The 118,886-nt window shown below is 52.1% G+C and overlaps 3 protein-coding genes across 16 annotated transcripts; 2 read left to right on the forward strand and 1 right to left on the reverse strand.

The window, feature by feature from the left end:
* Positions 1-938: 938 nt before the first annotated feature.
* On the forward strand, positions 939-55,824 carry SUN1 (Sad1 and UNC84 domain containing 1). Of its 11 annotated transcripts, none has more exons than XM_012759100.3 (23): positions 939-993; positions 12,788-12,884; positions 19,808-19,996; positions 21,808-21,992; positions 23,000-23,026; positions 23,135-23,311; positions 27,327-27,509; positions 28,089-28,172; positions 28,490-28,600; positions 30,214-30,312; positions 30,798-30,891; positions 31,502-31,560; positions 31,681-31,823; positions 32,274-32,483; positions 40,337-40,423; positions 41,901-41,944; positions 43,457-43,595; positions 45,378-45,632; positions 46,207-46,291; positions 49,143-49,258; positions 51,592-51,759; positions 53,653-53,745; positions 54,130-55,824. In XM_012759100.3, the coding sequence occupies exons 2-23, from the start codon at positions 12,808-12,810 to the stop codon at positions 54,241-54,243; spliced, it is 2,739 nt and encodes a 912-aa protein (XP_012614554.1). In that variant the 5' UTR covers positions 939-993; positions 12,788-12,807; the 3' UTR covers positions 54,244-55,824. The 11 variants fall into 11 exon arrangements, with proteins under 11 accessions (XP_012614554.1, XP_075851335.1, XP_075851337.1 ...); XM_075995220.1 differs by having other exon boundaries at positions 31,684-31,823; XM_075995222.1 differs by lacking the exon at positions 28,490-28,600.
* Positions 55,825-56,414: 590 nt separating this feature from the next.
* GET4 (guided entry of tail-anchored proteins factor 4) lies at positions 56,415-70,834 on the forward strand. Its single transcript, XM_012759116.3, has 9 exons — positions 56,415-56,712; positions 62,979-63,057; positions 63,449-63,530; positions 64,206-64,355; positions 67,391-67,529; positions 68,712-68,852; positions 69,215-69,290; positions 69,401-69,473; positions 70,456-70,834. Exons 1-9 carry the CDS (start codon positions 56,555-56,557, stop codon positions 70,542-70,544), a joined length of 987 nt encoding a protein of 328 aa, XP_012614570.1. The 5' UTR covers positions 56,415-56,554; the 3' UTR covers positions 70,545-70,834.
* On the reverse strand, positions 57,526-116,092 carry ADAP1 (ArfGAP with dual PH domains 1). Of its 4 annotated transcripts, XR_012913499.1 has the most exons (12): positions 112,395-112,588; positions 101,891-102,021; positions 96,269-96,360; positions 88,972-89,054; positions 80,925-81,037; positions 79,844-79,990; positions 76,039-76,122; positions 75,660-75,722; positions 74,884-74,955; positions 74,452-74,680; positions 74,192-74,363; positions 57,526-68,715 (listed from the first exon to the last, which is right to left on the reverse strand). XR_012913499.1 is itself a non-coding variant. In XM_075995230.1 (11 exons), exons 1-11 carry the CDS (start codon positions 112,423-112,425, stop codon positions 68,702-68,704), a joined length of 1,059 nt encoding a protein of 352 aa, XP_075851345.1. In that variant the 5' UTR covers positions 112,426-112,594; the 3' UTR covers positions 57,526-68,701. The 4 variants fall into 4 exon arrangements, 3 of the variants coding, with proteins under 3 accessions (XP_075851345.1, XP_012614568.1, XP_012614566.2); XM_075995230.1 differs by lacking the exon at positions 74,192-74,363 and having other exon boundaries at positions 112,395-112,594; XM_012759114.3 differs by lacking the exons at positions 57,526-68,715; positions 112,395-112,588 and adding an exon at positions 115,821-116,092 and having other exon boundaries at positions 73,242-74,363.
* Positions 116,093-118,886: the final 2,794 nt, after the last annotated feature.

Consider the following 118,886-nt stretch of genomic DNA (forward strand, 5'->3'; position numbering starts at 1 on the left):
TTCTGGGAGTAAGAAGGAAACGTGCTGTATTTTGATTGCCACGGCAGTCACAAAGCTGTATATATTTGTCAAAACACAGTGAACCACATATTTTAGAAAGGTGAATCTTACCTTACTTAAATTATACTTCAGTTAAAACATGCAAAGAGCAAAGTGATATTTGCAATCTTTGGTGCACTTCCCAGCACGTGGAAAAGGAAACCTGTGAATTCCACGCAGGAAAAGCCAGCCCTGCAACCAGCCAGACCGAGCAGAAGGTGCATCCAGCTTTCTCCTAGTGCGGTCCAAAGAGAGTGTCTTGGGGGCCTGGGGGCCGGGGCGGTGCACAGGGGCCCCTAGGGGGAGCCTGCGGCTTGGAGGGGGAAGGATAACACAGTGGGCCGGCCTGGTGGGCTACAGAGGAACCGGGTGGGGGCACGTCGTGGGCCTGGGGGGCTGCAGAGCAGAGGGATGCGGGCACGTGGTGGGGCTGGGGGGCTGAAGAGCAGAGGGGCGTGGGCACGCGGTGGGCTGCAGGGCAGGGGATTGGTGGCAGGCGGTGGGCCCGGGGGGCTGCAGAGGAACGGCGTGGAAGCATGCAGTGGGCCTGGGGGCTGCGGAGCAGGGGAGGCTGCGCGCGCAGGCCGAGGCTCCGCAGACTGCCGCTGTCTCCTGAGCCACGGCGCGGGAGGTGCAAACAGCCAAGTGTTTTGGCTGCAAAGACCCAGGGGCTGGGCGGGGACCGGCCTCAGGCGTGCTGCCCCTCCTCGGGTTGCGCCCCCTGAAGCCGCCCCGCCCGGTGACGCGGCCCCGGCCCCTCCCCGTCCGCGGCTCCCGCGACCAGCAGCCGCCCCGTCATTGGCCAGGGAGCTTCAAGTCGCGAGCTCGGGATTGGTGAACGTCTGCATTGCTCCCGCCCTGGCTCGGGGCGCGGCGCGCGATTGGCTGGCGCAGGCTTCGCGTCCTCTTGGGCCTGGGCGGCGCGGACGAGGCCTAGGGCGGCGGCACGAGCAGGTGAGTGCTGGCGGCCCACAGGGTCCGGTGGGGCGGCCCAGGCGAGGGTCGCGGTGGGGGTCGCTGGGGCCCGGGCTCGGGCGGGAGCTGGGGCCCGGAGAGCCCCTCAGGGCGGGCTGCGGGCCGGGCCGGCGGGAACGAGCGGAGCCGCGGGCCCGCCTGGTCCTCCAACGGCCGCCTCCGCCCTCCGCTGTGGCCCGCGCCCTCCTCCGCCGCGGCCGTTCTCGGGGGAAGAGCGGGCAGGGGTCGCTCTCGGGTCTCGGCCGCGGGGCCCCGGCCGGGCTCGGAATGCCGAGCGTCCCGGCCCCGCGTGTCCCGTCGCGGGGCGCCTTTGCCGCCCAGTCCCCGGGCGCGCTGCGCGGGCGGGTGTGGACCCCGCGCCGGGGGCGGGGCGGGCCCGGGGCACCTGCCGGGTGGAGACAGCGCGGTCACTGCCGCTGTCGTGGTCGTCCCCGCGGCCCTGGGCGGTAAGGCCGGGCTCGGGCGGTCGGAAGGGGTCTGCTCTCCCGGGGCGCGTCGTCGTTGGTTCGCCTGGCGGTGTGATTCCGGCGGAAAACTCCTAATTTTGTCTTTTCACTCTGAGCAGTGCTACTGAAATGCTGTGCTGCTCTAATTCTAATCCTTGGTGTGAGATCCTTTGTACAATCTGCTTTTTCTCCCGCTGCCTTCGGTGTGCAGAAATGTGTTTTGATGTCTTTTCGTCTGTTTTTTTTTTTTTTTTTTGGCTACTCCATAGTTCCTTTAATTCTGGAAACTCCTGATCGTTCGTTCTGGAGAATTTTCTGAAGTTATTTCCATAATAATTTCCTCTTCTTTGTTTACTTTTTTCCTGCGCGTTTTGGAAATGCTGTTATTTGGGCATTGGACCTCTTGGGCTGGTGTGCTAATTTTCTTGTCTTTATTTCTCCTATTTTCCATTTTTGTTCCACTTTCTAGGAGCTTTCCTTAATCTTTTCTTCCAGTTCATCTATTTAGCATTTTAATTTGGCCATCATGTTTTAAATTTCCTAGACCTCTTTTTTTTCTCCTCTCAAATTTAGCAACATGTTCGTACTTTATAAATGCAGTATCTTCTCATTCACCTGTTTTTTTATTGTATTAAAATACACACAGAATTTACCATTTTAAACTGTAGAGTTCAGTGGTATTATATTAAGTATATTCACAGTGTTGTGCAACCGTCACCACCTTCTAGTTCCAGAACTTCTTCATCACTCTAAACAGAAACCCCGTACCCACTGAGCAGTCAGTCTCACTCCTCTTTCTCCCCAGCCCCTGGCAGCCACTACTCTGCTTTCTGTCTCTGGATGTGCCTGTTCTGGATGTTTCATATAAATAGACTCATACAATATGTAGCCCTTGCATCTGGCTGCTTTTACTTAAGGTAGTGTCTTCAGTGTTCATCCATGTTATAGCATGTACCAGTATTTCATTCCGTTTTATGGTTAAATAAATTTTCGTTGTATATTGATATACTGTTTTGTTTATCCGTTCATCTGTTAATGGACGTTTGGGTTGTTTTCCACCTGTTGACTATTTTGAGTAATGCAGCTATAAATATTTGTGTTATGAGTCTGAGCACTCATTTTCAATTCTTTGGGTATATACCCAGGAATGGAGTTGCTGGGTCCTATGTAACTATGTTTAGCTTTTTGAGGAACTGCCAGACTTTTTCATAGTGGCTGCACCAACAGTGTGTGAGAGCTTCACTTTCTCCACATCCTTGCCAACGCTTGTTATTTTCTTCCTTTTTTTTTTTTTTTAATTATGACTATCCTAGTGGGTGTGAAGTGATATCTCATTTGGTTTTGATTTGCATTTCCCTCATGACATTGAACATCATTTCGTGTCCTTATTGGTCATTTGTGTATCTTTGGAGAAATGTCTATTCAGGTTGTTTCCTTGTTTTTAAGTTGCATTGTCTTTTTCTTGAGTTGTAAGAGTTCTTTATATATTTTGGACACTAGACTTTCATTGGATATATGATTAATGTACTTTCTCCTATTCTTTGAGTTGTCTCATCACTCTTGATAGTATCCTTTGATGCACAAATTGTTGAAGTCCAATTTATCTATTTTTTTTTCTTTTGGTGTCATACCTAAGAATCCTTTGCTAAATCCAAGGTCATGAAGATTTATCCCTATGTTTTAAGAGATTTATTATTTTAGGTCTTATATTTAGGCTTTTAATCCATTTTGAGTTCATTTTTGTGTATGGTGTGAGGTAGGGATCTAACTTCATTATTTTGCATGTAGAAATCCAATTGTTGTAGCATCATTTGTTGAAGAGAGTTCTTTCCCTGTTGAGTGGTGTTGACACCCTTGTCAAAGTCAGTTGACCATAGATGTACACTGATGTTCTGGACTCTCAGTTCTGTTGTCTGTATGTCAGTTCTTACACTGTACCATACTGTTGTGTAGTAAGTTTCAAAGTTGGCAAGTGCGAGTCCTCCAACTTTGTTCTTCTTTAAGATTGTTTTTTGCTATTTGGGACCCATTGCAGTTCCATAGGAATTTAAGGGTGAGCTTTTCCATAGCTGCAAAAAAGCCCCATTGGGATTTTGATAGAGATTATATTGACTCTGTACAGCATTTGGGTAGTATTGCCGTCTTAACAATATTACGTTTTTATATCCATGAACATGGCATGTTTTTCTGTTTACGTAGGTCTTTAATTTCTTTCAACAGTGTTTTGCCATCTTTAGTGTGTAAGTCTTGTACTTCTTTGATTAAATTTACTCCTAAGTTTTTTATTCTTTTTGATGTTATTGTAAAAGGAATTATTTTCTTAATTTCACTTTCAGATTGTTCATGGCCAGTGTATAGAAATGCAACTGATTTTTGTGTTGATCTTGCAACTTTGCTGAATTTGTTTATTCTAACAGTTTTTTGGTGGATTATTTAGGCCTTTCTATATATGAGATCAGTCATCTGAGAATAAAGGTAGTTGTACGTTTTCCTTTCCATTTTGCCTTTTTCCCCCTTTTTTCTTTTTTCTTGACTAATTGCTCTGGCTAGCACTTGCAGTGCAGTGTTGAATAGCAGTGGTGAAAGTGGGCATCCTTGTCTTGTTCCTGCTCTTAGGGGAAAGCTTTCAGTCTTTCACCTTTGAATATGGTGTTAGCTGTAGATTTTTTTCATAGATGTTCTTTATCGTGTGGAGGAAGTTCCCTTCTTTTCCTAGTTTGTTGAGTGTTTTCATCATGAAAGGTGTTGGGGTTTGCTAGGTGTTTTTTCTGCACCAATTGAGATGATCATGTGGTATTACCTAACTGCTGCTTAAACAGACTTTCAGTATTCAATTCCTCCTGTATCTTGGTTCTATCTTACACTTTTACTTCCAAATGTACACAGGTGCCACTAATTCTTGAGCCTTTTGAGGGTTCCATGATGAAAATTAGATTGTGTCTCATCGGTCCCATTGCAGGTTTACAATTCACATTTTTCTGGCCTGAGTCAGTTTTCATTCTTCTGTCTAGCTTCCAGAAGTTTTTTGCTATTCTATTCTCTCCCTTTGTGCTCTCATTAATATATGCCTTTAAAAAGTAACCCCTTTTCAAAGGGGTGCCTGCAAGAGACTGAAAGCTAACATCTATGTTCAATACATCATTTTTAACTGGAAATTCATGGGTGACCTGTTTCCAAAGAATGCTGGTATTTTATGGAGTGTGTTGTCAGGTCACAACCATTGTTTCTGATCCTGAATTTATGATAATCAAATGATCTCCTGAACAGTCCACTTAATAGTGTTTCCAGATTCTGAAAATAAAGCCAATGTAAATGGGCTTTAAATGAATAGTAAATGCCATGCAATGTTTTAGGAGAGGTGGTGACAGGGTGACACCACATCCTTCAGTGTGCTCATGCTTCAGGGTGAACCAGAGTCCAGGGAATTGTAGTGTGCCTTATAAAGCCGCCTGGTTATTCAGCCCACGTGGTCCTGAACAAATCAGAGGGTGTTCCCGCATCTGTGCTCATAAGGCAGGCTGGAAACAAGACAGTCTGGGCTGTGGAGCACTGTGACGCTGTACTCAACTTGCAGCTGCGATTGCTCAGTGAGTAGTTGTGCCGTTGCTGCCTGCTGGAGCGTTGCATTAACACTTACTGGTTGAAAATGTGCTCTAGTTTCCTTCTTCCTCTTGCTCCTAAATTTGGAACTAATTGCTATTTTGGACTGCTTACCCCCTTGGTATTTGGATAGAGGAGACTAGACCTGCTGGATCTGTGTTGGAAGCAGTTTTCATCCACTGGGCCAAAATAAATTTGGAGATGACAGGTGGAAAACAGAGAACATGATGTTGCTGCTAATTATGTATTATTTATTATAATCAGATATTACAATTGACTCTACCCCATTAAGCAACTTGTATAATTCTTCAGTTCTTACAGTTTAAATTGTATCTGTAATTAAGCATACTTGTTAGGTTGGTGCTTTTGTTTTCATCTAGTTGAATAAGTGAGTGGCTGTAGGTTGTAAATTTTAGTTCAGGCAGTGAGGTTTGTGCGACAGGCGTTTTTTGACATTTGTGCAGAATTAAACTGCCGGTCACAGACAAGCAGGGTGGAAGTGATCACATCCAGATGTTTGGTTCGCTGGTTCCCAGCGGGAGGGAGAGGCTCCCTGGGCATGTGTAGTTTGAAAACAGAGCAGCCCTTTCTCTGGTTGCCTTGTTCTTAGTCCTTCTATTTATTTTATTTTGATCTTAAATTAACAATATTGGAAGATGTAAGCTATAAATGGAATATGAAAAACAGATCAAGTTATGTGTTTCTTACTTGCTATTTTTATGCTATGAACCTCTTCCAAACTGGAAAATGCTCACCTTTAGCCTGACACTTCATGTGGGAAAGACAGAGCCCCTTAAAGGCTGACTTGGGAACAGTGTGGACGTCTGTCAGAGCATTAAAGGGTGACTTGGGAATGGCGTGGATGTCTGTTGCAGCACCAGTCACAACTGGGAATGAGACAGCCAACATGACTGTTCTACTAGATGAAGAAATGTAAGAAAGCTTATTCTACTAGGCGAAGGCACAAAGAGAGCCCAAGTACACATGACTCGTATGGCTTTTCATAAATTCTTGTAGCACTTTGGGCATGATTTTCTGGGGTGTAGTTGGACAGGGAGCAGAGAGTGGTGGGGGTGCAGGAGTGTTCAGCTCAGTGGCAGCTAAGGCAAGGTGCAGGGCGGTGTCCCTCCTGCTGTGTAGGCACATGCAGAGCCGTTTGTTCTGGAAGTGAGGGTTAGGTCTGCAGGTGACCACGGCACAGTTGCTGCTCTCAGAGTTCCAAGGTCCAGCTGGAGAGAAGGAGTCATTAATACATAATTACCACGGTTTGTGTTAAGTGGTCGGCGGCGTGGGCACCATGGGCACTAACGGGTGGGGTAGGGGTAGTTTTGAGGGAGCTTCCTGGAGGTAGCATCTCGATGAAAGCTAAGGATAAGGAGAAGTCGGCCAGGCAGAGTTTAGGGTGTAACTAGACCAAGGGGATGGGGAAGAGGGTCAGGAAATGCAGAGGGCACCCCAGACAAGAGGACGCATGCCACAAGGAAAGAGCAGAGAGGACCCCTGCAGCCAGGGTGACCCTGAGGGAGTTGTGTGAGCTGGGGACATTTGGACAAGGGCCACTTGTTTTCAGGGAGCCATAGCAGGAGTTGGAGGGAGCGAGATCGTCATTCAGGTTCTGTTGGTGAGGATGGGCTTGCAGGGGCAAGACTGGAGCTCCAGAGAGTCAGCGCCTGCAGGAGCCAGCAAGAGATGGCATGTGTGGGCAGACAGGGGTGGAGCAGGCCAGGGTGACTTGGTTGTGTGAATCTGAGTGGAAATGGTCAGCATAAAGCCAAGTGCTTGCCTCCTTGTGTACAAACTTGAGTTACAGATGGACAAATAAATTATAAATGGCTTGAAATGTAAAAGTCAAAGCAGCAAGAGCGGCAGGATGCATGGCAGCCAGTTCACGTATTCTGAGCTCAGGGAAGGACCAGACACTGTGCATGACAGGCTGTCCCGGGCATGTTTGGGGTGTGTAAAGTTAATACCCTTGTGTGTGTGTGGCCCTATAAAACACTGAGAAAAAGGCAGATCTCCTCATGGGGTAAAAATACAGCTAGAGGGACGCAAAAGGATGTTTGGAGTCATTGATAGCTAAAGAAATGCAAATTAAAAGCTGTCACAGTGCCTCTGGGGATCTAGCACTGTGTAGGAGGAGTGCTTTTGGGTGTGGCCACTGGCTGTAGACAAGTTCTTTCCAGTAGAAATAACGTGGGCAGCCCTCTAATTGTACTGGCTATGAGGAAATTTAGTGCACTCTAGGGTGAAGCAAATACAAAAAAAGAAATTATTTGATGTTTCTGTGTTTCAAACTAAACTTGATGCTGGGCTTTTGCTGAAACAGTGTGACTGTCACTGTAAGAGGAATCAGGGTTTTGGTGAAGAAGATCTAGAGCTCTTACCATTAGGAGATATCCCTGAGATACTCAGTCTTCTCATGGGGATGGTCTTCCTTAGCACGCAGAGCTGTTTTCCTGATGTAAACAAACCCATCCAGCCTGTACCTCTTCCTGCTGTTTCTCATTTCCAAAAAAAGTAGAGATAAGAAACTGGGACAGCTGAGCGGGGCATAAGGGGAGGATGGAGAGAAGTGGCCAAAGACACAGCAAGACAGAAGTAGGTGTCAGTGTTGGAGAGCAGAGTAGGGTGATGACACTTAACACAAATGTATTGCACGTGGGTGGTGGACACCCTAAATACCCCAAGTTGATCGCTGCATGTTATATTCACATAACAAGATTTGACATGCAGCCCACAGATTGTCATAAATAAATAAAAAATAAAGGAACATTGATTGCATCTTGGCTAGAAACTTCCGGTACAGACCTGCTCCTGACAGCCTGCCCTAGGAGGAGCGTTGAGCAGGCCTGGTGCAGGTGCATTGCTTGACTCGACCCCCAGCAGGCAGGTGGAGGCTCTGCCACCACTACCTTTCTGCAGTCGGGGAGCACCTGCTGCCCCCAGGTTCTCACAGCTAACTTAACTTAGTGGAAGAGCTTAAATTGAATCCAAGAGGTCTGGCTGCCCTGTACTACTCACAAGTGAAGATGAAATTTGTTTCTTTTTGAAAATAATATTTATTGGGTTAATTTTTCAAATTAGAAAACCAATAGCTACTCTTTCAAAAAATTTTCAAGCAATGCAGTAAGGGCTAAATAAGAAGTAGAAGTCCCTTTCCCCAGAATTTACCACCAAATTTAAAAACATATTCATGTGGTTGTGTATGTGTATATATATAAAAAAGTAGCATTCTGTAAAGCCCTTTTAAATATTTTTAGGTTATAGTCATTTGTTTCTGATTTGCTGTATTTAAGTTCATAAATCATCAGTTTTTCATAAACTAACATTGTTTTGCTCCCTCAGAATGGAATTAGAGACGCAGTGCCGCTTCTGTGTGTCACGTTGTAGACGTGATCACACTGAGCATGGTCTTCAGACAGCATTCATTTCTAACTCAATTTCTGATTGTTTTAAATCTGTAAGGAAAATAATGTTTGTATTAGTCTCTACATCATTTAGTTTTAACAGGATTAAGGTCTAAGCACAATAATTATTTTAAGATTTAGTAGTGATGTTTAAAGGAGCACCTCAGAATTTTAGTTTTAAAAGAAATTCTTTACAATGGACCTAAATGAACCACCCGATAACTGGCCTAGTTGCCATTTGAAAACCAAGCCCTGGGGTGATTAAGGATTAGAGAGGGCGGAGTTAGAACAAGCGTCTGTATGTTTGTGTGTGTGTGTGTGTGTGTGTGTGTGTGTGTGTGTGTGTGTACGTGTGTACACACTTGCGTGTGGGTGTGCACTGTGTCTCTCTGAAGGTCCCTGAGGGAAGGGTCAGGTGAAGCCCAGGTAGGTAGAGTCAGGGTCCACCCTGGCCCGTGGGAGGCGGGACGGCCTGGGCTGCGGCTCAGAGCTCCCCAGGGCATGAGCTCCCCAGGGCGTGGGGCTTGTGGTGAATGGGGCTTCCTGGAGAGCTGCCGGGGAGGGGCCTGTGTGTCCCTCCCTTGGATCAGTGACGACTCCTGTTGATGTTTTCTGAGGGGAAGCTTCGGATGTGAGTCATAGGGTTTGTTGTTGTCTCCCGAGGTGTGTGCGTCTCTAGTGATGCTGGGTCTTCCCCCACCTGTCCTACAGGAGCCCTCTCCGACCAGCCCCAGGGGGTTCCTCCCATAGTTACCGTGGTGGCACCTGAGCTGGCCAGCCTGCCGACCAGCTCTCTGAGGCCCAGCTCCCATCTCTGCATCCTGCACGAACCTGGGTCCCAGTTGGCCCGTGTCCTTCCTGTAGTCTGGCGCATGCACAAGGAACACGGCTTCTACAGGCTCACCCCGGGGCAGCACTAGGCACAGGGCAGCTAGGAAGGGCCTGGGCAGGCGGGGAGCAAAATCCAAGGCCTTTCCTCATAGCACATCTGTACACAGGGCTGACTTAAGATTCTCTCCAAGTGTTTCTGATGCAGTCGAAAACATTTCCAGTCCATTTTTTCACTTAACTGTTTCATTACTGTTCAGATTATTAATGCAAATCAGGTCTCCCTTGAGTCACTTAGACTGGGACCAACCCAGGCAGCCTCCCCTGCTGGGCATGATACAAAGAAGAAGGCTCTCATGTTACATTTTGGGCTTTAATTAGTAGCAGTGTCGGTTTGAAAATGCTAAGCACTTACTTTAGTCATCCATAGACCTGTGTCACCACAGCACTTTTGCTGTTAGGTAGTGACTTGCTGTGAGATGCCCGGCTTGTGATTTTTATTTAGGGCAGGGGTGAATGAGTACTCCATCTCAGGGATTGCTAAACCGAAAGGAAAAACAATATTTAAAAAAATTAAAAACACAGGCCATATACCTTATTCCGTGGGATAATCGTAGTGAACATCAGAGTATGTGTCATCTGTCAGGCACTGCCTTGCAGGCAGGATTTCATTTATTCCTTTCTTTGACGTTATTTTAGCCTACAATTTTATTTAATACCCAGTTTGTAGAGGACTAAAGATTAAATTTAAAATGTCATGGTCTGTTAAGGGAGAAGGAGGAGGGAGGGAAGGCATGAGATGGGAGGAGGAGGGCCTCCCTGTGTGTGGGGAACTGGCACATGCTAGTGCTGGGAGTGGTCTCCCCTCCTCCTGTCACCCAGCCCTGCCACTTGCATAGGTAGCCAAGGGCGTGTTGAGCACCGTCTTCAGACCCTGGGTCCGGTTGTCACAGCCTCTGGCTCTGCCTCCTTCTGAGGTTCTTCTGCTTTGCACGTTTGGCCTTTTGCACCTGTCGGGGCTGAGAAGTAATGGCTAGTAGGTTCCCTGGACCTGTCTGGGATCCAGTAAGTCTGGGGCCGAATCAGATGGGCTAAGGGGCTGTTTCCTTGTTTTGAGGTATGAAGAAACGGAAAGTCAAGCTTTGCACACAGTTTTATACTTCTCTGTGTTTCACTGGAGAACATAAACTTAAAATCCATGCGATTATGAAAGCGAAATTGGAATGATGGAGAGAGATTAAGGGTCTATAATCGCATGCTTTCTGCTTCCCATCTCTGCCGCAGCTGCTGCTGACCTGTGAGTGTGACATTGTTTCCTCACTGCCCCCTTTCTTGCTTTCCTGTTCTCGGGCCTGGCTGCCCAGTCCTGAATTAGCCCGAGTCCACCCTAGAGGTGTCACACTGCTTCTGAGCCCAGCACTGGGTGGTTGCTGAGTAAGTTGTCACTAAACAGGAGCCCTGTCAGAACCCATTGTTACATAGCAGCTGGGGCTCTGTTCCTCGGTGACAGTGTAAGCCAGGGTCATGAGCCGAGCCTTGGGTGCCCTTAAAGAGCCCGGGCAGCCCATAGTTGGAGAGCCAGAGGCCAGAGGGTGGCTCCTCTGTGTGTGTGGGGGGCACAGTCTGCATTTAGATGTTGTAGTTAGGGTCAAGTAGACAAGGGAGAGGTCAAGGCCGTTGAACAGGTATTAAACATTACATGGATTAGTCAATTTTATTTGCAAAAAGACGTTGAAGTATAAATTATCACAAAGCCAAATAATAATGAATTATACTTGTTGAATGTATGTTCTGGGTAGAGTCTGTGGGCTAGTTCTTTTCAGTCTTTGAAAAGAACTGAAGAATTTTGAAAAAAAATTTTTAATACAAGTGTTTTGTGATATTTTTTGAAATGGGTAGGAGTAGTAGAATTGTTATGTGTAAATAGTGGTCAGGCCAGGTGGGGTGGCTCACGCCTGTAATCCTAGCACTCTGGGAGGCCGAGGTGGGCAGATTGCTCAAGGTCAGGAGTTCGAGACCAGCCTGAGCAAGAGCAAGACCCCATCTCTACTATAAATAGAAAGAAATTAATTGGCCAACTAATATATATAGAAAAAAATGAGCCAGGCATGGTGGCACATGCCTGTAGTGCCAGCTACTTGGGAGGCTGAGGCAGGAGGATTGCTTAAGCCCAGGAGTTTGAGGTTGCTGTGAGCTAGGCTGACGCCATAGCACTCACTCTAGCCTGGGCAACAAAGTGAGACTCTGTCTCAAAAAAAAAAAAAAAAAAGTAGTGGTCTTTACTTCTATGTGTGCTTAATTTTTTTTTTTTTTTTTTTGAGACAGGGTCTCTCTGTGTTGCCCAAGCTGTAGTGCAGTGGTATGGTGTCATCATAGTTCACTGCAACCTCAAACTCCTGGGCTCAAGCAATCCTCCTTCCTCAGCCTCCCAAGTAGCTGGTACTATAGGCACCACCACGCCTGGCTAATTTTTCTGTTTTTAGTAGAGACCGAGTCTTACTCTTGCTTAGGCTAGTCTGGAACTTCTGAGCTCACGCAATCTTCCTACCTCGGCCTTTCAGAGTGCTGGAATTACAGGTGTGAGCCAATTTTGTACCTGGCCTAATTTTTAAAAGACTGTTCGGGCTATTTCAAAGAAAGTGTTAAGAATCGATGTACTCTTGGCTTAGTTTATAGACTTCAGTCATTTATACATACATATTTTTTATCCAGGATGTTCTTTGTTTTTAGTTTTATCTTCCTTATGCTTTTCAACAATAGATTATGATTAACATTATTACTAAGAGGACTTTTTTTTTAATTTGGAGTATATTATGTTTGGATATTTTTAGCCAGAGGAAAGTTTGAGTCATTCCAAAGAAATCTAGATGACAATCTAAGAAACAGTATGCTCAATACTTTATCATTTCTTAAAAATCTATGTTTACTTGTGGGGGACAAAGTGTAAACAGTGTGTTGACTTTATTATCCATCCTGCAGTTTGTTTGTGACTCTGAGGTGCTGGTGACAGTTTTTGTCTGGGAGAGTGCAGTGCTGCTTTTTGGCCGTGGAACAAGAATCAGCTCTTATTTTGCTTAATAATAATAATTTATTTCAAAAGACTAGGAACATTTTGACACCTTCAAGAATTTAAAAATACATTTTGAAAAGGGTTCTGAGCTACTTTCAATATTTCTTTGAGAGTGCTCCAGCTTTCATAATTGTAAGTAGTCAGTCTGGTGAAAGTCAAGCCTTTCACCTTGTTACGTTTTCATGGATACGTTATATTAGGCACTGAATGTAACAGAAGTGTTCTTGGACTTCAAACTATGAAAAACCTGTCTCCTTTGTCCGAAAAAAATTCAGAAACACGACTGCTGGCTTTTTCATTAGTTTTTACTGTGACGTTTAGTCTTATGTGTGTAACACAGGTTGACTCAAACAGTTGGGACTTGTGTGTATTTTCTAGCCCTGTTAAACACTGTGCATTGCCTTTTTCTCCACCTTCTGCAGTATGACCTGAGGTCGTGAACATGGACTTTTCTCGGCTCCACATGTACACCCCTCCGCAGTGTGTGCCGGAGAACTCTGGCTACACGTACGCTCTCAGGTGAGTGTGCGCCCACGACGGCTGTCGTTGCCGAGCCTGCTTACTGCCTGAAAGTAAAAGTGCTGTAAACTTTGTTATGTTATGGCTTTACCAAACTACAAAGGTGACATGGAAGTTGTGCAGTTGCTGAAAGCTGTGCGGTTGCTGAAAGCTGTGCATTTCTTAACCTGTTTGTTGTGGTGACTTGGTGCTTAGTCATAACGAGTGGCATGCTGTTTTAGACTCCACCCAAGTGGTTGTGATCTTGAGAATAAATCTTTGTGGTTATGGCCAGTGTTCTGTATTAATGGCTTGGTATTTTAAAGTTAATAGAAATAACAGCTTTTTTGGAAGGAGGCATCATGCAATAATTTTGACCTAGCCTGAGGTTTCAAGAGTTGCCCTTAGACGCTCAGCTTTCTGTTTTTATCCATCTTCCAATTTCCGAACCTTGAAGTTTGAGCTTTAAAAGTTGCTGACCTGCCCTTGACATTTCTAGTTTATCAAGCAGAAAAGGTGTTTGAATTGAAACTGACACATTAGGAAATGATAGGTTTGTGCCCAGGGAAGGTGCGGGTTGGACGGGTTAGGGTGTGCCTGCGGCGGGGTGTTTGCGGCTCACCAGGAAAATGCACGTGTGGTGTTTTCAGTGACTTATCTTCTAAAGGGTGAAAACATAATTGAAACCTTAAGAAAATTAGAAGATATTTTAAGAAAAATACTTTTTTTTGTTTTGAGACAGAGTCTCGCTTTGTTGCCCAGGCTAGAGTGAGTGCTGTGGCATCAGCCTAGCTCACAGCAACCTCAAACTCCTGGGCTCAAGCAATCCTGCTGCCTCAGCCTCCCAATAGCTGAGATTACAGGCATGCACCACCATACCCGGCTAATTTTTTCTATATATATTAGTTGGCCAATTAATTTCTTTCTATTTTTAGTAGAGACGGGGTCTCACTCAGGCTGGTTTCGAACTCCTGACCTTGAGCAATCCCCCCGCCTCAGCCTCCCAGAGTGCTCGGATTACAGGCGTGAGTCACCATGCCTGGCCTAAGAAAAATACTTTTTAATGGTATTAGTTAAATCTCACATTTGATGATTGAGTTTTTATTCATAATTCTAGATCACACTTGCCATAGCAACAGACTCTGTTTTTGTTAAGAGTCCTGTAGGGTTTTAGAGCAAAAACGTGGCCAACTCAGGTAAAATTATTCTTTCCTCTGTTTAGTGGAGCATAAAAATAGTGATTATTGATAATTTAGTTTTAGCTTTTCTGACTTATTTTAAATATAAGTTTTAAAATGCCTATGTCTGTTCTCTACCTTGGGAGAGCAATACTTAATGTCAGTGACGTTCACAGCCAGCCTTCTGCGCTGCTTGTGGTCAGACCCGTGGCGGGTGGAGTGAGGAACGAGGGAGGGAGTCCAGGCAGCGCTGGCCAGGTGTGCTGTGAGCTGTGCGGGGAGCTGGACTTTGTCAGGGGGAGTGGGGAGCATTGAAGGGTTTCAACAGAAGGAGCTCTGTGAGGAGGCCGCTGCAAGCCAGAGGGTATCCGGCTTGTCTAGGACACAGTCGAAGCAGGGAGGAGAGGCCCACTGGCGGCCCAGACTGTGGAAGGGTCTTGCTGATGGACAGGTGCAGGCCAGGCTAGCATTCTTATTCCTGGCTTGGGCAGCTGGGGGAGCAGAGGAGGAGAGGGTGGGGAATACCTGGCCAGTCCACAGGAGGAGACGTGTGAGGTCCTGAGCCAGTCATCAGCACGTTTCATCTGACCCTCTGAGTGAGAGGGCCACTGGGCCCGGGGGCCAGAGAGCTGACCGAGGAGGCCCCACCGTGGTGTGTGTGTGTGTGGGGGTGCACACCCATGGCAGGGAGCTGGAGGCGGTGCCTCAGGGGCGCCTGGGCCTGGGGCTGGCTTCTCGGGTTCTTCCTGGTGTCCTCAAGCAATACGGTCCCACCTGGCCTGCCTTCCTCTTTATGAAGTCTCCTCAAATCTCAGCTTCTTTCCTGTAGCCCCCAGGTGGAGCGGCTGTATCCAAACTGCACCCCTTCTCCCACAGGGATTTGTTCCCACATTCCTCGTGACCACCCAGTGTCCAGCACAGTGCTGTCTTATTTGTTAGAAGTTTTGATAAACACATAAAGGGTCTTCCAACATCTTGGCCACTCAGTTTATTTAATTAATTTTTTTTTCTCTTTTGGAAAAATGTCAAACCAGGTACAAATTGAGAGACAATGACAGTCGCATTTGCCCATCACTAGCTTCAGCTCCCTCCCCTCTCCACGGGATTATGTAGAAGCAGATCTCTAAAAGATAATGGTGTTTTAAGGTAACTAACCAAACTACCAGTGTCACACAGTAACAAGTCCAGTAATTTAAAAGGCTCCCTTTTTTTTTTTTTTGAGACAGAGTCTTGCTTTGTTGCCCAGGCTAGAGTGAGTGCTGTGGCGTCAGCCTAGCTCACAGCAACCTCAAACTCCTGGGCTCAAGCAATCCTGCTGCCTCAGCCTCCCGAGTAGCTGGGACTACAGGTATGCGCCACCATGCCTGGCTAATTTTTCTATATATATTAATTGGCCAATTAATTTTTTTCTATTTATAGTAGAGACGGGGTCTTGCTCTTCCTCAGGCTGGTTTCGAACTCCTGACCTCGAGCAATCTGCCCGCCTCGGCCTCCCAGAGTGCTAGGATTACAGGCATGAGCCACTGTGCCCGGCCTAAAAGGCTCCTTTATGTGTCATATTCACTCAGTGTTCCAGTTTCTCAAATCCTTGAATTTTTTTTCACAATCAATTTTTTTAATCAACCCAAATAGGCTCCTCATGTTGTATTAGGATAATTTCCCTCTTATGTCTTAATCTGCATTTCTGGTAAACTTGGTAGTTAGATCTAGAAATTTGGTCACTTTCCTATTTATTTCTTTATGAGCACAACTCCATGGCAGAGGGTATCAGGGGAACGCAGCTCCCTGTCACCTCCTTGGGAGGCCCACAGTGTTGGGCTGCCCGTGCTTTGGGAGACTTAGGTTGGTCAGTGTTGTCAGCTCGAGCCACCTGTGATGAAATCCCCAGCCTTGATATCGTGGCCGTGGTCTTCATGGTCAAAGGAGGACTCCTTCCCTGCCTGTGCAGGTCAGGGGGCTGGAGACATGAGTGCTCGAATGTCCTCCTCTGGCGGGGGTGGGTGTTGCCACAGGAAAGAGAGGCGTGGAGGTGGCCACATGGCGTCGGCCTGGAAGCCAGAGAAGAGAGGGTTTCAGGAACGAATGGGTGTTTGTCTGTGGGGCTGGATGCTGCTAGAAGGTCAAGGAAGGCAAAGACAGGCCCAACTGTAAATCAGCCAAATGGAAGCCAGGGGGCCGACAGGCAGCTTGAGGGCCTTGAGGGTGCGGAGGCCAGACGCAGTGGCTGGAGGGGCTGGCCGGGAGAATGTATTTTGACCTCCCTGGCTGGTGAGGGAGCTTGTCTGTTTTTTACCATGGGCAAACTGTAGGCATGTCTCATGCTTGTGGTAGGAGCAGCAGAGAGAAACTGGAGGTAGGGAGAGAGAAGGCAGTGACAGAAAAGGAGAGTCTCTAAGCGTGGGACTTTGTCCAGAGCACACAAGTGTGGCTCTGGGGTGCCTTTTCCATTGGAGCAGGATGGGAGGTGTGGCAATGTGTGCGTGTGTGTGTGTGTGTATGTGCGCATGCATGTGTGCGTGCGTGCATGGAGAGAGACTGACGAAGGGGAATCGGCTCGTGTAATTTCAGAGGCTGCTGAGACCCAAGATACGCAGGGTGAATCGGCAAGCTGGAGGTGCAGGAGAGCCAACGGTGTAAGTTCCAGTCCAAGTCAGAAGGCCTGAGACCTCAGAGAACTGTTGTATAGTGCTGGTTTGAAGGTCGGCAGACTCAGGCCTTAGCGAGAGCTGACAGTTCAGTTTGAGTTAGAAATTGCCCGTGTTCTGGCTCAGGGCTCACAGGCAGTTGGGGCTCCTTCTTACTCGAGGAAGGGAAGCCTGACACTGGCAGGGGTAGGGACAGACTGCTAGCTGAAGCCACAGTAGCGGAAGATCCTAAATGATGGGTGAGCAGGAGCCAGAGGTTTGAGTTTATTGCTTCAAAGTGCAGCCGTTACGTTCAGATTTGCAGCATTCTGAACCACAGGGTTTGACCTGACTCCTGGCTGTGACTTGTTCTTTCCGCACACCCTTCCTGGTGGCCACCAGCCACTCTGAGGACAGCACAGCGGAGTCAGCATTAGTAGAGTGTGACCCCATGTGCTTTTTGTTGGGCAGAATGCCACACTCCCATGATTTATCACTGCCTGGTGTCTATATTTACTTCTGGTTTTCAATTGTATACTTTTTTCAGTCTCTTAAAAAGTACATCTAAATAGCACAAATTTTAGAAAGCACAGTGTGTAACTAATGAGAGAAATAAAATAAAATCTCACACTCTAAGGATGAGCTAAGTCATCTTCAGGGCCTTAGTCCTCCTCTTTCTATACCCTGGTTATGTCGCCGATTCTAATCCTATATGGCACACCTCTGCTTTCAATTGTGAGTCCCCTCCAAACAGACAGAAAAATTGATAAAGTGCTTCCATACCACACCTCGATGGGGCTTTGTTGCCTCTCAGGACAGCGAGAGTGCCCTGTCCTGTTTCCTGTGGATGTTGGAGCCCTCCTTCGGGGGTCCTGGGCACACTCATCTGTGGGACCCATGTCACAGATGGTGGCTGGGTGCAGCTTGGGCCCGCAAATGCGAGTGGCTTGTGATGTCCTGAACCACAGAAGTGGTGGACTCATGGTGCTGGAGTCAGGAGGGGCTGTGAGCTCACCGGTGCGGTGGACAAGCAGCCGAGACTTGGGATGTGCCTGAGTTGGGCACCTGCTCTCTGCAGGACAAGGACTAGAAATTCAGGTCTTTGGATTCGGAGCACTGGCCTTGCTGGTCCCTCATCTCCTCTCCTCCCTCCTTCCCCTCGTAGACACTGCTGTGTTGCCTTAATCAGAAGCTCAGCGCTGTCCAGCTCAGAGCCAAGTGCTCTCAGGACCATGTGACCAGCACGGGAGGAGCCATTCAGATCTGTTCCATGCTTTCACATGTCTGCACATAGAGAACATGGGTTTTAGTTCACAGTTTGTTTTAGCATGAATGGGATGATACCGGAGTACTTTCTTTTCCATGTAACAGTGTGGCTTGGAGGTCTTTATGTGACAGTATACATAGGTCTTCTGTTTTTCTCGTGGCAACATGTCATGTAGGTGGACCGGACCCTGTGGGTGGACATTTCCCAGGCTCTTGCAAGACATTCTTCTACACAGCTTCCTTCCCAGCCTCTTTCTAGCCAAATGAGCAAGTGTGTACAGTGCCCTCTGGTTGGAAAGGCATTCCAGGTTTGTGTTGGAAAGCCAGGATCCCACAAGACCTGAAACCCATGCGTTAGATGAAGAGTATCAGAGTGATGAGTTGGAAGCAGAGGCTGTGTTGGTCCATACCTATGTGACAGATTCTGATTTGAAATGACATGGTTTTCTTAAACTAAAATCAAGATTGCATAAAATATTCTTCCAGAAGAAAACTAACCATGTTTTAGATTATGCTGAAATGAGGTCTAGCTTAGTATCCGTGCTGAGGATTCAACGTGCTCTTGTGCCTTTTCTCTCCTGTCCCCACCCCAGCCCAAGTTAAGGAGAGCTGCTGTCTTGAACTGTGTGACACACTAAGTGCACATGACAACCTGGAGCAGTTGGTGTTAACTTACTCTGGGTTTGATTGAATGTATTTCCTGGTGTCTTGGATCATTTATGATGAATATGTTTCTGAAAACATTTGTATAATGTAAAATGTAATGCAAAAATGCTTTTAAGCCGATTTACTTTCTCAGAGACTGCTTGTTACTGTTGATTTCTGGATCGTTGGCCAGGCCCTGCCTGCTAAGCGGGAGCTGCTTGTCCCACTGCCTGGCAGTGCCTCTCAGGTGCCCCGTGGCACATCTGCCTCAGTGGGGATAGACTCCCCAGCAGGACCTGAGGCTTCTGCAGCCAGGGGGCTTCTGCTCTCCTCCTTGGCTGTCCCCCAGCTGTCACCGTGCCTGCCGCCTGCCGCGTTTTCTCTCACATCAGGAAACGCTAAGCTCTGATCTCTAAACCGTTCCCCGCCTGTGCCCCTCCCCAAGGCAGAATCTTCCCATCGCGCCTCTTCTCTCAAGGTGCTTTGTGCTGCCTGGGTTACCATAGTCTGCAGTGAAAGGGGGGCTGCCTGGACTGGGTGGCTGGGGACATGTGACCCCCGCCCAGCAAGGAGTGGGATAGATGCTCAGTCTGTGTTTTTTAATTTGGAAAAACTTGTTAGTCACACACAAGAGTACATCTTTTCATTTAATTATGTTAGTTTAGTAATGTAATTAAGTGGGAACTGTTGGAAGTGGCTTTTCTTCGTCACAGACTCAAAGTGCTTCTGAGTTGGTCCTTAGTGTTGATGCTCAGCCACTCGCCTCTCCTTTTGCAGCTCACTAGGATTCACCCAGCGACATGCTGGCATGTTAAATTTCATGTTGTGGTCACTGTCTTATTAACTGCTTTATCAGCCACAGTGTCTGCTAGTAAATGTACTCTGATTTTTAATATTGTTGACATAATTACCCATAGGTGGAGATTCTTAGGGATTTAGCATGTCCTGAAGCAGTTCTTCTTGCGGTAGGTTCTAGATTGCCATCCTTAGGCATCTGGGGAGTCTGCTGTTAAACAGCTGCACGTGAAGTCAGAGTGGTGTAAGTGTAAGGTGTTGGCTGACTGGTGTGCCATCTTACTCTTGCTTTACGGTAATGTCACACAATAATAGTTGCTCTTTAAAATTCATAATAGATTATACCTCCTGTTTATGATTTATTCATTTTGTTTGAAAACTGGGACATTATTGAAAACTAAGCATTATTTATCTCAGATAAGCTTTTTCCTTCTAGTTCAAGTTATTCTTCTGATGCTCTGGATTTTGAGACTGAGCACAAACTGGACCCTGTGTTTGATTCTCCGAGGATGTCCCGCCGTAGTCTGCGCCTGGTCACGACAGCTCACCCCTCAGGGGATGGCCAGGCCATGGGAGCTCACTCCTGCACCAGCAGCGCTGGCTCCCTCAAGGATGGAGTGGCCAGGTGAGTGCCACTTAGCTTTGTCGTCATGTGATTTCTGGTACCTGATAAAACTACACAACCTTTTTCTGGTGTGTAGAGGCAAACTTACTCTCCTGAATTTAAGGATGTGTGTGTACGTGCGTGTACCCACATGCAGATCCACCACACATGGTCCTGGCCTTGCTACAGATGGAGACTGAAACTCACTCTGGAGTACGTGGGTGGCTGGGTGTGGGTGTTCTGCGAGATTGCAGGTACACCCCGGCCACAGCACAGAAGCTCACGGTTTAGAGCTTCATTATCCTTGTGCTGGAACTGAGGTTCCACTGTTGGGGAAGGAGGGAGTCCTAGAAGGTCACCACAGGGTGTGGTATATGACCTCTGCATCGCTCATGATTTAAGTCTGTTTATGAGAATCTGTGTATTCACTGACACACACGTGAAGTCTAGTTGTTAGCCTGTGTCTGTGACGCCGAGCTCTCCTGTGCCCTTCACCACTTCTTCACGGGAAGGAGCACAGTCTGCAAGGTCTTCATCCATGTAGCGAGCACGTGACCAGGACAGCCTCATTCACACTGCTTGCGTAAGAGTGACGTGTGTCTGATCTCTCTCAAGAACGAGACGGTGGCTGGGGCAAGGGGTGGTGGGATTGCTGAGGTCAGGTAGCGCTGTGCAAGGATTTGTCATAGTGCCTCCCAGTGGGTGTTTTCCCAGCACCACAGTCACCTGGGCGGTTTTATCCAGAGCAATGTCCAGAGCCCAGACTGCCCCCTGGGAGACTCATGGGTTCATGGTGGCCACTGAGAACCAGTTGATTGCAGTGCGCAGCTCCTTGTCAGCACGTCGGTTATGCCGAGATAACGCAGAAGCCAGTATCGCCTGCTGACACTGAGACCAGGTGTGGCTGCTCTGCACTCATGTGGGCAGGTTTTCCACTGCCGTGTGTCACTGCTGCCTTCCACCACCGGTTCCCTCTGAGGGGGAGAGTCTCCTTCCATTGGCCTATGTGTCCTACTTGATGGGGAATGTTTGTAAGACATTCATTTGTGAGGGCTTTATTATTTGTGGTGAATAAAATGCAGAAATCATTTTACATGACTGCCTATTCTTGCTATACTTAACACAGTTCCATCTTTACCGTGACTAAAAAATAGCATGGGATATTTATGTGTGTACAGTTACTTGTTTAGAAAAGGGGAGGGGTTAAATTTATAAATCATAGAGTTTTTTATTTTTAGGATTTATATATTTAATTTATTTAGAGACAGGGTCTTGCTCTGTCACCAGTGGCATGATCATAGCTCCCTGTAATCTCAATTTCCTAGGTTCAGGGGATCCTCCTGCCTCAGTCTCCTGAGTAGCAGAGTAGCAGTCTCCTGAGTAGTATAGGTGTGCACCACAACACCTGGCTCATTTATTTTAAATTTTTTATAGAGACGGGGTCTCAATATGTTGCTGAGTCTGGTCTTGAACTCCTGGCCTCAAGTGGTCCTCCTACTTTGGCCTCCCAAAGTGCTAGGATTACAGGTGTGAACCACCATCCCTGGCCCATTTTTGTTTTTAGGTAAAACTGTTTTTGGGTTGTGGGGCCCAAAATAATCTTAAAATTATTTCGTGTTTACCATTTTAGAGGAAGTTTTTGAACTCCAGTTTAAAAATTCCTTTTTAAATCAATAGATGATTCATTGCAACAGAAAAGGCATAAGAAAATGGTTTGCATCCAAATGCTATGTTTACTCTCAAAGACTTTGTGTTGGTAAAATCTAATCATTTTGTATTTACTAGGAAAAGCCTATAAACTTCTTTTTTCTTTTCTTTCTTTCTTTTTTTAGAACAGTAAAACAACGCAGAAGTGCAAACAAAGTGGCTTTTAGTATCAACCACGTGTCCAGGCAGGTCACATCCTCAGGTGCCAGCCAGGGCGGCTCTAAGAGTCTGCAGGGCGCTGTGTCTCTGCGGCCTCCCGTGCTGGACGAGTCTCTGATTCGTGAGCAGACCAAAGTGGACCATTTCTGGGGTGAGTTACTAGGAGATGCAAATCACGTTGGTTGAAGTTTGGTTGGGGAGAGGGAGCTTGTGGCTCAGGTATTTGCTGGTTCCTGGCTAGGGCAGGGAGGAGCAGCACTGAGGTTCTGGGCTTGCTTTCAGACCTGGCAGGCAGTGCCCTGGGCGCTCTCCACCTGCTGCTCACCGGGTCATGCTAGTGTGTAAGTAAGTACTTGCATGGCTTGAAAGATTAAGCAGCCAGGTAGTCATCTGATAGGTCTGTTTTCCCAAATGCATTCCTTCTGTAGGATATTTAAACAAAGGCAGTGTAAAAATTTACCAGTGTGTTTCCAGCAAGCTCTAAGCAAAAAGGCAGCCTTTCTAGAGCACTCTATCGGGGAGGAGTCGGTGCCGAGACATGCCGTAGCTGAGCACGTGCTGGCGTGGGGCAGAGGCCATGGGATCTCCGTCCTCGCTGTTGAAATGTGTGATGTCACCACGCTGTGCACAGCGAGGGAGCACTCCCACGAGAAATGCACAGCAGCTTGTGTTCGGTTTGTGTTCTGGTTGGCCCTCTGAGACAGTTAGAGGATGCAGATTAGTTCCGGAGATGTTGTGTGCGAATTGTGGAGGCACTGTGTGCGTGCTGGTTGCTTTGCTCAGCTGGTGAGAGTAGTTACCAGGCAGAGAGACACATGCCACTGGTAGCAGGGTTTCCACCTTGCTGAGTGGGAGCGTTGAGCGCGGGCTTCTCTCTGTCCAGTCCCCTCAGGCTCTTACCTCTTCAGGCCAGGTCGTGTGTGTTGGTACGTGCACGGGTTTTCTCCAAAGATATGTTTTCGCCTCAAATCACAAGATAGCGTCTGCAATTATCTGGACAAATTTCTGTTAACTCTGGGCATCTCAGGAAATAAATCTTGACCAGCGCCATAATGCTGACTTATTAACCATTGTAATTAACCTTTACATTTTGTTTTTAGTGGGTTCTGTTTTGATAAGTCGAGCTTAACAGCAAAAATACATGTGTGGTTTTTTTAGGTCTTGACGATGATGGTGATCTTAAAGGTAATTATTTTAGTCCTTTTTCTTCCCCACACTTTTCAAAATAGAAGTTTCAGTTAGGTATCTGCAGATTGTGATAAACAGGTTCTGTCTACTCTTTGAAAACTTTAGGTGGAAATAAAGCTGCCATTCAGGGAAATGGCGACCTGGCAGCGGGAGCCGCCGCACGCAATGGCTACATCTGCAGCGACTGTAGCATGCTCTCCGAGCGCAGGGACGCGCTCACAGCACACTCCACTGCCCATGGGCTGACGTCAAGGATTTACTCTAGGGATAGGGATCAAAAACGTAAGTTTCACAGTTTTTAAAAGTTAGAAAAAGGTTTACTGTCCAAATATTTCCTTTTCTTTTTATAAAGCTGATTTTATAAGGCTTAGTGTCTACACGATTTCTGTTACAGCCTTGAACTCAAAGTTATCTTTTATAAGTTGAGAAATTAGATTTGTCCTACTCATCTTCTTTCAGCTAACATTTTATCTGCTTAGTGTGTTTGTACCCAGAAGTACTTGAAATTCTATCAGTTTAGACTAGGTAAGCAAAAGAAAATTCCTACAACATGAAACTCTAAAACTATGGCTGCTTTCAGATAGCATTCCCTTATTTTTGTAAAACAACACAGATGTTCACATGACTTAAGGAATAGCTTTATGATGGCACTTTCGCCTGTACAGTAAATATTTTCTGTGGTCACTGGCATTGTGGTTATAGTGACAGCAGCCCTCGGAGAATGTTTGGGCTTGGGAGGGACACAGAGGCCTGGTTCTGTCTGGGAGGGCAGTAGTCATTGCAGGGACCCCAAGTGGGCAGGCTTGCCTGGCATGCAGTGGAGGTGGGCTTCAGCATCCTGGCTCCACTCGCTTGATCACGGAGGTGCTAGAGATGGCCAGGGAGGAGTGTGGGTGTCAGGACTGCTGGGGCTTCCTCCTGAGCCCACAGGCGAGAGCAGAGCCACAGACCCCTTTCCAGGGTCTAGACACGGCTGTAACATCCCTGGAGGCTTGGGGCTGCCACACCTTTCGTGATTGCTTGACTCGTGATTATTCTGAGCTACAGCAGAAAGAGGCAGGGGCCTGTGATGTGGTACGTGTGCTGCCCGCTGCCCAGGTCCTCGGTGCCTTGTCTGTTGAGGCCAAGTCCTGGGATGTGTGGAGATGCTGGAAGCTTTAGGAGGGCGGGCTGTGGGCTGTGTCTGTCTCACCAGTGTGTTCCCACCTGCACCTGGGTTGGGGCGCTCGGCCCATGGTTTTAAATGACTGGCCATAATGAAGGATGGTAATAGGATAAAAATTTAGTCCTTATTTTTTTATTTGTAGTATCTTATTTTCATTTTTACCATCGTATCCTTGTGGCCAAAGCTTCTGGGTGTGTTTGTGGTAGTGTTATCGGCACTGTTAGCATTAAGACCACAGAGTAAGAAAGTACGAAGGGGGAAGGGAGAGGCAGCAGAGCCGGAGTGGTGATGTCTCCTTTGTTACACCCACGGACTGTCTGGGCCCCTCGATGTTGACCAGTGTCTCCAGGCACTCGCTCTGGGCCAGGTGCTCTGCACTGGTGATCACAGCACCCCATTCTATGATGGAGTGATGAGGTCGAGCTGGCTTAGGGCACTTGCTGGTGAGTGAGGGAGCAAGGCATTTCACTCCAGGCACCCTCATGCTGCCCTGCTCCCGGGAGTTCTTAGCGCTTTGTGAGCGCTGCAGGGCCAGCACGGTGCCAAGTGCAAGACCTAACTTACCTATGCCACGTGCAGGTTCTGTGTAGTCAGGGTTTATTGAGGCTGTGTTTTGAAGCATGCCGTTGATAGGTTGAATGTGACATTTTTCTTAGAGTGGAAGCATGTTCCACAAACTGTGACCTGGCAGAATAATGATGTCCCCAGATGGTTCAATATCTATGGAACCATTTGCTGTTTTCCTGAGGCTCCTTAGCCGTAGTAAATGTGTCTCTGTATAACCAGCCACTCTTTGACAGTGCCAGGAGTCGTGGGCCCAAGCTTAGCCATGCAGTGGGGTGTATCTTCAGATGGAAAAGTGGTGGTGTGGTTTTGGTCGTAGCTTCCTGAAATTCATCGCACAGAAAACAAGTTGCATCTTTTTTGCTTTGGGCTTCTTCTCTTAACACCTGCCTTGCTGTCTTAGACTGTAACAGTAACTTGTGGAGCTAACACTAATTTATTACCCTGTAAAAAAATCTGTTTCTAAAATGTGTTCATCAAAGAACATTTGAAAATCACAGAGATGTTCAGAGAAGAAAATAAAAATCACCTGTAACCTACCAGCCAGAGATAACCACACTTGATGCATTAGGTCTGGCCTTCCGGGATACCCTGTTACATAGTTGGGATCATATTGCATGAATTGTTATATATAACTGTATTTACTTAAAACATGTATGGCCTTTCTTGAGCAAAAATTACTTTTGCTTTCTCTCCACATTTTATTTTTGTTTTTACATATATTCTTACTATAATTCTCATTGTAAAACTCTCTAAACAGTACAGATAAAATAAGTCCTTCCCCACCATTCCAGTCCCTTTCTAGTGGGAACTGCTGTGGCAGGCATGGTTCAGTGTGACTGCGTCTGCTTTTTGTTAATGAGGTAAAGTTCAAATGACATAAAACTTACCATTTTAAAGTGTACCGTTCAAGCTGGGAGTGGTGGTGTGTGTCTGTATCTCAGCTGCTCAGGAGGCTGAGGAGGGGACACTTGCTTGAACCCAGGAGTTCTAGATTAGCCTGGACAACATAACCCTGTCTCAAAAAAAAAGTAATAAAAAAATGTACATTTTGGTGGCATCTAGTATATTCACAATGTTGTGCAGCCATCATCTGAATTCTGCTTTTATATACTTATAGAACTATATAGTTTTGTTTTTGTCTTTACTTAAATGCTGTCATAGTGTACGTATATATATATGTGTGTGTGTGTATGTAGTTTTACAACGTTTTTCATTTTATAAATTAATAGAGATTAACTTCATTCTTTTTTATTTTTTTTAGAGATAAGATCTTGATCTGTCACTTTTTTTTTTTTTTTAATGTTTTTTAGAGTTAAGATCTGACTCTCTCACCCAGGCTGGAGTGATAGAGTCAATGGCATGATCACAGCTCACTGCAGCCTCGAACTCCTGGGCTCACGTGATCCTCCTGCCTTAGCCTCCCATGTAGCTGGGACTATAGGTGTGCATCACCGTGCCCAGCTAATTTTAAAATTTTTTTGTAGAGACGGCATCTCACTATGGTGCCCAGGCCGGTGTCAAACTCCCGGACTCAAGTGAGCCTCCCACCTTGGCCTTCCAAAGTGCGTGAGCCACTATGCCTAGCCACGTTACCTTATAATAAGACTGTTTTGCTATTTTTACTATCCTCTATATAAAATTTGTGCTGAGGTGTAAAACTAAGTTGGCCCTAGGCTAAGCACCCCAGGTTTATGTTTTTTCAGTGTAGGATTCCAATTCTCAAATAGCCTTTTGACTATTCTTTTGAAAATGATAAAGTTCTAAATGTATTTCTTTAAAATCATTCCAACTGAGACTTCACCAGTTCAAGGTAACCTCATGTCCCTCGCCCTAGCACTGTCGTGTTTGGCAGGGACCGCGGGGAAGAGCCGGGTCAGAAGCACTTCCTGGGGCAGACACCAGGCCTGCTGGACTCCACGCCGTACACACAAGCATGTTTCTCTGTGCTATGCTCCATGAAGAAACCTTTTTTTTTGGAGAATGACAATTTTGAGCAATCTTGACTTGTAGAATATCATGCCACACGTTTACATTAACAGAAAGAGTATCAGGGATCACATTGTGTCTCCCTGAAGCTACAGGCACAGCTGGAAAGTAGCCGAGGACGGTGTAGTGTTCTTGTGTAGGTGTCCCCTAAGTGATCAGTTCTGATGGTGTCTGCTGCGTGCCACAGACGTCCTGAGAGTGCTCTGGAGCTCCCGCTAGCCCTTTTCACATTGGTGGGTCAGAGGTCGTTAAGAAGGTGGCTCTTTGGCCAGGTCAGAGGTCGTTAAGAAGGTGGGTCTTGGCAATATTGAGTATATATGAACAATATTGGGTGAAACGACCTCAGATTGGATATTTTGTAGGCGAATTGCTGGCGTGAGCAGGGTTTGCTCCACAGCTACGCCTCCCCAGGATGTCGGTTATCGGTGTGGCTCTTCCCAAAGGGTGTCTTTGGTGTCCATTTTAAAAGTGTTTTGCTCCTACTTTGCCTGAAATGAACAATTTGGCTATCAGACTTATCAGGGGAGTAAATGTTGGCTGTATGGGAAGAAGTAACATGTGTTCATGGTTTCTTGATAGGCGGTTCGGCTTTCTACATGGATAGGATTTTGTGGCTGGCCAAATACACTTCGTCATCTTTTTCATCATTCTTAGTTCAACTTTTTCAAGTGGTTTTAATGAAGCTCAATTATGAATCAGAAAATTACAAATTGAAAAGTGATGAATCAAAAAGCTATAAGTCAAAAAACCATGAATCAAAAGGTATTTAAATATTTTTTTTTCCTTTTTCCACCAAATAATGCTTTCAAGGTGGAGAAAACACTTTGCTTTTTCTTACATGGCACTTCCTTTACATTCCTCCTCTCTGGTCTTGATGCTGACTTCCTCCTGGCTGCTTTCTTTGGATCTTTTTATTACAGGAGCTTACGAAAGTTTTAATGTATCTGTATGTGGTTCAGTTTTCTGAAAGTTGATCAGTGTTTAAACATTTTTAAAGTTATTTTTTAAATGAAATGTTAATATACTCAACTTTTGGTTTTTATTGCCCTTTTAAAGCAAAAACAGTTTATTCGAATGGTATTTAGAATCATGTTTCAAAAGCACTTTACGCAGGCCAGTCTTTGCATTGTATTGGCTGCACATATCATTTAACCAGATGGGGCTTTTGCATCTCTTCTCATAACCCAAGCCCTGTCCCCTACATCGTAGGCACTATCCGCTGCTCCGAACCCCTGGCAGTGGCGAGCCTGGCGTGCTCTCTGGTTGCGCTGGCGTTGGGGTGTAAGGAGCACCGGGCTCAGCATAGCTGGGTTTTCTAAGCCTCTTTTGCATGTATTGCAGCTCATCCCAGTTACTGTGGGACAATGAATGTAAAAGAGTCTCTCAGAGAGGATGGCCACCTCAGTGTGAATGGGGACTCGCTGTGTAAGTATGGCTTTGCTTTCCACACGGAATGGTTGGTCTTGGATTTGGTGTGCCCAGGTTGCAGTGTTGGGCTCCTGGTCCTGGGGGATGGGCAGCCTGACACAGGCGCCCTCACTGGCTAGGACGGGCCGCAGCACTGGTGCTGAGACACCTTAGTAATAGAAGCTAATAACCACCAGATGCATTTGCTTTCATTTTTTTTTTTTTTTTGCATGTAATTTGAGTGTCCTAGTTTTTCAAATGTGTTGTTGTGCAGTTGAGATTGGCAGGTTTGCATATTGACCCATCACATTAACTGCCTCTCACCACACCCACAGGCGATGACTCTAAGGGGAAGAAGCACCTGGAAACACACACAGCCACCCACCTGCAGTGTCCACGGCCGCCAGGGCTGGCAGGGGCCCTCTGGCACGTCTGTGCTTGTGCAGGTTGTCTCGCGCGCGTGTCTGTCTGTCCACCAAGCTCCTCAGTGCTTCCTCTTCCTTGCTGGGTCTGTGTTGGGACCCAGGTGCTCTAAGGCCATAAAGAACTTAAAACAAGGAGAGTCTCTCTCCTGACAAGCTTCTTTGGAAATTCATTTAGTATTTAATGTATGAAAAGCAGTTTATTTGAGGTGAGATTGAAAGTTTAGAAAAGGCAAATTACTAATTACTCTCCTGTGTTGGACTGTGACCAGCGAGAGGCTGCCTGCCCCTCAGTTCTGTGGCTGGGAGCACCACATGCGTTAGAGCCGCTGTCCTGTCCTGAAGTTCCTAACAAGGAAGTTTGTATTAAAATGTTAGGTGTCTCCAGTCCATACCTGAAGCTTTCTTGGTGGAGGGACACCCTCTTCAGGTAGATTTTTTTTTCCCCCTTAACGGTGAGCTTCAAAAGTAATTGTCTCTTGGCCTGGTGTGGTGGCTCACGCCTGTAATCCCAGCACTCTGGGAGGCTGAGGCAGGTGGATCATTTGAGCTCAGCAGTTCAAGACCAGCCTGAGCAAGAGTAAGACCCCATCTCTACTAAAAAAAAAAAATAGAAAGAAATTAGCTGGACAACTAAAAATAAATATATAAAAAATTAGCTACTCCAGGTGAGGTTTAATATTATTTTAATTAACTAAAAAAAAAAAAAAGACAGAAAAAATTAGCTGGGCATGGTGGCACATGCCTGTAGTCCCAGCTACTCGGGAGGCTGAGGCAGGAGGATCACTTAAGCCCAGGAGTGTGAAGTTGCCGTGAGCTAGGCTGACACCATGGCACTCTAACCCAGGCAACAGAGTGAGACTCTGTCTCAAAAAAAAAAAAAAATGATAATTGTCTCTTATTGGCTAATTAATAAACATAAAGCAATTAATTTGAAAAATGCTCTTATACCATATTTCTTTGCTTATTAGCCACATTGGAATTACTTATAGTTTCAGGGATGAACATGCAAATTGTTAAGTTAATGTGAGTATATAATTTCCAGCAACTATGCTTGGAAAAAAATGGGACAAAATTGATTTCATAAGCAGTTTTCTGTCTTAAATAATATGTGATGTTTGATATCAAGTTTATTGTATTCTGTCATCCAGTGGTGCTGGCAGTTACCATTCTGAAATATTTCTTCACTGGGAAATGTCAGCCTTTAAAATAATTGTAATTTGGGCCTTTGAGTAATCACTTTCTCACCTAAAACATGTGAACTGCTGATATCTATAAATTTAAATTTGCTTTGAAATATTCTATTTTCATTATAAATTCTGCTGGCACCAACTGCCAACATTTAAAGGATAGCTTCCAACCACCAACTTCCCCTTGGGTTTTGTAAGGGTAATCTGCATTTTACATTTTAAGTATCTACAGGCAGACGTGAATGAAAATTATTTTTAAAAAACACCCAGAATTTTCATAAGTTAATGTCAGCAAGTATGTTTTTTTTTTCCTCTTGAGACTCTTGACTTAATAATGTGGGAGTTTTGGTAAAAATGTGACCTGGGAGTTTCTGTTGCACTGTCAGTGCGAGAACTGGCTCTCCGGTGTCTGAGTGTGCCCTCCCGCACACGTCTTCTCTGCCACAGGTTACTTCCTGATGCAGACGCTGCGAAGGATCGGAGCTGCGGGCTGGTTTGTGTCCAGGACGGTGTGGTCGGTCCTTTGGCTGGCCTTGGTCGCTCCAGGTGGCTATTTTGGGTTTCTGTGTTAGCATTCTCTCCAAAGCTTCTGGCAGTTAATCACCCGCAATAAATGATTTACCTAACCAAATACGAATTTCATTTTAGGTTCCCATGCTTTCATCTTTAACGTAACATGTTTCATTCTTTATTACTTAGAAATGCTAACATTCTGTATGTTTGGTTGCATGAACATCCTTTGTTTCACTGGTGTGTTGGGTTTGTGTAAGTCTAGCTGCTTGATTTCAGTGTAACTGAGAATGCACAGACTTGATGTCTCCTCTCCTGTATCTCCTTTAGTGTGTTTTATCAGCATTACATGTTGCTTTTCCTGCCATGGTGACTAGCATCATCTTAACGTACTTCATCTCTGATGCCATCTTTTAGTAAATTTCCTTGGCTTCTAGCTTGGCCTTCACAAAAACAGTCCATTTAGGAGGTTGGTTTTACTAACAACATTTCCTGAGAATGTTTGGTGTTTTCTCTTTTAGGGAAGGCAGCCTCTGGAATGTTCTGGTGGCTAGGGATTGGATGGTACCAGTTCGTTACTCTGATCTCTTGGCTGAATGTGTTTCTTCTTACAAGGTAAGGAAACTGATACCATGTCAACTTGGTGTTTTAAAGAACCAGTTTTGTGCCAATTGCAGGCTGTCGTTTGATTTATTATTTTATAATGATTTAGCTTATATTTGCATAGTTTTGTAGTTTTATATTTGACAAGTTGCTTTCATATACTTAATTTTTTAAACCAACCTGTGAGGTAGGCAAGGCAGGCATGGCTAGGAAACTAGAAGTGTGTCTAGGGGAGTCAGTGGAAGCTGGCGTGGCTGGGAGGGCCTGGGCACGACAGGAATCTGGTCCCTGCGACGGTGGCCTGGGTGTGGTTCCCAGGGCACGAGTGGCCTCAGCGGGGCAGTGATCCCAGGTGGATGGAGATTCAGGGCACCTTGGGCCTTTCCTGCAGCACGGGCATGCACCTCGCCCAGAGTCAGTGAATGTGTTGATTGTTAATGTGGGCCTGCGGGGTGCTGTTTTATAGGAATGTTCTCCTGTAGGTATCACAGACCTTGTAGATAAAACTGTAACTGCATTTCTAATGGCGGAGGGTGGTATAAAATTCTCTAGAGGGGAAAAGTAAAACGGTGAACCTGCCTTTTACTTTTTCCAAACTAAATGTTTTTGTTTTTGTTCCTAGGTGCCTTCGGAATTTTTGCAAGTTTTTAATCTTGTTCATCCCACTGTTACTTTTACTAGGTAAGTAAAATTTGCCTTAGTTGCCTTGGATGGTGACACATACATAAGTATCTGAGATAGTGAAAAAATTGAGCATTTCAGTACATTTTTGAGAAACAGTCTGTGTGGTTTCTCCTTCAGCAGGTCTCTCCTCCTGGGGCCAGGGCGATTTCCTTTCATTCCTGCCTGTACTGAATTGGACAAACTTACAGAGAACGCAGAGTGCAGATGACCCTGGGAACATATTTAAACCTGAAGCTTCTCACCTGAACCAGCCTCCACAGGTAACCAGTCGGAAAGTCCTCTTAACTGGCATTGCAAATATGTATTCTCCAGGGTAAGTTTTCATACTGCTCATGATCAGTGTAGTTCATTCGGGTGCCCTAGTTTGGAAACTATTGTTAAATGTCAGAGAAGCAAGTTTTATAGCTCCTTAAATGTTCTAGAATAGTTCAAATAATGCACATGTAAAGTAATCTCACTATTCAGTTTTAATTTAGAAAACATAGTAGTATTCATGACTACAAAATAGAGAAAGAATAAAGAAGAAAATGAAAACCACTGTCATATCACGTAAGGACAGGCACTAGTAATCAAGGTTTGGGGGACTTCTCCTGAGTGTGTTGTGTGCCCTCTGGTTGGCACTTTGCTGTAATAGATGGTTTTGTGTCTCTGACTGACCCCATGCTGTGGTCGTTTGACTGCTGGGTTTGGTTTCTTGTTTGCCATTTCAGGGTGATGACGAGGCTTTTCGGTGGCGTTGGACGCGTGACGTGGAGCAGCAAGTGGCCTCTTTGTCTGGACAGTGCCACAGCCATGATGAGAGGCTCCGGGAACTGACAGCTCTGCTTGAGAAACTGCAGGCTCAGGTGGACCAGATGGATGACGGCAGGGCTGGGCTGCCAGCCTTGGTTAGAGACGCCGTGGGGCAGCACCTGTGGGAGGTGAGTGCTGCCTGGCCCGCTGGGCTGTGTTGTGTTCTACTTTGGGGGGACAGAGGGAGTGGGAGAGCTGCTGCTGTGGTTGTACTTTTTGTTTTTCATTGCTGGGAGCAGGTGCACTGAGAGGCAGTGGGGTTTTCTGTAGTGTGCCGATGAGCTGGAGCTGAAGCTTCTGAAGTGCACCAGGACCTGGGGGTGGGTGTGGGGGGTGGTCCCATACTAGGGGGAGGGGATTGAGATGTGTGTTACCCCTCAAGAGTAGAGTTTGCTTATCATGGGAGAAATATGATCTTTTGCATCCTAACCAGCAATTTAACTTTTGTAAATGTGTTGAACGTAATTAAATGAAAGTCTTTGCCTATCAGCATTAATTTGAAAAATTCAAATTGGTGGCCTGAAAATATCTCAGGATTATGAAGTAGTTAAGAGTAGCAGCTCTTCCACATGGAATGAAGGCCTGTGTGTAAATGTCTCGTTTGCTTGCTATTCTCATGGAAAGACTTGTTAGTGCATTTTCCTCAAAACTGATGTTTATTTTCTTACGTTTCAAAATGATTGAGCTATTTTGGTTTGAAATCTTTGAATAGATATCACATCCTTGTCTCACCCATCCTTGTCTCTCCCTGGTGTCTCTGGTACCAGTGAAGAACCACTGTTCTCTCTGCTGCTCAGGCCACACTCTAGGAATGACCCCTGTCCCATCTTGCCAAGGTCTCATCAGTCTCACGTCCCCTTAGGGGACACTTTGCTGTCATCCTTTGGTTCCTCCGGAGTTGTTTTGTTTTAGTTTCTTGACCATGAAATTTAGATGATTTCAGTAAGATCCAATTAACTTTGTTTCTGTTCTGTTTCTATTGGTCATTTAACAGCTTTGTAGGTAGAAAGGGGAGATAAAAGAGTAAATCTGAACTTTGTTATTTCTTTGCAGACATGACAAAACAGAAGAGGTTGAAACTAGTTCCCTCAAACATAGATGCTGGTTAAAAAAAGTCTGGAATCTTCTTGGTGGCAGATCCCTGAATTCTGTCCCTGCAGGCAGGACAGTTGCTGAGATAGACTCAGGCCAGGGAAGCACATTCATCCCAGATGCATGTCTTGCCCAAGGCAGCCTGAGACGAGATGACCTGGCAGGCTTTGGTTATGGGATTGCCCTCTCTTGTACGGAAAACAATTGGCAATTGTTCAAGAAAACCAAGATAAACAATAATTCATTTATCTAGTGTTCTATAAAACTAAATTTTTTTTTTTTTTTTTGAGACAGAGTCTCACTCTGTGACCGGGGCTAGAGTGCCGTGACATCAGCCTAGCTCACAGCAACCTCAAACTCCTGGGCTCAAGCGATCCTCCTGCCTCAGCCTCCCTAGTAGCAGGGACTACAGGCATGCGCTACCATGCCTAGCTAATTTTTTCTATATTTTTAGTTGGCTAATTAATTTCTTTCTATTTTTAGTAGAAACAGGGTCTCAATCTTGGTCAGGCTGGTTTTGAAATCCTGACTTTGAGCGATCCTCCTGCCTCGGCTTCCCAGAGTGCTAAGATTACAGACATGAGCCACTGCGCCTGGCCCTATAAACTAAATTGTATGCAGCAGGGGTCATTTTAAAATTAGGTTCCAGAACAGATTTAGTCTGTCCTTCTTATGCAGTCTTATAGCACATACCTGTCAGCGGGGACTATCATGATTGTAATCGATGCAGGACAGAATCCTAGACTTCCTCCTGGATCAGCCACACACCAGTGTCACATATCCACATTACCTGAGAGTTGGCAATCTGTTATCTTTTCCCCTAAGCTACTGGCATATTATTTATCTTATACCGACATTGTCTAATAGAATATGCCACTATTTGCATATGGCTAGGTAAATTTAAATAAATTAAAAGTAAATAAACTTTTAAAAATTTAGTTTCTCACTTGCATGGGCTACATTTTAGGTGCTCAGTAGCCGCATGTGGGGCTGCCCTATCAGACAGCACATGTACGACATATTCCCACCTGGTGCAAGGTGCTGGACAAGTGTGTTGTAGGTGGTGAGGACCTCAGGGTCTTGGCGGAGTTCGGTAGCCCACCTGGTGTGTGTCAGTGCCCTGGGCTCATCTCTCCAGCTGGCTGTCATCCCTTCATCCCTTTACCCTGGTTTATCTCATTTTTAATCTTTATTTTTTTAAAAAAGAGAGTGACTAGGTCCTGTCGGCCAAGCTGGAGTACAGTGGTGAGATCATAGCTCACTGCAGTGTCAAACTCCTGGGCTCAAGTGATCCTTCCACTTCATCCTCCTGAGTAGCTGGGACCACAGGTGCGTGCCACCACACCCAGCTATTTTTTAAATTTTTTGTGAAGATGGGGTCTCACTGTATTGCCCAGGCTGGTCTTGAACTCCTGGGCCTCAAGCGATTTTCCTGCCTTGGCCTCTCAAAATGCTGGCATTACAGGTGTGATCCACTGCAGAATATTGTTTTTAAAATTTTTTATTTGTGGCCGGGCGTGGTGGCTCACGCCTGTAATCCTAGCACTCTGGGAGGCCGAGGCGGGCGGATTGCTCGAGGTCAGGAGTTCGAAACCAGCCTGAGCGAGACCCCGTCTCTACTATAAATAGAAAGAAATTAATTGGCCAACTAATACATATATAGAAAAAATTAGCCGGGCATGCTGGCACATGCCTGTAGTCCTAGCTACTCGGGAGGCTGAGGCAGGAGGATTGCCTGAGCCCAGGAGATTGAGGTTGCTGTGAGCTAGGCTGATGCCACGGCACTCACTCTAGCCTGGGCAACAAAAGCGAGACTCTGTCTAAAAAAAAAAATTTTTTTTATTTGTATATATTTATGGGATACAAGTGCAGTTTTGCTACGTTGATATATTACATTGGTATGTATATATCCTGTGGTGAAGACAGGGCCTTCAGTGCATCTGTGTCTGGAGCAACAAACATTTTACCTCAACCCACCAGACAACCTCCTGTCATCCACCCCCACCCCCACCCTAAATCTCCATTGTCTGTTGTTCCACCCTCTGCTTCCACATGTGCACGTTGTTTACTCCCACTTATAACTGAGAACGTGCCTTACTTGTTTTTCTGTGTCTGTTTCACTTAAGATAATGGCCTCTAGTTCCATCCATGTGGCAGCAAAAGACATGCTCTCATTCTTTTTTACAGCTGAAAAGCATTCCATTGTGTATACGCACCACATTTTCTTTACCCAGTCCTCTGTTGAAGGATGCTTAGGTCGATTCCCTGTCTTTGCTATATTGAATAGTGCTGCAATAAACATGAGTGCAGGTGTCTTTTCTATATATTGATTGCTTTTCCTCTAGGTAGAGACCCAGTAATGTGATTGCTGGATTATATGGTAGTTCTATTCCTAGTTCTTTGAGAAATCTTTGTACTGCTTTCTGTGGAGGTTGTACTAATTTACATTCCCACCAACAGTGTGCAAGGGGTCCCTTTTCTCCATGTCTTCACCAACATGTTATCTTTTGTCTTTCTAGTAATAGCCATTCCGATTGGTGTAAGGTGATCTCTCATTGTGGTTTTAATTTGCATTTCTCTGTTGATTAGTGATATTGAACATTTTTTCATTTATTTGTTGGCTACTTGTTTGTCTTTTGAAAAATGTCTATTCATGTCCCTAGCCCACTTTTAATGGGTTATTTGTGGGGTTTTGTTGCTTGAGTTCCTTGTAAATTTTAGATATTAGTCCCCTGTTAGATGCATGGTTTGCAAGCATTTTCTCCTATTCTGCAGGTTGTCTGTTCTCTCTGTTGATTATTTCTTTTGCTGTGCAAAAGCTTTGTGGTTTAATAAGTCCCTTTTGTCTATTTCTGTTTTGTTGCCTGTGCTTTTGAAGTCTTAGCCATGAATTCTGCACTTAGACCAGTGTTCAGAAGAGTGTTCCCTAGGTTTTCTTCTAGGATTTTTATAGGTTCAGATCTTACATTCAAGTCTCTAATCCCACTCGAGTTGACTTTTGTATATGGTGAGAGACGAGTCCCTTTTCATTCTTCAGCAAATGGCAATCTAGTTTTCCCAGCACCGCTTACTGAAAAGGGTGTCCTTGCCCAGCCTATGTTCTTGTCAATTTTTTTTTTTTTTTTTTTTGAGACAGAGTCTCACTTTATTGCCCAGGCTAGAGTGAGTGCCATGGCGTCAGCCTGGCTCACAGCAACCTCAATCTCCTGGGCTCAGCGATCCTACTGCCTCAGCCTCCCGAGTAGCTAGGACTACAGGCACGAGCCACCATGCCCGGCTAATTTTTTGTATATATATTTTTAGTTGGTCAATTAATTTCTTTCTATTTTTGGTAGAGACGGGGTCTCGCTCAGGCTAGTTTCGAACTCCTGACCTTGAGCGATCCGCCCGCCTCGGCCTCCCAAAGTGCTAGGATTACAGGCGTGAGCCACCGCGCCTGGCCTGTTCTTGTCAATTTTGTCAAGGATCAGTTGGCTGTAAGTACTCGGCTTTATCTCAGGATGCTTTGTGTGTTCCGTTGATCTGAGTGTATTGGCTTTATACCAGTTCCTTGCCGTTTGGGTTACTGTAGCCTTATAGGATAATTTCATTTGAAGTCAGGCAGTATGGTGTCTCCAACTTTATTTTTTTTCCCCAAGATTGCTTTGGCTGTTTGGACACTTTTTTGGTTCCATATGAACTTTAGAATTGTTTCTTCTAAATCTGTGAAAAATGATGTTAGTATTTTGCTAGGGATTGCACTGAACGTATAGAGTGCTTTGGGCAGTATTGTCATTTCAACAATATTAATTCTTCTAATCCATGAGCGTGGATGTTTTTGTCTTTGTGTCATCTACAGTTTCTTTCATCAGTGTTTTGTAGTTTTCCTTGTAGAGATCTTTCACCTCCTCAGTTAACACATTGACTGCCACAGTGTGTTATGAAAATAGAATAAAAACTTTGAAAAGAAAATGATCCTTTCTAATTTAATGAAAAATTTATTTTGTTTTTTTTTGTTTGTTTGTTTTCTGAAGATGAGTTGTATGCAACTTGAGGCCCCGGGCTCAAAACTAGCATGAGTTTAAGGACAACTCACATGGCAGTTAATGTGTTAAATATATTCCTAGGGATTTTACTGTTTTTATAGCTATTGTAAATGGGATTGCTTCCTTGATTTGGTTCTCAGCTAGATCATTATTGGTGTATTAGAAATGCTACAGATTTCTCTGTATTGATTTTGTATCCTGAAATTTTACTGAATTTATTTGTCAGATCTAAGAATTTTTAGTGGTTTCTTTAGGGTTTTCTAGATATAAGATCATATCATCAGTGAACAGGGACAGCTTGACTTCCTCTTTTCCTATTTGGATGCGTTTTATTTCTCTTGCCTGATTGCTCTGGCGAGGACTGGCAGTATTATGTTGCACAGGAGTGGTGATGTTAGGCATCCTTGTCTGGTTCCAGTTCTCAGGGGAATGCTTCCCCATTCAGCATGATGTTGGTTGTGGGTTTGTCATATATGGCCTTTATTATTTTGAGGTATGTTTCTTTAATGCCTAGTTTGTTGAGGATTTTATCCTGAAGGGATGCTGAATTTTATGAAATGCTTTTTTATGCATCTATTGAGATAATCATATGGTTTTAAGTACTTAATTCTGTTTATATGATGTATCACATTTATTGATTTGTATATTTTGAACCATCCTTGCATCTCTGGTTTTAAAAAAACAAACACTTGATCATGGTGTATTATCCTTTTGATGTGCTGTTGAATTTGGTTTGCTGGTATTTTGTTGAGGATTTTTGCATCTATCTTCATTAGGGATATTGGTCTATAGTTTTCTTTTTTTGTTGTGTCTTTTCTGGTTTGGGTATCAGGGTGATACTGGCCTCGTAGAATGAGTTAGGGAGAATTCCCTCCCTCAATTTTTTTTCGAACAGTTCTGGGAGGATTGGCATTAGTTCTTTGTATATTTGGTAGAAATCACCTGTGAATCCATCTGGTCCTGGGCTTTTTATTGTTGGAAGGTTTTTCTTTTATTACTGATTCAACCTCACTTAATCATTACTAGTCTGTTCAGAAATACTGTTTCTTCCTGGTTTAAACTCTGGAGGTTATATGTTTCCAGAAATTTATCCATTTCCTCTGGGTTTTCTAGTTTGTGAACATATAGTTCATAATAGTTTCTCATGATTTTTTCTATTTCTGTGGTATCAGTTATAATGTCTCCTTTTTCATTTCTGATTTTATTTGGATCTTCTCTCTTGGCTAATCTAGCTAGTGGTTTGTCAACTTTTTGTTTTATTTTTATTTAGTATATAATGTCAAGCAGTGGTTTGTCAATTTTGCTTATATTTTCAAAGAACCATCTTTCCATTGATCCTTTGTATTGGCTTTTTGTTTTGTTTTGGTTTTGGTTTCTATTTCATTTAGTTCGACTGTAATCTTTGTTACTACTTTTCTCCTGCTAACTTTGGGTTTGGTTTGTTCTTATTTTTCTAGTTTCTTGAGGTGTGACTTTTAGTTTGCTAATTTGTGATCTTTCTGTTTTTTGGGGGAGTGGGGAGACAGAGTCTCACTCTGTTCCCAGGACTAGAGTGCCATGGCGTCAGCCTGGCTCACAGCAACCTCAAACTCCTGGGCTCAAGTGATCCTCCTGCCTCAGCCTCCCAAGTAGCTGGGACTACAGGCATGCACCACCATGCCCAGTCAATTTTATATATATATATATATATATATATATATATATATATATTTTTTTTTTAGTTGTCCAGCTAATTTCTTTGTAATTTTTTAGTAGAGGCAGGGTCTCATTCTTGCTTAGACTGGTCTTGAACTCCTGAGCTCAAACGATCCTCCTGCCTTGAGTGCTAGTATTCCCAGGAGTATTTCTTTTTTTTTTTTTTTTTTGAGACAGAGCTTCACTTTGTTACTCAGGCTAGAGTGAGTGCCTTGGTGTCAGCCTAGCTCACAGCAACCTCAAACTCCTGGGCTCAAGCGATTCTGCTGCCTCAGCCTCCCAAGTAGCTGGGACTACAGGCATGCACCACTATGCCCGGCTAATTTTTTCTATATATATTAGTTGGCCAATTAATTTCTTTCTGTTTATAGTAGAGACGGGGTCTTGCTCTTGCTCAGGCTGGTTTCGAACTCCTGACCTTGAGCAATCCGCCCGCCTCGGCCTCCCAGAGAGCTAGGATTACAGGCGTGAGCCACCGCGCCCGGCCCCCAGGAGTATTTCTAATAATCTTACTATGAGTTTATCTTCCTAAGAATTGATTGGTAGAAACAAACTGCTGTTTTTCAACAGGTAACTTATGTTGCAGACACTTTGTTCTTCACTAAGTTGGTCCCTTAGTCGGTCTTGTCACTTGTCCCATCAGCTTGGTAACACATCACTTAAATTGTCCAAGGAAGCCTTGGTTCTCAGTGGTATCATCCAGTGTTCTGGGGAAATGTTCGGGTTGGTTTATTTCTAATAAATGTTTATATGTCATAATATTTCATATGAATACACAATGATCAAGGGGAAAATAAGTGTATCATGTATCTTAATCCATGGTTATTTTACTTTAAATCATTAAATATAGCAGGTTACTAATTAGTGGATTGTTGGATGAATAGTAATTGCTGTGTACAGTGTTGCCTGTTGTTTATAGGACTTCTTTGTTAATGTTCTTATGTAACTAGAAAAGCTATTTGTGCATTTTAACACTAGTTCAAGGTCTCTGAAGTCAGAGATGAAGATAAGAACAGCACTAGGTGATTACTTCTTTAAGGGTGCTGTGCCAAGTTGGGACCAAATAATCTCCAATTCTTAAATATTCTGTGTAGAAATGACCTTGCCAAACTTTATACATTTTTGTTTGTTGCTTAACTTTATCATTTGTTCATTCATTTTCTCCTAAGACTGACTTTATGACGTTCCACCAAGAACATGAAGTTCGTATCTCAAACTTGGAAGACATACTTGGAAAACTGACAGAAAAATCTGAGGTATTTATTCTTGACCTTATAATTGTAGTCCCCAACAAAGTGATTTTTTAATAAAAGAAAAATCAATTACAGTTAATATTTTAAAGTTCTTTAGCCATTTAATGTGCCTGCTTTTAAGGTATTTGCTTTTGTCCTTGGTAAAACTGAAAGAAATGTTTCTTTCCGTTTTCCTCTGACAATTTCGCTTTCTTGCTTTAATGTTCAGTCTGTGTGCCTGACCCACCAGCCCCATGTGTCTTTTGAAGGTCAGAGCAGGGCTGTGGATGAGGGGGCAGCCTCTGGATTCCAGTCCAGCTATTCCTGGTTCCAGGGCCCCTGCTTTTCCTCAGGATCACACAGCCTCACCAAGATTACATTGTGTTTAGAGGGAGAATAAAGGACCTGAACCTTCCTTCCACATTTAAAATACATTCTCCAGAGGTAGTGGCAGTGTTCTGTCTCTCAGCCTGGGTGCTGGTTATAGGAGCTGTGAATTTTAAAAACTCATCAAGCTGTCCCTATGAGATGTGTGCATAGGAACATCTCTGAGTATATGTGATCCCTGTGAGATGCACACATGGGAACATCTCTGAGTATACGTGATCCCTGTGAGATGTGTGCACAGGAAAATCTCTGAGTATACGTGATCCCTGTGAGATGTGTGCACAGGAACATCTCTGAGTATACGTGATCCCTGTGAGATGCACACATGGGAACATCTCTGAGTATACGTGATCCCTGTGAGATGTGTGCACAGGAACATCTCTGAGTATATGTGATCCCTGTGAGATGCACACATGGGAACATCTCTGAGTATACGTGATCCCTGTGAGATGTGTGCACAGGAAAATCTCTGAGTATACGTGATCCCTGTGAGATGTGTGCACAGGAACATCTCTGAGTATACGTGATCCCTGTGAGATGCACACATGGGAACATCTCTGAGTATACGTGATCCCTGTGAGATGTGTGCACAGGAACATCTCTGAGTATACGTGATCCCTGTGAGATGTGTGCACAGGAACATCTCTGAGTATACGTGATCCCTATGAGATGCACACATGGGAACATCTCTGAGTATACGTGATCCCTGTGAGATGTGTGCACAGGAACATCTCTGAGTATACGTGATCCCTGTGAGATGTGTGCACAGGAACATCTCTGAGTACACGTGATCCCTGTGAGATGTGTGCACAGGAACATCTCTGAGTATACGTGATCCCTGTGAGATGCACACATGGGAACATCTCTGAGTATACGTGATACCTGTGAGATGCAACCATGGGAACATCTTTGAGTACACATGATGTCTTTTAAAGGTTTACTTTGAAATATTAAATGCACATCCCCCACTTGTGAGCCACCTGGCAGGTGTGGACTTTGAATTAAGAGGGGTAACGTCCAGATAAAACAATGATTTTGATTTAATCAAGTATATGGTTTTATGAAGTCAGCATATAACTGTGAATTTAAATAGATTGTTTCTCATACTTTTTAGGCCATCCAGAAGGAATTAGAACAGACCAAGCTAAAAACAACTAGGTAGGATAATTTCAAATAATTTACTATTTTGTCTTCTGTGTTTCTCCTTTTGGTTATTTGTAGCGGCAGCAATAATAATGAGGGTGCTGGTTCAGGCACCCACCTGGCGTCACATGAAGTACCTGATCTTTGTGGTTCAAACATACCCAGTCGTGTGTCCTTCTGGGGACCCCTCTGGAGCCACGTGAGGATAGAGCAGTCCTGAGGGGCCTTTCACATCCCCCCTCCACGTAGACTGTCAGTTGTTCCCACGCCCAAAGGGTGCCCGTCTGGGTGTGTGTGGAGGGCCAGGCTTGGAGCTCGTGTCACAGTGGACTCCAGGCTGGGCCTCTGCTGGTTCTGTTGGCATTGAGGTGGACCTGAGTTAGAGCTCAGCCGTCATCCCTCCTGCCCTGCAGCCCTTCCCTAGGTAGGACCCCTGCCTCTGGAAAGCACGTTCCAGCCAGGCCCATCAGCAGGCAGCTCTCCCAGACAGCTGGCAGCCTTTCTGCCATTGACGTCAGCACCTCTTATGCCTCCGCTGAGGCGTTTCTCTGCCGAGCATTCAGCCTGGTCCCTCTGTAGTCTCCTGGGGAGCTGGTGTCTGGCTCCTCACTGCCAGACCACTTCACTTGCATGCCTGTCGGTTAGCCTGCAGCCCCTTTGAAGTGTAGTGCTTCCCTTTCATTGTTATTCCCAGAGCTGCATCTTTTTTTTTTCCATAATTTTAATTTTATCCCAGAGCAAGCTCTTTCCACACCCCTTATCCCATTGTCTAAATGTACTTTTTTGGTGATTCCAATAATTGCCATGGCTAGACACAGGGCACTGCACAGAGGAGCTTTAACTTGGTAGAGTGTCTTTCTGTGCTTTGCTCCTGGGTGTTTCTGCAGATCCCATGTCATGACCTGAGACCCTGTGCCCCTGTGAAGAGGGCTGTAAGAGCATTCTTCTTCCTCCCAGGGCCTCTGTTTCAGCTAAAAGTTGTTCTGGTATGCCAGTGCGCAGCCCCTGAAGTGTTCATCCAGGAGCGTACTTTTTTAAGAGATGAATTGTTAGTATCTCAGCCACTGTATCTACTATAAACAAATGTAAATACATTACAGTATTTTATATTATACAGTACCTACATAAAATAGAATTATTAAAACAAACCCTGAAGTCATATATTTTTAGTGTGATTATTCCATAAGCATGAAAATTTAGATTCAATTTTATAATGATTATTGATAAATATTCTCATTTCTGCAGTTTTATTTATAATTTTAAGGAAATAGATACAGATTTTAAATACTAAACTGTTTAACTGTCACTAAAAAGATAACCACTGCTGATAGCCTATGTGGGTGGTATGTGTATTTGTATATTAGGCACCTATGGGGTGTCCCTCTGGGATTTTGATTTGCAGGTGGCATTAGGTATCCATGTCAGCGCAGTGCAGGTTGGTATCTTTACAGCGTTGACTTGTGTGTGGGGGGAGCGTTTAAGCACAGGTGGCTCACAGTGTGTAACTCTTGTGTGCTCATCGCCCAGTTCCAGCGGGGCCGACGAGCAGCAGCTCATGTCCACCGTCAGGCGTCTCGAGCTGGAGCTGGGTCACCTGCGGTCAGAGCTGTCGAGTTGGCAGCATGAGAAGACCAGCTGCGAGAAGGTGGATGTGTCACGTGAAAAAGTACGTTTCCTCTGTGTTTACTTCTTGTTTTGTAATGGAAAGTGAGAAAAGTTGAGTTTGATGACTTAGGTTTATTACCTTGTTTCATTTCACTTCCTTTAAAAACTTTTAAAAACTAGCCGGGCGCAGTGGCTCTCGCCTGTAATCCTAGCACTCTGGGAGGCTGAGGCTGGTGGATTGCTCGAGGTCAGGAGTTCAAAACCAGCCTGAGCCAAGAGCGAGACCCCGTCTCTACTATAAACAGAAAGAAATTAATTGGCCAACTAATATATATAGAAAAACTTAGCTGGGCATGGTGGCGCATGCCTGTTGTCCCAGCTACTTGGGAGGCTGAGGCAGCAGGATTGCTTGAGCCCAGGAGTTTGAGGTTGCTGTGAGCTAGGCTGACGCCATGGCACTCACTCTAGCCTGGGCAACAAAGTGAGACTCTGTCTCAAAAAAAAAAAAACTTTTAAAAACTATATATTTGAAGTTTCTAAACATTTGAAAATAACAAATTCAAATTTGCTGCTCAGATTTCCCCCATTCAGCAGCGTAAGATGCTAATACTTGGTGTGTGTCTTCCCATACTTCTTCATGTGCACACAGCCATGTGCCCGCACCGATCTGGGTGGGGTCTTGTGTCTCTGCAGCCACGCAGCCTCATGCTGCACCTGCCATGGGCTCTCTTTCCTGCCATGACATATCACCTACTTGCCCTGGGTCTGTCCATCCTTCAGTAGAGAAGAAAATCTGGACATTCATAGCTGCTTAAGAATGAAAACACAAGCATTTGAATAGCAAAAGACAGAAGGCAGTTGATTAGAAAAAGTATTTGTAACACAAATGGTAAGATTTTCTCTAATGTGCAGAGAGCACCTAGAATTGGTAGGAAGAGAAATAGTGGAGACATATAAAGCGTCTTACTAATTGGATTTGCAGATTAAAGCTCGCAGATCCACAGGAGTGACAACTGGCGCCAGCGCTGACTGGGGGCAGTGGGCTTTCTTGTGGCTAGTGGGACTGTGAACACCCACAGCCTTTGGGGAAAACCTCGTGACACTAACAATTACAGATACCCACCTGCTTTGAAACCAGCAGCCACACTCCTGGAAATCACCCTACAGAAACAAAAGTGCCGAGCACAGAGGTTGTAAGAGCTTATTGCAGTGCAGTTAGCGTTGGCAGGGTGAGGGCAAGAAGGCAGCCAGAGCACTGTCTTGGGAGCGTGGGCTGAGCACCGGCACATCTGAGGAGCTGTTCTGAGTGAGTGCACTGCCTGTGGCTATCACAGAAGGTTGTGCTTCCAGCATACTCCATTCCTTACAAAGCAAAAATAGAAATGTGTATACAGAATGATATATGTGCACAGAAATAAGACACATGGACATATTTAGCATACATAAAGTTACACTTAGGTTTCTTTATATGCCTGATTTCTTGTGAGACCAAGTTTGCTGAAAGCAAGGGGCTCTTTCGTGCATCTCCTGCTAACCTGTGCAGCGCGCAGTGGATGCCTGCCACGTGGGAGCACGCTGGCTGCGCAATGTGGACATAACTCTCTCTTTAGTTACATGGGTATAAATTTCATTGATACCGTGCTTTTGTCTATTCCTATTCTCTTTAATATATTCCAACATTTTTAGAGGGGTTCTTAAATTTAATATGAAGGAAAATGGTGTCACACTTACATTATACATTTTGAGAGGATGTGTGATACTTCCAAGGTAGCTAAAATAATGTATGTGAAGAATTGAAATGATTTGGGTAAATTCATGTTATATTTACTAATTATATTACCAGGTAGATGCGCAAGTCAGAGAAACTCTCAAACTCATATTTTCTGAAGATCAGCAAGATGATTCTCTTGAATGGCTGCTACAAAAGTTTTCTTCTCAATTTGTAAGGAAAGATGACTTGCAGATTTTATTACAAGATTTAGAGCTGAAGATACTGAAGAACATCACCCACCACATTTCTGTGACAAAACAGATGCCCACTTCAGAGACTGTCATGTCTGCTGTGAATGAGGCGGGGGTTTCTGGAATAACAGAAGCGGTGAGTCAGCACTGAGGGATGCTTGATGCCCATGTCGTGCTGAGGTGGGTTACCTGGTTATTAAGCTAGCAGACTGTGATGTCTTCTAAGAATGGAGTTCAGTGGCGTAAGGTGATGCAGGGTGTGCTCAGCATGGTGCTGAGTTCAGGGCAGGTGGCCGCTCAGTGAGTCTCAGCTGTGGGTGACGTCGTTCAGCTGCTGCTTGTGAGTACTGTATCACTCTGAGTCTTTCTGTCCCAGAGATCCTGTCTACCTCTGTGTGGCAGCAGGTACCTTTTGATACTGCATACAGATTTCCCAGTAAACCCAGATTTCCCATAGTCCAGTCCCAAAGTCTAATTCATGTTTTACGGCACCCAGGGGGCTCCTTTGGTTCCAAGATTTACTGTGACTGGCTGAGCCCTGGGTGGAGAGGCGCTTGTGCCCTCCCATCTCTGTCTGAGCATGGAGTTGCTGAGATACCCCATGCCTGTCATCCCCCGCGTGGACCTCATTAAAAATATGCTCTGAATATGAGCACCCAGGCTTCCTCTGTGTCATTAAACCTGAGTCTCTTCTGTTTTACCTTGTCCAGCAAGCGCATGTTATTGTGAACAACGCTTTGAAGTTGTATTCCCAGGACAAGACTGGGATGGTGGACTTTGCTCTGGAATCTGGTGGTAAGTAGACAGTCTCATCACTGGCCATCATTAAATGACCACCTGTTATCGGGGGTGTGAACTTGAGAAGCTGTTACCTACCCCACTTCCAGCAGTAAGAACTTGTTAGAATTTGTAAAAATTTGAGACAAGAGTGTGGTTCTGGCCAACTCCCTGGTATTCGTTCTTCTTGGCCAGTTGCTTTTTGGGCACAGGTCTTCCCTGGAAGGGTTGGTGGTGTGTGCTCATGGCTACGTCAGGGTCTGCGCCACAGCATGTGGGTTGATCACCCATAGCCTCCTGTCCTGTGGTTTGGGGATGGATTGTTCTGTGCCTGCAGTGGAGACACACAGTGACCACCCACCTTGCCCTCGTGGGGCTTCCACTCCGGCAATAAGACAGATAATAAAACAAAGTTGCGTGTACAGAATGATAGGTGTGGTGTTTTGCTTCTTCAGAACACTGCAGGTGCACAAGTGTGGACCAGAACTCTTGGGGCCAAATGCATTTAAAAAGTCAGAATTGTAGTTTAGTAAAGTACTGAGGTCCACATGATACCCTCTGTGACACTGGGGACAACATACCTGGGTCTAGCTCAGGAGATCTCTATGAAGAAACAGGTGAGATAAATAAAAACCATAAGTAACATCATGTAGGTTAGGGAAGGTTTTGCCACCATATGTTATAGAAAAGTCTTAGTTTTTTTTTATTTTTTATTATTTTTGAGACAGAGTCTTGCTCTATTGCCCGGGCTACAGTGCCGTGGCATCAGCCTAGCTCATAGCAACCTTGATCTCCTGGGCTCAGGTGATACTCCCACCTAAGCCTCCTGAGGAGCTGGGACTACAGGCGCATGACATCACGCCCAACTAATTTTTTCTGTTTTTAGTCGCCCAGCTAATTTTTTAAAGTTTTAGTAGAGATGGGGTCTCACTTTTGCTCAGGCTGGTCTTGAACTCCTGAGCTCAAGCAATCTTCCTGCCTCAGCCTCCCGGAGTGCTAGGATTACAGGTTGTGAGCCACTGCGCCAGCTGGGGTTTTGAATTTTTAAAATGTAGGAATTGCATTTGAGGGCTGGTGGAACATCATCATTTGGGTGATAATGTGCTTAGTACACACGAGTATGTGATGAGGTTGCAGAGCCCTGCAGGGTGGTAATGATTTTATAAACCCGAAGTCTGTTTGATTTGCTCACCCCTGGAGTTGAGGAACTTGGGTTTGGTTGGTCAGGAGCCTAATCCTATCCTTACTGGAGCAGTTGGATTTGGTTCCATTTACCATCTTAACGTGGTGGATGCAAACTTTTGTCATGTGAAACTGCCCTTCTCTTTATGCTAGACGGATGTCAGTAGGGCTGCTGACTGTTCGTTATATATTTTGAAATTCTGTGATTTATGAAGAAATTATTTTCATTTAAGGGGTATCAAATGACATTAACCATACAAAATAGGCTAATAGTTGTCATTTGTTCTTAAAATCATTAACTTGGGGCTGGGCATGATGGCTCATGACTGTAATCCCAGTACTGTGGGAGGCCAAGGTGGAGGATTGCTTGAGCTCCAGAGTTTAAGATCAGCCTGAGCAAGAGTGAGACCCCATCTCTACTAAAAATAGAAAAATGAGGCAGGCATGGTGGTGCACACCTATAGTCCCAACTACTTGGGAGCCCTGGGGCAGGAGGATCTCTTGAGCCCAGGAGTTTGAGGTTGCTGTGAGCTAGGCTGATGCCACGGCACTCTAGCCCAGGTGACACCAAGACTCTATCTCAAAAAAAAAAAAAAGAAAGAATCATTAACTTAGAATTCCAGTAGTACCTGGTAAGGTTGAACAGAAGGTTTTGTCACTAAACAAAACATTTATCAGTTCTTTTGTAAGCTAAAAATGTGAGTTACTCTGTTTAAGGAGACTTTTTAAGAATAGGAATATTAGAATAGGATATTTCAAAACGGTATAATAATTCATGGGTTCAGCAATTCAATTCTCCCTCAGCGACATCAAAGTCCCCTTTATTTGTGCTTGATACAAATCCCTGCCCCTCCCGCTCCTGGCACCTTACAAGTGCTCACAGCAGACTTAGGGCCACAGCTGCCAAGCGTGTTGCCCAGGAGCTTCCTTCTCACCGACTTGTTTGTTTGTATTTGCTGCTGCTTCCCACGCAGACTTGTTTTTCGGTGGTTTTTTTGGTCCTGCCTTGACACTAGTATTCTGTCTGCCCAATTTCCTATTGAGGGGCAAACTGGACATTTTTTAATGCTGCTTTTTTTTTATTATTGAAACACAATCCACATAATGAAAACATCGCCATTTTAAAGTGAACAACTCAGTAGTTTTTAGTATATTCACAATGTTTTACAACCCTCACCACTATCTGATCCCACAGTATTTCTCTCACCCCACGTAGAAACTCTGTACCTGCTAGCAGTCACTCCCTATTCCCTGACACTTTTGTTTTAACTGGTAATTACCATGATGTTTTGTCAGTTGGGCTTATTACATCTGCCCTCCAAGAGCTCACTTGCCAGGTAACACCTGTGCTTGGTTGGATTCTTTAGTCTTTATTTAGAAAAACGAACAAAAATCCGTTCAGAGTAGCTGGTCCTCTAGTAGTGGGGAGGGAAAGCCATTATTTTAACTTTTCCATTTCAGTAGGTACAGATTGTATATCCCAGAGCAATTGCAAACTGTTGGCACTGAATTTGGAGAAAGTAAAATTAATGAAGAATAGGACTGATTTTAAAGTAGAAGGCTGTCTGTACAAGTAAAAAAACTTTAGAGTTTTAAGGATACTTTGATTAAGTCCTTCAGTTAGGTGTGATACAGCTCCCAAAATGGTGGAATTAAATACTAAAGCCATCTTATACTTTGCCTTAAGGTGGCAGCATCTTGAGTACTCGCTGCTCTGAAACATACGAAACCAAAACGGCACTGATAAGTCTGTTTGGAATCCCGCTGTGGTACTTCTCCCAGTCCCCACGCGTGGTCATCCAGGTGAGTGGGCGCCTGTCCCAGGGCTACACTTGGTTTGGTGTGGGCTCCTGCCTCTGCTACCTGGTGGTAGAAGCCCCCAGGCACAGGCCAGGTGCTGGCTGTGCCCAGTTTATGATGCATTTTCTTAGCTTTTTATCAAGGTGTAATAAACATACAGAAAGTGTGCAGATTTTAAGTATACAGCTCAGTGAAGTTGCATCAAACGAACGTGTGAAACTAGTGTCAGGACAGGAAACCACATCCCCAGCACCACTAGGCCCCCTCATCTCCACTGGCCTCTGGGTTAGGGTTAGGGTTACCAGGCATGGGACCGTGATGTCACACTCGCCTTGGCAGGTTTCTCTCTCTCCTGTTTGTGAGAGTGTTCACCGTGCTCTGTGTGCTTGTTCACGCTCATAGATTGGCAGTCTTGTGAGATTATGAGTTGCCCGGTCTCAGTTTTCTGAAGGGTGGGAGGGGGAGAGAGCATCGGTTGGCATCCAGTGGGGAGCCCTCCTCTGGTGCCGGTATTGACCATTCCCCTATGTACCGCTGCTTCCTTGTGCCTTTATTTTTTACTCTTGGTTGTACAAACTTAAAGGACTTAAAAGAATTTAAATGGTCAGATACATTTATTTTGCCTTCGTACTAAAATGCTGCCTAATAATCCTGGCACTTTTTGAAGAAAATTAAAATTCCTTTTATATAAACATCCACCTTATAGCTATTTTTCAGTTAAAAACAAGTCCGGGCCAGGCATGGTGGCTCATGCCTGTAATCCCAGCACTTTGGGAGGCCGAGGTGGAAGGATCCCTTTCCTTCGTGCTAGATTGCAAGCACACCAGAATAGGCTGCCACCTGGCAAGGCAGACAGGACTCCTCCGCGGTGCTACCTCCTGCTCCTGGCCATAACAGAGTCCTCAAAGGCCTTGGAGTTCCTGACACGCCCCAGATGCCACACTGGTGCACAGCACTATTGCTGTCACGCTGCTGGAAGTGGTGATGGCGTAGCAAGTCTCTGGGTGTCTTAGATGTGTGTGAGGGAGAGGGTGGTACAGTTCTCTGTCAGAAGAAATGCAGGCGAACTGAAGGGGGAATGTTTATGTAAGGCACTATTAGCTGTAACGGGATTGGAGTAACAAGTGATTGGGTACTGGGAAGTAAAGAGAATTCTAAAAGCACATAGGAATGGCAGGTATGAGGACCAGCTCCCACCCCAGGACTGAGGTGGAGCACCTAGGAAGCATCCCCCGCCCTCCCCAGGGCTGAGGTCCAGAGAGGGCCTGGCCACAGCTCATAGACAGCTGGGAAGGTGCTGTGTTGCCTCACTGGTGGAACCTGCTAGAACCCACTGGAGGCATTCTGCTGCAGGCTCCCAAGAGGGGAACCCATCGCACAACCTGCACTGACAGCTCAGTCTTTGGGCTGGCAAAGGGAAAGCAGTGACAGGGCCCAGCTCCACTTTCCCACAGCAGGCTAAACGGATAGATTTGGGCTGAGGGGCAGTAAATAGATACCTGGCACAAAGGAGAAAACAGTGTGTACAGGCACACTGTTCCCCTTTTCTCTATAGACACAAATGTGCATGTATCACTTTACTTCACAAGGGTGGGCTGCCCTACCCCGGTCCACAGCCTGTTCCACTAGTCCCTATTCATGGGCTTGTGGGTCCTCTTCTGTCACAAGGACTCTTGCCACAATATCCTTATGCCTTTATCATTTTGTACTTTTGTCTGTGTATCTTAGGGTAGATGTGGGGTCACCAAGTCAGAGATTAAATGTAGAAGTGGGGTCACCAGGTCGGAGGGTAAATGTAGGAGTTGGGGCGCCAGGACAGAGGGCAGGTGCACATGCAGCGGTGCTGGGTGTTGCCAGGCTGGTGCCTTTCGCACGTCAACCCGCAGCAAGAACATGCGTTTCCCTACAGCATCCACAACACGTCCTGTCACATTTTAGGTTTTTGTCAGTCTAATAGTTGAGAAATGGTAGTTCCCTGTTATTTTAGTTTGTTATTTTCTTGTTGTTGTATAAGGCGCAGAGCATCTTTTCATATGTTTGGGGACCATTTAAATTTATTTTTCTCTGAGGGACGTTTCTGTCTTGCCCATTTTTCTTTGTGGCTCTGGTTATCTTAACTTTTATAAAACTTAGGTGTTGGCAGTAGTGACCTGTGAGATCTCAGTTATAAATAATGCCTTTCCCCATTTTATCTCCTGATTTTGCTTACAATGGTTTTTTACCATGTAAAAATGCTTTTATTTTTACTTCTGTGTCAGTCTTTTTTCCTGTTGCTTGTTTCCTAAGTGGTTAAGAGCTTGTTCAAACCGTTGCTCTGGCATTTTGCCTTTCCCTAGCCTGACATGTACCCAGGAAACTGCTGGGCGTTTAAAGGCTCCCAGGGCTACCTGGTGGTGAGGCTCTCGATGGTGATCCACCCAACCGCCGTCACGCTGGAGCACATACCAAAGACGCTGTCACCCACGGGCAACATCACCAGCGCCCCCAAGGACTTCGCGGTCTACGTGAGTGCATTTGGCCAGCTCCTCCCTTTCCTTCCTGGGAATTCCCAAAACGTGCTCACAGCTCCTGATGCGAATGTGTTTCCCGGGGCAGCTGTCTCTCACCCCACGCCCCTCAACCACACTCACCAGGTTTCCAGGGAGGGTAACTTATAAATAGTGCATTGATTTATATCCCATTTGTGTATAGTGCTAAACAGATTAAGCTAAACGTGCCTGGCTTTGAGAATCTCATTCACTTTTGTGTAGTCACCTACAGAGGATGTTTTAACAACTGTGTGAGGTTGAACCAACTGAATGACAAATGATAAAGTAAATTTTGCTTTCTTAGTTTTAGAATTTATAGAAGCAAATTAAGAAAAGAAGGTCCATAATCCCAGTACCTAGAGAAAGCCACCATTAATACTGTGGCACTTTTTGGTCTCTCTATTTTCTCCTTTAAAAAAATATAATTGACCAGCTTGGGCAATTAGTAAGACTCTGGCTCTCTTAAAAAAAAAATTAGCCAGGTGTGGTTGTGTGTACCTGGAGTCCGAACTCCCAGTCAGGAGGCTGGGGCAGGAGGATATCTTGAGCCCAGGAGTTGCAGGCTGTGGTGAGCTGTGATGACGCCACTGAATGCTAGTCTGGGCAACAGAGCAAGACCCTGTCTCAAAAAGAAAAAAAAAATACAGTTGAGACAATACTGTTACAAAACTTTGTTTCCTGCCTTAAAAAAGTAAAGTTTTGTCATAAGCATTTTTGTACAGCAGTTGAACTCTTTAGAGACATCTTTAAATAGCATAAAATCCCATTGTATAGTTGAATTCCTTATTTACCTGACCGATTTTCCTGTTGAATATTTCGATTTTCCGCTTTTCAGTGCAAGTGCAACATCTTCCTATCTTCAGTTATTTCTGCACGCTAGATGCTTAGAAGTGGTGTCACGGTGTCAGAGGGCATCAAGGCATCACGCTGTGCTGTGCGTGACTAGCATTTCCACGGTAGCACTGAGATGTGTGCTGCTCTCAGTTCCCTTTCTAAGAATGGAGCCCTCTTTTTTAATCTCTGCTAACTTGATAGGTGAAAAAATAGTATCTTAATCTGTATCTCTCTGTATTTCACATGCACATTTTCTTTTTTGTAGATTCTGGTCTTGTTTTTATTGATTTATCTTTCTGGATCTTAGTTTCCTTATGAATATTTGAGCTTTTAAATGTAGATATTAAGCATGTGTCATTCTGTTACAACTATACTTCCCATAGTCACATTTAATTTTGTATTTACTCACTGCCTGTGATTTATTTCTGGCATTTCTTATACCTAGAAAGTCCTTTCCTATTATGAAACAGACATTCAAATAGTCCCCTATATTTTCTACCATTCTTATCTTTTATTGTGATAAAATATGTACAGAATTGCCATTTTAACCATTTTCAGTGCACAGTTCAGCGGCATTATGTACAATCTTTTGTAACCGTCACCCCCATTCATCTCCAGAGTTCTTCTGTCTTCCTGGACTGGATCTCTGTCCCTCTCCCCAGCTGCGCACCCCAGCTTGCTCTCTCCCTCCAAGGCTCTTCCTCTTCCCAGACTGGTCCAATGCTCCAAGGTTTCCACTAGGGAGCGTTGGGAGCAGCAGTGGGCCATGCGGGTGGCTTGTAGTCTATGGAGTCAGACGCTGTCCCTTCTCTGCTGCTTGCTAGTGTGTCCTCTTTCAGCCTGGGTTTTCTTGCCTGTGTAATGGGAGGAGTCACACTTACCTGGGGGTTGTATCAGAATGCCCGCCCTTCCAGGGAAGGCCTTACCCCTGTACTATGGAGAGGTGATCTTCCCTCACTCATATTGAAGGGAAACAGTCCTAATTAGCTCAGTGTCATTCTTCTGTTACTTGATGACTATATGTCTTGGTTCCAGGGATTGGAAAATGAGTATCAAGAGGAAGGGTGGCTTCTGGGACACTTCACATATGATCATGAAGGGGAATCTCTGCAAACGTTCCACGTACTGGTAAGGACCATGGGTGTCTCACTTCCTTGGGTGTCCTGGAGTACCCTGGGCTTGTTGTGACAACAAGACCCTACCAGTGTTGAAAGCAAGAAGACCAGCCTTTGAAAAAGTTAATTTTAGCTTTCTAGCTTTGCTTTTCTTTAATGAGCTTTTTAATGAGCTACAAATAGATGTGTTTGAAACGCATTGAAACTGAAATTATATAATGATTTCCTAGGGTTTTGTCCAAGCTTCGTGTCCTGTGATAGATTACTTATAAGGTTTTCATTTTGAAAAATTTAGTTTTCAACTTTGCTGCTTCCTACCAAACATCATAGTTGAGGAAGTGATTGGGTTTTGGGGTTATGTATATGACATACTTTTTTTTTGTCCCCTTGATTTCAGAAAAGACCTGAAAGAGCTTTCCAAGTTGTGGAACTTCGGATTTTCTCTAACTGGGGCCATCCTGAGTACACCTGTCTCTATCGGTTCCGAGTTCACGGGGAGCCTGTTAAGTAAAGACACTACTTATTATTTTTGTACATTTTTGTATATACCGGACAGCCTGAAACACTGGAATCCTTCATGGGTGAGGGCGTATATAATAACAGGACAGTGTCACCCCTTAAATAAATGTTACTGACTACCAGCAGGAGGCTGTGAAAATTTAGGTGACAAATGCTCTGATGCCCAACTTCCACTGAAACTGCATGTTGAGCGTGTTGTGTCCATAAAGATTGTCAGCAGCAGGGGAAATTCACTGGGTTGTGTGGTTCTCATACGTACGTTGTTTCTGAACATAAAGCTCTTTGTATTTGTATTAGCAGCAGGAACAAAGCAAGTGCAGTTAGAAGGCTTGACGTGTTCTTGAAGCTTTGATATTTAGCCTTTCACTGGCTCTTCTGAACGACTTTTAAGGGCAGATCTATTTCATCTGTTAAATCCAACACACATTTCTTTCAGGGAAAAACAATGTCACCAAATTTTCAGAGTTCTAAACTCCTTTTCTTCAAGATGAGATTTTCCTTTATTCAGCACCAGTGGTTTACTAAGTCTCCACGTGGGGAAAGGACAAAAATGTGCTTTTCTGCTTAGTTTGCTCTTACTTCTGAGAAAGATTTTCAGTCAGGACTCATCATGCTAATATCCTTGGAGGAATATGGATGAGTTTTGTTCTTATAGGTCAAAGTGAGTCTGATTTGAAAGGAGAGATTTGGACCTAACCACACCACACATGGAGCTCTGTCTCAGCGAGGCTGTTCCCACTGGGGTGCACATAGGAATAGGAACCAGGAAATCTTGGGGGTTTTGTTTTGAACTTTGTTGAAAAGGGAACACTACAATGCTCTGAGTCTTTCAGAAGCTGCATTGTTATTCTGCTGATGGTTATCCAAGGAGTTGTCCAGGGTGGCACATTTGTGAAACCATCAATTTCAGGATCATGGTTTTTCCTACAGTAGCAGCACTTTTTCCTGGCTCCAGTCGGAATTTGCCTTTTATTACGACTGTTGGGCACTCTCACTTGATTCTTGTGAGACTCATTTTGGTTATAACTAATATTTAATATTTAGACTATTTTACTGAGCAGACTTTATAAATGAGATATCTGCAAGGAACTTAAAAGTGTTACAGATGTTTTACCTTAAGAATAATTTAAGTTTTATTGGGTTAAGACAGTTTTTGGTGTACCATAAATGTTGTATTTTCAGAAAAACAAAATGATGGTGCTGACTGGTTTTCTGAAGAGTTTTATGTATATTGCACAACAGCCCTCAAATATAAAAAACTACATATAGTAACATTTTTTCCCTCTCCTTAGAATTGGAACTATGCAGTTACAGTGGCTAAAACGTGTACAGATGTTTCATATATTACAAGTTATGTGTATAAATGAAAATTTCCTATAAAAACCAAATTTGGGAGTTGGGGTGGAAATATTTTGAATATTAATTTATTTTTAAAGATGCAAGATAGGACTTTGTGCAATGTATTTTTGTAAATGCCTTTCAAAATATTTGTCTTTGGTAGTGCTTCTTTTGCTGCCACCAAATTGATAAGATGCTATTAAGATGTTTAAATAAAGAGTTTTAATTTTTAAAAGTGCATGTGATATTTCCAATGAATAATAAACAGTGTATTTCTTTCTCAGTTTGTTCCTCTCTGCCCGCGGGAGTAGTGGGGCTGGCTGGATCTTAGCGGGCCTATGCCCTGAGGGTCACAGTGTGCGGCAGGAGGGGACTGGGGCGCAGTTGGGCTGGAGGAAGCTGGAAGGGCAGGGGCGCAGCGGGGGTGGAGGGGGCTGGAGGATCGGGGGTCGAGGGGGAGCAGAGGTGGCCCCAGCTCGGCCTCCCCAGGGTCAGCCCTCAGCACTCCCCAGAGCGTCCCCGGCTCGAAGCTGCCTCCCAGCGGTCTCCCCAGACACGCGTGGCCGTTTGAGTCGCTCCAGCTTGTCCTGCTCCCGAGCCCATGACGCCCGCTGGGGCCTGAGGGAGGAGTGGCTCCCTGCGCGGTGTCCGGACCTGTCTAGATCCCTTCGCCTCCCTGGGGGCGGGGTAGCTCCCTGCAGCCTCCCAGTCTCCCCTCTGGGCCGCGGCTGCCGCCGCCGCCATTATGGCGTCAGCGAGCGCCCCGCCTCCGGGTCACGTACCGCTCTCGCAGGCGCCGCGGCCCCGCCCCCGGTCACGTGCCGGTCGCCGGCGCGCCCGCTCCGCGACTGCGCGCGGCTCCTCACGGCCACCGTAGAGGGCGTCGGGCGCCGCCGGGACGGAAGCCGGGAGGTGCTGCCGACCGCGCCTGCGACAGCGTCAGCCTTGCGCGGAGCGCCGGCCCGATGGCGGCGGCGGCGGCGGCGATGGCCGAGCAGGAGGGCGCCCGGAATGGCGCTCGCAACCGCGGCGGCGTCCAGCGCGTGGAGGGCAAGCTGCGCGCCAGCGTCGAGAAGGGCGACTACTACGAGGCGCACCAGATGTACCGGACCCTCTTCTTCAGGTACCGCGGCGCCGCCGCCCGCCTCGGCCCGGCCGGCCGCCCAGCCCCCGCCGCCTGCCATTGGCCGCGCCGTCTCGCCCCGCACCCCCATTGGCCCCCGCCTCTGCCTGTCGCGGAGGCCGAGTCGGAGCCAGGAGCCGCGGGGCAGAGGGCTCCGGCCTGCCCGGTCCGGCCTCGGCCTCCCACTCCGGCCTCCCCCTAACCCCCGGCCCGCTCCGCTCCTTCTCCTGGCCCTGCCCCGCCTCCCCTGCCCGCGCCTACCCCGAGCTCGGGTGGCTCCGGAGCCCCACGCGGAGTCGCGGGCGTCCTCCTGCGGAGGGTCCGGTCGTCAGCTTAAACCCTGTCTCTTATGCCGCCCCCGCGTTCCCCGCATTCTGTTTTGTGCTAAATCGGCCGTTTTCGCGGCGCTGCTGTTCGTGCGGTGCCCACCCGCCCGGTGCGGGCCGCGGGCTGAGCGCGTGGACCGGTAACCTCTTAGGGGCCGCGCTGCACGCGTCCCGGGCTGGATGCACGAGCCCTCCGTGCCCCGCCACTAGCAGGCCAAGAAGCGCCCGCGGGTTCCGCCGGCCGTCGGTCACACAGCTGCTTCTCCAGGTTTTGGTTCTGGGTGTGACATTCCTGTGCATCGCGCACGTCGCCTGTCCGGGGTGGTTCAGGCAGGAAAACAATTTGGCGGCGGAGTAACCAGACCTCGGACGTGCATTGGAGATAACTCCAGAGAATTTCATCTGTTCTGTGGAGAACCTTTTATTTCTAAACTGCCACGGACAGCGAATGTTTTGGTATAATATTTAAGGGCAGTCGATCTGACTGTTACACAGTTTAGACCTAGTTTATTTTGTTTTTAATAGGCTTTTAAGAGCAGTTTTAGGGTCATAGCACAGTTGAGCAGAAAGTCCAGCGTTTTCCATGTACCCTTTCCATGTACCTCTGTGCACAGGTGTGCTGCATCCTGTGTGTTGAGTTCCGCTGCCCCAAAATCTTCTGTTAGGCCTAGATTTTAAGTTTTTCTTTAAATAACAAGTGGTATCATTGTCTTGGGAACTCTGGGGGTGCTTCTGCTCTGGCTGTAGTTTACTAACTTGCATTTGTATTAAACACTATCCGTGAGTCGGACCAGGGTCCCGGGTCAGCGAGTGACGTGGTTAAGTGGTGAAAATCCCACCAAGTGAGGTGTGGGATGACCCCTCAGTCCCCGGCATGTAACAGGTACCATGGCCTTACTTAAAACGTATATCTGTGCTAGGAAAAGAAAGAAGACGAGTGTTCAAGTGAGTAGTTCTCAATCTCAGCTGACTGGGCAGGTCTGGGATGAAGCATTGCTGCAGTCTTACATGAGGAGGTTTTTCTTGTTACTTGTACAGACCCTTCTGTGCAGCCGGGGTTAGGCGCTTTGGTCTGGAGTCCCTGACTACAGGCTTGTGGAGAGGGATTAGTCACTGTTTGAGTCTGAGTGACCTGAAGGGCAGCCTTGGTTCTAGAACTTTCTAGGCATTAACTCCTGACATTCTATAAATACAAACCAGTCAGGCTGCATCCAGCTTTATCATTGTGTGGTAAGTGGTTTAGAAAGAGATTTGCTTTTCCCTTTACTTGGAGACTATTTAAGTTTACCTGTGGCAGAAACAAGTCCTTAAGGTATGATGTTTATAGTGGTGAGTTTTAATGTTAATTGAATTTGTCACTGAACAGTAACAACTTCCCAGTGGAGCGGGGCCAGGCCATTGTTGTCTCTGAAACCTGATTGTTCTTTAAGGAGCAGCCAAAGATGTAAGCGGCTCCAGACACAACTATAGCAATGATCTTTCCAGGTGGTTTGGCCAGCTGTGACTCTGTATGCCATGGAGCTTTTTCTTCACTTGAGATGTGTACCTTGATGATTGGCTGTTCTTGAAGTTTTGTATGTAGATATTTGCCCAGTTATTACTCAGCAAAAGATGGATCTTCCCAAAAATAAACATGAAGTTCCTTGTTTTGAACCAGTTTGCCATGATAAGAGGTTTATTTGATTGTTAATTTAGCTTGTAAATGACGATTCCCCAGGTGGAGGGAGTATTTTGTAGGAAGATTAGGTTGGTGATGATCTGTATACCCCACGCCCTGTACTGAGTGTGAAGGTGGTAACTGTGAGGGTTAACTGGGAGGGACCAAAGGCTGGGCTTCACTCCCTGGGACCTAGGAGAGACACGTTGAACCTGTCTGAGCCTAGGCACCCTCTTAGGTCATTACCTCACTGTACAGCCCCAGGGGGTCCCTGCGGAAAGCACCCCTGTTCACCCAGGGCAGAATTCCATGCAGACTCCCAGCCCTGCCGTAGAGTACTCCATGGGTGTGGTAGCTTGTGGAGAAGTCAAATTCCCCAAATCATGCTAAATTGTTTCATGTTTTTGTGTCAATAAATATATATTTGCATATTTACATTTAAATATTTACATAAAATATACAATTTGATCAGGTTTGATTTATTAATACGAATGCACCCATGAAACTATCACCAATCAAGATAATTGAAAGTACCCATTGCCCCTAAAAGCTTTCTCCTGTGCCTTCCTAATCAGCCTTCCTCACCCCTGTCCCAGGCAACCACTGATCTGCTGTCCCTCATTTAGAATAAATTTAATTTTCTAGAATTGTATGTAAGTGGAATCACATACATGTGCTCTTTTTTGTCTCTTTAGATTCATTCAGTGTGATTATTTTGAGGTTCATCCATGTGATTGATTTCTATTGCTGAGTGGTATATTCCATCGTGTGCTTCTACCACAATTTGTTAATTCATTTGGCTGTTGGATAAATTCACCAGGTGACACTGTTAATTCACTTACATCCCACAGCAGTTTCAGGTGGAGGAGAGGGAGGACTTGGGTGGCCCAGAAGGGTCTCAGGGGGTGTGTCCCACAGAAGTTGAGTAGTAGCTCCTGGTCCACCTGGTTGCATTGGAGGCGGAGAGGGTGTAGAGTGTGTTCACCTTTGTCTTGTGGATAGTACTGGTTAGGGGAGGTCACCTTGTCTCTCCAGACTTCTCTCTGCCAGGATGGGGAGGGAGTCCATTTTCCCGGCCTGTGGGATTATTGGTGCCTCATGAAGTCAGTAAATCTCTGTGGCTGTGGGATAACTTTGCCAGAGTGGCCCAAGTGCCACCCTCTGGTCTTCAGGGGCCTCGCTGTTGGCTGCAGTGTTTGCACATTTGCTTTTACAAACTTGATGTGGTTGAGAGCCCAGCCCAGGTGGCAGCGATGCGTGGCATCCACTATCAGAACTGCTGGGCCTGGCGTCTGCCCTCCACTCCCTGCCCAGTGTTCCTGTGGCTCTCTGCCCCGCCACGGAAAGTGAGTCTTCCTGCCACATGATTCTTCCTGAGATTTGTTTGAGTTGATTGTTTGTGGCCTGAAATAATATTTTGCCTCTTAAGTCATATAAAGAAATTTTTTTAAAAAGAAAAACTTATAATATGTGTTCTGCACATGCCTCAACCCAGTGCCTAAGATAAACTTTTTCCTAAGGGAGCTGTTGGCAGTGCAGGCAGCTGTGCCTTGTCAGTTCAAGTATTGTACTTGCAGCGACTGTTTCTCATGCAGTGTGGCCCCCAGTCCTCTCCTGAAAGCAGGCACCAGCCGACTCCATGTCCAGGTGTGGGTGTTTTAATGTGTCAGTCAGTGTGGGGACCTTACTGTGCAGTCTGTAACTGTCCCTTGTTAGATGCTTTGCTGCATCAAGTGTTTGCTATGCACCCTCTGGGCTGGAACACAGTGGGCTCCAGCTGGTGAGGGTGACAGGCTAGAGATTTGCCCCATGAGCTTGTCTTTTGACCCACACAGTTTTTATCACTAGTGTTAATACTTCCATTTCTGTGTTCTGCTCTTGTACGTGTGAGAGAGAAAGAAATAAGAGCAACATAAACTGTAATATTTGCACGGACATGCTCCGTGGATAAAGATGCTGCCATTTTGGGCTAGTGGCACCAACGTGCGCCAACTCAGAATGTTCTTCATCCGAGGACGACAGAAGTCCTATTTCAGTGTATAAAAGGTGCTTTTGGGGTGTTCATGTGGCGTATGCAGCAGCTGCAGCGGTCAGGGCTGTGTGGACAGATTGGTAGGGGCACCCGGGCTCTGCTCCAGCCACTCTTGACTCTCCTGTGGCCTCAGGCCTCAGAGGGCACCAGTCCCTGCTTAGTCACCCAGAAACAAAAACTCCCAGGGCTTGATTCTTCAGTGGAAAAAGCAGCAAATCGTTTTAATGTTTACCTCGGACTGTTTTGTCTTTACCAGCTGCCCTTGGTCAGGAAACACGTGGTTTCCACAAGGTGAGGGCTATGCGCACAGGAGCCTCACGGTGTCCCTGCCTCTTCCCTCTGGAGTTTGCTCTGCCCTGGGAGCAGGAAGCGCAGGGGCGGTCGTGGTCCAGGCTGGCTGGGGGGGGTGTTGCCGTAATCATCTGCAGGTTCCCTATCCCAGGAATTTGGTTTATCTGCCTCTCAAGGCATTCTTTTTTCTTCATCTGGTTTTCTAAAAGGTTATCTCTTACTGTACCTTAGAAGAGTCTAGAACTCTGTAGTGTCACACGTAAGCAGAAACAAATTCACCTGGCTGGTCACATACGATGAGTGCATACGGTTCCGTAGTGTCCATGTAGATGGCAGTGTGTGGCTGTATACTGTGAGTACTTGTTCTTACAGACCCTGCTGCTGCCCTGAGCAGGCGCATGGAACGGCTCTGAGATTCTGCAGGGTGGCTCCCAATATCCTTGGAGAGTTAGGCGGTGGCTCTGCAGGATGGGAATTAGGAATGAGAATGGCTGGTCACAGGATAAATGGCCCTGTGAGTGCTTACAGGGTGGGTCTCCATCCAGGTTTGGAGCCTGAGAGAGACTAAAGACTGCTGGTGGCCTGACAGGTGGCATCTTGCTTGGGGTGTTGTCTTTTACCTCTTGGTGGCCACCCTCAAAATGCAGCCAGATGGGGTCTCCTGTTGGGGGGCTTGTCTGCCAAGCTAATGGGATTCCCCCAAGGTATCTGGTTGTGATGCCTTTCTGAATAAAAGACCTTTCCTGTGGTTAATAGAACAGCCAACACTTGGGTTCCCTGCTGGCCTGCTAAAGTTGCGTTGCCCAGACTTGAGCCATCTGTGCATTTCTGTTTGTTTATTTCACCTGCACTGCTATTTACTTGATATTTTTCTTTAACTTGATTTGTGTTTAAATATGGCTCTGTCCAAGGAAATTTTGGCCCAGAGACAAGGAGTTGATTGGCTGGTTATATTGTTTTGCTAATAAGATAACGGTAATCAAGATAAGCGTATAACCAGTAAAACAAAGTGCTTTGGGAGGCGTGGCCCCTCTCTGCTGCCCCCACACTTTCTCTTCACAGGCAGGGCCCAGCTGCCTCCCAGTGTTTGTCTTTTGCACACAGCCCCACCCTCCCTGCCTATGGCTCTGGGGTGCTTAGGTGCCAGCCAGGCTTCTCACTGCTCTGTCCCTGTGCGGTTTGAGAGGCCAGCTTTCCTGGCTTCACAGGGGTGAAGGCCACCCAGGCTGGTCCCTGCCCTAGGAAGGTGGTGTACAGTACAGGAGGGCGCAGATAGATGGTGCACCTGTCCCAGGGATGGGAGTGCATGGAATTCAGAGGAAGGGGGGGAGGTGAGGTTGCAGTTTTTGTCCCCAGTCGGACCCTATCTCTCATCCCTGTGTGCCCTGTGGCCCCTCTGTTCTGAGATGTGTGTACGTCTGCTCTGCTCCTTCTTGGAGCACCTGGCCACCAAGGCAAGGCCTGTCTTGAAGATGGAAGTCGTGCCCTGCAGGGTCCCTTCTGCTGAAACCGAGGGGCTGCTCAGGGAGGGGCTGCTGTCTGATTCCAGGAGTGTTTGGGCCCAGGTGGCCCCACCCACAGAGTCTTCAGGTGGGCAAGGCTTGAGCTTGAGAGAGCAGGGACCTTTGTGTCCAGAGGCGCTCCAAGTGGCCCTCGTGGTCAGGAGGAACTGGGCCTAAAGGGAGAAGAGAGGCCCCTGGGGTGGCCATGCTGAGCTGGACAGCTGGACAGACTCTTCTTTTCCTTCCCATGGAGCTTGTGTGCTTCAAGAGTTGCTGTTTCCATTCCTGATAAAAGGTGTGTATGCACAGGACTGAGGCTTCCACGCTCCCCTGTGCACCTTCAGCATCTAACTCCCAAACCATGCCCGACGTGGCGAGTGTGGCGATGAGAACTCGCCCGCCCTGGGGAGTATCTGCAGCAGTTGTCCCTCAGCTAACAGCTTTTCTCCCTGTTGCAGATACATGTCCCAGAGCAGACACATCGAAGCCCGAGAGCTCATGTACTCAGGGGCCTTACTGTTCTTCAGTCATGGCCAGGTGAGTGTGTCCTGCTATGGCGAGATTGCTGCCCTGGGCAGACGAGGGAGCGGCCTGGTGCCTGACGTCGGGCCATCCTTGGCTCCAGCCACTTTGGCGGCTTGTGGCAGAGGGTGCTGGTGTTCCCGGCCACTGTGGGCCCCTTGTGCTGGGGCATTGGGTGCTACACATGTATTGTTTGGGTATAAATGGTCCTGTTTCGTTTGCTCCTAGGCCAGGGGTTCTCAGTTATTCTAAGTGACACGGTGCTCAGAACATATTTCCTTAGCTTTGGTATGTTCACAGGCTTCTGTCTAGAAAACCAGAGCCGCTACCCAGCTTTATATTATCTGTTCTGCACAAATCAGAGCTTTGTTCTTAACTGTGTGATTGTTTCTTAAATGATTTGTAGCAAAACAGTGCTGCGGACTTGTCCATGCTGGTCCTAGAGTCCCTGGAGAAGGCAGAGGTGGAAGTGACCAACGAGCTGCTGGGTGAGAACTGGCAGTGCTGCTTTGCTGGGCACAAGGGACCGTGGCTGCTCTCATCGCTGCTCTTTGACGTGGCGTCTCCATGTCTCTTCCCTCCATCCCATGTCTACTGGGGTCTCTCGCGTGCTGGGGTTGATTTTGCTGCAGAGGCAGCTGCTGCCCAGTCACAGTGAGTCGAGCCCACTGGCACCCGTAGGACACGCCTTCTGCATGGCATTGAGTTGGCGAGTGGGTGCCCTCTGTCCGCAGGCTAGGCTCTGTCTGGTCAGCGGGCAGCTGGCAGAGCCCTCCACGTGGGCCGGGAGGGGATGAGGGTCCTGTGGGCCCAGTGGCGGCGGCTGTGCAGGAACCCAGCCTGCTGCTTCCGTCCCAGGCTCTGCTCCCAGCACAGCCTACCCTTCTGCCCAGCTGCCCAACTTGGACTACTAAGCCATGAGGCTGGAAAGGCGTTTGTCCTTCCTTGTCATGCTCTGTGGCACACGGTGCTGCCTCTGCAGCAGAGAGATCGTTTGGGGGTAGCCCTGGATAGCACCAGAGCCCCAGGGACACCCACCAACACACCAGTTCTTTGCAAGTTGAATAATTGTCATTTTTAATTCATGTTTGTAAGATGTGCAGTACGGAGAACTAGAGTGGCTGCGTGTTTCCCTGGATGAGGGTCTGTTTTGTTATTTTCAGAAAACCTGGCTAAAGTGTTCAGTCTGATGGACCCCAACTCCCCGGAGCGAGTGGCCTTTGTGTCTAGAGCCTTGAAGTGGTCCAGTGGAGGGTCTGGGAAGCTGGGCCACCCCCGGCTCCACCAGCTGCTGGCCCTCACCCTGTGGAAAGGTAGGCCCTGGGGCCCAGGCGGCGAGGTGGGAGGTGCTCTGCCCTGGCAGTGATGGGGCCTGGCAGCAAGCACGGCCCAGCCCCTCTGCTCCTGGAGCTTGCGTTTGCATTGTCTGTTTTGATCCGTTGGAATCGTCCACCATAACTTAGGAGGGAGGCTCTGCGCTCTGAAACCTGGGCAGTTATGCTTTGAGGTTCAGCCACCCTTACTTGAGGACAGCCCCAAGGGGGTGGTAGGGTGGCAGCCGTGGTTGGCCCAGCCCATTTTTCTTCCTGCTGGTACCCAGGGTGCCCCCTGCTCTCTCCAGGAGATGTGGACGTCTGCGCCCTGGGGTTCTGGTGCTGATCCGACCCATGCTTAGCTGGCGGAGCTGTTTTCTCTGCAGAGCCAGTCTCATTTTCTGATTAAACATTTTGGGGATCATTCAGTCCATGCAGTGGGGATCATGGAGGTTTGGGCTTAGTGTGGTTGGTTTCGTAGCTCCAGATCTGCTGCTTGGGTACCAGAAAAGGTGCTCAATAAATCTTGGTCAAGTGACATGTTGTTCATTAGGGTTTGAAAAGGCTTCCTCCCGAGCGCGGTCCCCAGGAAGTATATGTGGTACATGATCTGGCAGTAGGCCTTGCTGGCCCTGCCTCGTGCCTGGGCCCGCAGGCGTCTATCTGGGCAGCTTAGGTGAGAGAGGTGGAGAGATACAGCCGTGTGGGGCACAGGCACCTTCTAGTTCAGGTCTAGGCCGAAGGTGACTTTCCTCCAGAAATTAGTGCAGATCAGCTTTGTGAATAAGCTCTTCATGGAAATAGCTCTGTTCTGACAAGTGGTGAAATTGGATGAATGTGTGTGTTCTCTGCAGGTCAGCAAAGCCAAACTCCATCCTGCCCTCCTCTCACCCATCCATCAAATGAACGTTGGGTGCCCACCAGGCGCCAGCCCTTGTTGGTGCTGAGATCTCAGAGCCCCAGCCTGCCAGGCACTGCCCACTGGGCGGAGGGGACTGAGAGGCCACACCTTTTCTCTTCACCTGGGTCAGGTTCACCTGGCTGCGCCCTGCTCTCTGCTGTAATAGAGGCTGTCAGCTCCCCTGGCACCTGTCATGCTTTCCCTGCCTTCACCCAGAGCCACGTGAGTGAGCGTCCATCAGTTCTAAGTAGAATTCAAAGGCCAGAAAGTTGAGGGAAGCTCCGTGGAGGAATCTGGCTGAGTCAATTCCTTGGGGTCACTTTGGTCCTCAGAAGGGCAGGGACCTCCTTATCCTCCCCGTAGGTTTCGGCCCTGGTCATGCTTTCGAAAGCAGGTTTTCTGCTGCTCCTGCTTGTCCGTCTGTGCCAGCACCCCTCCCCCATAGCACACAGCCCTGGGGCGTGAGCATTGCTGAGTCCCAGCAGGTGCCACTGTGTCAGGCAGGAGTGAGGCGGCAGAGGCCCTCAGACCCCCCCCCCCACAGCCCCTGGGCCCAGCCTTGACCTGTCATCTTGCAGATGAGTTGGGCCCTGTGGCTTCAGGGGGGTCACCTCCTTCAAGACCTTGGGCAGCAAGTACTGCTGTGGCCCATGTCTCCTCCACGCCTGTGCGTGGGGCCCTTCAGGAAGGTAGCAGGCGTAAGGGAGTGGCATGAGCACTGTGTGCCGCATGTGCGCAGTGTTGCACAAGTGGTCGAGGCGTGTGTTTGGTGTCAATTGTCAGGATATGTGAGGAGTAAAGTGTCTGTCGTGGAGCCCCTCCCACCACAGGGTCGGTTGTGGTGTCCAGAGCACGTGGGGGACTTTCCTCAGCGATGTCCACAGAGACCCTGCTGGATGTGCTGGTGTTGGCAGCTGCCCCCCAGGGGTGGGTGTGGCCCTCATCCCTGACTCTGGGAGTCTCCAACTGGGGGTTCTTGGAGCTTACAGAGACTCCAAGTGGGGCAGGGCTACTGTTCTTGACAGCCACACCCTGAGTCACCACCTCTGCCTCTCCTGGGATACGAGTTACACTCTGCTCTGGGGCAGTTGGGCTTGGTAATGTCTGGTGTAGTTACTTCCATAATGATGTCCTCATGTGGAGGCCCTAAAACTAGAAGGTTATTATTTTGGAGGTGCAGAGAGACAAACAGAAGAGAGGCAAACAATAGAGTCAGTATTCCCTGTCACTCAGACTGTCCTGAATACAGCACCAGGGCCCTGGGCACTGAGGGCAGACAAGGGCTCCACTTGGGGGGAGGGGCGGTGATGGGGCAAGGTAATGCCCAGATATGGATGGGAAGGGCCAGGCTAGCACAGGTGTAGGGGTGGCCCAGGGTGGAGGGTATGTGAGCAGATGTGGGAGTGGCCCCAGGGACAGAAGGAGTGTGTAAGCAGGTGTAGGGATGGCCCAGGGACAGAGGGGGTGTGTGAGCAGGTGTGAGGGTGGCCCCAGGGGCAGAGGGAGTGTGTGAGCAGGTGTGGGGGTGGCCCAGGGACAGAGAAGGGTGTGTGAGCAGGTGTGGGGATGGCATAGGGTGGGTGGAGGGTGTGAGCAGGTGTGAGGTTTGAGGAGTCACTCGTGGCCTTGCCTATTTCAACGTGGCAGGTCTGTGGCAGGAAGGAGAATCCTGGGCTTATCCTTCCTGTTGATCTGAAGTTCAAGGTGCTGTGCCGGCAGAGGCTCAGTTGTTAGCATTTCTGTCATGTTTCTCCGTATGAAATGGTCATCTGAGTCGGTCAGAAGTACCAGTGTTAGTGGTTTTTATGCTTCACCCTGATGTGCACATGAGCAAGGGCAGGACCTAGCGGCTTCACTAGCCTCACAACAGTAAGGTCTTCAGTTGGTGACCAGCTCTGCCCCCTCTCGCTGTTTGGTGTTTGGTGAGGGTTTACCATGAGCTGCCCTGAGTGGGCAGTGGGTCTACCTGTCCCTATCCCCACGTTCTCACATGGGGCTCCTAACACAGGCGGGACGTGCAGCACAGTGCAGGCAAGTGGGGCAGGGTGTAGGGGAGGTGAATCTCCTCACATCTCTGTGATGTGTTGTGTCCCTGGTATGTCTGTATTAAAGTGTTCTTTCTGTCCCTTCACAGAGCAGAACTATTGTGAATCTCGGTACCACTTCCTGCACTCCGCTGACGGGGAGGGCTGTGCCCACATGCTCGTGGAGTACTCCACCTCCAGGGGCTTCCGCAGCGAGGTGGACATGTTCGTGGCCCAGGCCGTCCTACAGTAGGTGCTCACTGTTTACCCAATCCTTGCTTCAGTCCCTGCCTGGGTTTCAGGCTGCCTTGCAGCAGGTCACTGTCCCCTTGAGTCCACTCCGGGTAGGACACAGCTCACACCACACCCAGAGTGACTAATAATTTTTAATACATTTAGTAGGTTTTAAGAAGTATCTTGGAACACACAGTGTGCATGCTTCCATAGGCTGTGTTGGTCTCTGCAGATGTTTCTGTGCATCTAAACCCTCAGTGCAAGCACAAGATCCCCGACTAAATGTCGCCCCCTACCAGTTTCCTTGGCCCTGTAAAGTCCCTACTCTAGCTAGGCCTTCCTCATCCTTTTTTCCTTTCCCTCAGTTATGTTAAAATACCGAAACATGCCTCGGAGTTCTAGGGTTGTTAGTGAACATCCGCCAGGCCCTCCCCCCAGTTCCCTGCCAAGGTGGGGTGCATGGGTCCCAGCAACCAGCCGTCTGCACTGCTAGGCACTCTGTGACAGACTCGGCCCTTCCCTTCCCTGATAAAAACTGGTTACACGTGGTCACGCTGATTTCCTCCCTAAGGAAAAGCCTCGATTTGGGAGGTGGGCACTGGGGCAGGACTCGCCCCAGTGCCCTGCTGTGCCTGGCAGCTGCAGGACTCTGCCACAGAGCCGTGGGTGTGAAAATGAAATCGTTTAAAATCTAACTCCCCAGCTTTGTGAATGAATCATGGTGCAAATGGTTTTTCTGGAGCCCTGAACACTTTGTGTCCTCTGGCACTGCCTGAGTAGTGTCCCTTGCCAAGTGGAAGCCAGGGTCTGTCCAGCAGTAGCCGGGTGTCAGCCCTGTGTGCTGAGCATTCTTATGCAGGCAGGTGTCTGGCCGGTGCATGCAGGTGGGGGCAAGGGGAGGCTTTAGTTCAGTGAGTGTCAGGGACGCAAGTTCGGCTCTGGCCCCACTGTTCATAGCTGTGTATAAGTGCGTATCTTGACCTTGGATGAGCCTTTCTCAGTACTCTCAATACTCTTCGTCAGTGAATCGTAAAGCTCCTCAGTGCTGCCCTGAGGACGTCTGTGCGCAGCACAAGCCCTCTGAGCCCAGGGCTAGGGGTCCTTGTGGGCGCAAGCTGGGAGGGACCAAGGAGGCTTCTCCGTACCTGCACCAGCTTCCTTCACTGTTTCCACTCACTGGGATGTTCTCACTTCCAGATTTCTGTGTTTAAAAAACAAAAGCAGCGCGTCAGTGGTCTTCACGACATACACACAGAAGCACCCGTCCATCGAGGATGGGCCTCCGTTCGTGGAGCCCCTGCTTAATTTCATCTGGTTTCTGCTATTGGCCGTGGATGGGTAAATCTTTCTTGTTCAGGTGTGCATGTGTGAGTTCGTGTGGTGTGTGTAGGTGTCTGTAGGGTTGTGTGCAGATAGATGTGAGTGTGTTGATTATATAGATTTGCCTGTATGGGTGTGTGCAGATGTGTGCATAGGAGTATGTGTAGTATGTAGATAGATCTGTGTACAACTACATGCAGTGTGTGTATAGAACTGTGTGCAGCTGTGTATAGCTGTGAATAAGTGTGTATAGATCTGTGCGCAGATGTGTGTGTGTGTACATGAGCATGTGGATGTCTGTGTGGATACTGGGATGTGTGGTTTTCTCGTTTTGTTTTCATTTTCGTCAGACATAGGTCTGACGGCTTTCTTGTGCCCAGCGGCAAGCTGACGGTGTTCACGGTGCTGTGTGAGCAGTATCAGCCATCCCTCCGGAGGGACCCCATGTACAACGAGGTAAGGGCCCAGTGTGTTGGGGTAGGAAATGCTGGAGTCCATGTGCTGTGCTGCGAGGGCAGTTCCAGCACGTTCTGCGCCTGGTGACCACGCTGCCTTGGCTCTTGCAGTACCTGGACCGGATCGGACAGCTGTTCTTCGGGGTGCCGCCCAAGCAGACATCCTCTTATGGGGGCCTGCTAGGTAAGTGGGCAGTGTAGGCTGCTGAAAGGGCTCCGCAGCAAGGCCTTCCTTGGGGAGGTTACTCTCAAAGCTGCGTCCCCTTGACTCTAAGTTTTGCTTTTTCCTGTTTTATCCGTGTAGGGTCCATTTTTAGGGTAAGTGTGGGGTGGAGGCCCCACCCTTGTATCTGCTGTCTGCGCCGATGCCCCCTGACTTGGCCAGGAGGGGCTTCCTTGGCCTCCCTGAATTCCAGCATATAGTTGGCCCTTGCAGGGTGGCTCTGTGTGCACGTGTGGCGTTGCCACATCTGGCTTTGTCTCCCAGCGTCACTGCTGGTCAGGAGTGTCCAGGCGCAGTGTTGTCTGTTTTCCCATCGGACTTCAGAATCGGCTTCTCCCCCGACAGAGTACTGTCAGCGTGCTCACTGGGAGGGAGCTGAAGGTTGCAGATAAGGTTCTGTCTCTTTATATCCAAAGAACACTGTTTAACTTTTCATTTGTTCTGTCTAGCTCATGGTTTGGTTTAAGGGGACATCTTGAACTTTTATTTTGTATTTGAGTAACAGTTATTCTTTGGGTAAAAAATCAGGTCAATGGTGACCACACCCACAGGTGACAGCAGTGGGCATTTTTATGTGCAGCCTTTGAAACTTTGACACATCTTATTTATATATAATTTTAAGAGTATAACATGCAAGTGTTTTATGTTACAGCTTTCTCTTGTTATAAATATTTCTGTGACTTGTTTTGGTAACTTCCTAGGCCTCTGCTGTGGCTTTACCCTGACCCCTACTGGTGGATATTTGGGGTTCTTTCTTCCCTAAAGCCACGCAGCTGACATGTTTGAGCATTTCTCTCTGATCATCAGCTCTGTGTACTCCAGAGAGTCGCAGACACCCCCGGAACACGCCCTGGTGTGGTGGGTGCACTCACGTGGGAAAGTGGGGCTGGTTGGGGTGACCAGAGAGCTGCTCTGGCACCTGCCACCTGGTGTCTCCCTCCAGGGAACCTTCTCAGCAGCCTCATGGGCTCCTCAGAGCAGGAAGAGGGTGAGGACAGCCCCGATGACAGCAGTCCCATCGAGCTGGACTGAAGCTGCCCCAGCTACACGGAGACCCCCCAGTCGACAGCTCAAGGGATGATTTCAGACGGAGTCCCGGAGTGCGGCTCCTCACACCCGCGGGCTCGGCTCTGAGGCTGGCGGTAGCTGCGTGTGCGGTGTCTGTCTCTATTTATGTGCGGTGGCTGAGGGTGGCGTGGCCTGTGGCTTGCCTGTCACTGTGTGGCTGGGGCCCGAGAGCAAGGCCCTGGGCTTTTGCCGGCTGCCTGTTCCCCGGAGATTGATCCACAATAAAGCACAGGCCTTGCTGCCGCCTCACCCTCTCCCAGTGCTTTGTTTCCGGTTCCTGTGGGGAGGGCCGAGGGTGACACTAGGAGGCCTATCCTCAGGGACTGGGCAAGTTGCACTCAGCATGTCCAGCGCAGCCCGTGGGGGGCCAGAGGAGACAGTGGCCACTCAGACGTGTGAACCCAGCTCAGCCTCCTGTGGTCTTCAAACGTGAGCAGTTTTATCTTGTTTTTGTTTGAACACGGGTGGCTCTGTAATCACGATGTGTTTGTCCTGGTCACAGACAGAGTGTGTGCGTGCCATGCCATCATCCTCATGCTCTTGGGAGGTGGGCGAGCGCTGGCCAGGCAGGTGTCTGCGTGGTACTTAGCTGTGACCCTGCCCACTGGGGTCTGGTGTGGCCTGAGGTGACTTGGTATGGACCCCAAAGCCACACCCTGCTGGTCTCTGTGAGCACCAAGCTGCTGCTCTGGAAATGCTGTTTTATAAAAAGGGACACCACGGGACTGTCCGTCTTTCATAATGCAATATTTATTTGTACCGGGTGGTTGATCCTTGGACCTAATAGGTTTTAACCAAATAACCAGTCCAGGAGTTGGCAGACTGTCCTTTATCACTGATGCCATTCCAGACGTTATCAGTATAATTATAAAAGGGGAAACATTTTATTTTTTCACGATTAAAGTGAAAGTTGTAGATTAATATGCAGTGATCGTGCGTGGGCAGGAGGGAGACATGCAACTTTATTCACTGTAAAAATGAAATTTAAAGGAAGGTTTGTGTCAACTGTGGAGCATAAATAAATCCTTTATACTGGGCTTTGCAGCACTGGTCCTTTCTGAATAGCTCTGGGGCTGCCCTGTGGGTCTTGGGCCAACCCCTGAATGCCGGCATGGGGGCCTCAGGCAGGGCCGGGCTGCAGGGTGTGGGGGTGTCCTGGGTTTGTCCAGACTACTGGGTGTGGGCAGAGGGACACGAAGCCCGTGTTGGGGGTGCCTGTGACTCACCTGGCTGTGGTGTTAGGAATACATGTTTAATTGGGTTGAAATTTGAAAAAAATCAAATCCTCCAGCTATGGGTATCCCAGTTTCAAAGAGCTGGCCCTTGAGTTGCAGAGGGGTGGGTTGCACTTTTGCACTGAGTCCCCTCACCCCACTGTAGTCACCCAGGGAGTTCTCAGAAGGGACAGCACTGCCCCCATGTTCTTCATGTTTAGAAACCATGTTTGATCCAACACGATTGGTATTCAGGAACAGTTTGAGCAGTGTGGGGGACATGCGGTTTTGCTCAGGATTAACACTAGATAAACACAGAAAAAGCCAGCTAGCTGGTCAGAGCCGTGCAGGACACTTGCAACCACACACCTAGGTAATCCTCCTCCCTACATGACACGTGCTGTGGCACCTGCATGTTTGTGATCATCTAACTCAGGAGACGCCAGCAGCACGGGCTGGTATCCCTGAAGCCCCGTGGTCCAGGCAGCGGTGCTGGACAGCGAGCACACCTGGCAGTGGCCCTGACACCACCAGCAGCCTAGCTAGTTCTGTGCTGGTCCCTGCCAAGGGTCTTCACATAATCCAAGTGACTGACCTTTTATGGGTTGTGAGTTTCCTGCTGTGTTTGAAAGAGTTCTTTCCTTCCAATTAGAAAGTAGTTTTGTGGTTTCTTTTTTAAAATGTTAAGATTGTCATTGTCCTTGGTAGAATGCATGGTACATACCCTCATATACACATGCAGGGCACATGCCCACATTTCCGTGGAGGAGGAAGGGTCTAGATCAGCCCAAGAGGGCTGTGGTCAGGGCTGACCCCATGCAGTGGGGTAGATCCAGGGGCACCCCAGGTCCTCATGTTTGACCCAGGACCGACTGTTTGCCTCACCATCCAAGAGCAGTAGTGGATAGTGGCACCTGGCCCCATCTCCTTCAGGGTGTCAGGGACCCTGCCTGTGTCCTCAGCACTAGGGACCACCTGCCCTAGGGACCCCCAGGCTGGGGTTGGGAGGCCTGCTGGGTCCCCACTTGAGAAGTGAGGTTCAGCACGTTCTGTGGGAGGACGTGAGGCTGCACCAGAGCCCTCAGCGATGGGCAGGGCTAGTCCTCTAGGCCAGGTGGAGGTGAGGTGAGGGTTCCGGGCCCTGGGGCCCACAGCCACTGTAGGGGCAGGTGTGGGCCCTGGGGAGGGGGCCTGTGTCTGGGATGGGAAGCCACATACCCTCTCTGCATGACGAGCTCAGGTGCACCACAAACCTGGACTCAGTGCCTTGGACCAGCAGGCAGCACAAGGCCCCTGGAGGGGCACCAAGCACCCCGTGTGGCGCTGCCCCTCAGAACTGACACGGGGCTTTCTCCTGTTTCTGTCTCTGCCCAGGTGGAGGCTGCTGGGGCAGGGCTATGTGTTCCCAGCTCAGTCCCCTCCCTACCCCAGCATTGGACACACAGCTGGGGACACGCCAGAGCCACACTTTATTCCAGGCTGCAATGGGGGCGGCAGGATCCCGGCCTTAGGAACCCTCCCGCTTGTCCAGGGCTCCCCTGGGGTACAGTTCAGCTGGGCTGGGGGTGCTAGGCCACCAGGTCACCGCAGGGGTGTCCCCACCTACACACCCCACCTGGCCTCCACAGATGGCCAGGATCTGTCCTGCACGACTTGCACGACTCCCATACATGGGGAGCCCAGTGAGGTCCTGTACTGTGGGACTCGGCACAGGAGGTTGGGTGGGAAATAAATACAAGGCCTTAGACTACTGGCCGCCAGCAACTCAGGCTGCCATCCTCAAAGGGTTCAAAGGCTGCAAGGTCAGGGCTGGTGGGCAGCGGTCGCTGGTCAGCGAGCACCAAGCTGGACAGGTAGAGATGCCCAGCGAGCAAGGGGGCAGCTGCAGCAGCCTAGTAGCGCCTGGCTGACCCTGAGGGCCAGGAGCACGGGAGCTCCAGCTGCTGGGTTGCTAGGATCTGTGCGCACCGTTTGCTCTGCCTGGAAAACTGCCCCCAGCAGCGCCTGCAGGGTCAGCTCCTTGCAGGTAAGGGCTGTGCACCTCCACCCTGACCCCGGCCCGTCGATGCTCAATAAATACTAGCTGAGAGGGAGTGGGGAGGAGGGCCCGGGGCAGGGTCAGCATGCAGCAGGTCCCAGTGGCCACGCCAGCGCCACTGCCCGCTGACCACAGCAGCCCTGGGCTGGTCTTGGGGGTCCCGCTATGGGGCCTAGAAGTTCCCTCAGGCAAGGCGGGTGGCAGGGACCTAGGGGGGGCCCTGCCTCTAGCTGGGAAGCCGCCCGGCCCTCAGGCAGGGGGCTCAGGGGCTGGGTGTGGTCACAGCAGCATGAGGGGTCAGAGGTCCTGTGATGAGGTTCCAGAGAAAACGGTCCTAGTGACTACAGCCCAGGCCCTACCTGGCCATGCCCAGGGCTGCCCCAGGAGCATGGGGTCTAGGACAGCTGGCCGCCTCAGGATGCTCCTATGGTCTGGCCACCTCATTGCCGGCTTGGCCACGTTGCAGTGAATCCGGTGTCTAGGGCCTCCAGACCTCCTCTTGCTAGGGTTTGTGCTTGAAATGGGCTTCCACTGCAAGTGGGACAGCACCAGGCTTGTCACACTGCACAGGGAGCCCAGGCTGCCCACAGGCAGGCCCCTGCTGCCTCTTTGCCCTCACCTGCATACTCCTGGGGCAGCATGGGCCTGTCCACCACCTTCTGAAATGCTGCCACCCACTCCCGCTGGTCCGACTCTGTCTCGCAGGTGAACAAGAACTTTCGGTCAGGCGTGACGATGGTGATGCCATGTGGCCAGTGGTAGCCCTGGGTGGATGGCGGGAGCCCATCCAGCACCTTGTAGCCACTCTCCTTGCTGCCAATGAAGACTTCACCTCGGGCAAAGGCGTCCTGTGGGACCAAGCTGGAGATGGGGGCAGGTCCCAGGCACAGGGCAGCTCTCCAAGCCCAGCTGTGCTCAGAGCCAGGCCAGGCCCAGGCAGTGTAGGGGATGAAGCCCCTCCACCTCCAGCAAGGTACCAGTTCTCCCACAGGTGACAGGGCAGGTGGGGCTGGCTGAACCACTCCCCAGAGTGGCTACAGCCCTTCCTTACCAAGGGGTCTTTGAAGTACATCAGCCTCCGGTCATCCATGGTGAACCAGCGCTTCCGGAAGCCTTCTGTTTGCTGTGGGTCAGAGAAGGCCAGTGACCAGCAGGGCCCTGCCCTCAGCTGTCCCACCAGGGCAAGGTGTGCGAGCTCTTTTGGGCCTTTTGGGCCCCGCTGGTCCTGCTCTGTCCACACCAGTGCAGGATGGGCATGTGCACGCGCTGTTCTCCCACCTGCACGCCCTTCCCTCCTCTCCACACCAGCACCACCGCCCCTCAATCCCGTGTCTCCAGCCTTCCTGGTGGGCCCCAGGTGGGGGTCCAGGCCTCAGTCACAGGCCCCTCTGCACCTGCACTTCCCACCGCCCAGGGACCTGGGATTCCTGTCTCCCCCAACACACAGTAGGGAATGGCATGGTGGCATGATGTGGCCTAGCCCACGCAGGCACACGGGTCCGTTAAAGAGGTGTAGGAGGTGGGGGCCAGACCCAAAGCCCAGGACCCTGGTCCTAGGTCATCTGAGATCCCAGCTGGGCACAGACGAGGGGCCATGAGGACCAGTAGCTGACCTGCTGTTACAGGTCTTAGGGCCGCCCATAACAAGATGACAAGCTTAGGAAGAGTCGCACTCAGCACTAGGGAGAGTCGCCGGTGCTTCGGCCCAAGACCCTCTGTGACATACCCCACTTCCTGCCCTGGCAGCCTGGGCCCAGGCAACAGAACTAGCAAGAAACAGGCTGAGCTGGGAGTGAGGCCTGGGCCTCGCATGCCCTGTACACCCACCTTGGGCCCCGTCTTCTCCATGTAGCCTTCCTTCAGGTAGTTCCTGGAGAGCTTCGGCACCAGCTGGGGTGAAAAACGTGTGTGTATGGGGGGGCAGAGGGAGACTGGTCCCTCAGGAGCTGGCTCAACCCCCACCCCAAGGGCCCTCCAGGCAGGAGGATGGGTCCAAGCTGGCCACCCTACCCTACCCCTTTCCCCCTCCCTGTCTGCTGCAGCTGAGCTAAAGTCCCCCAGAACAGGGCAGGAGAGGGAAACTTTAGGGCAGGCCCTCAGCCAGTCCCCTGACCCACCACAGGGCTCAAAGTCATCCCAGACTAGGGGGCAGGCACACGGCTGAGGTCTATCTCCCCATGTCCCCCTGCCACGGGCAGCCACTCACGTCTGCGTCACTTGCCCCAGGAAACGCCACCTGCAGGTAGTGGAAGCGGGCAGCTCGGAGCGCGTTGAACCAGTCCACGATCTCCTAGGGGTCAGAGGCTGGTGTGGGCCATGGGCCAAGGGGGGGGGGATGGAAGGGCTGGGCTGACTGGGGCCAGGAGTCAGGGCTCTCTAAAGAGGGGCAACCCCTCCTGAGCTCTGCTTCCTCGGACACCTCCAGGGGAACAGAGGAGTCACCCCTCAGGCAGGAGGTGGGTGCAGGGCCCAGTGCACAGGCCAGCCTCTTCTCCTTTCAGCTCAAGCTATTTTTGTGAAGATCCTTATTTTGTAGCTGTGCAGGTCGGGGGTGGGGAGGGAGGGGAAGCTCATCTATTTATAAGCCCACTTGGAGCTGAGGGGAAGGGCAGCACCACTCCCAAGTGAGAAGGTGGCGGGGCTGGAGCCCTTGGGGCAATCTCTGTCCCTCCAGCTCCACTGTGGGGAGCCCCAGACCAGTGCTCATGCCCAGCCCCTCCTGTCCAGGTCAGCCTGGAGTGTGGCCTCTGTCAAGGCCCCCTCCTCACCCTCAGCTCCGGCCTCACTTAGACACTGCATTCCAGGAGGAGCCAGAGGACCCTGTGACCCACAAGTCCGACCTTTTAGCCCAGTCCCTTCAGCCTTGTGTCTGTGGGCAAACCCCAGTCCAGGATGAAGCCGGCCCTCCAGCCACCCACCTGTGCCCTGTGGCACCTCCAAACCTAACCCTCTGCCCCAGAGCTCACACCATAGGCCCAGCCCAGCCCAGTGCTGCCCTTTACTGGCCACACCTACCTCCAGCCCTTGTCCGTGGTCCACCTTATATGCCCCTCCCACTTAGCCCCACCCTACCTTTGGGCTCCACCTTCTCCCACCCAAGCCCTGCCCCGTGGCCCTCCCCTCTGACAGCACCGAACCCACCCAGGCCTGGCCATGAAGCCCACAGCCACACACACACACCCCGTGCCCTGCCCTCCCCATACCATCCCTCCAAGAGTCCATGCTTGTCCGGGCCCACCTACCCTGTACTTAACCTACCCCACATCTAGACCTCACTCTGCCAGTGACACACCCCCTCTGCAGTTGCAATGGCTCACACTTACCCAGACTTTTGCACTGGTCTCTATGGGGAGCCCTCCCATGCACCAGCCCTCCACTGGGGACTCCCACTCCCAAATGCTGACCCCCTGCCCACACGGCATCTCCCCTTAGCTTTTAGGACACGGTCTCCGCTGGGTTTACTTCCCTTGGTAGCCCTTCTGCCTGCCCTTGCACAGGCCAGAGCTCCAGTGCCACCACCTGCCCCGTCCTCCATGGATCTGGCTGTGACCTTGCCCCTCTGGGAACTCAGCTCCCCCCACGCCCCCCCGTGCCCAGCTCTGTCCCAGCACACCCACCCGGCCTGGCACTGCCGTCTCTGCTCAGCAGCAGCAGCCTCTTGCCTCCCCTTGCGCCATCCTCCACAGCCAGTGGGAGGGCCAGAGGTCACCTTGAGGCCTGACACCCCCAGACTCCCCACTGCACCCCAGTAAAGGCAGGAATCCTCAGCACGCCCTCCAGGTGCTAGTCAGCCCACCTTGGGGGGGACCATTTTGTGTTCACCCACTTCTGCTCCTGCCTCCCTCGTCCTGGGTCAGCTTCTCCGGCCATAGGGCCTTTGCACAGCCCTTTCCTCTCGTGGAATCAGGACTAGGTGGCCACTCCCACTATGCTACCTGCCACCTTCTTCACACTCCTCACAGTGGGGTTTTGGTGGGTCCTTCATGTCTCACCAAAGCCCCCAGGTTTCTGTGGCCACCTCTTTGCATTGCCTGGGCCTTAGTTTCCCCTCAAGGAAGGTTCTGGAGGCTTCTGGATAAAGCTGAAGATTTGCTCACACCTTAGCCAGAAGGTGCACAAGTGCAGAGCGACTTAGCGGGACCAAAGCCGAGAGAGGACATAGCTGAGAAGCGCCCGATTTATAGTGCACAACCCCGAAGGCTGGGCATTAACAGCCCTAGGTCCCCCGGCAGGAGTGGGGGTTCATTCTCCAGGAAGGGTAAAAGAGAGGCAGTGTGTGCTCCAGAAACAGCGGCCTGGGACCCCGCACGGCTCCACACACGGTGGCCCCAGGCACCCCCCCCCAATGCAGAGCCCCTCCTCCCCTTCTCAGCCCCCACAGCGCGGGGCCCAAGTGGGTCCCCACTGGGCAGCGGCAGTTTCTCTGGAGAATCCAACCAGCCCCACATCCCAGTATATCTGGAGAAATTTCTCACAAGGAAGTCAGAGCAAATCCACAAACAAATAGGAAATAGCAACTTAGAAGAAAATAATGTTTTTCAGGGATAAGAAAACTTCAAAAATTAACATTAATAATTAGAGATAAGATACTACAATCATGAAACAAGAACAGTATTTGAAAAAGGAACATCCCAAGATCCAAAAGGAGCTCTGCAAAATTACAACTTTGAGAGCAGAAAAGAAACCCTCAATAGAAGGTTGAAGAAATTTCCTAGAAAGTAGAGGAAAAAAATGGGAATAGAAGAAAAATGAGAGAACCAGACTTTTTTCTTTTTTAGAGCAAATGTCTGAATAATTGGAGTTTCAGAAGAATGAGAATGGAGAAAGTGGAGGGAGGAAATTCCCAAAGAAATAAGGGAATTTCCCCTGATCTCATGAATGTGCGTTAAGGGCCCCAGAGACAGATGCAGGCCAGGGTACCCAGAGTAAGACTCTGTCTAAAACAAAAAAAAAGAAAACATCCAAACCCCGGGGACAAACTCACAGGGAGGGAGGGGTCAGTGGTGCAGTCTTCAGAATTAGGAAGGAAAACTAATTCCAACCGAGAATTCCACATCTAGCCAAACGCTAGACCAGCGGAAGATGGAAAACGTCAGACGTGCCGGCTCCCAGACGACCTACCAGAAAGCTGCCTGAGGGTGTGCTCCAACACAGGAGGGAGGAGACCAAACAAGACCTGGGGGCCCAGGAGCAGGGACCCCCAGGAGAGAGAAGAGGCTGTGGGAGAGACATCTCCAGACAGCAGTGGCCAGAGGCTACGTCCAGACACCCACAGTCCTGGAATGTCCGGCAAGCACACAGTTAACTAACTACGGGGAAACACAACCGTCAGCTCCCGGGAAGATAAAACACGCGCAGCAGAGGAAAGTAGTCGCTTGCCCCACCGGCAGGTCTGACTAGCATTTCACACAGTCACGATCCTGGAAACCCTGAACACAAGCGTGAGCAAAGGCGCCGCGAGCGGCCGCGGCCAGCATGTGGGAGGCGCGGCTGCAGGGAGCGGGGCTCATCTTCCATATGGGCAGGCGTCAGATGGTGCCTAAAATGGACAAATCTGCAGCACCACGCACAGAGTATTTATAGACACGGGACACGTTCCCAAAGGAGGCTAGAAGGAGCCTCCAACTGCTGTTTCTCAAGACTTAAGGACCATTTAACCCTTTAAGCCAAGGCATAGACATCTGGTGAGATGGACACACCAAGGCAGCAGGATGGGCTCCATGCCACCCTCTGTGGTCTGGCACAAGGACAAAGGACAGACTTCGGGGGAGTTCTGCTTGGCCCTGGCCCTCCAGAGAAGCTGGTGTCAGGGTGGTGAGAGGGGCAGGTGTGGGGCACCAAGGGCCGAGCTCCCCCCGCCAGCAGAGCTAGTGGTGGCCAAAAGGACGCTGCTATCCCTTCCCCTCCACGAAGGACTGCTGTTTCCCCCCTGAGGGCACAAGGTGCTGGGGGCAGATGCCACCTGTGGGGGTGCCAACCTGGTTCCCCACAGCCTGGCCCCCATGACCCACCTTCCCATCCTCGTGGTAGATGAAGATGTTTCGGGTGCTATTGTCCTTCAGATAGGTGACCTGCAGGCCGTGGGGGTGGCCGATCTTGGCTGGCTGGAAGGTCGCATTTAGATGCTCTATCTTCATGATGGCCTTGGGCTCCTTGGCCTGGGAAGCAAGGCCGCGTCTGAGTGCCAGGCAGCGGCCGTTGTCCAACTCAAGGGAGCAGGAAGGCCAGGCTCTGTGGCTGTTGGGAGCACACTGCAGTGCTGTGCGGCTTTGGGCAAGTTACCTAACCTCTCTGAGCCTCAGATTCCCAGTCTGTAAAGCAAGGATAACAGTATCTCCCTCCCAGGGATGATGTGGACATCATGCAGATGGGCAGGCGGCCCCTCTCTGTCTCTCCAGCAGTCAGCTCCGCCACCGCCTCTGGGCACTCCCTTCTGCCCCAGCTACCCTGTCCCTGCCAGCTGGCCCAGTGTCTGCCCACTGCACTGGGTGGGGGCTTGTGAACCGCCATGCTGGGCCCTTCTGGTAGAGGCAGCCAGGCTGATGGGCCCTCCCCAGCCCTGGCAGAGAGGAGGCCCCGACCACCAGGCTACAGGCTGTTGCAGTCCTGGGCTGCCCTGCTGAGACCCCACTCTAGCCAGTGTGCTCGCCCATCCCTGGACCACAGTCTCCAGAGCACGCCCACGCAAGTGAGGGTCTTTCCGGGGTCCTGGTTGGCTCCATGGGGTGGGAGGTGACGAGGTTCCCCTCCACCCCTCAGCCGGGCCCTCCAGTGGGGCTGCCTGGCGCCTGGACAGCCTCGGCTGCTGCAACACGGAGGCCTGCAGTCGGGGCAGGCCCGTCCTGGGGGTCCTCACAAGGGGGCCCTGGGGGGTTTCTAGAGGGTCCTCATGGGGGTTCCTCATAGGGAGGGTCCTAGGGGGTCCTGGAGTGACCCTCATGAGGGAGGCCTGGGGGTGACCACATGGCCCCTGGGACTCCAGGAGGGTAGCTGAGGACACGAAGCTGCTGTGGGGGGGTGGACACTGTAGGCCCCAGCTGGAGGCCTGAACACGCCCTGGGAGGGCCCGGCCGCCCCCCGTGCCTGGCTCACGTCACTCCTGTTGAAATACTTCAGGGCGCCCTCTCGCTCTGTCAGCACGAACTTCCGGCTTAGAAACTGCCCGTTGTCCCGGCCTCGCTTCCAGAGAAAGCCCTCGCGGTACCCTGGGGGAAAGGGGACACGGTCAGATGGGTGGTGGGCCAGGGCCCCGAGGAGAGCACAGGTGCCAGGACTCTGGCCAGCGTCCCCTGCCTGCCCCACCCGGGTCGGCATGGATGAGCGCACAACAGAGGCGGCAGAGCCAGGGCCTGACCCAGCTGCCCCGCCCCGCCTGGCCTCGGGCAGAAGCAGCACGTGCCCGGCCATTGCTCTATCTGGCGCCGCTTCTCCCGGTAGGACACGCGTGTGGGGAAGTGGGCCGAGAGCCGCAGCTCAAGCTTCACGCTGCGTGCGCACACCCACATGGCCACTGGCGATGAGCAGAACGGCCCCAGGGTGTCCGCCTGGGGTCCTCAGACCTGGGCATGTCACCTTCTGCAGCCAAAGGGACTTCACAGATGTGGCCAAGGCCTTGTGAGGGTAGATCTGAGGACGGAGGAGTCGTGACACAGACACAGACCTCCCATGGGACGCATTCGGTAGCTCCGAGCTAAAGGCAGCGAGAGGGTAAACACGGGTGGCCAGCACCATGTGCCCCTGCCTCTCCCTGCCCCCTGCACTGTTCAGACATCCTCCACGTTGTCCCCACCGCTTTCCCTGTCCCAGGACCTCATGCTGAGTTGGATCAGGCAACATGGGTCCCCCCTAGGGTCTGCACGGGAGACATATCCGTGTCGCTGCGTGTGGGGGCCCCAGCCACTGTTCACCAGCTGCTGGGCTTTGGGACTGTGTCTGGTTTCAGACCATTGTCTGGTGTCTCCCCAGGGGAGGGGCTGCTGGGTCACAGGGGGGGAGCCAGGGGATTGGCCGTTGCCTCCACTCTGGGTCTCAGAGCAGCTGTCTCCGGGGAAAAGGACCCAGAGCCCCTGTGAGAGGTCATCCGAGGGCGGCCACTCATCTGTGGTGGACGCGAGGGAGGGGCCGTCAGCCCCAGCTCGGGCTGCAGCCCCCGCACGTCACCACGGCAGCCACTCGGGCCAGACCCACTTGGCCCCGACCACCACGCCCCTCCTCTGCCCGGTGCCCCTCGACCGCCCAGACAGCCCCATTCCAACACCAGAGACCAGGGCTATTTTCTCTGTTCTTTGAGAAATGCGGCCATAAAAAGGCGGCAGACTGGCGGCAGGGAGTGGCAGCTGGCGCCGCTGGGGACACAGCCCTCGGCCTGTCTTGGGACGGGGCCGGATCGGGCCTGTTCCCCCCCAACCCAGAGGCCCCAGCACTCTCAAGCCTGTGGAGGCTGACGTGCCTCCCCGCCCCACCCCTTGACACACAGCAGCTGCGGGTGAGCCCCTTTATGGGACTCGGGGAGGCCCACCAACGTGTCCCTGGAGCCCAACCAGGAACTACTCAGAGAAAGGTTTGCTGACTGTGCCAGCACCTGGCCCGGCTGGTGCTTCCTTCAGCATCTGGGCCTCTCCGACCCGGCGCTCGGGGGGCTGAGGGTGCTGGGAGCAACATCTTCACTGTGGGCCGCAGCTGCGCTTCCTGGACACGCAGGGCCCTGGCACGGGCCTCATTCACACTCAGGAGGACCCTGGAGGCTCATCCCATTGAACGGACGAGGAATCAGCTCAGGGAGGGCACGTGCCGGGCCCGAGGTCACCTGGCCAGCAAAACCCCTCCCAGCACCTGGTTCAGGGACGCTGAGGGTGAAATGTGCCTCCTACCCCTGCCACACTCATGGTGTCCAGCAGGTGGCAGCAGAGCCTCAGGAAGCGTGAGGGCTGCTGAGCCAGCAGGCAATGCCACCTGGGCAGGCAGAACCGTCCCTGCCATCTAGCCTGGTCCATAGGTGAGTGCAAAGCCGCAGGACAGAGGGGGCACTCCCCAGACAGGAGAGCCCGTATGGCTGTCCGGACAGTGAGCCGCCAGGGTGCCTAATTTCAGGCATGATGACAGGCAACAGGAGTGGTATTTTAGGAGGGCACTGCAATGGCCAGGACCCAGACCTGGCCTCACCCTACAGTCAGCCAGCTCGGTGTGTGCAGACCCGTGTCCTCCCTGGGAAGGCCCAGGCGTCATGTTCACCTGTGCTCTCCGGCCCTGGGGTCTCGGGCCTTTTCTGCATCCAGAACCCACACAGCTGGACACCAAGGCTGGATGTGCCCAGGTGCCCATGTTCTGCAAAAGGACTGGCCAGAGACTGGATGGTGAGCCCTGCATTTATTGAACACCTACTGTGTACCAGGCCCTGCCAAGTCCCACCTGTGGGGAACCAGGGGCCCAACCACACTTCATGAACTCTGCCATGGAATGCCTGAAGTGGCACGTGGAAAGATTCTCAGCATCATTAGTCATGATGAGATCCGCCACACCCACTAGGATGGCAAAACCACCTCACACACAAGCACCGACTATCCTGGGTGTGGCCAAGGGTGGTGGCAGTGGCCCTTCCTGGCACCAGTGGGGTGCAAAATGGCAGAGACCGTGGAGAAGAGTCCGCGCACCTTACAAAGTTAAACGCACTGATCACATGACCCGGGAGCAGCAGACATGCAGGGGACGAAGCCATGATGGTGCGAGAGCCGCACACAGACGCACAGTGTGGCTTCACTCGTCACCATCAGCACATGGCCAGGGAAGGGCAAACAACCATGGTTCTGAGCACGGATTCCACCTGCAACTGGGAACCCTCTTGCACCCGCCAGGAAGCCAGACCCAAAAGCCTGAACGGTTCCATTGAATGACATCTTGGAAAAGGCAAAACCAGGAGCCAGAAGCAGTGGTTGTGGGGCTGGGGACTGACCACAGAGCACACTGCCCGTGGGTCCCACAGACATTCAGGATGGCAAAGCTGTTCCATGTCTCACACCTGTCACGGCTCGAGGAACTGTGCTCTAACAAGACATGCAAAGCGTGTGTAAGTCACACCACACGTGTGCGACTTGTTAGTTTTTTTTTTGTTTTTTTTTTTTTTTGAGACAGAGTCTCGCTTTGTTTTCCAGGCTAGAGTGAGTGCCGTGGCGTCAGCCTAGCTCACAGCAACCTCAAACTCCTGGGCTCAAGCGATCCTCCTGCCTCAGCCTCCCGAGTAGCTGGGACTACAGGCATGCGCCACCATGCCCGGCTAATTTTTTTTTTATATATATATCAGTTGGCCAATTAATTTCTTTCTATTTATAGTAGAGATGGGGTCTCGCTCTTGCTCAGGCTGGTTTTGAACTCCTGACCTTGAGCAATCCACCCGCCTCGGCCTCCCAAGAGCTAGGATTACAGGCGTGAGCCACAGCGCCCGGCCTGTGAGTTAGTTTTATCTTAACCTGAGGCTAGGAACACGTGGCCCTGCTCTGGGATGACGCCAGGTGGTGCCCCCTAGGGTGGGAGATGGGCCCATACTGCCTTCTGTCTCCTGCTGGGGGTGCCCTGATGGAGGGGTGGCCTCTGGGCACAGAGCCAGGGCCTGGGGAGGCACCAGAGAGACCAAGGTCCTGAGCCCACCCCAGCTGCCTCCGAAGGGCCACGACCTGTTTCTAGGCCTCAGGTTCTAGCTGCTGCCCCAGCCCCAAGTGACCAACAGCAGGGCAGCTGTGCCTTGCTGGGCATGGCTCCCAGGGTCACAGGCGTCCTCTGTGCACCTGCTCAGGGCCCTGTCTCTCCCCACCTGCTGCTCAGGCCACCGGCTCTGTCCACCCCCACTCTTGGGTCCCTGCCGACCTGCCGGTGCACCTGCCAGCCTGGGCCTCTGAAGACCTACAGCCACACCCTGTGGCGGTTCTGAGCCCAGGTACGCCCTGTCTGCTCCCCCCACACCGGAGCCCACACCACCTGCTGGCTGGCAGTGAGCCCTGACCTCCAGGGAGAGGACCACAGATGGCAGGACGGCTGAGACTCAGGGCGTCTCTTCTAAGGCTGGGGAGATGACAGTGTCCACGTCCATGGCATTGGGATGGTTGCCCCCTCCCCACACCAGCCCTGCTCGGGGCTCCCGGGTCGGGAGGCCATTCTCCCACGGGGCAGGTCTGACCTGGCGGGTGGTGGGAGGGCAGGGCCTCGTCGTGGGGCCCGGTTCATGGCGGGAGCCCCAGGTTGAGTCCATAGTGCGCTGTTCTCAGGCATTGAGATGCCACCGTTCCTGGTCACTTGGCAGGGATGCTGGGTGTGTGTGACTGTGAGCACGTCTGTCCTCACCCATCCATTCATTCACTCATTCATTCATTGGTTTGTTCAACAACCCAGCCAGTGGTACGTGTGGGAGGGGCCCGCCAGACAGCATGGCTCTGAGCCTTGTGTCCCTGTCACTAGGGGCTGATTTGCATCCCCTTCTGTGTACAAGGAATCCAGGGCCCAGAGACATTGCCTGACTGCCACGGGGTCACACAGCGGGAAGCAGGGACCAAGTCCCCGTTCCCATTAGGGCTGTGGCTGGCCTAGCTGTGGGCCAGGACCTCCCAGCTGGCCCCATGAGACCTGACGCCACCTCATCCTGGCTGTGGCCCCTTCCTGTGCCTGAGTTTCCTCATCTATCAAGCAACAGAGCTAAGAGGAAGGTAAAATTGGACGGTCCAGTCCCCATGGGCCAGCAAGGCCCTGGACTTGTACGTGGCATCGTCAGCACAGCACGACGCAGACCAAGGTCTCCTCGCAGGGCCTTCCGCGCATCTGGGGGGGGGGCTGGCAGAGGCCACGAGCAGCCCCCAGGGGTCAGAGGGTGGGGCCAGGGGCTCCCTGGGTCCCTGCTGACCTCCTCGTGTCTCCTGCAGCACCCAGGGTGGGGCCTGGCACAAGACGGGCCTAAGAGACCCCCACACTCACGGCGGCACAGCTGGGGGCTGCCCCTTGGGGCCAGATTAGCCCCAGAACACTCCCCCGCTCCACAAGCCCCAAACTTGGAGACCCACAGGGGGCCCCAACACACACGCACAGCAAACCCGACCCCAGTAGACGTCCTGAGTCCAGCAAGGCGCCTGCCCGTCCGGGGAGGGGACAGCCTCTCCTGCCTCCCAGCCAAGCCACAGCACCATTGCCTTGAGGGGTCTGGCCCCAGGGACGCCTCGTGCTGACCGTGCACCCACAAGTGACGTCATGCAACGCTCCAGTGACATCCTGTGCTGGACACCATGCTGTCCCCACTACACAGATGGGGAAACTGAGGCATGAGATTTCCCCCCCATGCCATCACTCTGGGAGGGCAGGGCCTAGGCCAGGAGGAAGGTCGGACCGTTCCCGCCCCCAGGGGCACGGGTTGCGAAGCCTCAGGCAGGAAGCGCTGTGTCTGTGGTGAGGCGGCACGGGGCGGCTGGCCCCTGGACAACACGGGGCATTGTCCAGGCCCCTGTGAAAGCCGCCATTGAGGCTCTGGCTCCAGGCGGGGGCCTGGCTGGGGAGGGAGCCAGGAGCGCTGTCCCCAGGGTCACCGAGAGAGGGGCCTGCGGGCAACCCCCACACTCCCGTGACTTTGGCAGGAGGAGGTGGCCGCGGAGGGAGGGGCTGCGGAAGTTCTGCCTCCGTGGGCTGCGTGGAGGTGTCCACGTTGGTGAGATTGACCGCGGGGACAGGCCCAGAGACATCTCGGTTTCTCCCCGGGAAAGTTCCCGCCTTTTCCTTGGTCATAAGTGAGAACCTCAGGAGGAGGGAGGCGTGTGGGGCTGTGTCTGTCCTCGCCCAGTCTCTGCCCCCCTCATGCTGCTGCATTTAGTAACCCGGGCTTGTGGCAGGAGGGCCGTCCTTCTCCCGCCCCCATCTGTTTACAGCACTGTGGACTCTCTGGGTCCTGGCCCTGCCGTGTCCTTACCCGTTCCTGGCTCAAGCTGCCCAGTTCGGCCACCAGGAGCTCCAGAACCCAGCGCCAGACACTCACTTCTGGGAGGCCCCAAGGGAAAGAGGAGCCCTGCGGCCCAGGCCACCCTAGCTCTAGCCCGGAGCGCCCCAGCCCACGGTTCCGGCTCATTCCCGGGCAGGCCTGAGTGTCCGCCCTGGCGTGGGACCCACCCCCCGCCACAGCCCGAGACCACACAGGCTGGGGCAGGGACCATCACCAGGCTTGAGGCGCTCAGCCTACCCGCACCTCACTCCTACCAGCTGCCGAGAGGGTCTGCAGGGCTGGGGCGGGGGTGGGAGAGGTGGCTGCCTGGAGCCTATGGGGTTTAGTGGCTCTGCTCGCCTGACCCTGCACAGGGCAACTCGGCCTGGGCTCCCTGCAGCCAGGCTTTTGGAGTCCAGACTCTCTGGCCTGTGTGCCTGGTGCTCCCCATGTGGCCAGGGAGGTGTGTCAAAGGCCTGGGGGAGGCAGGGACAGACTGAGGACCCCCTCTGTCCTGCACAGACCCAGGTTCCCATCCTATAAATCTCAGGCCCAGCAGGGAAGCGCAGCTCCAAGCATGGCTGCCAGAGGGAGGCGCGGGCGGGCATGAGTGCTCAGGGTGAGGCGGCAGCGTCACCACTATGGGCACAACAGCTTTAGAGAAACAGGAGTGGAACAAAAGGCCTCGCTAGGCTCTCTGCCCTGGGGTCTGCCATTGACCCCCATGGCCTGGCAGTGTCTGCTGCCTTCCAGCAGCCGAGACAAGGGCCTGGGGTCATGTCCACTGGGGGGCGGCGCTTAGAGCTGGAGACAGGAGGTGCTGACGGCCGCCCAGTGCCTAGAAGAGAGAAGGCAAGTGGTGGAAAGGGCCAGAAGGCGCCAAACACCCCTTCCAGCGTGGGAGTTGCCCTGAGGAGTGAACGTCCAGACCCACCTTCAATGCCAGCGGCCCCAAGGTGGGGAGGAAACCCCCTTGGACAGACGCCCGGGCCCAGCACCTGCCGCTCGCCCGGCCGCAGCTCTCAGTTCCCCACGACCGTCGGGACTGGGAGCGACACCCCGTCCTGCGGGGCTCCGAGGGAGGCGTGGGCACAGTGGCTCGCACAGACTGAGCAGTCGCCCCTCCCACACCTGCCCACCTCTGCTGCACCTCGCCCACTCGGCGTTCTCTCCATCTCCTCTTTGGCTGGCCCCATGCAGAGGGCCCGGCCAGGGCTTCCCTGGGATCCCAGCAGCCTCGACGGCCTAGCCCAGGCACGGGCCTGCGTGCAGGAGTGGCCCAGCCTCAGGAGCTGGGGTGGCCTGGCAGCCACGCAGCAGAGGATGGCCCCTCCCATGGAGCCCCTGGAGCTGCTCTAGGGGGAACCACCAAAGCCCCCAGCCCCAAGCCCGCCACACGCATATCAGCTTCTGGAAGATGCCTGGTCCGCTCAGGCTAGGGGGTTCCCACTCAAAGCACCAGCGTTTATTTATTTATTTAACTCTTGGTTTAATTTCAGTTCAGTAAATTTTTTTTTTGAGGACCAAATCTCGCTCTGTCGCCCAGGCTAGAGTGCAGTGGTGTCATCACAGCTCACTGCAGCCTCCTGGGTTCAAGCGATCCTCCCGCCTCGGCCTCCCGAGTAGCTGGGACTACAGGCGTGCACCACCACGCCTGGTGAACCACCAGGCATTCAAATGCGCCTAGGGGTAGAAAGTGGAAGTGGACACGGGGGTGTGGCCTGAGGCCTGGCCCACTGACAAGCAGTGAGGGGACTCGGCCTGGGGTGGAGCCGGGTCTCCCAGGACCCCCATGTGCCGCGCCCTCTCGGACACATCTGTGCAGACCCGCCCAGTCCACAAAGCTCCGGGACGCTGCCTGGACGCCTCTGCCAACCACAGGGGACCCAACAGCTCCCAGCTGGGCCGAGGGGCAGGTGGAGGCCGCTGGCCTGGCCGTGCCCTCCCACGGCACGAGTGCTGCCACCACGGCGGACCTCTCCTGCTCTCCACCTGGGTCGAGCCTCCTCCGGCAGAGGAGGGGCGGCCAGGGGCTCCCACACGCACCACTAAGTAAGGGCTGCGCTGTACACAGCCAGGGGACTCTGCACAAGGTCACGGGGTCAGGGACACGGTTCACACCATGAGCCGGCAGGAGACGGAGACACACAGAGAAGCCCACACCCCAGAGGCGCGGCCACCAGCCCTGGTCCTCACCTGCCGAGTAGGGCTCCTGCTTGTCCGGGTGGACGAACTCCCGCCGCTCGTACTTGGCGCGGATCCACTGCTCCCGCAGGACTCTGGGGAGAAAGGAGGAGACTGAGCCATGCAGGCTACCGAGATCCACCCACGAGTGCCTAGGCCGAGGCTCGGGACCCTCAGGAGGCCCCGGAGAACTGCGGGGTCAAGTGCTCGGGCGCCAGGCTGCAGGGCCCACCACTCTGATTTTTAAAATGGTTCGATAATCAAATAGTTTCGCCTTTTGATACCTCCTCTTCTTATAAACAATTAAAATATAATTCACATACCATAAAATTCACCGTTCAAAGTGAATGATTCAGCAGTTCACAGCTTAGCACGACCAGGTTGTGCAGCCATCACCGCCTTCTAATTCCGGAACGTTTGTACCTCCCCAAACAGAAATACCCGTTAGCAGACCCCCAGCCCGGGAACATAATCCGCCTTCTGTCTCTGCAGAGACAGCCCTGCCTGCTGGCCGTGCGCAGAAACAGAATCATACGTGTGTCTCCGTGTCCAGCTCTCACGCAGTGTAACGTGTGAGGTTCCTCCATGCTGCAGTGTGTGTCAGAATTTCCTTCCCTGTATGGTTAGATCACCTCCCACTGATCACCTCCTCTAACAAGCCTCTCCGTGGTTATCAGGGAGGCTGGGCCCACGCTGGGATCTCGGACAGCAGAAGCCCAGCCCCCCACACACGCTGCCGTTCTGGGGCCTGCGGCCCCTGCAGAGAAGGACAGTGGTCAGCGCTTGACCCCAGAGTCCCCGGGGCCTCCAGACAGACTCACCAGGAAGGATCTCTGGGGAGAGCGCTGGTCCCCAGGGAGCACCTGTGACCCCCTGAGTGGGCTCACAGCCATTGGGTGTGGCAGGGAGAGGCCGGGAGCCCCTGCTGGGAATCCGAGGCCCCAGGGCTCAGCAGGAGCTGGGAGTCTGCTGGGCTCACACAGGTGACATGGCCTTGGCCTCAACAAGAGAGAGGCGTTGGGAACAAGAAGGCTACAGCTGACCAGAGGGCAGGACAGGACTTGGGGGCGGCCGGCAGAGCCCGAGTCCACACACACCCAGCCCGAGGCCCAAACCTGGAGCCCGGCTCCTCCTCTCCCCAGGGCAGCAGGCGGCTCCTGGCTGCTCAGGGGCAGCCTGGGCTGAGCTCTGCGCACTGTCCACTGGCACTGCCACCAGGGTCCCCTCGGCCCCTCCTCAAAGCTGTCCCTGCCCCTGACATCTCTCCAAGCGGCCAGATGGATGCAGGAGGTACCTACGCATCCTCCGCTCCAACCACCTCACGCAGTTCCAGTGACAGCAAGACCTTCCACGTCCCCAACCCCCAACCTGACCCTCTGCCCTAGCTCAGCCCCCTAAGGCCTCTGCACCCCTGGGCATCCCCCAGGCAGCCACACTTCCTCCCTCCAAGCCCTGTTGCACCTGGCCCTGAGACACCCTTCACACCCACTTCTGGGCCCTGCCTTGTGTCCCACGCCATATGGCCCATTTACTCATCCGTGTCTCCTCGGCCATCTCTGGACCGTGAGCTCTCTGCAATCCCTGTCCCCTGCACCCTGGCCTCCTAGGCTGTCCCTGGCCCCAGCTCCCACAAATATAGCACCGGTCAAGGCCAGGAAGCCTCGGGGGAAACTGGTGCATGAACACCTGACCACGGTCCCAGGAGAGAAAGACTTTGGAGCAACAGGCCCACACCTCTCGGCCCAGCCATGTGGTTTCTCTGTCCACTGTCACAGCAGGGTCAGCTGCTGCCATCGCAAAGGGCACGAGACACACCTGGGAGAGGCCGACTCCAGCCCCAGCCTGGCGGTTTTCCTGATTCCAGTCAATTCCAGCCAGAAGACAAAGAGGGAACCTCTTGCTTCACGTGGCAGCCTCAGAGCTGGGCCTGGGGCTGGTCCATGCAGATCCCAGGGGAGACCGGTCCTCTGGACGCCACCCCTGCCTCGGGCTGGGTTCTGTGTCCCCAGCGCTGTGAGGGTGAGTGTCCCGTGGCTGCCACGGCAAATCATCCAAACTGAGGATGACAGAGACCTCTCATGTTCCAGAACCCAGAGTCCAAAACGCAGGCGCCACAGGGCTGGTTCCCACGGACACACCCACCTCTGCCTCCATCCTCATCCTCAAGCAGCCTCCCCTCTGTGCCTCCCACCAGGCACCCTCCAGGGTATGGGGCTACCTAGCCTGGACAACCTCACCTGACCTGACCACACCTGCAGAGACCTGATTTCCAGACGAGCTCACTGTCGCAGGTACTGCGGGTCGGACATTAACGCATCTCTGGGGGACATCATCTGGCCCCCAACAGGGTGCCAGCAGGCTGACCTTGGGGGCGCGTGCTCCCTCCATCACCCCAGGCTCTGGCCTCTGAGCCGCAGGGAGGACCCAGTGCTGTATGGGGAGCCGGGGTCGTGATGCCACAGGGGCACTGAGGGAGGCTGCGACAAACAGCTGTCAGGGCAGGGGACCCTTGAGGGCCACTGCCCTGGTGCGGACACAGGCATCCTTGGCTTGCACCTGCACATGGGGCCTCCTGGGGCTGACACGGAGGCTTCTAGAAGCAGCAGCAGCAGGAAGCCCTTAGCAAACCCGAGAGGAACGGCCCCTTCCGACTTTCCCTCCCGACTTCAGGGTGGGGACTCGAGGGCCCCGCAGCGACCTCTGCCCTGAGTCACGGCCTGTGCTAAGGGCTGGGAGCCAGCACTGGGAGCTCAGGGGTTATACCCTGCCCTGCCTGGGAGAGCTGCTCCGAGTCCTCCCTCACGTCGGGTCTCATATCAGCCAATCACCGTGATCCTGGCCCTCCCCTCCCAAGGCCATCTGGCCAGCCCCCTCCTGTACTGGACAGCTGGGCCCTCACCCCTCGAATGGCCCAGAACAACACAGGGGCTTGGGGCATCTGGGCTAGGCTGGAAAGCCTCCGGCCCCACTCCCTGGAGTCCGTCCTATGTGCCCAGGGCTCCGGGAGCCGCCCCTCAGTGTCAGGGCCCTCGGGTCAGGGTGGGTCCCCTTGACCCAGAGCAAACCAGACCCTAGGGGCCGGATGGGGCAGGGCTTGGGTGACCACTGGCCCTGGTGTGGCTTCACGGGTGGGGGGGCCACTAAGCCTGCCCCTGCTCTGAGCCCCAGGGTCCCCTCCCACCTCTGCCCCTCCAGGGCTCCCTAACATGGCACCACCTGAGACCCTTCTGCAGCCAGGGCTGGTCCCAGTGGCTGCAGGGTGGCTACACAGCTGATACACCCTGGGCGCCCGGCCTCCCTGGGCATCCACTCGCCTGCCGGTTCTGCCAGCTGTTGCTGCAGGGATTTCAGGACGTTGTAAACACCCGGTGATTCCTGAGCCTGCCGTGCCCCATGCAGGACTGCGTCTGAACCCCAGCACCTCGAACGTGCTGGAGAGGGGGGCTTAGATGAGGGACTAGTCCAGGGTGACAGGTACACTCACGATGGGGAAATCGGATGTAGACGCACGGAGGGACGGCCACACAAGGACACTGCAGAAGTGACCGTTGGCCAGCCTTGGAGAGAGGCCTGTGGACACACTGCCTCGAGCATCAGGCTGGACAGACAGACTCTTGCGCTCTGTGGCGCTCTGTCACGGCAGGAAGCTAAGATGGACAGCAGGCCCTCCTGCCTGCCAGTGGAGCCCAAGCATTGGGGAGACAGCTATGACCTCCCACTGCAGGTGCCGCCTGCACCCCAGTGTCGTGGGGGCCCTCCTGCCGGCCCAGCCTCACCACACAGGAAGCAGGAGGGGCTGGTTCCACCCAGCAGCAAACCCGAGAGGAATGGCCCCTTCCGACTTTCCCTCCCAACTTCAGGGTGGAGACTCGAGGGCCCTGCAGCGACCTCTGCCCTGAGTCACGGCCTGTGCTAAAAACAGCCACGCTTGGGATCCTCAAGACCCGCGCTCCACCCTCCAGAAAGGAGCCCACACTGGGGGACGACCATGGCCACGGCCCTCCTCCCAATGGCCTGGCAGCGGGTGGCACCCTCCCCTCTTATAACTGTGGAAACTGAGGCCCAGGGTGCCTGTCCTGCTGCCTTGTGGACAGTGGGTGCCGGAAGGTGGCAGGGTGTGAAATCAGGCTTTCCATATTTGGTTTGTCCTGCTCCGTGTCCCTGCCTGCTACTCTTAGCGCCTGCAAAGACGCCACCCAGATGTGTGCTGCGTTCAGCCTCGAGACAGTTTCCGAGTGCTGGAAAGGGGGGCTTAGATGAGGGACTAGTCCAGGGTGACCAGGTACACTCACGATGGGGAAATCGGATGTAGATGCACAGAGGGACGGCCACACAAGGACACTGCAGAAGTGACCGTCGGCCAGCCTTGGAGAGAGGCCTGTGGACACACTGCCTCGAGACCCTGGGCCTGGGCCGGGCTGCTTGGGGCCGGGGCGGGGTTGGGGGGACGGATCTCGGTGCAGCCCAGCCCCTCCTCCTGCCCCCGCCGCTGTGTCCTGCAACGCCGACAGCCAGACAGCCCTGCCTCCTGCCGCCCCACAGACATCGGACATCGCAGTCCATACACCACACTGCCCTCTGGCTTCCACAGCTCACAGCTGGGGCCTGAGCTGGGAGGGTGACCCTGACCATGCGGCAGCCTGCCGCCAGCCACAAACCCACGTCTCCGAAACGGCCTCGCTAGCGTCAGCCCCGAGTCAGACTGAGGACGCTGTGCAGGCCTGGGCTGGGTTTCCCGTGAGCACCGGTCGGGGGTGGTCTCAGGATGGGGTCAGGACCCCAGGCCTGTCGGGCTGGGGGGTGACGAGTGCAGGCTGGAGGGGATCCAGCCCCTGTCCTCTCACCCTGGAAGTGGGATCCCAAATGGCACCTGCCTCCCAGGCTCACAGGAGGCTCACCAAGAAGATGCCTATGAGCGCCCAGCCTGGGGCCTGGTGACCACAAATCAACAAGGAGTGAAACACACAGGGTGACAGTTGCTGCTAGACACACCCAGCCCCGCCTCCCTGCAGCAACCTGAGCAGCCTCCACTGAGACCCAGGGAGTCTGCGGGTGGGAGCCCGGAATGTGGAGTGCATTCTCCCCTCCTGCTGCTCCTCTCCTCCCTCTTCCCCCTTCCTCCCTCCTCCTCCCCCTTCCTCCTTCCCCTTCCTCTTCCTCCTCCCCCTCATCCTCTTCCCCCTTCCTCCCCTCCCCCTCCTCCTCCTTCCCCCATCCCCTCCTGCCCTTCACATTCTCTGAGGCCCTCTGGACCCAGTGACAAAACATTCAGACCCCGTTCCCCCCTCTTGGAGCCCACTGACTGGGGGCACAGACCTCCAAACAGCCCTGGGCGGAGATGCCCCAGGGTGACTGCAATCGCCACCAGCAACTCCTGGGCACAGATTGGGGCAGAGCCCACTCTGGCTCTGAGCCCCCCAAGTCAGGGCAGGCCCACAGCAGCGACACCCACCCTCCTGGGGCCCTGGGAGGGCTTCAGGCTCATCTAACACGGTGTCAGAAAACACAGGGCTGCACCCAGCCTGTGGTTCCACAGGCATCGCCCTGGGCGGGGCTGGGGGTGTTTGGGTTCACAGGGCAAGTCCAGGGTGAGTCAACAGAAGAAGAAAGCTGAGCACACAGGAGACCAGGCGGGGCCCAGGTGAGGCCGGAACCCAGCCTCGGCCTGGGAACAAGGAGTCAGGGCAGGGCCACCCTCACCTGAGAATGAGGAGGCCGGGGCGGGGCTGCCCTCACCGCAAGTCTCCCCAGCACAGTGGGGGCCTTGAGGGGCCTGCAGGGCGGCTTGGCCCCCAGAGATCCCACAGCACGCGGCTCACGGCCAAGAGAGGGGAAGTGGGGGGAGCCTGCAGGACTGGCCCCACCACATGCTGGCCTGGGCACTGGCCCCACCTGGCCAGGCTGGCCCCTCCCACCTCTGTCTGGGTGACCCTTTCCTGACCCTTGCAATGGGGATTTCTGGGCTGGAGGCTCACACATCCCGGGTCCTTCCCGAGCCACTCTCAAAGGCCCTCATCACGAGAGACCTGGACATTGGCCTCCATGCGCGCCTGAGTGGCACTAGGCACTGGCCAGCAGGGGGCTCTGACTGACCGCCGGGACTGTCCTGCTTTGGGAGGACAAGGCCATGTGGGTGTCCTGGGAGGGTGCCTGGACCAGGGAGATGTGGGGGTGCTGGGAGCAGGTCCAGGCAGGAGATGGGCAGACCTGCAGGGCAGCCGTGGGGCACTGAGGGCCCCGGGAGCCCCAGGATGGCTTGGTGGACACGTCCCCTCCCTGGTGCTGGACTGGCAAAGGCAGCCACCAATATCTGCAGGCACCCACCTCGCCCAAGGCCCCATGCTGGGGTCTGTGTGCTGTCCCTAGCCACCCCCTACTCTGGAGTCCCTCAGGGAGTCTGCCTGCTGGGCACCAAAGACGCAGGAATCAGAGGCCCCAGACCAGGAGAACCCGTGGGGAGCCTGCCCCGACCCCCACGCAGCCCAGCGGCCCAAGGCGGGAGGGGGCTCGGGACCGAGAGGTGGGAAACCAGAGCCAGGACAATGTGCAGAGGCGGGCAGGCGTTCTGCGTGAATGGTGGCCTGGTGGCCTGGGCCAAGGTCAGGAGGCAGGAGGCACAGGGTGGGCGTGGGAAATGGTTGGCTGCTGGGACAGGATAGCAGGATGGGCGAGAGAGCTGGGGGTTGGGAGCCCAGGTGGGGGTGGGGCTGGGACTACAGGCCCCTCCCCTGTGAGGGGCTGAGAGGAGGGCACTGGTGCGTGTCATTCTCTCGTCATCTGCTGCGCAGATGGGGAAACTGAGGCTCAGCCCAAGGTCACTGGTGCTGTGCTGACCAGGGCCCGAGCCAGCCCCCATCCCCTCTCTTTGCAGCCTCCCAATGACTCCAGAACCTTCCCCACCGGGTGGGAGCACCCACATGACCACCTCCATGTGGGACCTGGGTGGGCCCCGTGACAGCAGCTTTCGTGTCCTCCTCCCACACCACCAGGGTGCACCCAGGGGGACTGCTTGAGAGCCCCGCAAAACCCCAGTGGGTGCCTCCACTGGCCCCGGAGAACCCCAGTCTGCTGGGACGAAACGTCCTTCCCTGCCCTCCGCAGCCACTGCCCACAGGCCAGGACCCCAGACCGAGGGAGGGGGGGCAGACACAGCCACACACACGTGGGGAACGCTGGGGCCCTAGGGGTGCAGCACAGCCCTGGCCGACATTCCCGACGGCTCTCACCCCGCCACCCCACCCGTGGGTCCGCCCGGAGCCATCTCCGGAGCTGTGGCCCAGCGACCCTGACAAAGCCCCTTTGTACTTACTGGCAGTCGGAAAACGTGGGCCGGTAGTAGAAGGAGGGCACTTTGGACTCGAATGTGGCTCTTGCAGCATCGTTCCCGTGGGAGGCCATGAACTGCAAGAGAAGGGGCAGGGTCAGAGCACCCGGAGCCCCAGACCCAGGGTAGCTGTGGGGCTGGTGGACCCAGGGCACTGAGGGTTTGGCCAGCGCTGGGACAGGCAGGGACTCCCACCTTCTCTCCTGTCCCAGGGACACAGTTTCTGAGCTATCTACCCTCCCCTGGCACATGGAAGGAGCTGGCGTCCCCGAAGAAAGGGGCCTCAGCAAAGGAGGCTGGGAGGAGAGCCCCCTCCTCGGTACGGCACCTGGGCCCTGCCCGGCACCCCCCCGGAGCATCCTGGCTGGACGGGCTGCCCCGTCCGGAGACGCCCCCCTCGCCGCCTCCCGAAAGGCTGGGCTCATCTGCTCATCCGACATGTGCTCAGCGAGCTGCTAACGTGCACTGGACAGGGGCCTGGACACAGGCAGCCCCACCCCGGCCCGTGGCTCCTCTGAGCAGACAGAGGCAGGGACCAGGAGCACGTTCATAAAGAAACAAGCAGCCGTGGCGCAGGTGTGGGGGCTCCTTCACACGCCCGGGGAGGCTCTCGGGAGGCCGGTCGTGACAAGGGTGTCCTGGCAGGGGAAACAGCCAGTGCAAAGGCCCTGGGGTGGCGCCGAGCGGGGCATGTTGGAAAGATGGCTCCACAGCTGGGTGTGGATCCGGGCAAGAGGGCGCCAGCGGGGCTGGGAGGACCTGACCCACCGCGCCCAGCCGCAGGGCAAGGGGGGAGCCGGCCCTTCTCCGAGGCTGCCTGCCCTCTGAGTCCTCATGCTCACGGAGGATTCTAGAGCATCAACTGGAAAAAAAATCACAAGCGAGACAATTCTACAAGACGCTGGCACCAAACTAAAATTCTAAAATCAATGGCTTTTCTATATAAAACTTCAGTCTGTTAGGTGATATAACAGAAGGACAGATCCTATTTCTGACAGCTACTGGCCAAAATCCTAAGAATCAGCTTAACAAGAAACATCCAGCCAGGTGCTGTGGCACACGCCTGTCGTCCCAGTTACTGGGGAGGCCGAGGCGGGAGGATCACGTGAGCCCAGGAGTCCAAGGCTGCAGTGAGCCGTGATGACGCCATTGCACTCCAGCCTGGGTGACAGAGTAAGACTCTGTCGCAAGAAAAAAATATTAACAAGTAAAAATATCCTAGGAAGTTCTGAAAATAAAGACTCTTCCTACAAGATATGAAAACATTTTATCACGCTATCTCAACAAAACAGTCAGGTGCTGACCAGATCGCCTCGCTCACGGGGACAAACTGGAAACTCCAGCAACAGGTTTGCAGACTGCGGTGGGTCCCCACGGGGACGGAGACGTCTCAAATCGACAGGGGCACATCAAGGTGACTGGGAAGTGTTGGGAAACCACGGAGCCATCAGGAGAAAAAGTGGAGTTGGGTACACCTTGCACTAAAACAAATTCCAATTAAACATTTAATTTCAAAAATTAAACAATATGTGCAACGTTTGGGGGATGGTCACACTTGAAGCTGTGACTGGGGGGGGCATGGGCAATATACGTAACCTTAACATTTGCACCCCCATAATATGCTGAAATTTAAAAAAGTAGCAGGTAAAATCATGGGGTGATTTTTAAAAATAGTTTTAGGAACATATATGAAAGAAATCCATGGCCTTGGATTAGGTGATGGTTTCATAGATAGGACACCAAGGCACAAACAACGAGAGAGAAAAAAATAAATGAGTGGGATTTTATCAAAATTGAAAACTTTTGTGCTTCAAAGTATACATCAGGGAAGGGGCTCAGGCCTCCTTGGGTGAGGAAACGTTTGGGGACAAGACGCAAAGGATGGTTGAAAACATTGTGCGTGTGCTAAATGCCACGGAAATGTTCACTGTAAAATAGTTAATTTTATGTTGTGAATTTCACCTCAATAATAAAAAAAATGACATAGGTAGCTCCTTGAGAATATACACTGTACTTTTTGTATCTGACGAGGGACTTGGGTCCAGAATGCATAAGGTACTCTCAGCAATCAACACTCCTCGCTTATCATAAAAAGACGAATAGCTCAATTTTTAAAAATGAGTAAAGGACGTGAACGGACATTTCTCACAGGATGTGAGCACACGAGGAGACGCTCCACATCCTTAAACCTCCAGGGTGCAAATCAAAGCCACGGTGAGCCCCCCCCCCCCCCCCCCCCGTGGCAAACGCTGCCGACACACAGTGACACCTGCCGGACGGGATGTGGGGGGACATTGCTGATGGGAATGGGCAGCCGTTTGGGCGAAACGGCCTGGCAGTTCCTTAAAACATCAACCATACAGTTACAGAGGACCCGGCATCTCGACTCCGTTCCAAGAGACGTGAAGACACGCCACGCAACGTGCGCACGGATGTTCATAATAGCTGGAGGTTGAGACCACCCCGACGAGTGGATAAATAAAATGTGGTCTCTCCGTTGTACGGAGAGACCCCTAAAAAGGCGTGAAGCACTGACACACGCTGCGACACGGATGAACCTTGGACACATATGCTCAGGGAAGTAAGCCCGGCAGCGGACCACACACTGTGATTCCGCCTCTGCACGATCAGAGCCGGTGAGTCCACAGAGGCAGAAAGTCAACCTTTCTGCCTTGAGGAGGGTCTGGGGGTGGGGAGTTCGTGCTAACGAGTTCGCGGGGTTCTATTTTGGGATAAGAAAATGTTCTGAAATTAGATCGTGGTGGTAGCTGCACAGCTCTGGCTACGCTGAAACTACGGAATTGTACGCTGTAGAAGGGTGAACTGTGTGGCATGTGACGGACACCTCAATAAAGCTGCTACTTAAAAAATAGCCCTGGGCAGAGAAGGCCCATCTAAGCATGCTCTCAACCCTGAAACCACACAAGAATAGGGTTATAAATTTGACTACATCGAAGTAAAAAACTTTCCATGGCAAAAACCACCATGAGCAAATTCGAAAGACAACCTAGAAAAAAACTTTTTCAGCCCGAATCTCAAAGGGTTGATGTCTCTAATACACCAAAAACCCCTAAAGATGTAAAAGCTAACATGCGGCAGAAAGACAGGTGCGAGGTACAAAGAGATAGTTCATGCGACTGCAACACATGTCAAAGATGCTCCGTTCCACTTAGGACGAAATCTCCACCTCTCGAGCACACTGCTGCACCTGCAGGCCAGCGACACAGAAGCACCCGCAGCGGGTACGCAGGGCGCAGGTGGGCGCGGTGTCACTCCCACAGCCTGCTGGGGCTGGGGGTAGCTGTGGGGAGAGTTTGTCAAAAATCTCTCCAAAATTACCAAACCACATCGCCTATGACCTTGCGCTTTCACTTCCAGGAAATTAGGCTACTGAGAAAGTCCCACATGTTCATGAGCTGAGGGCTCAGTCAGAAAAGTCTGGAAACAACCTGCATATCCAGCCAGAGGGGCAAACAGGCCGTGGCTCCCCTGAGGCCATGGGGAGGGCGGGGGCTCCTGCGTGGAGTGAAATTCGCCCGCACTCCCATGGGCAGAGAGCGCCTCTTAGAGGCAGAAACACCAGCCCCAGTTGGGCTCAGGGTCAGGGTTAGGGTTGGGGATAGGCACGCTGGGAGGCGGAGGACCAGCGGGGTGGGGGAGCTCACACCCACAGCGCCCGTTAGGCCTGCGGGGTGCGTGCCCCGTGCATGGGGTGCTCCATCATCAAAGTGCACTGGGGCCCGTTCTACTAAGTGAAATATCACAAGAATGGAAAAACAAGCACCACATGTACTCACCATCAAATTGGTACCAATTGATCAATACTCATGTGCACATATGGAACTAACATTCATCGGGTGTTAGGCAGGTAGGCAGAGGGGATAGGTAAATTCACACCTAATGGGTGCCGTATGCACTGTCTGCCGTATGCAGCTCTGACTTGGGTGATACAAATGCAATAGATGTAACCCAAACTTTTGTACCCCCATACAAATTTTGAAAAAAAAATATAAAGTACATTGCATGGGGTGAAGCGACCCGAGTGTCCATTGTGGGACACGCAGACAAAGGTTGGTCCACCCGCAATGGAGCAACAGCCTTAAAAAGGAAGGACGCGCTGCACACACTACCGCGCGGACCAGCCTTGAAGGCAGTATGCAAAGTGCGAGAAGCCACAGCGTGTGGCTCCACTCTTGTCAAATGGCCAGAACAGGCAGAGCTCCAGAGAGAGGAGTAGGCGTGTGGCTGCTCAGGGCTGGGGTGGGGGTGTTGACACTAAAGGGCACGGGGTTTCTTTCTGAGATGATCAAAATATCCTAAAACTGGCTGTGGTGACGGTTGCACAACCCCGTGAATGTGCTAAAACCCGCTGCATTGTACGCTTTAAATGGGTGAATTGTGTGGTATGTGAATTGTTTTCACAATGGAGCGATTGTTAAAAAAAGATGTTACAAAAGAATATAAAGTTGAAAAAAAGAACCATAAAATATGAAAAAAAGAAAAGGGAAAAAGGGAAGGTTCTCTGTGCCTGCCCCATAGCCCTGGCCAGTCCTGGGTCACGGCTGCCCAGCGCGCTTCTCCCGGGTGGGGTGGGAGCAGGCGTGGTGCAAGAGCTCAGATCCCCCGAGTAGACCCCCAGCCCAGGAAAGGGAAGGGGCCCAGTGAGGGAGCCCTGCAGGGGCCAGGAGACTGCACGGGGCCTCTCCGAGATCCCCTTCATTTCGAATCCTGCACACGAACAAGGAGAGCACAGAGAGGACAGGAATCTCCTGGCCCTGCAGGAGCCCACTGGTCTCCGCGGGCCCACGGCCACTGCACCTCTGCAGGCAGAACCGGCCTTCCCGCCTTCCCTCCTTGGCATCACGCCACGTGTGCTGTCTCTGGCGGGGCTGCCCAGATTCCAGATGCAGCTCCAGGGCTGGCCTCCCGGCGTGGGATGTTTGCAAGGCTGCGAACGCCCACCCCAGTGCCCAGTCAGGGAACTGCTGGGACAACAAGCAGGCTCCCCCTGAGCCCAGAAGTCTGGGCCCCGTGGACCCCAGCTCGTGCTCCCTCCAAGTACAGTGGCAGGGATGTCACCTCATTGCCTTTGTGATGCTGGCCTTTGACTCTGTCCCTCCAGGGAGGGGGACAATCCAGGGGCCATCCTGCCCATTTTTAGAGAGAGAAACTGAGGCTTAGACAAGCCACTGCCTACCAAAAGGGGCCGATATCGCAAACCAAATGTCCAACTCAGGGTTGGTGATGGGGTCCAAGATGAGGAGCCCAAGGTGGGCCGGGGTCCCACCAGCACTTGCATGCCCACCCTCAGGGTCCCCTCACCAGGACAGTCTGGCTCGGCGGGTCCATCTGGGTGGGTCTGGGCCTCTGGGTTTCTAACCACCATGCCCATGCTGGTCACTCCCAGCTGGGGCACACACCAGGCTGCCCAGCTAAGACCCCCACCCAGCCTCTGCAGCCTCCTGGCCACCTGCCCTCACCGAGATGGCCATGCAGCCACAGCTTGGCTGTCCAATGGCCCTGGCCCAGGCCCAGCAAGGCCAAGGCCGGGTCATCCCGAGGGTGGCAGCAGGACTCCCCACCCCAGCCCCTCACCCAAGCTCGTACCTCCACTTGGGCCTCCTCCCAGGCGTCCAGGCGGACTGATTTCACCTTGCTGACCTGGGGGATGTTCCGGTGGATTCCAGAGCAGCTGAGGCAGATGAACACGCCCAGGGTGTAGGAAGCCCAGTCCGGATCTGGAAGGGAAAGGCCAGAGTTCAGGGAGGCTCAGCCACGGAGCGTCAGACCAGGCATCTCGGGGCTCCCAGCTGGAACCCTCAACCCCCACCTCGCAGTGGGGAGCTGCACAGGAGACCCCAGACGTCCCTTGGCTCCCGGGGCCCCAAGCTGGGGTCCCTGCGGCCCACAGATGAGCAGCCCCTGACTATCCCAGCTGCTCCCAGACGTGGACGGAGCATTTGCTGAGAGCTAGCGGCACTCGCTCCACGCTGGGGGCTGGGCCCCAGGAGGGAACCCCCACCCCGCCAGGAGCCCACACCCGAGACCGACCCCAGTGTTCCAGAGACCACCAGCAGGGCTGAGTGCATGTGCCATCTGGGAGTGTCTGCCCTGGGGGTCGCCTGTGCACACGAATCGTCCCAGGGTGGAGGATTCTGGTTGCACAAGACACCTCACAACCAACGCAAGGCATGTCCCCAACTGGGCAAACTGCAGCGGCGAACGTTGCTATGACACACAGCGTGTCAGGTGACGGTGCACAACCGGCGCTGATTCCGTTAGGTGTGACAGAGGGTGGTGGCTTGACCTCGAGTGCCAACGTATCTAGGGATTCCGCATCTTCACGTCTCATTCACTTTAAAAGATGCAACAAAAATGCACATGTGTATGTGGGTGAAGCTAACGTGGCAACGCACTGACAATGGCTGAATCGGAACGGGGTGGTGAGCGCCGAGGTACGGCGGGTCCACTGTCCTGTACGTCTGAGTGTTTCGCGTTGAAATGCGGCAAGTGAACAGCAAGGAACGCAAAGCCATTAAGCAGCCACTCTTGTGACCTGGTATCTTCCCCCCATTTCGCACGTCCCATTGAGACACCTGAGCGGGGACGGGCTGGCAGGGCCCCCACGGAACTCTCTCTCTGGAAAGGGATGAGTCATCTCTGAAATGCTTTCGTTTTAGGTGAAGTCTCTCCTGGATGGGATTGGTTTACATCAAGATGCTTCCGAGCAGTTAGGTGTGGCCGTGGGCCCAACCCTGGCCAGTGAAATGACCTTCTGCCCACGCTGCCATGTGTCCACCCTCAGCTGATGGAGGGACCCTATGACGGGAGGTGGAGTCCCAGCCTGGGCGAGGCCTGGCCCAGAGTCACTGCTGGAGGAGAGTCCAGCAGAGCACAGACCAGGCACTGCCACCAGGGCCTGTGCAGCGTGCGTGAAAACATCCCCATCTCTGAAATTTGGGCTGTTTGTTACGCGGCTAGACTCCCTGACTAACGTCTGTCTCCCCCCAATTAATGGTGGGCTTCCTGAGGACGTGGCTTGGCACCCCTGACCCAGCACAGAACCTGGTGCAGAGCAGGTCTTCACAGAGCCGTGAATCAGCGAGCGCCAACAGCCCAATCTTGAAGAATCCCTGTGTCACAGGGGACCGAAGGCTTTTTCTCCACCCCTCAGTCAATCAACAAATATCCGCCCAGTGACACTCCGTGCAGGCACCAGGAGCTTTGCCTTTGTAGAGCTGAGCAGCTTTTTGGGATCAGGAAGGAGTCTATAGTGGTATACCCTCCTGGAGGACAGGCTGGGGAGGCAGCTGAGGTCCCAGAATGGAGACAGATGAGATGTCTCCCCTAGGTGCCACCTTTCCAGAAGGCTTTGCCAAAGCTGCCCACAGCAGCTGTGCACAGAGCACCCAGGCACGAGGCCTAGGCAGGGACAGGGACAAGGCAGTCTATCCACCTGTGAGGAGCAGTGGGTGACATAAGCCCAGCTAGGGGAGTCACCCCACTGGGGTGCAGTGGGGACACCCCTCCCCACGACATGGCAGTGTTACCAGATTCTGTGCTGGCTATATAGACCACTGACGCAGGCCTCAGTTTTCAAGGTCTTTACCCATCTGGAACTTCTGAGGATGGCTAGACGAAGACCACCAAAGCTCCTGCCCAGCCAAGGGGCTGGAACGCCTGTGCCCACCCACCCTCATCCTCACACAGAGGCTCTGGGACGACTGTCCGGCTCCTGGCCTGGGAGAAGCCGTGTGCGCACAACCTTTCGGCAGTAGTCAGCACTGCGGCCTGCAGGCTGGCTGCCTGTTCTCATGAGTAGTTCTTCTGGAACACAGCCATGCCCGTTTGTTTATAGACGTCTTCGTCTGCTTTCGCACTACAACAGCAAAGTTGAGTGGTTGCGATAGAGACTGTATGTTCCTAAAATATTTACTATCTGGCTTTTTAAGAAAAAGTTTGCCAACTCCTGCTTAGAGGGAAAAATGAGCATAGGGCAGTCGAGTGAGCCCAGGGGAGGCCTGAGACGAGAACTGATGGCTCAAAGCCATTGGTAACATCGTCTGTCTCCGACAAACCAGACATAAGCGAGGTTCAAGGAGAAGTTACAAACTGTCCTAGTGTCTTGCAGCTGGCACACGGCCCCACTGGTGTGAAATTGAAGACTGTCTGACCTAAGCCAGTCTGTCCTCCTGGTATTTGTGTGTGAGGATATACGTACCTGTTAGCACACCCACACAGCCTACCTCTAAAGAGGGCTCAGAAGGTTTAACATTAAGAGATGGCGACACCAAGACCTTTTACATAAGTCGACAATGAGAGCCCACTAAGTGTGTAGGGAACAGGGAAACACAAGTTTGTCACTGAAAGCGCAGGATGATTGTACCTTTTTAAAAGCTTTTGTGATCACGCACCAGTACACACCCACTAGAATGCCTAAAATTTCAAAGACTGATACTACCAAGTGTTGATAAGGATACAGAGTAACTGGAATTCTCATATGCCACTGGCAGAAGTATAAACAGCTTCAATCCACTTTGGAAACAGTTTGGTATCCTCTTATATATATTTATCCCATATGATCCAGCCATTCCATACGTAGGTATTTACCCAAGAAAAACCCAAACAGAGGTCCATAAAAATATGTGTACATCTAGCAACATATAAAAAGAATAATACAACATGACCAACAGGTGTTTATACCAGTAAAGCAAGGTTGGTTTGATATTTGACAATCAATCAATATTAATTCACCATATTTACAAATTGAAAAAGAAAAACCATATGATCCTCTCAATAAATGCAGAAAAATCATTTGACAAAATGCAACATCCTGATAAAAACTCTCATGAAATAAGACTAGAGGGGAACATCCCCAACTTGATATACAGCACCTGAGAAATATCCACAACAAACATCATAATGAGTGGAGAAGGACTGAATGCTTCCCCCAGCATCAACTATAAGACAAGAAAGTCTATTCCATCCACCTCTACTCAACATTGAACTGGGGATTCTAGCTAGTGCTACAAGGCAAGAAATAAAAAGTATCTAGATTGGAAAGGAAGAGATGAAACTGTCATTCACAGACAATGTGATCATCTATGTAGAAAATCCAATGGACTCTGTAAAAAGACTACTAGAACCAATAAGTGAGTTCAGCAAAGTTGCAGGATATAAGATAAATATACAAAACTCAACTATATTTGTACATACTAGCAGCAAGCAATCAGAAATGGAAAATTTTTAAATACCACTTATAAAAGCATACAATATATGAAATACTTATAAATATGATGAAAGATATCAAAACAGCACATTGAAAATTATAAAATATGGCTCAGAGAAATTAAAGACCTATAAATGTGAAAGAGATACTGTTTTCATGGTTTGGGAGACTCAATAGTATTAATATATAAATTCTAGCTAAATTAATGCATAGATTCAATGCAATCCCAATCAGAATTCCAACAGGATTTTTAAAAAATTGAAATAAAGCTGATTCCAAAATTCATATGTAAATGCAAACAAAGAAATTAGAATAGCCAAAAGACAGAAAGAAAGAAACAGCTAAAGGGCTAACACTACTTGTTTTCAGAACTTATTATAAGATTGCAGTTATCAAAACAGTGTGGTATTGACATGAAAATAGACAAATAGGTCAATAGAACAGAAGAGAGAATCCAGAAATAGACCCACACATACATGGAAAAGTAATTATTGACAAAGATATAAAGGCAATTCAGTGGAGAAAGAATAATCTTTCCACCAGCGGTGCTGGCAGAATTAGATTACCTTCTGCATGATAATAAACTTTGATCCATACCCCTTGCCATATACAAAAATTAACTCAAAATGCATTATAGTGCTAAATGTAAAACCTAAAACCATAAAATTTCTAAAATAAAACATAGGAGAAAAATCTTTGTGACTTTGGGTTAGGCAAAGATTTTTTTTAAAATATAAATCAAAAGCAGAATCTACTGAGAGAGAGAGAAATTGGCTTCATCAGAATAAAAAGAATCTGCCCTTTGAAAGACGCTGTTGAGGGGATGAGAAAACATCTGCAAATCACATGTCTGATAAAGGATTTGTATGCAAAGTATACAAAGAACTATCAAAACATAGCAATAAGAAAACAAACAACACAATTACAAAAATAGGCAAAAGACTTGGGCAGACACTTGGCCAAAGAAGTTATTTAGGTAGAAAATAAGCACGAGAAACTCTGGGCATCATTGGTCACCAGGAAGGGGTGAGGCTATTGCAGGGGAGCCAAGGGAATGTCCCAGGTGACGAGAGGTTCTGTATCTGAACTGTGAGTGCAGGAACATCTTCCAACTGTCCCTTACACGGGTGCGTTTATTGTGTATAAATTACACCTCAACAAGGGTGAATTTTGAAAGGAAGCTTGTGTATCTATCACCCCTAACCCGTGTGTCTATCCCTGGGAGGTGGCCAGGGACCCTCTTCTAGACCCTGGGCAGCCAGGTCCTTCAGAAGGCCACGTCCAGAGCCGGGTGCAGTGGCTCACGCCTGTAATCCTAGCACTCTGGGAGGCTGAGGCGGGCGGATTGCTCGAGGTCAGGAGTTCGAAACCAGCCTGAGCAAGAGCAAGACCCCGTCTCTACTATAAATAGAAAGAAATTAATTGGCCAACTAATATATATATAAAATTAGCCGGGCATGGTGGCACATGCCTGTAGTCCCAGCTACTCAGGAGGCTGAGGCAGGAGGATTGCTTGAGCCCAGGAGTTTGAGGTTGCTGTGAGCTAGGCTGACGCCACAGCACTCACTCTAGCCTGGTCAACAAGCGAGACTCTGTCTCAAAAAAAAAAAAAAAAAAAAAAAAAGAAGGCCACGTCCAGCGGGCGCCTGGTGCCGGGAGCCTGTGGACCGTGCCTGAGGCCTGGCTGTGGCAGAGGAAGGAGCGGGGGCTGCCGCAGAGCCCAGCCAGAGCCCCGGGGACCGCAGGGCTGGTCACTGACCCCTGAGCCCCCTCCAGGTCCTCCAGGCTGAGCCAATGTCCCTCCCGTGCTGTCCCCAGGGGCTTGACAGACCCTCTCCTCCAAGGTGTGGTGGTGCTTGACCACGTGCTCTTGTGCCATCCTGCAACCACCTTGAGAGCCGCGACCGTTCTATGGAATAAGGCGAACGGAGCCCAGGGAGGGTCAGACACTTGCCCAAGGTCATATGGTGGCAGAGCTGGGATTCAGTCACTGCACCTGTCTCCCAGAGCCCTCCTCACCACCGTCCCACCTTCCTGGAAGTGTGTGCCTGGGGCTGGCCGGAGCCTGGGCAGGTGATCGAGGAAGGGGTTATGGGGCGGGGGCAGCCCCCCTGCACCCTCTGGCCTGTGTGCAGGCAAGACCTTGGCTCACCTGTGGGCCCCCCACCTGTTAAGGTCCACCAGGAGGCAGGCGTCCGCCTTGGTCATGGCCCGTACAGGAGCAGAGGGGGATCGAGGTGTGGGCTCTGCGTGAGGACGGAGACCCCAAGCCTCTCCAAGTTCTCTCCTCTCCCATTAGTCTCATAGGTTAGTGTGTCCTACGCCTCGGGCTCAGACAGGTGAGGTGACAGGGCAGATGGCACACAGCAGGCCCCAGGGTGGGGAGGACCTAGCCAGGGAAGGCAGGACCATGCAGGGCCCCAGGCTGATGGGGAAGCCCCGTCCCCACCCTCCTCTACCCCACTTTGGATTTCCCCTGGGGCTGGTGGGGAGAGGCAGAATGACACTTTGAAAGAGGTGTTGTCACCAAAAGCTCCACCTGCCATCCCTGAGCAAAACCTCCCCAGCAACATTCAGGCCCAGCCGGGGGCAGGCCCTCACCCCCAATCACGCGGCAGAGGTCTCCTCTGCGCCCAAGGACACCCACAGCGGGCGGCAGCCAGCCAGGCAGGGAGGCCTCGGGAAGGGGGAGCGGAGCCCCAAGTGCCGTGGGTGTGCGAGAGCCAGCCATGGCGGGTGAGGTGCGGCGTCTCGACCGGCACGTGCAAAGGCCAGGCCGTGGCAGGAGCTTGACAGAGGAAGGAGTGTGGCCCCTCACCCCAAGCCTCAGGCTGATGGCTCCAAGGCACTGTCCAGTGCCCTCTCCCGGCAAAGGGCCAGCTCCAAAGCCCTGTTTCCGGCCAGACAGGGTGTGGCCAGCCACCCGCAGCCCTGCTCAGAGCCAGGGGTGCTGGGCAGGTTCCTGCCCTGGCCTGCCCCAGCATGCAGGAGGCCCCCTCAGCCGTGAGTTGTGTGTGTGGCCTTCATCCAGCAAACCGATTTAAATATCGCATGCCAGCCCGAGTGAGGTGGCTCACACCTATAATCCCTGCACTTTGGGAGGCTGAGGCAGGAGGATCAGTTGAACCCAGGACTTTAAGACCAGCCTGGGCAACATAGCAAGACCCCACTCCTACAAAAATTTTTAAAAATTGGGCTTGGTGGTACAAGCCTATAGTCATAGCTATTCAGGAGGCTGGGGCAGGAGGATCACTTGAACCTGGGAGTTGGAGGTTGAAGTGAGCTATGATGACACCACTGCACTCTAGCCTGGGTGACAGAGTGAGACTGTGTCTCAAAAACAAATAAAAACTAGATTCCCCCAGCCCCGGGGACAACTAGGGGGCACACCGGCCCCCTGCCACTTTTGGGACTCACCACCCCTAGAGGCCCCGTCCAGACACCACAGCACCTGCCTGTGCCCTGGAAGGCTTTTCAGTTGAGTCCCTGTTTTAAAGAAGGAATCACGAAGCCAGGCGCAGTGGCTCACGCCTGTAATCCTAGCACTCTGGGAGGCCAAGGTGGGCAGATTGCTTGAGGTCAGGAGTTCGAAACCAGCCTGAGCAAGAGCGAGACCCCGTCTCTACTATAAATAGAAACAAATTAATTGGCCAACTGATATATATATAAAAAATTTAGCCGGGCATGGTGGTGCATGCCTGTAGTCCCAGCTACTCGGGAGGCTGAGGCAGGAGGATTGCTTGAGCCCAGGAGTTTGAGGTTGCTGTGAGCTAGGCTGACGCCACGGCACTCACTCTAGCCTGGGCAACAAAGTGAGACTCTGTCTCAAAAAAAAAAAAAAAAAAAAAAAGAAGGAATCACCGAGGCCAAGGCAAGAGGATGATGTGTGCCCAGGGGTCCGAGGCTGCAGAGAGCTGTGAACACGCCACTGCACTCCAGCCTGGGGGACTCACTCCGTGCAAGAAGAGAGTCCTGGTGCGTGACCCTGAGCCACATTTTAAGAACTCTGGGCTATGGTAGAGCGGCCCCCAGGATGGGGCCAGCTATAGTACAGCCACCTCCCTACGGGTCGAGGTGACGGATTCACAGAGCAACCACTTCTGGGCTGTGCCTGCATCCAGCCCATCCCAGCCCCACCCCGAAAAGCCTCTCGGCAGGACCCAGGCTCCCCAAGAGGAAATCCTCACAGTGGCTGAGGCCCTCGTGGACATGTGTGCACCATACATGTGGGGAGGGGGGAATGGGGAGCTAAAGCCCCCCAACTTCCAACAAGGACAAAGGCTGGCTGGCCCCGCAGGAGAGGCTGGGCTGGGAAGCCTGGCAGACGAAGACACATGGGCCCGGGCCGGTGTGCGGAGTGGCAGAGGCCCTGCTGGGAGGCAGAGCCAGGTGTGAGGCTGCAGCCCGCAGTCCTGGCTGCCTGGCACTGTGTCCTGCCCTGCCTGTCCTCTCTGAGGCTCTGCCCGAGGCCACCAGCTTCCTTGCACTCCCGCAGCCCTTCTGTCTGCCCTATCTCTGACCCCGTACCTCCGGGCAGCCCCAGGTGACTCAGCCCCCAACCATTTCCGGCAGCTGGTCTGGGGCACCTGGGCAGGTGAGCACATCTGCTGGCGGAGGCGGGTGGAGCAGGTATGGCCCCTCGGGCAAGGCCTAGGTGGAGGGAGGGGTGCAGATGGCTCGGGCAGAGGGCCAGCCCCAGAGACCTTTGCCCAGGTCCTGGTGACTGGTGGTGACTGGTGGCGCTGGCAGGGGCACAGTGGGCAGCTGGAGGGGCAGACAGGGCCCTGCTGCCCTTCAGAGTCACGTGGGCTCCAGGGCTCTCTAGGGACAGGCGCGCACGGCCCCCCTACGGCACACAGAGGTTCCCTCCCTCCTGCTCCACTTTCTGTTTGCCACGGTATCTGCCCTTCCACGCAGCCACTTGGTTTTCCCTTTGTCATTCAGGAGCGCAGGTTCCTGTGTCCCTGCTGAGATCTGAGGGCAGGGCCTGCACACAGTAGGCACCATGGGTCCTCCTCCCACACATGGTAGGCACTGTGGTCCCACATACAGGTGTGTGTGAGCCTCTGTGGGCTCCTGAATGTTCAGCCCCTTAGCCCTTCCCCACCCTGCCCTGCTCCCTGCAGCTGGCTCTCCCAGGGCCCTGGAGTCCCTCCTGTGTCATCCCAGCAGCACCCAAAGATGCTCCACATGGGAATCCCCTCCACCAACCCCATGTAACCCTCGGGCCACCATCCTTGGGCTGTCCCCTCCGCCCTGCAGTCAAGGCCAGTGATCCCTGGACCCAGGCCCAGCCTCCCTAGCCCCACCGGGCGCTCTCTGCACCTCGACTGGTCTCTCGGCTGTGAAAGCCGTGCTCTGGGAACTAGATGAGAGCGGTGTTCACACTGCATTGTGAGCATCCTAAATGCCACTGGATTTTCACTTTCAAATGGTGAACTTTATCATATGTGAATTTCACATCGATTTCTTTAAAAAAAAAAAAAATAGGCCAGGCATGGTGGCTCATGCCTGTAATCCTAGCACTCTGAGATGCCAAGGTAGGCGGATCGTTTGAGCTCAGGAGTTTGAGACCAGCCTGAGCAAGAGCAAGGCCCTGTCTCTACTAAAAAATTAGAAAGAAATTACCTGGACAACTAAAAATATATAGAGAGAAAATCAGCCGGGCATGGTGGCGCACACCTGTAGTCCCAGCTACTCGGGAGGCTGAGGCAGGAGGATCACTTGAGCCCAGGAGTTTGAGGTTACTGTGAGCTAGGCTGACGCCACGGCAGATGTGGCAACAGAGTGAGACTCTGCCTCAAAAAAAAAAAAAAAAAGAAGAAGAAAAGACTTGGAGGCACTGATGCCCCCATCTCTACCCCTGACCTCTTTCCTCAGTGGCCACCTATCCCCTCGGACGTCAGCAGAGGCTTCTCACCGCCGCACTCAGGCCCGTCCCCTCCGCCCCTCCGGCTCCTCCAGCACCCTGGCAGGCCCCAGCGCACCCCATATCCACAGACTCAGGCTTGGACCCCCACCCCTAGCACCCCCACACCAAGCCACCGTCCCTCGTCTGGGTCCTGGCAGCAGCATCCCAGTCGCCTCCCCCGCTTCCTGGCTGGCCTGTTCCTCCAGATCCTGTGACGGCCATTGCTCAGCACACTCCTGCTCACACGCCTCCCGTGGCTCCCACTGCACCCAGAGCCAAAGCCCAGGCCAAGGGTGCCCAAGGCCCCCAGCTCCTTCCTCCTGCTCCCTGCAACTCCCAGAGGGGCCAGCTCCCTCTCCCCCACCACAACCCAGCCATCCCACGGCCTGCCCGAGCTCCACACCCAGACCAGATGCTCTCCCATCAGCCCAGCCTCTCCCATCTGCCCTTCTAAGCCTCCATATCAGAGCCCGGGGAAGGCTCCGTCTACACCTCCCCTCCCCCACCCCCACACCATCCCTTCCCCTCACCTCCCTTCCCTCCCCACCTGGCTGAGACTCCCAGGCCCACCAACTGTAAGCCCCCCACTCCTCAGCCCTCCCCGAATGCTGAGCACCACCCCCTACCGAGAACATTCTAGAGAAAGACACACAACACACAGTGTTCCTGGCTCCCCCAGAAGCACTGCCACAGGCCACCTCTGCCACCCTCGGACTCTGCCGCAGTCCCTTCCTGACTCCGGGCACTGGTTTGTTCACGTGCGAAACGGGATCATGCAGCCTCCTCACAGGTGATGCACCTGCCCGGCAGGTACCCGGCGCAGAGGCTCAGTAAGTGCCTCTGAGGCCGAAGCCAGCCCCTGCCCACAGGGTGGGAGGCACGTGTGGGTCCTGCTGGCCTGTGGCCTGTGCACAAAACCAGGTAGAGGGACACAGCCTGGAGGTTCCTCAAACAGCTAAACATAGAATTACCACGTGATCCAGCAACTCCACTGCGGGGCATAAACGCAAAACAGTCGACAGCAGGGACCCGGATATTCACACGCCCATGTTCACAGCAGCATTCCTCACGACAGCCGAGAAGTGGCAGCGGCCCAAGTGTCCACCGGGGGTGAGTGGATAAGCAAAGTGTGCTCCGTCCAGACAGCGGAATATCACGCAGTAAAAGGGAAGGCATCCTGACCCTGCTACGACGCCGGAGAGCCCTGCAGACATGACGCCGAGCGCGCTCATCGCAAAGGACAGATCTGCACGATTCCACCCACACGCGGTCCCCAGAGGAGTCAGACTCACAGAGACAGAAAGTAGGATGGCGGGTGCGGGGCTGGGAGTTGGGTTTCACGGGGACGGCTGCAGTTTGGGAAGATGGAAAGAGCTCTGTGGGTGGACGGCGGTGACAGCTGCACGGCACTGTGGATGTGCTCGGTGCCACAGGGGTGCACACTTAAAATGATTGAAAGGCTAGATTTTATGTTATATATGTTTTCTCATAGTAAAAAAAATTTTTTTAAAAATCCAGCTGGGCTGCTGCCCTTAGGAGTGGGAGCAGTCTGCCCAGCCCCCCACTCGGCAGACCCCTACCCACACTAGGCCAAATTCCTGAAACTCCTTCCCACCAAGGTGCATCTGCCCGGCCACCAGCATGTTCTGAAATGTCACCTCTGCCCTGAAGCCTTCCTGGGTTGAACGAAGACCTGGAGCACTGAGTCCACCCCAGGGGCTTTGGGGACACGTGTTCTGTCATCTCTGGGTCTTGGGGCCACCTCACAGGCTGGACCTGGCTGGGGCCTCAGGTCCCTGTGTAGAAAGAACAAGCAACTGCTGAACACCTGGGCCTCCACACAATGGTACCAACCCATCTGATCTCCTTAGAAACAAAGATCTCTTAGAGCCAGACCTCTGGAACCAGAGGCCCAGGTATTCCAGGTGACAGGCTTCAAAGTACCACAGAATTGTCACCCACACCCCAACCCAATAATGGGGCAGACACACCAGCCCTTTCCGGGCACTGGATGGCCTAAGGCTCAAAGGGGGGAACCTGTCCCTTGCTCCAATCAGGCATCTGGAGGAAGCACGGAGCCACCTCCTCCCTCCCCAACCAGGACAGAGACCCCCACCCCGGTCTCCCAGGAGAGGGGACGCAAGCACACCTGCCCACCCAGCCAGCCCTGCGCTGAGAAGAGTCTCTCAGGGCGTCTGCTAGGCAGGGCCCCATGTTCAAGGTCGGGGGAGCCCACCATGGGGCAGATAACGGGGAGGGTTTGGGAGGAATTTCTGTGGGGGCTGCAGAGACCCGAAAGTGCCTGTGGCCAGGGGCCCTCACACAGCCAGGCCAGCGGGTGGGGGCCGTGAATGTCCTTACTGCCACAGACATGCACACTGAGTCTGCCCCAGAAGCCCCAGACCTGGTGGTCAGATCGGCCCGAGCCTGCCCTGCTGTCCAGAGTGGGTGCCACGGGACCCTCACGCTCGTGGACCTTTGCTCCTGCTGGCATGGTCGGGAAGAGCAGCCATGAGCCAGCCGCCTGACAGTGTGCTGATGACGGCGGAGCACGCTACCCACCCCCGCCCCAGCACTGCCAGCATGGCCCTCATCCCCATCTGGGCCACAGAAGGGACACAGGGCCCCAGCTGCACCCCACGGCAGCACGGAACAGGGACAGACCAGAGTACCCACGTGGCCATCCCACAGCCGGGGGAGGGGATATTGCAGAGGCTGGTGGGGGCAGAACAGCTGGGCTGAGGCTGGGCAGGAGGGACCTGGGCTTCCTGGGCCTGTGTCCCTGAGACAGCACAGGTGTGAGGGTCTCCATTTGCCCAGCTGTGAAACAGGAGCGACCCACTGGCCTGGCCTGCCCCACGAGGCCTCCGGCAGACAGGATGCTGATGTCACAGACCCGTCCCGAAACCCCAGAGGCTTGGCCTAATGCCAGGAAGTGCAGGGCCTTGGGGAGCCCTGGCTGTGCCCCAGAACTGAGTGAAGCTGCCACAGGACAGTGGCCCTGGACAGAAGGGCCAGGCTGGCATGGCAGCTCCCCTGGGACAGAGCGCCACTGCAGGGCCCACCAGGCCAGGGAAGCCCCTCTTCCGCCTACCAGGCTGGAGGCCCCAAGGGTGGTTGGAGAGGGGCTCTGTGTCCAGAGAAGCTGCCCTGGGCATTGTGGCCGGGGAGAGGTACAAGAACAAGGCCAACTTCCTCCCCTCGGCCAGCCCCAGGCCCGGCGGGAGAGCCCAGCGAGCTGACTGCCGTTCCCACCCGCCTCTCCCTGGCACGGTAAGTGTTCCCGAACAAGTGGAATACGGGTCTGGAACTGGCGGTGGGGAGAGTCCGGGGTGAGCCAGCCGGGCTGGCAGGGCACTGCCCAGTGGCGAGGGCCAGCCTGCCCCTATGCACGGGCTCTGCGGCTGCCCTGCCTCGGGAGGCTCCTCTGCCCAGTCCTGCTTCCCAGAAAAGCTTGCCAGGGCTGCAGGTAGCACACCCAGGGGCTTCCCACCCCACGGCGAGGTTTGTTCTGAGGCGCTCAGTCTAGAGTCTCTACCTTCCTGATGTGCCTGGAGGACAGCCCTGAGTGAAACCAGCCCCACGGCGGGTGGCATGAGTGGGTGAGCCTCTAGGGGCTGGCCCTGCCTGGTCCTCACCCAACAGCTCAGTAGCAGAGTCAGGGCTGATCTGAGAGCCCTGGGCTCCTGGTACAGCCAATAGGAGGACAAGCGGTCCGGAAGGGAGGGGACTCTAGTGCCTTTGGACTCTAGCACCTTGGAAATCACCCCAGAGCAGGGCCACCAAGGAACACAGTCTGCAAGATGCCTGGCCAGGAGGACTGGGTGGCAGGTGGACTGAGGGCCTGTCTCCAGGCCCCACCCTTCCCGGGGCCCCACCTGTCCTGGCCACCTGCCCCTGAGCAGCCAGGTGCAGGCGCTGGGGGAGGGGTGCCTTCTGGCTGCTAGGTCTGGGCGCACTGCAAGAGGGTGGCTCCAGGGGGGTGCAGCTTGAAGGGCATGACGTCACCCCTGGGTAGGGGGAGCCAGGTGGACCCCACAGCCCCAGCGGACATCCCCAGGCAGCTGGCCCCTTCTTTCCCTGCAGCCGGCGCCCGCCACGATTTCCTCTTTCTTCCCCGGAGCCGAGGTTTCGCAACACGGCGGGCGGCCCGTGGGTGACAGCGAGACACGCAGCTCGGCGGGGGAGGGGAGGCGGCGGCCGGCGGGGGCGCGGGAGGTACCCGCCAGCTCAGCCCATGCCAGGGTGACGTCCGGGTACCCGCAGGTGCGCCCCAGCCGCGCCCCAGCCGTGTGGACCTGCCGGTGGCCAGCGCCCCATCCCGGAGGTGTCCATCCGCGGTACCCGGCCCCGTCCCCGGGGCCCAGCCCGCACCCGCCGACCCGGCCCGCACCTACCGGGGGCGCCGCAGTCGGCGCAGCGCGCATTCCCCGGCCGCCGCAGCAGCTCCAGGATGGCCCCGCGCCGCTCCCCGGCCATGGCCGCTGTCCCCGCGCCGCCGCCGCTGCCAGCTCGCTAGGACCCCGCGCAGGCCGCCCGCTGCCCCTGCGCCATCCCGGGTGCCTCAGCCCGCGCGCCGGTTCCGCATTCCTGCCGCCGCCCGCTCGCTCGTGTCGCCGCCGCCGCGGCCGCCTAGCGTGTGCGGCGCGGGGCCCGGGGCGCACGGCGCGCTCTGGCCGGCACGGCCCGCGGGCGGCCCCCAGCGGCGCAGGCGGGCGGCCTCCTCCCGCGCCGCCCAGCACCCAGCGCGCCCGCCCTGCACCCGCCCGGGCGGTGCCACCGACACCCTGGAGGGGGCTTGAGCCAGCCAAGTATCCGGCTGCTGGGGGTCGTGGTGCAGTCACTGATGTGGGAGGGCGGGTGCCTGCTGGGCTGTCCACCTGCCTGTCCCCTGGGACACAGGGAGTGCTTGCTGCAGGAGGCGCGCCCAGCGCTGGGGCCAGAGTGCTCACACCATCCCGCCCCCACCAAGAGACAGCCCGCGGCGACACGCGGTGTGCCAGGGGCTCAGGCCACAGAGTCCTGCTGTGCCCTCCACCCTCAGACTGTACCCAGCAGGGGCACCCACAGACAGGCCCAGCGTGGGCACAGGGAGCCGGATACCTGTCCTGCACTGGGCAGGCTGAGGGGCCCTGGCAGGAGGGTGACATGGGTGAGGTGATGGATAACAAAAAGCTGGTTTTGATGGGACCTCCCCCCAGGGTCTAGTGTCCCCTCCTCTGCAGGCCTCAGTATCTTTTCAAATTCTTTCCATTTTCTTAAATTTTTAATGCAATTCATCCTGTTAGAAGCAGATGGATACACACCAGGCTGAACGATCAAGCCCCTCCCTCCCACCTCCCAGACATCTGCAGTTAGCAGACAATTCCTCAGCACCTTCCAGAACAGTCCATGCTCCGGGGCCTCCTACAGCAACGGAATCCCTAGTCTGTCTGTCGGCACTGGGGCTTCTGTCGGTTGTATGGTGTCACCTAACAAACCTACGGACCTCCACGTTGACACACAGATCACCTCCGTCTTTCTTGGTGGCTGCGTTCTACTCAAAAGTTCCACTGGGCCATACCTTGTTCACCCAGTCACTGGCCTGGGGGCAGCTGGGCATTTTCAGTCCATTGGACCACAGACAGACCACACAACCTGCCCATGCATCTGCATCTCCACACGTCTGGCTGGAGTCATGGCCAGAGGGGCATCTCTGGGACCATGGGTACCCAGGGACAGGCTGACTGACCCTCCTGAGTGCCCTGCACCAGGGCTTCCCCGACCTGCGGCCACCAGTGGCACCGTCTGGCCCTACACGGGATTACGGAGCTTTATAAGCTCTGTCCCTCTCTAGTCCCTGCGCCATCACCTGCTGGCTCCCTTTTAACTGTCGCAGCCTTTCAGGGAAGGGTGGCTTTCTCATCCCTGGCCCCCTGCTGGTCCAGATTCCTGCCCACCCTGCCCAGACAGCAGAGCCTGTGGTGAGCCCCCGAGGGCAGGCGTCTCCGCCAGCATGCCCTGAGCGCATGCCCCACACGGGACGCCACAGGCAGCTCTGATCAGGAGCGGGTCTCTCACGGGCCTGGGGGGCCTCGCCCACTGGCCTCTCTTCCCTTCTTTCTCCACCTCCTGTCTGCAGGAACGGGGACAGGCCCCAGGGCATCTGGATCAATCTCATTTGGGGACAGATGGAAGCAGAGGGGGTGCCAGGCACCTTAGAAACCCCACAGCCCAAGTCTGGCTATGTTTGCTTCCCTAAAGCCAAAGGAAACCCAGGCTGTGTCCACTGAGAGCTCCTAAGCCCCTCTGCCCAGCTCCCTGGGCCTGCCCAGTCAAGTTCTGCCCCACTGTCCTCAGCTGCACCAGCTGCAGGGGCTCTGCTCCTGCCTTCTCCCTTCTGGGATACTGGCTTGGCCACCCTCCTGCAAGCTCCACGGGTCCCACAAATGGGCCTGTCCATTCAATGACCGGGTCCCCTAGTGCCAAGCCCTGGCCAGGGCCTGGATCCGGCCGCTCCTGCCCTGCTGGGCAGATGCATGCGACCCCACAGTCGCCCGTGTGAAGCCAACATCCCGAGGAGGACGGGGCGGAGAGCCTTGGCAGCCACAGGCCCAGGTCAGCACCAGCTCCCTGGGGGCTGCAGGCAAGCGAGAAAGATGATGGGACAAATGTCTCGGGCCTGACACTTCTGGGTCCCACATGGCTGCCAGGGTGGAAGGTTCTTGAGGTCAGACCTGAGCGGCTAGACCCTGTCCTGAGGGGCTGGGGATCAGAGGAGACCTGAGGGGTACTGGGGGAGACATCTGGGTGGGGGACACAGCCATGAAGGGGGGGTAGATACAGGACATGCTCCTCAGGGAGGGACCAGGCATCAACCTCGGCCTGGTGGTGCCAAGGCCACTGGGGTGGAGTCAGGCCCCCGGGTTCTGCTCCAGGTGCCCTGGGCTGGTGGGGCCACCAAAGCAAACGCAAGGTCCAGGAAGGGGGTCCACACGGGGGCCAAGAGCACAGATGCAGAGGACAGTGGCGAGGGCCCAGCTAATGGGCCACCCAGGAGAGGGCAGGGCAGACCACACCACGGGCGCCACACAGGCCCTGGCATCACTGCCTTCTGTCCCCACGGCCTGGATGCAGAGCTGGGATCTGCCCACCCGCACAGTCTGCCTGAGCATCTCAGCCTGAGGGTTGCAGGGTGGCCTTCAGAGGTCATGGCCATAATCCCAGATGGCTCCACGCAGGGACTGCTCGACTGAATTGGCCCCAACACCTGTGGGGGAGGAGTGGGAACCGGACCCTTGCTCCCCTCCCCCATAGCTTGGTGGCTCCTGGTTGAGCAACTCGAGGGTCAGCCAGTGTTAGGCAAGATGGAAGCCATGCAGGGACTGGCCCAGACTTTGGGCCCCCAGCCTCACTGGCTTCCCAGGCCCTCCCAGGGGGTGGCGGCTGTGACCACACTCCTCCAGGTGCCAGCCCCACCCCTC

The sequence above is a fragment of the Microcebus murinus genome, chromosome 19 (assembly GCF_040939455.1).
Source record: "Microcebus murinus isolate Inina chromosome 19, M.murinus_Inina_mat1.0, whole genome shotgun sequence".
Classification (NCBI taxonomy): Eukaryota; Metazoa; Chordata; class Mammalia; order Primates; family Cheirogaleidae; genus Microcebus; species Microcebus murinus.

Coding starts and splice junctions, on each gene's coding strand:
- ADAP1 (XM_012759114.3), bottom strand. CDS start 115,902: ATGGCCGGGGAGCGGCGCGGGGCCATCCTGGAGCTGCTGCGGCGGCCG. Junction 76,123..79,843: donor TCTACCACGAGGATGGGAAG/GTGGGTCATGGG, acceptor TCTGACCCCTAG/GAGATCGTGGACTGGTTCAA. Junction 75,723..76,038: donor CTGGGGCAAGTGACGCAGAC/GTGAGTGGCTGC, acceptor TTTTCACCCCAG/CTGGTGCCGAAGCTCTCCAG.
- SUN1 (XM_012759100.3), top strand. CDS start 12,808: ATGGACTTTTCTCGGCTCCACATGTACACCCCTCCGCAGTGTGTGCCG. Junction 31,824..32,273: donor ACCTGAACCAGCCTCCACAG/GTAACCAGTCGG, acceptor TTGCCATTTCAG/GGTGATGACGAGGCTTTTCG. Junction 45,633..46,206: donor TTTCTGGAATAACAGAAGCG/GTGAGTCAGCAC, acceptor TACCTTGTCCAG/CAAGCGCATGTTATTGTGAA.
- GET4 (XM_012759116.3), top strand. CDS start 56,555: ATGGCGGCGGCGGCGGCGGCGATGGCCGAGCAGGAGGGCGCCCGGAAT. Junction 64,356..67,390: donor GGCCCTCACCCTGTGGAAAG/GTAGGCCCTGGG, acceptor GTCCCTTCACAG/AGCAGAACTATTGTGAATCT. Junction 68,853..69,214: donor CTGCTATTGGCCGTGGATGG/GTAAATCTTTCT, acceptor TCTTGTGCCCAG/CGGCAAGCTGACGGTGTTCA.